Source organism: Amblyraja radiata, chromosome 46 (assembly GCF_010909765.2).
Source record: "Amblyraja radiata isolate CabotCenter1 chromosome 46, sAmbRad1.1.pri, whole genome shotgun sequence".
NCBI classification, from domain to species: Eukaryota; Metazoa; Chordata; class Chondrichthyes; order Rajiformes; family Rajidae; genus Amblyraja; species Amblyraja radiata.
In genome coordinates, this window is record NC_046001.1 from 2,868,097 (window position 1) to 3,010,087 (window position 141,991).

The 141,991-nt window shown below is 46.4% G+C and overlaps 2 protein-coding genes across 6 annotated transcripts; one reads left to right on the plus strand and one right to left on the minus strand.

The window, feature by feature from the left end:
- Positions 1-6,572: 6,572 nt before the first annotated feature.
- gli1 (GLI family zinc finger 1) lies at positions 6,573-71,577 on the plus strand. 3 transcript variants are annotated; one of them, XM_033015548.1, is made up of 14 exons: positions 6,573-7,145; positions 21,623-21,751; positions 48,807-48,912; positions 52,351-52,526; positions 54,971-55,072; positions 56,750-56,957; positions 58,363-58,567; positions 59,875-59,982; positions 61,038-61,178; positions 61,840-61,989; positions 63,062-63,226; positions 65,297-65,569; positions 66,392-66,689; positions 68,719-71,577. In XM_033015548.1, exons 2-14 carry the CDS (start codon positions 21,640-21,642, stop codon positions 70,926-70,928), a joined length of 4,254 nt encoding a protein of 1,417 aa, XP_032871439.1. In that variant the 5' UTR covers positions 6,573-7,145; positions 21,623-21,639; the 3' UTR covers positions 70,929-71,577. The 3 variants fall into 3 exon arrangements, with proteins under 3 accessions (XP_032871439.1, XP_032871440.1, XP_032871442.1); XM_033015549.1 differs by lacking the exon at positions 21,623-21,751; XM_033015551.1 differs by lacking the exons at positions 21,623-21,751; positions 48,807-48,912; positions 52,351-52,526.
- A 13,873-nt stretch (positions 71,578-85,450) lies between these two features.
- Positions 85,451-122,991, minus strand: tfcp2 (transcription factor CP2). Of its 3 annotated transcripts, XR_004410544.1 has the most exons (17): positions 122,606-122,991; positions 113,017-113,168; positions 112,675-112,751; positions 111,533-111,638; positions 110,241-110,347; positions 109,541-109,693; positions 106,598-106,708; positions 103,718-103,806; positions 103,582-103,630; positions 98,515-98,580; positions 97,940-98,033; positions 93,961-94,051; positions 92,889-92,998; positions 91,515-91,657; positions 91,134-91,185; positions 88,740-90,928; positions 85,451-86,792 (listed from the first exon to the last, which is right to left on the minus strand). XR_004410544.1 is itself a non-coding variant. In XM_033015819.1 (16 exons), the coding sequence occupies exons 2-16, from the start codon at positions 113,044-113,046 to the stop codon at positions 90,891-90,893; spliced, it is 1,302 nt and encodes a 433-aa protein (XP_032871710.1). In that variant the 5' UTR covers positions 113,047-113,168; positions 122,606-122,991; the 3' UTR covers positions 87,839-90,890. The 3 variants fall into 3 exon arrangements, 2 of the variants coding, with proteins under 2 accessions (XP_032871710.1, XP_032871709.1); XM_033015819.1 differs by lacking the exon at positions 85,451-86,792 and having other exon boundaries at positions 87,839-90,928; positions 112,689-112,751; XM_033015818.1 differs by lacking the exon at positions 85,451-86,792 and having other exon boundaries at positions 87,840-90,928.
- Positions 122,992-141,991: the final 19,000 nt, after the last annotated feature.

Sequence of the window (141,991 nt, forward strand, 5' to 3'; positions counted from 1 at the left end):
TAAACTGTGACCCTTGTTCTGGACTTCCCCAACATCGGGAACAATCTTCCTGCATCTAGCCTGTCCAACCCCTTAAGAATTTTGTAAGTTTCTGTAAGATCCCCCCTCGGTCTACCCTTGTCAAAAAGCACACTAAACCAAAAATAAACACAAATGCTGGAGTAACTCAGCGGGTCAGGTAGCATCTCCAGAGATGCTGCCTGACCCGCTGAGTTCCTCCAGCATTTTGTGTCTATCTTCGGTGTAAACCAGCATCTGCTGTTCCTTCCCGCACCCTAAAATAAAATGGTTTGATATCTACTGAGCTATGCAATCAGTATAAATGTACGTTAAAGCTGAACCAATATTAATATAAAAAGTAAATATATGCTAAACTGATTTTAATTCATTTAAATTAATCTAGATAATGAGCGTTGAAACAACAGTAATGAAAGTCTGTGTGGCCATGTTATTCTTGTCATGAAATCTCTTTATTGTATTGCCATCTTAGCTGGTCTGACTTACCCACAGCTGTTTCTTATAGTCATTTCTCCTCTCTTGACAACTGTTTGCTTGCCGAAAATGACAATAGCATGAAGATAGACACAAAATGCTAGGGTAACTCAGTGGGGAGATGCTGCCTGTCCCGCTGAGTTACTCCAGCAATTTGTGTCTATCTTCGGTGTAAACTAGCATCTGCAGTTCCTACCTGAATTTAGTTTCGTCGAGAGATGCAGTGCGGAAACAGGCCCTTTGGCCCACCCTGTCCTTCTGCAGTTGTACAGGGCCCTAGTGAGACCACACCTGGAGTATTGTGTGCAGTTTTGGTCCCCTAATTAGAGGAAGGACATTCTTGCTATTGAGGGAGTGCAGCGTAGGTTTACAAGGTTAATTCCCGGGATGGCGGGACTGTCATATGCTGAGAGAATGGAGCAGCTGGACTTGTACACTCTGGAGTTTAGAAGGATGAGAGAGTATCTCATTGAAACATATAAGATTGTTAAGGGCTTGGACACGCTAGAGGCAGGAAACATGTTCCCGATGTTGGGGGAGACCAGAACCAGGGGCCACACAGTTTAAGAAAAAGGGGTAAGCCATTTAGAACAGAGACGAGGAAACACTTTTTCTCAGAGAGTGGTGAGTCTGTGGAATTCTCTGTCTGGTGGAGGCAAGTTCTCTGGATGCTTTCAAGAGAGAGCTAGATAGGGCTCTTGAAAATAGCGGAGTCAGGGGATATGGGGAGAAGGCAGGAACGGGGTACTGATTGTGGATGATCAGCCATGATCACATTGAATGGCGGTGCTGGCTCGAAGGGCCAAATGGCCTACTCCTGCACCTATTGTCTATTGTCTATTGTCCGTGCCGACCAGCGATCCCCGCACACTAACACTATCCTACACACACTGGGGACAATTTGCAGTTTTACCGAAGCCAATTAACCTACAAACCTGCACGTCTTTGGAGTGTGGGAGGAAACCGGAGCACCCGGAGAAAACCCACGCAGGTCACGGTGAGAACGTGCAAACTCCGTACAGACAGCGCCCGTAGTCAGGATCAATCCCAGGTCTCTGGCGCTGTGAGCAACTCTACCGCTGCGCCACCACTTATTTCTCTCTACATATTTTTAACCATAGTGGTCCCAGTCTGCGCGTCTACATCTAATTTAGCCAACATTTCTCTGCCCATCAGGTTAATGAGTCATACAGCACAGAAACGGGCCCTTCGGCCCACTGAGTTCATTCTGACCATCAACTCTCTGTTTACCCCAAACCTATGTCATTCTCCCCACTCTCCCAACAACCCCCCTCCCCCGCCAGACTCAGCCACACGCTATGGGCAATTCACAGATGGGTTCATTAATCCACTGACCCGCACGTCTTTGAGATGTGGGCGGAAACCGGAGCACCCGGAGGAAACCCACGCGGGTCACGGGGAGAACGTACAAACTCAGTACAGACAGCACCCGTAGTCGGGATCGAACCCGGGCCTCTGAAATCAATTGCAGCTGCAAAATAACCAGCAAAGATGCTTTTATTTATTCCAAACCTGCGGCACAGTGGCGCAGTGTTAAAGCTGCTGCCTCACAGCGCCAGAGACCCGGATTAGATCCTGACTACGGGTGCTGTCTGTACGGAGTTTGCACGTTCTCCCCGTAAAATTCTGAAGAGGTTGGACAGGCTAGATGCAGGAAACATGTTCCCAATGTTGCGGGTGTCCAGAACCAGGGGTCACACACAGTTTAATAATAAGGCGTAGCGGCCACTTAGGACTGAGATGAGGAAAATCTTTTTCACCTAGAGAGTTGTGAATCTGTAGAATTCTCTGCCACAGAAGGCAGTGGAGGCCAATTCACTGGATGTTTTCAAGAGAGAGTTACATTTAGCTCTTGGGGCTAACGGAATCAAGGGATATGGGGAAAAAGCAGGAACAGGGTACGGATTTTGAATGATCAGCCATGATCACATTGAATGGCGGTGCTGGCTCGAAGGGCCGAATGGCCTCCTGCACCTATTTTCGACGTGATCTGCGTGGGTTTTCACCGAGAACTCCGGGTTTCCTCCCCCATTCCAAAAGACGCGCAGGTTTGTTGGTTAAGTGGCTTGGCGTAAATTTAACATTTGTCCCTTGTGTGTATAGGGTAGTGTTAATGTGCGGGGATCGCTGGTCAGCACGGACTCTGTTTACATGCTGTATCTCTAAACTAGAAGGACTAGAATATAAAAACATGGATGTAATTCCGAGGCTTTATAAGGCGATGGTCAGGCCGCATTTGGAGTATTGTGAGCAGTTTTGGCCCCCATATCTGAGGAAGGATGTGCTGACATTGGAGAGGGTCCAGAGGAGGTTTACGAGAATCATTGGGATTAACGTATGATGAGCGTTTGGCGGCACTGGGCCTGTACTCGCTGGAGTTTAGAAGGATGAATGGGGATCTTATTGAAACTTACTGAACAGTGATAGGCCTGGATAGAGTGGATGTGGAGAGGATGTTTCCACCAGTGGGAGAGTCTAGGACCAGAGGCCACAGCCTCAGAATTAAAGGATGTACCTTTAGGATGGAGATGAGGAGGAATTTCTCATCAGAGGGTGGTGAATCTGTGGGATTCATTGCCACAGACGGCTGTGGAGGCCACAAGTCAATGGATATATTTAAGGTATTAAAAATACCTTTAATATTTTTATTAAACAGAGATTGACAGATTGATTAGTACGGGTGTCAGGGGTTATGGGGAGAAGGCAGGAGAATGGGGTTGAGAGGGAGAGATAGATCAGCCATGATTGAATGGTGACCATAGACTCGATGGACTGAATGGCCCAATTCGGCGCCTGTGACTCATGAACTTATGAACTTAGGGAGGCCATGCATTGGTGAGACCACACCAAGAGCTGGCCGGCATGGAGTCGGTGGGCCGAAGGGCCTATCTCCACGCCGTATCTCTAAAGCAAGTCAAAATAAACAATAGAACAATTTGAGTCTTCTTGGGTATGAATGTGAGGTAAAAACCCAGAGAGTGGTGATGATTGAGGGGATGGAATGCGAATCGGTCTGGGGCAGGTGAACGGGAATAACCCAATTGCTCTGCCAGCGGCTAGCACGGAGTAGTTGGGCCGAATGCCCCTCACCGCTGCCATTGGTGGCCATACCACCCCCCCCCCCCCCCCCGTGTGCTCCCTAGATCCCCTTGTCTCTTCTCCTCATTACATTTGTTCCTTCCCACTTTTAGCATCTTGTGGTGTAGGGTTAATAGCCACGGACAGAGGCCCTTCGGCCCATCGGGTTCATGCTGACCATTAACCTGTCTTGGCAATTGTCTGATCAAGCTCCGGAGCTGCGGTTATGTTCGTGGCCTTGTGGCTGGAGCTCTGGCACATTGTTCCCAGAGACATAAGTTCGAATCCCACAACGGCAGTTAAGGGCTTTAATTTCAACTAATTGAATAAATCTAGGTTCAGATTAGCCTGAGTAATGGGAACTACAATCGACTGGATTGTAAAACTCGCCTGGTTCATTAACATCCTTTCCCCTCATTTTAATTTTACGTGACCCCTGACCCGCAAACGTGGTTAACCCTTAAACACCTCCTCGATTCTGGGCCGATTGGGGATGTCAAATAAATGCTGCCGTAGCCAATAAAAGATCCTTCGAAATAAATGATTTTTTAAAGTTATATTGAAGATAAGTCCAAGATGATATAGATTTGCACAGTGTGGAAGTTTGGACTGACCATTCGAATCATAGTGGCATAGTGGGAACCATAAAGACACACAACTTTAGAACAGGCCCCTAGTCGTCGTACTAGTTTCACTGTCGTCCTGCTGAGTTTCACTGTTTTTATCCGCTTGTTATCGTCTTCCCCACAGCCAACAATGGACCATTGTGGGCTCCACCTTTCCTTGATCATCGTTGATGGCTTTGATTTGTCCTTTCGCAAACCTTTCGTTCATTTGTTCACACCTTTTCACACCCCTAGTTTCCCTCTCCCCGACTCTCAGTCTGAAGAAGGGTCTCGACCCGAAACGTCACACATTCATTCTCTCCACAGATGCTGCCTGAAGGATGGGGAGGGTCCAGAGGAGGTTTATGACTGTGGAGGCCACAAGTCAATGGATATTTTTAAGGCAGAGATTGACAGATTCTTGATTAGTACGGGTGTCAGGGGTTATGGGGAGAAGGCAGGAGAATGGGGTTAGGAGGGAGAGATAGATCAGCCATGATTGAATGGCGGAGTAGACTTGATGGGCCGAATGGTCTAATTATGCTCTTATTACTTAGGAATTTAGGAAAATAGGGAGGTTATGCATTGGTGAGACCACAGCAGGACTGCATAAACACCTGACAAATGCGGGCAGGTGGGACAGCTAAGGATGAGGCATCTTGTTCGGCATGGGCAATATGGCTGAAGGGCCTGTTTCCCTGCTGTCTGATCTACACTGTGCAAGGATGGGATGTCACAGGAAGCATGTTTAGGGGAGGTTTATTGTACTAATATCTTAAAAGTGAAACATAGATAGAAATGCTGGAAGAACTCGATGAATCAAGCGGTATCTGTGGAAAGAGAAACCAGTCAAAGTTTCAGGTTGAAGACCCTTCTTCAGAACACTGTGTGGATTGGCACCTCTTCCCACAGATGCTGCCGGACTGGCTGCGTTCTTCCAGCGCTTCTACTTTTGTTTCACATTCTAGCACCTGCAGTTTTATTGGTTTTCTAACACCAGGGTGACCCGGTGGTGCAGCGGTAGAGTTGACCCCGACTACGGGTGCTGTCTGTGCGGAGTTTGCACGTTCTCCCCGTGACCCGTGTGGGTTTCCTCCAGGAGCTCCGGTTTCCTCCCACACTCCAAAGACGTACAGGATTGTAGGTTAATTGGCTAAACTAATCTAAATTAAACTAAACTAAACTAAAGATAAAACACACCAAGTATTGGAGTAACTCGCAGAAACAAGGAACTGCAGATGCTGGTTTACATAAAAACACACAAAGTGCTGGAGTAACTCAGCAGGTCAGGCAGCATTTCTGGAGAACGTACATATGAAGAATGGTCTCAACTTGAAACGTCACCTATTCCTTTTCTTCAGAGATGCTGCCCGACCCACCGAGTTACTCCAACATTTTGTGTCTATCTTCAGTGTAAACCAGCATCTGCAGTTCCTTCCTATACACTTTATGTCCTTATGCTGCAGTAACTCAGCGGGTCAGGCAGCATCTCTGGAGGGTGTGGATAGGTGATGTATAGCAGGCTCAAGTGGCCGAGTGGCCTCCTCCTGCTCCTAACTCGTACGGCCACATGTAAGGCAGAAAAATAAAAAATAACAGTCGGCACGGTGGCGCAGCGGTAGAGTTGCTGCCTCACAGCGCCAGAGGCCGGGGTTCGATCCTGATTACGGGTGCTGTCTGTACGGAGTTTGTACGTTCTCCCCGTGACCGCATGGGTTTCCTCCGGGTGCTCCGGTTTCCTCCCACACTCCAAAGGCGTACAGGTTCGTAGGTTAATTGAAAAATCGTTCCTAGTGTGTGCAGGATAGTGTCAGTGTGCGGGGGGGTCGCCGGTCGGCACTGACTGGGTGGGCCGAAGGGCCTGGTTCTGAGCTGTAACTATGAACTAAAGCTAAAAGTAAGTAATGCCCCTGTCCCACTTAGGAAACCTGAACGGAAACCTCTGGAGACTTTGCGCCCCACCCAAGGTTTCCGTGCGGTTCCCGGAGGTTGCAGGTGGTTGCCGGAGGTTGCAGGTAGTGGAAGCAGGTAGGGAGACTGACAAAAACCTCCGAGAACCGCAAGGAAACCTTGGGTGGGGCGCAAAGTCTCCAGAGGTTTCCGTTCAGGTTTCCTAAGTGGGACAGGGGCATAAGTAAGTAAGTTTAAGGTAGACAAAAGTGCTGGAGAAACTCAGCGGGTGAGGCAGCATCCACGGAGCGAAGGAAATAGGCAACGTTTCGGGACGAGACCCTTCTTCAGACCAAGCATTCACATACAAGGAATTTGCCTTGGCGCTCCGCCCACAAGAAAACTAAAAAGAAAACTAAACTAAACAGGCCTGAGGATGGTTAGTGAGTCTGACGATTCCCGCCAGGAGTCCAGTCCAGGATTTGACAGTGTCCCTGGGCATGTTGAGAACAGGCTCTCTCAGGCTCTGTATCACAGCCATAGGGATGAGACCACAGATGGAGTCTCGACTTCAATCAGAAACCCAAATTACTTCAAAACAATTTCAAAACTTTCTGATACTTTATTTTGGTCTTAATCGGGACACGCGAAGAAGGAGAGGGGCGCCGAAAGAGGAAAGAAGCAGAAAGTTTTTGTTTTGAAGTGAAGACGTCTGAAAGGATACATACTAAAATTCAAGCCCTTTAAAACTTCCGACACCAGGGTGGTCGAAGAACAAATTGAGAAGGAATATTTATAACATAAGGGTTTAATGATCGCTGGGAACTCTGAACGCGCCTGGCTCTGGAAGAGGCAACTTTTATTTTTCAAATACTGGAAATTATTGAAGAGGAGAGAAGGAACTGAAATTTGATTTTAAAAATATATAATTTTGAGTGGATTTCTGCTGCTGTCATTAAGTTTTTCTGCTTCATGCTTCCCTGGGTCATATTCAGTGTTTCAGCTCAGATTACCACGGCCGACCCATTCCTCGTTTTATCCTCCTAGGAGTTTCACCAGGTATTTGAGAGATTTCTATCATTATTGTTATATTATTGGTGCAAAAATCAACCCTGTTGCCTTAAATCCGAAGTTTTTTCTCGGGCGAATGCAATTGTTATGACTCTTTGATGTGCATTCCTGAAACTTGTTTAATGCAAACTCATAAATAATTGTGCTACACTCTGTGAATCTCTATCTACAGTGTTTATTCCCCACGAAGATATATATATTTAAAAAAAAGTCGAGGTAAACAAGTCACAAGAAAAAAAAAACAACCCCGTTATCCCGGGAATTTTTGCTACAGCTGCGAAATGTATCTTTTCATTTCACTTCCCACCCAGACACTCTGTATCGATTCCTCGCCTTTATCGCAGTCGCTTTTAAAGGAATGGAAACTATAATTGAGGACAAATATGAGAAAGAGATTAATTTGAAGACGACTGCAGGTGACAGTGGTAGCAATAGGTTTTAAACGAAGGGCGAATGCAGAAAATATTCGACCAAATTGACAACAAAATTCGTTTTTTGTTGTTTTATTTGCGTAAATCCTGATATTTCTGAAACAGATTCTAAGATTGAGGAGAAGGGGAGGCTTTATGAAGGAACATGTGATTGTTTGGATGAGGTTTAATTAGTGAAACTGTTGTATTGTCTTCTTAATTGGTGGTTCCTCTTTGTCGTTTGTCGGCGCTGAGTTGTTTTTATTCATTGAATGGGGTTGTTTTTTTGGCGCCTTGTTTCCCCCTCCCCTGCCAGCATGAAAGACCAGTGGCATGAGATGTTTGAAGACCTCCCAACTTTACCCAGTTGCTTTGTTGCGCCTCTTTTGCGCCACTTTGCTACATTGGACGAAACGACTCGAGTCTCCTCGATGGCAAAGGGCAGTAGTAGCGATGGGTTCAAGATTGTCCACGGTTCTGGAGTAACTCCCAACCGGCCCACCAAACTTGGTTGCGTCTCATTCCCGGGCTACGGCTTCATTTGACTGAGATCCCTCTTGAGATCTGAAAGCATTGAAACCATCCCAGAGGACAGACAGACAGTGCTGCTGCTCCACTTACAGGGTGAGGGATTTCGCCGGGGCAATGGTGAGAGGGTCCCGGTTGGAAGTGCTGCGGATGTCCCATCCCCCCCCCCCCCACCCCCAGACAGTCCCGCCCCAGACAGTCCCATCCCATCCCAGACCATCCCATCCCATCCCAGACTGTCCCATCCCATCCCAGACCGTCCCATCCCATCCCAGACTGTCCCATCCCATCCCAGACTGTCCCATCCCATCCCAGACCGTCCCATCCCAGACCGTCCCATCCCAGACCGTCCCATCCCAGACCATCCCAACCCAGACCGTCCCATCCCAGACAGTCCCGTCCCTGTCCCAGACCGTCCCATCCCAGACCGTCCCATCCCAGACCGTCCCATCCCAGACCGTCCCATCCCAGACCGTCCCATCCCAGACCGTCCCATCCCAGACCGTCCCATCCCAGACCGTCCCACCCTGTCCTGCCCCAGCCCCTTCCCTCCTATCCCCTCCCCTCCTGTCCCCACCAGCGTTGTATCTCTAAACTAGACCAAACTAAACACTGAGGGTGACTTTATAGAAATATATAAACTCACAAAGGGAATGAATACGGCAGAGGTCCACAGACTTTTTCTTGGGTTGGTGAAATCTAAAACAGGTGGGCTTAGAATTAAGGTGAGAGGGGAATGATTTAAAAGAGACTTAGTGAGCAATGTTTCACACAGTGCGTATATGGAACATGTACCAGTGGTAGCTGGAGTGGCCTGTATAATAATAATATAACTGACATTTAGACAGGTACATGGATAGAAAATGTCCACAGTGATATGGGCCAAATGCAGGGAGATGAGACTAGCGTTCATACTGTAGACATGGTCAGCATGGATGAGATGGGACGAATGGCCTCTCTCTGTGCTCTTTGACCATTTAGCATTGCATTAATGTGATCAATTTTAACGATTCATCATTTGGTGAAGTCTTTTTAAGTTCAATTTGGTTTAGAGATACAACGCAGAAACAGGCCCTTCGGCCCACCGAGTCCGTGCCGACCAGCGATCCCCGCACACCAACACTATCCTACACACACTGGGGACAATGAACAATTTTACCAAAGCCAATTAGCCTACAAACCTGAATGTCATTGGAGTGTGGGAGGAAACCGGAGCACCCAGAGAAAACCCACATAGGTCACGGGGAGAACGTACAAACTCCGTACAGGCAGCACCCGTGGTCAGGATGGAACCTGGGTCTCTGGCGCTGTGAGGCAGCAACTCTACCGCTGCGCCACCGTGCTCTACTTAAGAACCGCTATCTCCCAGAATGTGTGGAGTGGAGAAACCTAGGAATATGTAAACACTGACTATTATTCTGCTAGGATTTATTTTTCTATTATACTTCAGTGAGGTCTAAATCAGCTTTACAAAGAAAGTTGTTGCCTTCTGTTCTCCACTCTGTGGACCCGAACCATTGTTTATTTGCCTGGACATACAGTTTGCAAAAGTCGGGAATATGTGTCTGCTCTGATCTCATCGGAATTCCTGCTTTCCATGACTTGTCCTCGGATTGGCAATGTGGGAATGGCCAGAATGTAATCACTGTCTGGAACGTAATGTAATGATCTTAATTGTTCCTTTACCTGTCAATTCTAATTTAGTTTAGAGATACAGCATGGAAACAGGCCCTTCGGCCCACCGAGTCCGTGCTGACCACCGATCACGCTAGTTCTATGTTATCCCACTTTCCCATCCATTCCCTACACACTTGGGGGCAATTTTTACAGAGGGCCGATTAATCTACAAACCCGCACGTCTTTGGGATGTGGGGGGGAATCCCGAGCACACGGAGGAAACCCACGCGGTCACGGGGAGAGCGTGCAAACGCCACACAAACAGCACCCAAGGTCGGGATCAAACCCGAGGCCACGGTGTGGCGCTGTGAGGCAGCAGCTTAAAGGGCAGCACGGTGGAGCAGTGGCAGAGCTGCTACAGCACAGGGCCGGAGACCTGGGTTCGATCCTGACCTCGGGGGTGCTGTCTGTGTGGAGTTTGCCCGTTCTTTCTGTGACCAGATGGGTTTCTGCCGTGTGCTCGGGTTTCCACCCACGTCCCAAGGACGTGCGGGGGGGTTTGTAGGTTAATCGGCCCCTCTGTAAATTGCCCTCTAGTGTGTAGGGAGTGGATGAGAAAGTGGGATAACATCGAACTAGTGTGAACGGGTGATCGTTGGTCGGCACGGACTCGGTGGGCCGAAGGGCCTGTTTCCCCGCTGTATCTCTAAACTAAACTATAATTAAATCTTTGTTTTCTAGAAACATAGAAAATAGGTGCAGAAGTGGGCCATTCGGCCATTCGAGCCTGCACCACCATTCAATATGATCATGGCTGATCATCCAAAATCAGTACCCCGTTCCTGCCTTCTCCCCATATCCCCTGATTCCGTTAGCCACAAGAGCTACATCTAACTCTCTCTTGAAAACATCCAGTGAATTGGCCTCCACTGCCCTCTGTGGCAGAGAATTCCACAGATTCACAACTCTCTGGGTGAAAAAGTTTTTCCTCATCTCAGTCCTAAATGGCCGACCCCTTATTCTTAAACTGTGTGGCCCCTGGTTCTGGACTCCCCCACCGTAGGGAACATTTTACCTGCATCTAGCCTGTCCAATCAATCCCTGAAGAATGTTGTATGTTTCTATAAAATCCCCTGTCACCCTTGTAAATTCCTGTGAATACAAGCCCAGTGGTATAATTCCCCTCCAGGGTCTGTATCCACCACTAGAGCCCAGCTGCCAACAGCAGTAACTGTGGATTACTTTCCTGATGTGGCCCTTTTTTGCTGGCTCAGCACACGGCTGGGTGGCACAACGTTCGGGACCCACCTTGTTCTTTCCCAATCCTCATGGCTGCTGCTCGATGCTCCTGCTCAACTAACAACCCTTGTCGACGACTTATCCCATCATGTTGCCAGTTTCTTTGATGGCACGACCGAACTTTATCTAGCCTCACACAAAGCACTTTATCAAATAGCCTGTGAAAATTCACAACCATGACTACCATGACAATTCTTTTACAATTTTCTCAAAGGGTCTCTCCAAATATGACAGCTACAACAGTTTTGGTCTCCTAATCTGAGGAAAGACATTCTTGCCATAGAGGGAGTACAGGGAAGGTTCACCAGACTGATTCCTGAGATGGCAGGACTTTCATATGAAGAAAGACTGGATAGACTCGGCTTGTGCTCGCTAGAATTTAGAAGATTGAGGGGGGATCTTATAGAAACTTACAAAATTCTTAAGGGGTTGGACAGGCTAGATGCAGGAAGATTGTTCCCGATGTTGGGGAAGTCTAGAACAAGGGGCCACAGTTTAAGGATAAGGGGGAAATCTTTTAGGACTGAGATGAGAAAAACATTTTTCACACAGAGAGTGGTGAATCTGTGGAATTCTCTGCCACAGAAGGTAGTTGAGGCCAGTTCATTGTCTATATTTAAGAGGGAGTTAGATGTGGCCCTTGTGGCTAAAGGGATCAGGGGGTATGGAGAGAAGGCAGGTACAGGATACTGAGTTGGATGATCAGCCATGATCATATTGAATGGCAGTGCAGGCTCGAAGGTCCGAATGGCCTACTCCTGCACCTATTTTCTATGTTTCTAAGATGGTCCTTTAGAAATCCATGCTGCCTGCCCTTAATTAACCCAAGCTTTTCCAGGTTAAATAGCTCTCGTTTAGGCAAGGTCGGTCCATGCAACCTAGGGACTGCCAAGTCCATTGTTAACCAGAGCGCCAGAGGCCCGGGTTCAACCCTGACCACTGGTGCTGTCTGTACGGAGTTTGTACTTTCTCCCCGTGACCGTGTGGGTTTTCTCCGGGTGCTCCAGTTTCCCCCCCACACACTCCAAAGACGTGCAGGTTTGTAGATTAATTGGCTTGGTATAAATGTAAATTGTCCCCAGTGTGTGTAGGATTGTGTTAGTGTGCGGGAGATCGCTGGTCGGCACGGACTCGGTGGGCCGAAGGGCCTGTTTCCACGCTGTATCTCCAAACTAAACTAAGGGAACAGTTCTCTCCTTTCCATGTGGCCACTGCTTCCAGCTGCAATAAAGGGGGGCAAAAGGCTTTGGGACGTCCCAAGCTTGATGAAGGTGCTACGTAAATGCAGCTGTTAATGCAGATGCTCCCCTCTTCCATCGCCTCTTCTGCAGGGAGGAGACGACAAGAGTGTTTTGGGCCATTCTCTGGCAAGTGAACCGACATGTCACACACGTGACATGGGATGGGATGACAAACAGTAATACATTTTAAGTAAGTAAGTATGTTTGTTGGCCAAGTATTCACCTACAAGGAATTTGCCTTGGTGCTCCGCCCTCAAGTAACAACATGACACACAGTGACAGTGACAGTTACGAATGACTCAGAAAACACTAAATATTAATAATAATAAAACATTAATGATAAAACACCACTGATCAAGCATGTGAACCAACAAAATACCAGATCACATGAAGGCTACAGACTTTTGGCTGTTGAGTAGAGCAACTACTCGTGAATAAAAAGCTGTTTTTGGGTCTGGCTGTGGCAGCTTTGACAGTCCGGAGTCGCCTTCCAGAGGGAAGTGATTCAAAGAGTTTGTGGCCAGGGTGAGAGGGGTCAGAGATGATCTTGCCCGCTCACTTCCTGGCCCTTGCAGTGTACAGTTCATCAATGGAGGGTAGGTTGCAGCCGATAAGCTTCTCTGCTGATCGGACGATTCGCTGCAGCCTCCAGGTGCTTGGTGCTTGGTGGCTGAGTCAAACCAGACCATGATGGAGAAGGTGAGGACAGACTCTACGATGGCCGTGTAGAACTGGACCATCATTGCCTGTGGCATATTGTGCTTCCTCAGCTGCCGCAGGAAGTACATCCTCTGTTGGGCCTTTTTGTGACTGTGGAGTCAAATCTTGCCTAAATATTCTTGTCGGAGATTAATCTTATTCATTGCTATTTTCCTACCTACAGGACTATAATGCATGTCTGCCAAAGCCATGAACATTCTACCTTTTTTTAAATTCACAAGGGTTTGTGAAATAAAACTGAGTTATGGAAAAAAAAGGCTTCCGTGTTAGGTCACACACGTGACCAGTCGTATTTGACCCCCGACCCTAAACAAACATTGTCAGCATAACATAAACATTTCACTTGGTAAACTTTGAAAAGAATATGAATCATATATATACAGATATATCCCTTCGATGGTGGGGAGGTCAGTACCCGTGATGTGATGGACTGGGCAGTGTTCAACACTATTTGCAGTCTCCTTCGCTCCTGGGCGTTCGAGTTGCCGAACCAGGCCGTGATGTAAGCGGTCAATATGCTCTCTACAGTACACCTGCAGAAGGTCAAGAGGATCCTCTCTGACATACAGAGTCTCTGTAATCTTCTCTGGAAGTAGAGGCGCAGCGGTAGAGTTGCTGCCTCACAGCGCCAGAGACCCCGGTTCAATCCTGACTACGGGTGCTGCCTTTACAGAGTTTGCACGCTCTCCCCGTGACCTGCGTGGGTTTTCTCCGGGTCCTCCGGTTTCCTCCCACACTCCAAAGACGTACAGGTTTGTAGGCTAATTGGCTTGGTGTAAATGTAAATTTTCCCTAGTGTGTGTAGGATAGTGTTAGCGTGCGGGGATCGCTGGTCGGCGCGGACCCGGTGGGCCGAAGGGCCTGTTTCCGTTCTGTATCTCTAAACTAAACTAACAATGAAGCAATGGGGAGTTTGACAATAGACAATAGGCCATTTGACCCTTCGAGCCAGCACCGCCATTCAATATGATCATGGCTGATCATCCCCAATCAGTCCCCCGTTCCTGCCTTCTCCCCATATCCCCTGACTCCGCTATCTTTAAGAGCCCTATCTAGCTCTCTCTTGAAAGCATCCAGAGAACCGGCCTCCACCGCCCTCTGAGGCAGAGAATCCCACAGACTCACCACTCTCTGTGAGAAAAAGTGTTTCCTCGTCTCCGTTCTAAATGGCTTACACCCTTTATTCTTAAACTGTGTGGCCCCTGGTTCTGGACACCCCCAACATCGGGAACATGTTTCCTGCCTCTAGAGTTTGGGGTGGAGCGATGGGAGTTTGGCCGCTGTTATAGAGGAAGTGGATTGAATGGCATCCTCTCTTTCCATGTGAGGTCACCCTGTTACTGGAGTCAAAAACCTGTGGGCCAACATGGCCAATTAGCGGTGTTAAAGAGAATCTTAACTCCTGCCTGGTGTTCCCGCTGAGAGAAATAGCAGGGAGCTCAAGAGGGTGAAAGGGACCATTGTGAGTCACTTTCTCACTGGGGCTTAACAATGCAATAAAGACTGGGATTAACTTCAAGAAAGGTAGGATCACTTTCACACAGACACACACGGCTTTACACAGGGGCTCCGAGAAGGGAAACGGTTTGACCTGCAGGTGCATAAAGCACCAATTGAATGCCGTTCCCTTCTATTTTCACACGTTTGTTTGGAGATGTGTGCTGTGAAAATGTTATCGATCCTCCCCTCGACTCCGTCAAGGGACCCCGACAGTCATTTCAGGTGAGGCAGAGGTTCACTTGCACCTCCTCCAGCCTCCACTGTTCCAGGTGTCGACTCCTGTATATCGGTGAGACCTAGCGCAGGCTTGGCGATCGTTTCGCTGAACACCTCCACTCAGTCGGGCCTAAACCTACCTGATCTCCCGGTTGCCAAACACTTTAACTCCCCCTCCCATTCCCACACTGACCTTTCTGTCCTGGGCCTCCTCCATTGTCAGAGTGAGGCCTAGAGCAAATTGGAGGAACAGCACCTCATATTTCACTTGGGCAGCTCACACCCCAGCGGTATGAATATTAACTTCTCTAACTTCAAGTAATCCTTGCATCCCCTCTCTCTCCTTCCCTCCCCATTCCCAGTTCTCCGACTAGTTTGACTGTCCCCCCGGATTACATTTTATCTCTGTTTGCTTTGTTGTCACCTTCTCCTCGCTAACAATGATTGATTCTATATTTTCCTTGATCCACATCTCTTTTGCAATGAGAACAGGAATGGTTGTTGGAGGAAGTACGCTAGAAACATATAGAGATCCTGGTGGAGCTATATAAAGTTATGTGGGGATAGACAGGATAGGATAGACTATAGGGTGGTGAATCTGTGGAATTATTTGCCACAGGCGGCTGTGGAGGCCAAGTCAATGGCAATTATTTAAGGTGGAGATTGACTGAGTCTTGATTAGTACGGGTGCCAGGGGTTATGGGGAGAAGGCTGGAGAATGAGGCTGAGAGGAAAAGATAGATCAGCCATGATTGAATGGCGGAGTAGACTTGAATGGCCGTGATTCAAGAGATTCAAGATTCAGGAGAGTTTATTGTCATGTGTCCCAGATAGGACAATGAAACTCTTGCTTTGCCTCCGCACAACAGAATATAGTAGGCATTAATACAGGACAGATCAGTGTGTCCATATACCATTGAATATATATACACACAGTTAAAGTCCAATAGGCTGTTATAGTTCATAGTTTGTTTGAAGTTGTGTTTAATAGCCTGATGGCTGTGGGGAAGTAGCTATTCCTGAACCTGGTCGTTGCAGTCTTCAGGCTCCTGTACCTTCTACCTAAAGGCAGCGGAGAGATGAGTGTGTGGCCAGGATGGTGTGGGTCCTTGATGATGCTGCCAGCCTTTTTGAGGCAGCGACTGCGATAGATCCCCTCGATGGTAGGGGAGGTCAGAATGGCCTCATTCTGCTCATAGAACCTGTGAGGAACACAGACGCTGCCAAAACCAAATGTTTCCAGAATTTTCAGTTTTATTTGACCGATCTGCAGCAGGTATTTTTTCATCTTCATAAGTGGCGTATTATTTCAGGGGATAAGTGTGTCTGCTGGATGGTTCCAGCAGTGTGGCAGGTATATCACATATAACAGCAGTGTAAGATAACAAACGGGATTCTCCACATTTGTCCATATTTTGGTCATCTTGTTATTATCGTGTATTTTCAATTCTGGCAATGAATGTAACTAAATCTGGAACATTAAAGGCACTGCAGTTTTTTCTTCCTTATTAACAAGAACTTTATTCAGTATTTGTATTTTACATTTTACAAGCTACAAAGACTTTCAATAGTCACATTACATCAGGCGATCATTCGAATGCAATCGTTCATCTTTATCCGCAACGTGCTCGACCCTCCCCCGCGGCGACCAGCGTTCACGGAAGGCGTGTGTGTGTGTTCCCTCTCCATGGACACGCGGGCACGGACGTAGGCCCGGAAGAGGGGCAGGCAGCCGACTCTGGTGGGACTATCGACCGCCCGCTGCCTGGACACGCGAATAGCCGAATGGCCATCTTGGCTAGGCCCAGGAGCAAACCGACAGGGAGATCCCCCCCCGACCATCCCCTCCCCCACTCCCTGTCTTGTGCCCAAACGCCAAAATCGTGGGACTAAAATGCAACCAAAACTTGAGGAGCAGCCCCCTTCTAAAGGCGCTGCCACGTGTGACAGGAACTTGCAGCGTTCCCAAGGATCCCGAATACCCATCCAACTCCATGGTATCCGGTTTGGAAATGAAATCTGTTGACCTTGTATCCCTGCACATAAAAGAACCACATTTTATTTTTTTAGGGACTTTGTGATTACCCGTACTGATACACATTTAAAAATCCCAAATTCTAGGCCCCATGTTATGGGAATGATGCTGTCAAGCTGGAAAGAGTGCAGAGAAGATTTACGAGGATGTTGCCAGGGCTAGAGGGTCTGAGCTACAGGGAGAGGTTGAGCAGGCTGGGACTATATTCCTTGGAGCGCAGGAGGATGAGGGGTGATCTTATAGAGGTGTACAAAATCATGAGAGGAATAGATCGGGTAGATGCACAGAGTCTCTTGCCCAGAGTAGGGGAGCGAAAACCATTGGTTTAAGGTTAGGGGCGGAAGATGACGTTCTCACATGAAGGGTGGTGGGTGTATGGAACGAGTTGCCAGAGGAGGTAGTTGGGGCTGGGACTATTGCAATGTTTATGAAACATTTGGACAGGTAGATGGATAGGACAGGTTTAGAGGGATGTGGGCCAAACGCGGGCAGGTGGGACTAGTGTAGATGGGACATGTTGGCCGGTGTGGGCAAGTTGGGCCGATGGGCCTGTTTCCACGTTGTAAGACTATGACTATGACTCAAGTTCTGCTGCTATTTTTGTGCCATCTGCTGTGACATATGGTACATGGATAGCACAGGTTTGGAGGGATATGGGTCAAACGCAGGCAGGTGGGATTAGCTAGAGTTACTGCCTCACAGCGCCAGAGATTGTATTGGATGGCAGGGTGGGCTTGAGGGGCCGAGTGGCCTACCCATGTGGCCTTGCGTACCACAGCTCCAGTAACCTGTTCCACGTTCACCCATTTCCCTGGAACCCTCTCTTTCTTTCACTGTTGCTCACTCCGTCCCCTTTACCTCACACACACTATTTTCCTCATTCTTTCGTTATTTTCTCTTTCTCTTTCTTTCCTCATTCTCACTCCTCTCTTTTTCCTCTCTCTCTCTCTCTCTCTCTCTGTCGTTCTTTCCTTCCGTACTCTCTCCCCTCACCCCGTGTCTCTCATTCCTCACACTCTTTCTTCTCTCATTCTGTCTCTCTTTCCTCTCTCTTGATCCCCCCTCTCTCTCTCTCCCTCCCTCCCCCCCCCTCCCTCCCTCCCTCCCTCCCTCCCTCCCTCCCTCCCTCCCTCCCTCCCTCCCTCCCTCTCTCCCTCCCTCCCTCTCTCCCTCTCCCCCTCTCTATCTCCTCTCCCCCCCTCTCTTTCCCCTCTCCCTCCCTCTCTCCCCCTCCCTCCCTCCCTCCCTCCCTCTCTCTCCCTCCCTCCCTCTCTCCCTCTCTCTTTCCCCTCTCTCTTTCCCCTCTTTCTTTCCCCCTCTCTCCCTCCCCTCTATCCCCCTCTCTCCCTCCCTCCCTCCCTCTCTCCTCCCTCTCTCCTCCCTCCCTCCTCCCTCCCTCCCTCCCTCCCTCCCTCCCTCCCTCCCGTCCCTCCCTCCCTCCCTCCCTCCCTCCCTCCCTCCCTCTCTCTCTCCCTCTCTCTTTCCCCTCTCTCTTTCCCCTCTTTCTTTCCCCCCTCTCTCCCTCTTCCCACCTCTCTCCCTCTTCCTCCCTCCCTCCCTCCCTCCCCCTCTTCCTCCCTCTTTCCTCCCTCTCCCCTCTCTATCTCCTCTTCCCCCCCTCCCTCCCTCTCTCTCTCCCTCTCTCCCCCCCCCCCTCTCCCTCTTCCTCCCTCTCCCTCTTTTCCTTTCTTTCCTTCTCTCTCTCTCCTCCCTCTCTCCCTCATTCTTTCCCCTCTCTCCCTCTCTCTCGCTCCCTCCCTCTCTCCCGCCCTCCCTCCCTCCCTCCCTCCTTCCTTCCCTCCCTCCCTCCCTCTCTCCCTCCCTCCCTCTCTCTTTCCCTCTCCCCCCCCCTCCTTCCCCCTTTCCCTCCCCCCCTCCCTCTCTCCTCCCTCCCTCTGCCTCCTCCCTCCCTCCCTCTCTCCCCCTTTCCCTCCCTCTCTCCCTCTCTCCCCTCTCTCTCCCCCTCCCCTCTCTCTTTCCCCTCTTTCTTTCCCTCTCTCTCCCTCCCTCCCTCCCTCTCTCCCCCCTCTCCCTCCCTCCCTCCCTCCCCTCCCTCCCTCTCTCCCCTCTCTCTTTCCCCTCTCTCTTCCCCTCTTCTCTCCCTCTCTCTCTCCCTCCCTCCCTCCCTCCCTCCCTCTCTCCCCCCTCTCCCTCCCTCTCTCCCTCCCTCCCTCCCTCACTCTCTCCCTCCCTCCCTCTCTCGCTCCACTATTCCTGCCTTATTGTCCGCACTCTTGCCCCGTGTGAATAGCTGCTGACTCTCTCCGTGTGCTCAGTGAGCAGCAACTGCATCGAGCTCTACCGCATTGCAGGAAACCTTGGCGGCAGTTGCAGTGTTCCCTGTAGGTCGGCGGATGCCTGCCAGGTTTACCACACAGCTCGTGGTAATAACACACACACTACATACATCAGGGGATATGCAATCCACACACTGAGCCAAGCATGAAGTCACATTCCACAGCACAGCTTTGCAATTAACCCATGGAGAGATCTCCATGTAATGGAAAATGTAAAGTACCTTCAGGGCAAGTGTTTAGTTATAGGTGAGGTCAGTTAATTCAATGCCGCACCATCCCAGCACCCCCCAGCCCTGTCCCACCCCGGCAGCTCCAATACTAACCCCAACTGGCACCTATTAGCTGTTGGTGTCACATAGTCATGGAGTGATACAGCGTGGAAACAGGCCCTTCGGCCCAACTTACCCACACCGGCCAACATGCCCCATCCACATTAGTCCCACCTGCCTGCGTTTGTCCCATATATCCCTCTAAACCTGTCCTATCCATGTACCTGTCTAAACGTTCCTTAAACATTGGGATGGTCCCTGCCTCAACTACTTCCTCTGGCAGTTCGTTCGATTAAATGGTTTAGTGGACTCAAAGATGGGACCAGTCTCACCCCCGGCCACTCCCTCTGCTCCCCTCTCCCTTCGGGCAAGAGGTACAGAAGTGTGAAAACAAATGCACACCTCCAGATTCAGGGACAGTTTCTTCCCGGCTGTTATCAGGCAACTGAACCATCCTACCACAAACAGAGAGCAGCGCTGAACTACTATCTACCTCATTGGTGACCCTCGGACTATCCTTGATCGGACTTTGCTGGCTTTACCTTGCACTAAAAGTTATTCCCTTATCATGTATCTGTACACTGTGGACGGCTCGATTGTAATCATGTGTTGTCTTTCCGCTGACTGGTTAGCACACAACAGAAGCTTTTCACTGTACCTCGGTACACGTGACAATAAACTAAACAGAACCACCAAAGGACGGGCAGCAGATACTCGGGCAAACCCCACTTCCCCTCACCAGCTGCAGCATGCGGCCACGGGAACGCAGCTCCTCGCGCAAGTTTGGACGCTGCAGTGCGTCACGGTGGCGCAGCGGTAGAGTTGCTGCCTCACAGCGCCAGAGACCTGGGTTCCATCCCAACCTCGGGTGCTGTCTATAAGGAGTTTGTACGTTCTCCCCGTGACCTGCGTGGGTTTTCTCCGGGTGCTCCGGTTCCCTCCCGCACTCCATCGACGTACAGGCTTGTTGGTTAATTTGACCGGTAAAGTTGTAAATTGTCCCCCAGTGTGTGTGGGACTAGTGTAGATGGGCAAGTTAGGGCAAGTTGGGCCGAAGGGCCTGTTTCCACACTGTCTCAATCCATGACTCTGCAGGGGAAGCCACAGTTCAGGGACAAGGACATCTCAGAGGCACTTTACCTTAATGGCCGCCATCCCTTTGTGGAGTAGACTCGATGGGCCGAATGGCCTAATTCTACTCCTATTCCTTATGACCCTATGACCCATGGAGCAGGAGGACATGATCCCCAGAGTGCACCTGGCCCCAGGGCCGGCCTGCCATTGGGCACCTCGGACAGGTCACGGGGAAAAGGCCTAGTGGTCTGGGGGCGACAAGGCCTCAGGCAGACGGACACCCCATGCCGTTGCTAAGGCGTTACTCTACCACCAGGGCAGTGCAAGAAGGTGCAGCTTCCATGGTCTACATGCCAGGCAGCAGCTGGCAGGATGCCAACATAAACTGCAGGGGAAAATGGCCAACAGTTGAAGAATCATTCCAGGCTTCCCTTTCCTTTGAAGGTGAAAAGCAGCTTGAATGTACAGAGCAGGGTGGCAGGACGGAAGGGGTGAGCTTGGACAGAGGAGGCAGCTTGTGAGGACGTGTGTGCCCCCAATGCTGGGCAATGCCAGCTGTGCCACCCATTGAGCCAACTGCCACCCTGGCACTTGCAACATCATTTTGTAAACCAAATCAAATTGCTGAGTTTCAGTTTGAGTTGAGTTCATTGTCACGTGTACCGAGGTACAATGAAAAGCTTTTTTGTTGCGTGCTAACCAGTCAGTGGAAAGACTGTACATGATTACAATCGAGCCGTCCACAGTGTACAGATACAGGATAAAGGGAATAATGTTTAGTGCAAGGTAACTTCTAGTACAATTCAATCAGGACTGCTCGCTAGTTGGTGAGAGGATGATTCAGTTACCTAATAACAGCTGGGAAGAAACCAGTGGGCTGAATGCTTTCAAGAGAGAGCTAGATAGGGCTCTTAAAGATAGCAGAGTCAGGGGATATGGGGAGAAGGCAGGAACGGGGTACTGATTGGGGATGATCAGCCATGATCACATTGAATGGCGGTGCTGGCTCGAAGGGCCGAATGGCCTCTACTCCTGCACCTAGTGTCTATTGTCTAAACCATCCCTGAATCTGGAGGTGTGTGCGTTCGTTTTCACACTTCTGTACCTCTTGCCCGATGGGAGAGGGGAGAAGAGGGAGTCTCCCACCCTCATCCCGTTGCCTCCGCTCCCATCTCCCTCCCTCCTCTCCCTCTCGTCCCTCCTTCCTCCGCTCCGGCTCCCCGTTGCCCGGCTGACTGTGGGTGTTGTGCGTGTTGCAGGCTTGTGGTGGAGGGTGATGGAGGCGCTGCCTCGCGCGGTGGCCGTGGCGGAGGGGAAGGCGGCGGACGATGGCGGTGGATGGAGGGCGTGCGGCAGGAGGTCGCCGCAGCCCAGCGCTGCAGGCCGCGGTAAGCAAGCCCGCCATTCGACCACGGACTACCTTGCGCAGAGGACAGTCACGAGCCAATGGCGATGCACGAGACAAAGGCCGTGGGCCGAATCCGGCATGGGTTGCTCATTTTGATTGGGCGTGTTGTCGAGGTTTTGGGGCTATCGGGCTAGTAGGAGATGCAGGCTGAATGGCTCCATCAGGGAATACCAGAGGCCGGAAATACAGGCCATTCAGCCCTTCTAAACTCAAGCCTTTCTCTTGGAAGTTCTCATCCTGGTGCATAACTCACGCTTGTTCCTTGCACGCACTGAATTTGATTGTGGTTTGAATCTCAAGATGTCCGCTCTGACCCACTGTTGTCAATGTCCATGCCATTCGCCCCAGTTGTTTGTTTCACGCCGTATCTTGCAAAAAGCGGACGCATTTTCAACGCTGATTTGCGCACGCAAACATTGCCAGCCGAAGCAACTTGGCAAGGTGGTCGCATGCTACCGCGCATGGGGAGAGGCTGGCTGCAACCAGGTTCTCTCTCCCACTGCCTCTCAGACAAAGCCCGGACCACTCCGATGTGGGGGGGTTGCAAGCTGTTGTTTCTAGGCTACTGTTTCTTTCCTTAACTTAAGTCAATGGAGATTTTTAAGTCAGATCTTTAATTAGTACGGGTGTCAGGGGTAACGGGGAGAAGACAGGAGAATGGGGTTAGGTGGGAGAGATAGACCAGCCACGATTGAATGGCGGAGTAGACTTGATGGGCCGAATGGCCTAATTCAGCTCCTAAAACGTCTGTATGTTCGTGTATGTTCTCCCCGTGACCCGCGTGGGTTTTCTGCAGGAGCTCTGGTTTCCTCCCACACTCCAAAGACGTACAGGTTCGTAGGTTAATTGGCTTTGGTAAATTGCAAATTGTGCCCAGTGTGTGTAGGATAGTGTTAGTGAGCGGGGATCGCTGGTCGGCGCGGATTCGGTGTATCTCCAAACTACACTGAAAAAACGAAAGATGGTGATGTTACGGGTTAACGAGTGTGTTTAATTACATGGCAAAGCTCAAGTTGTGCATTTGATCTGTGTGTAAACAGGCCTCCAAGTTCCAAACTCTCAATCGCATCCAAGTGCATTTTTAATATCAGTGACCTTTCCACGAACTGGGAAACTATTCCAAATATTCCTCATGGTTTGTGTTGAAAGTTGTTTCCCAGGATCCGTTTGAGTTGATTCTCATTGATCTCATTTCCTCCCACCCCCTCCCACACAGCTACCTTGTATCATCTACCTTTCTCTGTAGCAAGACACAAAGTTGTGGAGTCGGGCAGCATCTGTGGAGGGAAATGGACAGTCGCTGTTTCGGGTCGGGTCCCTTCTTGAGAATGATGGATTACAAGGGGGGGGGGGGTGAAAGCTTGAAAACTGAGGTGAGGGCTGGACAAAGTCTAGCAAGTGATAGTTAGATAGAACTGCAGATAACATAGAAACAAAGAAAATAGGTGCAGGAGTAGGCCATTCGGCCCTTCGATCCAGCACCGCCATTTAATACGATTATGGCTGATCATCTAAAATCAGTACCCCGTTCCTGCTTTCTCCTCATATCCCTTCATCCCATTAGCCCTAAGAGCTAAATCTAACTCTCTCTTGAAAATATCCAGTGAATTGCCCTCCACTGCCTTCTGTGGCAGAGAATAAAGAATTGGATAGGCTTGGCGCTAAAGTCCCACTGGACTAGTTTAGTTTAGTTTAGTTTAGAGATACAGCAGGGAAACAGGCCCTTCGGCCCACCGAGACTGAGCCAACCAGCGATCCCCGCACACTAACACTATCCTACACACACTGGAAACAATTTACTGAAGAGGGGTCTCGACCCGAAACGTCACCCATTCCTTCTCTCCAGAGACGCTGCCTGTCCCGCTGAGTTACTCCAGCTTTTTGTGTCTATCTTCGGTTTAAACCAGCATCTGCAGTTCCTTCCGACACAGGGACAATTTGCCATTTGACTGAAGCCAATTAACCTATAAACCTGCGCGTCTTTGGAGCGTGGGAGGAAACCGGAGCACCCGGAGAAAACCCACGCGGGTCACGGGGAAAAACGTACAAACTCCGTACAGACAGCGCCCGTAGTCAGGTTCAGGGACCCGGGTCTCTGGTGCTGTGAGGCAGCAACTCTACCGCTGCGCCACCGTGACAATCACCTCGTGACTACAAACTAAGGTTTGAAAGGAGGTGGCAGCACTAGATTTGGTTGAGATTTTTCACATCTAGCTAAATTCTGGGAGTCTACCAGAGACGAGGAAACCAGTCAAAATAGAGGGGGGGGAGCAGAAGACCAACTAGTTTAACATCTATAATTGGCAAGATGCTAGAGTCAATAGTCAAAGAGGAAATGGTCAAATATTTAGGAAAGCTGAATATAATTAAACCGTGGTTTTAGAAAGTTAAATCATGTTTGACAAACTTACGCAAATACAGGTACTTTGAGGATGCAAGATGGAGGAATGGTGGAGGGGAACCTGTGGATGTTGTGTATTTGGATTTCCAGAAAGCATTTAGAACGGAGACGAGGAAACACTTTTTCTCACAGAGAGTGGTGAGTGTGGAATTCTCTGCCTCAGAGGGCGGTGGAGGCTGGTTCTCTGGATGCTTTCGAGAGAGAGCTCTTAAAAATAGCGGAGTCAGGGGATATGGGGATAAGGCAGGAACGGGGTACTGATTGGGGATGATCAGCCATGATCACATTGAATGGCGGTGCTGGCTCGAAGGGCCGAATGGCCTACTCTTGCACCTATTGTCTATTGACACCGTGCCACTTAGAAGGCGAGACACAAAACGCCTGGGGGTCGTAACTCAGCGGGTCAGGCAACATCTCTGGAGAAAAGGAATAGGTTATATTTCAGGTCGAGACCCTTCTTCAGACTCACCTATTCCTTTTCTCCAGAGATGCTGCCTGACCTGCTGAGTTGCTCCAGCTTTTTGTGTCTGTCTTCAGTGTAGACCAGCATCTGCTGTTCTTTACTACACATAGGAAGCTTAGATTAGTTCAGTCTATTATTGTCACATGCACCAATGTGCAGTGAAAATCTTTTTTTGCGTGCAGCTATCCATTCAAAGAAAAACGCTATACATGATTACAATCAAGCCGTCCACAGTGTACAGATACAGGATAAAGGGTGCAACGTTTAGTGGCAAGATAAAGTCTGATTAAAGATAGTCCAAAGGTCTCCAATGAGGTAGGTGGGAGGCCAGCACTGCACGCAAGCTGATGGGAGGACGGTTCAGTTGCCTGAGAACAGCTGGGAAGAAACAGCCTCTGAATCTGGAGGTGTAGGAAGGAACTGCAGATGCTGGTTTACACCGAAGATAGACACAAAATGCCGGAGTAACTCAGCGGGCGAGGCGGCATCTCTGGAGAAAAGGAATAGGTGACGTTTCGGGTCGAAACCCTTCTTCCGACTGAGAGTCAGGTGAAAGGGAAACGAGAGATATAGGCGAAGGTATAGAACGGATGGATGAAAGATATGGAAAAAGTAACAATGATCGAAGAACGGTGGAGCCCACAATGGTCCATTGTTGGCTGTGGGGATGGTGATAACGAGTTATGCAGACAGTGAAACTCAGCAGGACAACAGAGAAACCAGTACGGCGACTAGGATGGGGGAGGGGCGGAGAGAGAGGGGATGCAAGGGGTTACTTGAAGTTTGGATAAATCAATACCCATACCACTGGGGTGGAAGCGGCCCAAGCAAAATATGAAATGCTGCTCCTCCAATTGCGTTGGGCCTCACCCTGACAGTGGAGAAAGGTCAGTGTGGGAATGGGAGGGGGAGTTAAAGTGTTTGGTAACTGGGAGATCGCGTAGGCCCAGGCGGACTGAGCGAAGCCTCCCAAACCGCACCAGCACTACTGCTCTGAGGTGAGAGGGGGAAAGTTTAAAGGAGATGTGCGGGGCAGGTTTTTTTTGTTACACAGAGGGTGGTGGGTGCCTGGAAAGCACTGCCAGGGGTGGTGGTGGTGGTGGAGGCAGATACGAGAGTGGCGTTTAAGAGGTTTTTCGGTGAACACATGGATATGCAGGGGATGGAGGGGTATGGATCTCTCCTGGGATGTCAGGACTTTCATATGAAGAAAGACTGGATAGACTCGGCTTGTACTCGCTAGAATTTAGGAGATTGAGGGGGGATCTTATAGAAACTTTCAAAATTCTTAAGGGGTTGGACAGGCTAGATGCAGGAAGATTGTTCCCGATGTTGGGGAAGTCCAGAACTAGGGGTCACAGTTTAAGGATAAGGGGGAAATCTTTTAGGACCGAGATGAGGAAAACATTTTTCACACAGAGAGTGGTGAATCTGTGGAATTCTCTGCCACAGAAGGTAGTTGAGGCCACAGTTCATTGGCTATATTTAAGAGGGAGTTAGATGTGGCCCTTGTGGCTAAAGGGATCAGGGGGTATGGAGAGAAGGCAGGTACAGGATACTGAGTTGGATGATCAGCCATGATCATATTGAATGGCGGTGCAGGCTCGAAGGGCCGAATGGCCTACTCCTGCACCTATTTTCTATGTTTCTGTGGATCACATGGAGGCCGAGGGGATTAGTTTAACTTGGCCTCATGTTTAGCACGGACATTGTGGTCCAAGGGCCCTGAACCTCTGCTGATCCTCCTCTCCCACTCGATTTTCCACCCCCCCAACTGAACTCATCCCCGACCCCCCTCTGTCCCTTAGCCTCTGCTGACCCGATCCAAGCCCATCATCCCAATCGCATTAATATTTCATATTTTGCCAGATAACGTAGAAAGAGGCCATTCAGCCCTTCGTCTTTATACCGCTTCTCAGAGCAATTCTATCAATCCCTCTGCAAAACTGTTTGCATATTCCCACATTCCCAATTCTCCTGCCACCCACCCACACACGAGGGACAATTTACAGCTGCCAGTGAGCCTGTCTTTAGTTTAGAGGTACGGCGGGGATCGAACCGGCTTCTCTGAGACCGTGAGGCAGCGGCTTTACCAGCTGCGCCACCGTGCCGCCCGGCTGCCCTCAGTGATGCCTCTTTTGATCTCAGAGCCCCAGCGAAGGACAGGGCTGCCCTATAAAGGCCTCGCTTCGAACTACCCAACTTTAGATCCTCGCTCCCTGAGTCCCAAACTGGGAAAATGGATGCGAAAACTGAGGTGGAAATGTTACCACAGCCTTTAAAAGGCCTCGATAGGAACTGTAAACCAGTGTTACATGAGTTTACTATTAAAGTATTCTGCTGCAGGGATATGGCGTTTGTAAAAATAATTTACTTTGTGAATAAACTTAGCTCCCTGTTATGTTTAAATGTTTCCATGGCAACGGTCTGAATAGGTTTTTCATGGCCTTGATTCCTTCCCCCCCCCCCTCACTCCTCCCAGCCCAGAGTATGACACGCTCTTTAAAAAGGCTGTCAACTTCTGATGGTTAATCATCTGCTCAGATGCATCTCAGCCAGAGACCACCCACCTACTTTTGGCCTGCACAGAATGGACACACAGAGACGGGGCCTGCAGCCCTCTCAGCTCCTGAGTGGGCTGACATTCCTAAACGGCCTGACCTCTGCTTTGTTTTGTCAGTGGGCGGTGTGTTTAACAGGTCCGACGTGCCAGGCCCGGCAAACGCTGGACTGGGAAGCGGAGCTGGGGCCGACGATCGATCCAGGGCCTGAAGCGACATTCAACGTCACCCCTCGCCCTTCCAGCACCTCCAACCCCCCCCCCCCCCCCCCCCCCTCCTCCCCCCACCTTCGAGCTGTGTTTTAACACGGCAGTTTTAGATCAGAACACCCAATTAAAGAAAAGAAGGGAAAAAAAGGGAATATTAGAAAACAACCTCCTTGTGATGTAAAACACAAAATGCTCCAGGAACTCAGCAGGTCAGGCAGCATCTCTCGAAGGCATGAAGAGGTGGCATTTGATATCGGGACTGCAGTAAGGGGGAGAGAAAGCTGGAAAAGAGAGGTGGGGGTTGGGACAAAGCCTGGCAAGTGATAGGTGGATACATAGAGGCATACAGTGTGGAAACAGGCCCTTCGGCCCACCTTGCCCATGCCGACCAACATGCCCCATCTACACTAGCCTACGTTTGGCCCATATCCCTGTCCTATCCATGTACCTGTCTGTTTCTTAAACGTTGCAATAGTCCCAGCCTCAACTACCTCCTCCGGCAGCTCGTTCCATACACCCACCACCCTCTGAGTAGAAAAATTAACCCTCAGGTTCCTATGAAATCTTTCCCCCTGCACCTTAAACCTACGTCCTCTGGTCCTCAAAAGTGAAGGGGGTTTGTTAGTCGGAATGTTGGAGTAAGTGTCAAAGGGCTGGAGGTGGAAAGGAGATAAAAGTGTGTAGGATAATGGCAGCATCTGCAGTTTCTCCTTACCCTGTACATGTCCTCTTTGCAATTGTCTGTGCTGGTGGCCTGTTGTTATAAGGCCACCTGCAGCCCCGTGACCCTGCACCCACTGACAACAAACATTTTTTACATCAATCTGAACCTCAGCCTTTTTTTTTCTCCCCCGCCCCCCCCTCCCATCAACCCCCTCCTCCCCCCCCCTCGCTTCATCACCCACTTGATGCCGATCCTGGACTGACTCTGGACTCTGGTCCTGTACACGGGGGGGAAATGGAGGAGGACTGGCCAAATGTTGTGCCTTCCACCACAGTGATGAATGCTGTGGTGGATGTTTGTGTTACAGTTTTATTGTGGTTGTGTGTTCTTTATTATTGTATTGCTGCAGACAACCCAAATTTCCACCAGCCTGGCTGTGTGGCAATAAATTATATCTAATCTAATCTAATAATGATCCATTCACTTTGGGCAGCACGGTGGCCCAGCGGTAGAGTTGCTGCCTCACGGTGCCAGAGACCCGGGTTCCATCCTGACTACGGGCGCTGTCTGTACGGAGTCTGTACATTCTCCCCGTGACCTGCGTGGGTTTTCTCCGGGTGCTCCGGTTTCCTTTAACATTCCAAAGGCGTGCGGGCTTGAGGGTTAATTGGCTTCTGTAAATCACCTGTCGTGTGCACGATAGATCGGGTGTGAATGGGTCACCGTTGGTCGGCGTGGACTCGGTGGGTCGAAGGTCTTGTTTCCGTGCTGTATTCTCTAAAGTCTAAAGTAAAGGAAGTGTGATTGTCAGAGTGAGGCCAAATGCAAATTGGAGGAACAGCACCTCATATTTTGCTTGGGCAGCTTACACCCCAGCGGTATGAACATTGATTTCTCTAACTTCAACTAACCCTTGCATCCCCTCTCTCTCCATCCCTCCCCCACCCTACGTGTTGTACTAGTTTCAATGTTGCCTTGTAGAGTTTCATTGTCTGTAACTCATTTTCACCCAGCCCACAGCTAACAATGGCCTACCTGTTTCCATTATCATTGTTACTATTTTGCATATCTTTCATTCATTTGTTCTATATCTCTCCGTATCATCGTCTATATCTCTCGTTTCCCTCTCCCCTGACTCTCAGTCTGAAGAAGGCTCTCGACCCGAAACGTCACCCATTCCTTTTCTCCAGAGATGCCGCCTGTTACTCCAGCACTTTGTGTCTGTCTGTGATTTTGATCAGCTGGGCACGTGGGCTGAGGAATGGTTAATGTAGATAACTTCGAGGTGTTGCATTTTGTGAAGTCAAACCAGGGCAGGACCATCTTAGTGAATGGCAGGGCCCTGGGAGTGTTGTAGAACAGAGGGATCTCGGAGTGCGGCTGCATAATTCCCTGAAAGAGCCCTCACAGGTGGACAGGGTGGTCATACAGGCTTTCGGTACATTGGCCTTCATCAGTCAGTGTATTGAAGGCGGAAGTTGAGAGATCATGTTGCGGTTGTACAATACATTCATGAGGCCACATTTGGAGTACTGTAGGTAGACAAAAATGCTGGAGAAACTCAGCGGGTGAGGCAGCATCTATGGAGTGAAGGGATAGGTGACGTTTCAGGTCGAGACCCTTCTTCAGACCGATGAGACTAATGCAGAGGGGCATCTTAGTCAGCATGGGCAAGTTGGGCCGAAGGGCCTGTTTCCATGCGGTATGACTCCAGGACTCTTTGACTCTGTTATATATTTGATCCGACCAAATAAAGCAGGGGAATATGGAATAAATGATCAGATAATAAAAGGGACTCAAATTTTGTGTCAACAGATTACTGCAGATAGCAGCACAATCGGATAAGAAGACATTTGGGATATCGGCCATTATTGGTCACGGACTGCAATCTATTGACAGTGAAGTCATGGCAGAAATGTATTAGACATAGGTACCTGGGGAGGGGCTGATTTGGGTGGGAAGGGATGAGTTCACCAGGGAGTTGCGGTAGGAACAGTTTGTAGGTTAATTGGCTTCGGTAAAGATTGTTAATTGTCCCTAGTGTGTGTAGGAGAGTGCCAGTGGTCGCTGGGTGGGTTGAAGGGCCTGTTTCCGTGCCGTATCTCTAAAGTCTGAAGTAAAGTCAAAGACAGGAAGAAATCGCAGGAATCTTTGGGCCTAACCCGAAAGGCTTTTCTCAGCAGATGGTGAAAAGAGAGTGGGAAAGGAGGAGGTGGGGCCAAGAGATCAAGATACGGCACGGTTGATGATAAGGAGATGGCGGAAGTGCCAAATGAATGTTTTTACTTCCGTCTTCGCAGTGGAGAAGGGACGATAGTGGAGATAGTGGGAAATGCAGAGATTAGAGGCAGGAAATAAGAAATAGGCTAGTGTAAACAGCACAACTGCAGTGGAAAAAGCACTGGGAGCGATGCCAGGCAGACAAGTCCCACCCTGGTAGACGCTGAGTCAAAATAGATCAGGGAATTGGATACCTCCAGATCCAGCGATAATGCAGGAGTGGAAGATGGTGGTTGTTAAACAGTTACTCAGGACCAGGGCCGCTCTGGCTAGATGCCCATTGTGTACACATCCCTCGTCGCACTGTGAGAATGTACTGGTCACTCGCCTTATTGAACCGCCGCAGTGCATGTTTAGTTTCATCTAAGATATACACAAAATGCTGGATTAACTCAGCGGGACAGGCAGCATCTCTGGAGAGAAGGAAAGGGTGACGTTCCTCAGACTGAGAGTCAGGGGAGAGGGAAACGAGAGATATAGACAGTGATGTGGACAGATAAAGAACAATGAATGAAGGATATGCAAAAAAGTGACGATGATGAAGGAAATAGGCCATTGTTAGCTGTTTGTTGGGTGAGAACGAGAAGCTGGTGTGACTTGGGTGGGGGAGGGATAGGGTGAGAGGGAATGCCGGGGCTACTTGAAGTGAGAGAAATCAATATTCATACCACTGGGCTGTAAGCTGCCCGAGCGAAATATGAGATGCTGTTCCTCCAATTTGCGTTTAGCCTCACTCTGACAATGGAGGAGACCGAGGACAGAAAGGTCTGTGTGGGAATGGGGAGGAGAATTAAAGTGTTTGGCAACCGGGAGATCAGGTTGGTTCAGGCGGGCTGAGCGAAGGTGTTCCGCGGAACGATCGCCCAGTCTGCGTTTGGTCTCGCCCGCCGATGTATAAGAGTCCACATCTTGAACAACGGACACAGTAGATGAGGTTGGAGGAGGTGGAAGTGAACCTCTGCCTAACCTGAAAGGACTGTCGGGGTCTCTGGACAGAGTCGAGGGGGGAGGTATAGGGACAGGTGTTGCATCTTCTGCGGTTGCAGGGGAAGGTACCTGTGGGAGGGGGTGGTTTGGGTGGGGAGGGATGAGTTGACCGGGGAGTTGCGAAGGGAACGGTCTCTGCGGAAGGTGGAAAGGGGTGGAGATGAGAGGATGTGACTAATGGTGGGATCCCGTTGGAGGTAGTTTAATTTATTTTAGTTTAGAGGTACAGTCATTCTTCAGACCCGAAACGTCACCCATTTCTTCTCTCCAGGGATGCTGCCTGCCCCGCTGAGTTACTCCAGCACTCTGTGTCTATATCTTCGGTGTAAACCAGCATCTGCAGTTCCTTAGAGTGGCCATCTTTATTAGGTCAGACTCCATCAAGTGACCTCTGACCACTGATATTTTTATCACTCGTAAACAAAAGCATTCAAATAGGTTGCTTTATTTCTTTGCCTCCGTGCTATTATTCTTTAGTGTCCCAGGGAGTAGGATTCCATTGCTGCTGGTCTCAGGGCAATGGTGGAAGTCAAGCCCTCTGCAGCGTTACAAAGGCCCACAGGCCTCACCGAACCGAGGGACCTGGAGAGAGGCCCAGAGTGCGGCCTCCTCCCTGTGAAGTGCAAGCAGCTCAGCACAAATGTTTGCAGACGGATCGAGATCTATTATCCAGAGGGTGGGCACAAAGACCAAATCAATGGAGAAACCACCCCCCCCCCCCTCCCCTCATCACCCCCTCCCCCCCCCTCCGTCTACCCCCAGAGCAGCTGAGGCGTAAATAAACCATCATCGTTCCTCAAGCAAACATGTTCTGCAACTGATCAAGAGGAGATCATTCACAAGGGTGACACAGTTACTGGATTTGCGGCCTCCTGCATCAATTGAATGTCAAGCATTGTACAATAAGAAACATCTAGTGGGAGAGCCTAGGACTAGAGGTCACAGCCTCAGGATGAAAGGACGTTCCTTTAGGAAGGAGATGAGCAGGAATTTCTTTAGTCAGAGGGTGGTGAATCTGTGGAATTCATTGCCACAGAAGGCTGTGGAGGCCGTCAATATATACGGCAGTGATAGAGAGATTCTTAAATTATAAATAACATATAATTATAAATTCTTAAGTTATAAATAACAAAAGAATGTGATTTTATACGTTTTATCTGCTTCTGTTACTGGTATTGGTATGAAGTGTGCATCTGTGGAGAACATGGATAGGTGACGTTTCACACAGTGCTGGAGTAACTCAGCGGGTCAGGCAGCATCTGTGGAGAACATGGATAGGTGACGTTTCACAGAGTGCTGGAGTAACTCAGCGGGTCAGGCAGCATCTGTGGAGAACATGGATAGGTGACGTTTCACACAGTGCTGGAGTAACTCAGCGGGTCAGGCAGCATCTGTGGAGAACATGGATAGGTGACGTTTCACAGGGTGCTGGAGTAACTCAGCGGGTCAGGCAGCATCTGTGGAGAACATGGATAGGTGACGTTTCACAAAGTGCTGGAGTAACTCAGCGGGTCAGGCAGCATCTCTGGAGAACATGGATAGGTGACGTTTCACAGAGTGCTGGAGTAACTCAGCGGGTCAGGCAGCATCTGTGGAGAACATGGATAGGTGACGTTTCACAGAGTGCTGGAGTAACTCAGCGGGTCAGGCAGCATCTGTGGAGAACATGGATAGGTGACGTTTCACAGAGTGCTGGAGTAACTCAGCGGGGTCAGGCAGCATCTGTGGAGAACATGGATGGGTGACGTTTCACAGGGTGCTGGAGTAACTCAGCGGGTCAGGCAGCATCTGTGGAGAACATGGATAGGTGACGTTTCACAGAGTGCTGGAGTAACTCAGCGGGTCAGGCAGCATCTGTGGAGAACATGGATAGGTGACGTTTCACAGAGTGCTGGAGTAACTCAGCGGGTCAGGCAGCATCTGTGGGGAACATGGATGGGTGACGTTTCACAGAGTGCTGGAGTAACTGAGCGGGTCAGGCAGCATCTGTGGAGAACATGGATAGGTGACGTTTCACAGAGTGCTGGAGTAACTCAGCGGGTCAGGCAGCATCTGTGGAGAACATGGATAGGTGACGTTTCACAGAGTGCTGGAGTAACAATGGATGACGTTTCGGGTCGAGACCCTTCTTCAGTTTGAAGACCCTTCTTCGGTTTCTCGACCTGAAACGTCACCCATTCCTTCTCTCCAGAGATGCTTCCAATCCCACTGAGTTACTCCAGCACATTGTGTCTTTCTTCGATTTCAACCACCATCTGCAGTTCTTTCCTACACATAGAACAGTACAGCCCAGGAACGGGCCCTTCGGCCCACCACGTCTGTGCCCAACATGATGCCAGGCACCATGAGGAGACTTCTGGTAGGACAACATGGAGGGAGGGGGGAGGGGATGGGGGTTCCTTCAGAGATGTCACGAGGAGACCCGAGTGATGCCTGCAGTGAGGGCCGGTTGCCGTGGCAGCAGCAAGCGGTCAGGGAGGTTGTGCAGGGGGCAAGGCCTGAATGAAGATGGCGCTCCCAGATTGCTCAGGCTGCTTCATTAGCACAGAAACAGGTCTCGACGCCTCATTACGACTTGCTTCTGTGTGGCCTGACCTGCCGTGGGACCGCGGGAAGTTGACGGACTTTGTGAGAGAGGTGGAAACTGATAGTATTGAGTGGACAGGTCGCTGGCAGTGTGCCACTGACATATGACGTCTGCAGCAGTGACCACAACCTAACGACTCTGTGGTTGGCTGATAATTATTGGCCTGGACGTTGGGTGAAAATTTCCTGTTCGTAGAACATCGAACAGTACAGGTTCTGAAGAAGGGTCTCGACCCAAAACGTCGCCCATTCCTTCTCTCCAGAGATGCTGCCGGTCCCGCTGAGTTACTCCAGCATTTTGTGTCTACCTTCGATTTAAACCAGCATCTGCAGTTCTTTTGAAGGTACACAAAATTGCTGGGGAAACTCAGCGGGTGCAGCAGCATCTATGGAGCGAAGGAAATAGGCGACGTTTCGGGCCGAAACCCTTCTTCAGACTTCTGCAGTTCTTTTGTTGCGCGCTAACCAGTCAGCGGAAAGACAATACATGATTACAATCGAGCCGTCCACAATGCACAGGTACATGATAAGGGAATTACGTTTAGTGCAAGGTAAAGCCAGCAAAGTCCGATCAAGGATAGTCCGAGGGTCTCCAATGAGGTAGATAGTAGTTCAGCGCTGCTCTCTGGTTGGGGTAGGATGGTTCAGTTGCCTGATAACAGCTGGGAAGAAACTGTCCCTGAATCTGGAGGTGTGTGTGCGTTCGTTTTCACACTTCTGTACCTCTTGCCCGATGGGAGAGGGGAGAAGAGGATAAATCACAAGGCAGAGCGGGGAGCGAGGGCGGACATTTGACCCGAGGGTGACCTTTCCCTTGTTGACCTCTAATTAGTTTTGTTTTCTGTGGGAAGTCGCGGGTCAATTGAGAACAGGCTTGAAAGTTGAGGTGAAGTGAGTGGTGCTCAGTGTGGGTGGGGAAGCTGGCCACAGGGGGGCGCACCAGGCTCGGCCAGTGGACCTTGTGTCGGCCTGGGGTGGGTGTGGGGGGGGGGGGGGGGGGTGGGGGGTGGGGATGGTGGGGGTGGGTGGGGGGAGGTGGAGGGGAATGATTCATTCCCTGGACCACCGGCCAAACCCCCTCCCCCCCTGTTTTTGTTCCCTTCCTTTCAGGACCACACTCTCGGACAGCAGAAAGAGAATGGCAATTCTCGCCTTGCCCTTGTTAGGAACACTCCCAGCCCAATTTGCTTTCAATAGACAATAGACAATAGGTGCAGGTGTAGGCCATTCGGCCCTTCGAGCCAGCACCGCCATTCAATGTGATCATGGCTGATCATCCCCAATCAGTACCCCGTTCCTGCCTTCTCCCCATATCCCCAGCGGGTCAGGCAGCATCTGTGGGGAACATGAATAGGTGACGTTTCACAGAGTGCTGGAGTAACTCAGCGGGTCAGGCAGCATCTGTGGGGAACATGAATAGGTGACGTTTCACAGAGTGCTGGAGTAACTCAGCGGGTCAGGCAGCATCTGTGGAGAACGTGGATAGGTGACGTTTCACAGAGTGCTGGAGAAACTCAGCGGGTCAGGCAGCATCTGTGGAGAACATGGATAGGTGACGTTTCACAGAGTGCTGGAGTAACTCAGCGGGTCAGGCAGCATCTGTGGGGAACATGGATAGGTGATGTTTCACAGAGTGCTGGAGTAACTCAGCGGGTCAGGCAGCATCTGTGGAGAACATGGATAGGTGACGTTTCACAGAGTGCTGGAGTAACTCAGCGGGTCAGGCAGCATCTGTGGAGAACATGGATAGGTGACGTTTCACAGAGTGCTGGAGTAACTCAGCGGGTCAGGCAGCATCTGTGGAGAACATGGATAGGTGACGTTTCACAGAGTGCTGAAGAAACTCAGCGGGTCAGGCAGCATCTGTGGAGAACATGGATAGGTGACGTTTCACAGAGTGCTGGAGTAACTCAGCGGGTCAGCCAGCATCTGTGGAGAACATGGATAGGTGACGTTTCACAGAGTGCTGGAGTAACTCAGCGGGTCAGGCAGCATCTGTGGAGAACATGGATAGGTGACGTTTCAGGTTGGAACTCTTCTGTACACTTGTGTCGTGATTGACTGATAGATACAGCATGGAACCAAGCCCTTCGTCCCACCGAATCCAAGCTGACCAGATGTGCGGGTTTCTAATAATCCTGCTTAATATAATGTTTACCTCCATAAATGTCCCTACTTTAAGAGCTTTTACAAATTGGAAACAGGCCCTTTGGCCCACCGAGTCCACACTGACCATCGATCACCTGTTCACATGAGTTCTATGTTATCCCACTTTCTCATCCACTTCCTTCACACAAGGGGACAATTTACAGAGGGGCCGATAGACCTACAAACTTTGGTGATGTGGGAGGAAACCGGAGCACCCGGAGTAAACCCACACGGTCACAGGGAGAACGTGCAAACTCCACACAGAGAGTGCCTGAGGGTTGAAGCCAGGTTGTCTGGTGCTCTTGAGGGCAGCGGCTTTACCTGCTGTGCCACTGTGCTCTCTCTTTGGGCTGGGACGCTATTGGGCACAATGTGCCCACTGTCTCACTGCCTGGGAAAGTCGAGTGGTCCCTCGCAGCTCCGTCGGGAATCTGAAAATTCCTGAGCATCATTCCCTATTCTACTTCCCCGTGGAGTCGGCAGCTCGATCTGGCACAGGCTTATCCAAATATGGTCCTTTTTCCCGGAGTATTAGGAATTAGGTGAACATGTGAATTACAGATGCTGGTTTGTACCGAATATAGACACAACATTCTGGAGTAACTCAACTGAACAGGCAGCATCTCCGGAGAGAAAGAATGGGTAAAGTTTTGGGTCAAGACCCTTCGTTACACTGAGAGTCGGGGGAGAGGGAAACTAGAGAGATGAAAAGATACAAAGAACAAATGAATGAAGAAAAGGTCTTGAATGGAAACGTCACCCATTCCTTCTCTCCAGAGATGCTGCCTGTCCCGCTGATTTACTCCAGCATTTTGTGTCCGTCTCCGATCAAGGGTAGTCTGAGGGTCTCGAATGAGGTAGATAGTAGCTCAGGACTGCTCTCTAGTTGTTGGTAGGATGGTTCAGTTGCCTGATAACAGCCGGGAAGAAACTGTCCCTAAATCTGGAGGTGTGCGTTTGTTTTCACACTTCTGTACCTTTTATCCTGACGGGAGAGGGGAGAAGAGGGAGTGGCCGGGGGTGAGACTGGTCCTTGATGATGCTGCTGGCCTTGCCGAGGCAGCGTGAGGTGTAGATGGAGTCGATGGAAGGAAGGGAGGTTGGTTTGTGTGATGGTCTGGGCTGCGTCCACAATTCACTGCGATTTCTTGCGGTCTTGGATGGAGCTGTTCCCAAAGCGTGCTGTGATGCATCCCAATAAATCCGGATAAATTGTACGATTCATGTTAATGACCGCATTAGAATGCATCGGAATGTTGTGCCTCATTAAATTCGTAGCTCGCAAACACTGGCAAAATGTTTCTTCACACTCAAAGCTTCAATACCTCTCTTCCTGGTTAGTGCTGACCCTTGTGGATATGTGCATGGCAAATCTTTTGCCCCCCCCCCCCACTCGTAACAAGGTCAGAGTCCCCCTAGTCCTCACCTTCCACCCCACCAGCCGTCACATACAACAAATAATCCTTCGACATTTTTGCCACCTCCAACGTGACCCCACCACTCGCCACATCTTCCCATCTCCTCCCCTGTCTGCTTTCCGTTCCCTCCGGAACTCCATGGTCAATTTGTCCCTTGCCACCCGAACCACCCCCTCTCCGGGCACTTTCCCTTGCAAACGCAAGAAATGCTACACTTGTCGTTTTACCTCCTCCCTTGATTCCATTCAAGGACCCAAGCAGTCTTTCCAGATGTGGCAGAGGTTCACCTGCACCTCCTCCAAACTCATCTATTGCATCCCCTGCTATAGGTGTCAGCTGATCTACATCGGTGAGACCAAGCGTAAGCTTGGCGATCATTTCGCCGAACACCTCCGCTCGGTTCGCTTAACCAACCTGATCTCCCGGTGGCCCAGCACTTCAACTCCCCCACCAATTCCGAATCCGACCTTTCTGTCCTGGGCCTCCTCCATGGTCAGAGTGAGGACCACCGTAAATAGGAGGAGCAGCACCTCATATTCCGCTTGGGCAGTCTGCACCCTAGCGGCAGGAACATTGACATCTGCAATTTCAGGTAGTCCTTACTTTCTCCTCCCCTTCTCAGCTCTCCCTCAGCCCACTAGCTCCTCCTCTTCCTTTCTTCCTCCCGCCCCCACCCTCACATTAGTCTGAAGAAGGGTTTCGACCCGAAACGTTGCCTATTTCCTTCGCTCCAGAGATGCTGCCTCACCCGCTGAGTTTCTCCAGCATTTTTGTCTACCTTCGATTTTCCAGCATCTGCAGTTCCTTCTTAAACAGGCGTGTGTGATGGTTGGCAGCCTGCTGTACGTGGTCAGTTGGATGGAGTCCTACGTGTGGAGGTGGTGGGTGGGTGCAGCCAGCCGACAAGAGTACGTGCTGTCATATGCACCGGCAGTGAACTGGAACAAGGAGAGTCTTACTTGCTGCAGCTTTAGGGGCCTCTGGATGCAACAACAACTGCAGTAAATGCACAATAAGTTATTCTTTTTGTCCAGAGTAAATTAGACCATGACCTCATGGAAACCAAATGCAAACTCCATGTTTAGTTTAGTTTAGAGATACAGCGCGGAAACAGGCCCTTCGGTCCCCCGAGTCCATGCCAACCAGCGATCCCCGTACACTAAAAACACTGTCCCACACACACTAGGGACAATTTACAATTTAGCCAAAGCTAATTAACCTGCAAACCTGCACGTCTTTGGAGTGTGGGAGGAAACCGGAGCACCCGGAGAAAACCCACGCGGTCATGGGGGGAACATACAAACTCCCCACAGACAGCACTTGTAGTCAGGATCTTGTTCTTGATTGTACCTGTGTATGGTATGATGGCAGGGGGTCTAAAGAAGGGTGTCGACCCGAAACGTCACCTATTCCTTTTCTCCAGAGATGCTGCCTGTCCCACCGAGTAAAGGGCCTGTCCCACTGTACGAGGTAATTCAAGAGTTCTCCCGAATTCTCCCCTGATTCGAGCTTGTGTAATGTACGTAGCAGGTACGTAGCGGCTCGTACGAGTAAAAAGTTTTAAAAAATTTAATCACGAGTATTTTTTTACTTGTGGACATTTTTCACAGTGTTGAAAAAAAGTCACGAGTTTACCGGATTTCCCGAGTACCTACCGTTACTAGTACGAGCCGCTACGTGACATCCACGAGCTCCGACGTACCCGCCACGGACATTACACGAGCTCGAATCAGGGGAGAACTTGGGAGAACTCTTGAATTACCTCGTACTGTGGGACAGCCCCTTTACTCCAACATTTTGTGTCTGTCCTTTGTGGATCTCGGGTCATTCCATCCTGAAGTCGACATCCAAGGGAAATAGCACAGGGGAAGCTTCGGGCCAAGCAGTGGGATGCTGATGTGAAAGAGTTTTATACACTTGACGTCTATCCCATTGCCAGGGCCTATTGTGCCTTGGGCATTGCGTGCAATCAGATGTGTAGCCGGGACTGCCAAAGAGAAAGATGCACCAATACCAGCAGTGAACTGCAGACGCTGGAATCTCGATTAAACACAAAGTGCTGGAGGAACTCAGCGGGTGAAGCAGCACCTGTGGAGGGAATGGACAGGCGACGTTTCTGACCCACTGAGTTCCTCCAGCACTTTGTATTTCATATAATTACCAGCAATTCAAGGTGCACGTTTAGGTCCGTTTGGTCTGCTCAGTTTCACTGTTTGTATCCACTCGTTAGAAACATAGAAAATAGGTGCAGGAGGAGGCCATTCGGCCCTTCGAGCCAGCACCGCCATTCATTGTGATCATGGCTGATCGTCCCCAATCAATAACCCGTGCCTGCCTTCTCCCCATTTCCCTTGATTCCACTAGCCCCTAGAGCTCTATCTAACTCTTTTTAAATTTGTCCCGTGAATTGACCTCCACTGCCCTCTGTGGCGGAGAATTCCACAAATTGTGGCAGAGAATTCCACGTTATCACTTTTCCCACAGCCAACAACGGACCATTGTGGGCTCCACCTTTAACTTGACCATCGTTGCCGGCTTTGATTTGTCCTATTGCACACCCCTCTCCGTTCATTTGCTCTGTGCACCTTTTGGTAACTCTCGGTTCACTCTCCCCGACTCTCAGTCTGAAGAAGGGTCTCGACCCGAAATGTCACCCGTTCCATTCTCTCCAGAGATGCTGCCTGACCCGCTGGGAGTTGCCCCAGCTTTTTGTGCCTGTCTTTGGTGTCTGCAGTTCCTTCCTACACGGTGTCGCCTGTGGACATTGGTAAGTGTCGTGAATGGCACTCATCCACGTGGCCCTAGGCTGCCGTCATCTCAACTCCTTTCCAAGTAAAACATGACCGAGAGACACTGGGAGGTCCTGACCTCATTGTTGATCTGAGAATACAAGTTGTTTTGCACAGATTCAATGTAGCTTTTGTGAGGGGTGTGTGTGTGTATGGGGGGGGGAGGGGCAACTAAACATATTCAGAACCAAACAAAAAACATGGGGGTGCCCGGCCATTCCAAACAGTTTCGCCTCTCCGTGAGAGAAGAATGCGAGTCCGCGATGTTCTACCGTGGCGTGTGGGAGCGCCGCTCTTGACCGAGTCCATTCACTGCCCCAAAATGCTTAACGAAGGATCACAAAGAGGGTCGGGTTACCAGGAGGGATTTGCAAGTCATTGACATTCATCTCAGACTTCAGAGGAGAGCAGGGAGAGGTTCCTCTTGAGAAAAGGATAGCAGCTCTTCAGCAGAGAGGAGGTCACGGCATGAGAGTGCTTCATCAAACAGCTCTCCCCCACCGCCAATTACCTCAGGCGAAAGTGCCCTTTTATTATTCCAGTTTATGTAGAACAAATAGCTTTACAGGGTCAATAATCGACTCAATTACAAAGCAAACTCGACAAGAGGGGCTGCTGGTGACGCGGAGGAGGGTGTGCAGCGCGCCGTTTCTTTAAGAGGAACTTGCAGACTCTCTCACCCACCTGCGGCCTACTACTGCTCCTGACCAACCTCCCCAACCTCCAGCTCATCTCCCGCCTGGGTTGTTCTTCAGGGAGGGGAAGGGCCCCAACCACCTCAGAAGAAGCAACAAAGAGAGGCTTCAATGGGGGAGATAAGGCGGAAGGATGACTCTTTCATTCTTTTCATTCGGATTTGGGAAACCGGCTCTTTTGAAAAGGGCCGGAGATGTGGCGGCAAAGGGCGGGGGCAAGATGTGGTGGTGGTGGTCGTGAGGGAGACAGGTCGGTTCTATCCGATCCACCTTCACCCTCCCCCACCTCCCCCCCCCCCCCCCATTGCCGCCTCCTCCCCTCCCCCTCTACCACCTACCTCCCCCCTCCCACCTCGCCCCCTTCTCCCCCCTCCCATCCCCCCCTTCTCCCCCTCCCATCCCCCCCTTCTCCCCCTCCCATCCCCCCCTTCTCCCCCTCCCATCTACCCCCCTCTCACCTCCCCCTCTCTCACCTCCCCCCCATTACCACCTCCCCCCTCCCATCTCCCCCCTTCTCCCCCTCCCATCTCCCCTCCCATCTCCCCCTCCCATCCCCCCCTTCTCCCCCTCCCATCCCCCCCTTCTCCCCCTCCCATCTACCCCCCTCTCACCTCCCCCCCTCTCACCTCCCCCCATTACCACCTCCCCCCCATTACCACCTCCCCCCTCCCATCTCCCCCCTTCTCCCCCTCCCATCTCCCCCTCCCATCTCCCCCTCCCATCTCCCCCTCCCATCTCCCCCTCCCATCTCCCCCCCTCTCACCTCCCCCCATTACCACCTCCCCCCCATTACCACCTCCCCCTCCCCCCTTCTCCCCCTCCCATCTCCCCCTCTCACCTCCCCCCTCTCCTACCTTACCCCTCTCCCACCTCCCCCCCACACCTTCCCACCCTCTCTCACCGCCCCCCCCCCCTCCCCTTCATTGTCACATGTACCGAGGTACAGTGAATAGCTTTTGTTGCGTGCTAACCAGTCAGCAGAAAGACAATACATGATTACAATCGAGCCGTTTCTCACTGTACAGATACAGGATAAGGGAATAACGTTTAGTGCAAGGTAAAGCCAGATCAAAGATAGCCAGAGGGTCTCCAATGAGGTAGATAGTAGTTCAGCACCGCTCTCTGGTTGTGGTAGGATGATTCAGTTGCCTGATAACAGCCGGGGAGTATCTTTGTAGGAAGGAACTGCAGATGCTGGTTTAAACTGAAGATAGACACAAAATGCTGGAGTAACTCAGCGGGACAGGCAGCATCCCTGGAGAGAAGGTATGGGTGACGTTTCGGGTCGAGACCACAGATGCTGCCTGTCCCGCTGAGTTACTCCAGCATTTTGTGTCTATCTTCGGTTTAAACCAGCATCTGCAGTTCCTGCCTACAAAGATCGTCCAGGGGTCACCAATGAGGTAGATAGTAGTTCAGGACAACTTGGGTGGGAGGGGGTTGGAAGGGGGATGGCGTCAACATGATGTTTGGCGATTAACTTTCTCTGCATTCATGTCGTGGCAGCAAGTCAGGCCCACTGTTGCATGATGCATGTTTACAGGCTCCCCCCCCCCCCCCCCGCGCTCCCCTGCCTGGAACACACTGGTGCAGTGAGCTGGGTGCACAGACACTCAGGTAGTGTTTCACACACCTCAAGGGGTCTTGGAACACCCACACACTCTGCTACTGCCTCAAGCCAAAGAAAAGAAAACGCCTCAGACACGTGGCTGTGAGCCAATTTCAAAGCTTCTCTCTCTCTCTCTCTCTCTCTCCCGCTCCCACTCTCCCCTCTCTTCCTCCCCTCTCTCTTTCTCTCTCCTACTCTCTCCCTCCCCCACTCTCTCTCTCCCTTTCCCCTCTTTCTCTCCCTCCCACCCTCCCCCTTTCATTCTCCCTCTCTTTCTCCCTCCCTCTCCCCCTTTCCCCCTCTCTCTCTCCCTCCCTCCCCCTTTCCTCCACCCCTTCTCCTACTCTCCCCCTCCCCCTCCCCCTCTCTCCGTCTCATCACCACGTCACACACTCTGGAGAACATGGATAGGTGACGTTTGTGCACGCCAGGTTGATTGCATTCGTTGAAACAGGGTGGACCATGTGAAGGTTGCAATCTCCCACCCCGAGATGCTGCCTGACCCGCTGAGTTACTCCAGCACTCTGTGAAACGTCACCTATCCATGTTCTCCACAGATGCTGCCTGACCCGCTGAGTTACTCCAGCACTCTGTGAAACGTCACCTATCCATGTTCTCCACAGATGCTGCCTGACCCGCTGAGTTACTCCAGCACTCTGTGAAACGTCACCTATCCATGTTCTCCACAGATGCTGCCTGACCCGCTGAGTTACTCCAGCACTCTGTGAAACGTCACCTATCCATGTTCTCCACAGATGCTGCCTGACCCGCTGAGTTACTCCAGCACTCTGTGAAACGTCACCTATCCATGTTCTCCACAGATGCTGCCTGACCCGCTGAGTTACTCCAGCACTCTGTGAAACGTCACCTATCCATGTTCTCCACAGATGCTGCCTGACCCGCTGAGTTACTCCAGCACTCTGTGAAACGTCACCTATCCATGTTCTCCACAGATGCTGCCTGACCCGCTGAGTTACTCCAGCACTCTGTGAAACGTCACCTATCCATGTTCTCCACAGATGCTGCCTGACCCGCTGAGTTACTCCAGCATTTTGTCTATGACCTGTTGAATCTTTTTTTCTCCAAGCAGTGCCAAAAATCACCTGCTCAACTGCCCGCACCGACCAGCGATCCCCGCACACTAACACTATCCTACACACACTAGGGACAATTTACAAGCTTACCGAAGCCAATTACAATCCTGTACATCTTTGGAGGACTTGCAGGGGTGTGGAACGGTCACGATGGGCCGAATGGCCTTGCCCTGCGCTGCCCCGGGACTGTCACTGCGCGGCTGCTGCTGCAGGGGGCCGTGGGGGGCAGCAGTGCAGCCTGACACACTCAGCCTTGCCGCTCCGTGGGTGGCGCCCTGCTCACAGCCTCGCATGGCTTGACTGCCAGTTAAACACCACAGACATCTGGCTCAGAGCTGCACGTCTGCTCACAGCAAGCCAGCCGCGCATGCCCTCTGCTCCGCACGGCGTGGCCGGCGCTCCCAGCTCCCCCGGCTGAGGGTCCCGGCTCACACGCGGGAGCTGGTGCTGACCCTCATGGTTGTGTTTACAGCCCCTGCCATGAAGCTTGTTTTCCTGACATCCCTGACCCCTGGAATCATGGCTCCAGGCCTCTCCCTTCTGTACAGCACCTTGGAGACAGATGCTCCCTTTGCTCTCAGGAAAGACTGTGATCTTTGGTGAAATCACTCTCTCTCCCTCTCCCTCTCCCTTCATCCCTCTCCCATCTCTTCCCTCTCTCGCCCCAAATCCATCTGTCTCTTCCTCTCTCCCCCTCATGCCTCTCTCTCTCTCTTTCTCTCTCTCGTGAGTCCTATTTTTCCCATTCTGTCTGCTCCGTCCCTCTCTCTCTTAGACACCCCTCTACATTCCACTCCCGTTACGTCTCCTTCCCATTTGCCTCTATCCCGTGCACTTTGCATCCCCTCCCCCCCCCCCCCCCTCCTCCTTCCATATCTCAGACTGAGACGGAGGCTTGCAGCTCGCAAACAGGCCCTTCGGCCCAACCTGCCCGTGCCGTCTATCTGCGCTCGTCCCACCTGCCCACACGTTTGGCCCGCATCCCTCCCACTCTCTCTCCCTCTTTCAACTTTTCGAGGAGCCTGCAGTTCATAGAACGAGCTGGATTCCACTCACGCTGCCATTGCCAGACGATAGGCAGAAGTTGGTCGGATTCCTCTTTCCTTTTGAGATTTCAAAGGCCCTTTCTTTGTCCTGTCACTGTCGGAAAGGTAGGAGTTCAACAAAAGTTACAGAAGTGTGAAAACGAACGCACACCTCCAGATTCAGGGACAGTTTCTTCCCAGCTGTTATCAGGCAACTGAACCATCCTACCACAACCAGAGAGCAGTGCTGAACTACTATCTACCTCATTGGAGATCCCCGGACTATCCTTGATCAGACTTTAACTTGCACTAGACGTTATTCCCTTTATCCTGTATCTGTACACTGTAAACGGCTCGATTGTAATCATGTATTGTCTTTCCGCTGACTGGATAGCACGCAACTAAAAGCTTTTCACTGTACCTCGGTACATGTGACAATAAACTCAACTCAAACTGAAACTGGGCTCCCAAGAGGTCATTTGTGTTGGGAAATTGGTAGCCAACCATTCCCACATCCCAGCCCTTTGTGGATCAGCTGTCCAAGGGCAGCACGGTGGCACAGTGGGTAGAGTTGCTGCCTTACAGCGCCTGAGACCCAGGTTCCATCCCGACTACGGGTGCTGTCTGTACGGAGTTTGTACGTTCTCCCCGTAACCTGCGTGGGTTTTCTCTGGGTGCTCGGGTTTTCTCCCACACTCCAAAGACGTACAGGTTTGTAGGTTAAATGGCTTTGCTATAAATGTAAAATTGTCCCTAGTGTGTGTAGGATAGTGTTAGTGTGCGGGGATCGCTGGTCAGCGCGGACTCGGTGGGCCGAAGGGCCTGTTTCGCGCTGTCTCTAAAACTAAACTGACATATAAACTGGCTGCTGAGAGACTGTGGAAGCCATCACCTTGGGAAACGTTTTTGTTAAATGCTGGGCCCATTGCTGTTTGTCATCTATATCAACGAGTTTAGAAGGATGAGGGGACCCCTCATTGTAAACATACAGAATAGTGAAAGGCCTGGATAGAGTGGATGTGGAGAGGATGTTACCACTAGTGGGAGAGTCTAGGACTAGAGGTCACAGCCTCAGAATTAAAGGATGTTCTTTTAGGAAGGACATTATTGCCATAGAGGGAGTGCAGAGAAGGTTCACCAGACTGATTCCTGGGATGTCAGGACTGTCTTATGAAGAAAGACTGGATAGACTTGGTTTATACTCTCTAGAATTTAGGAGATTGAGAGGGGATCTTATGGAAACTTACAAAATTCTTAAGGGGTTGGACAGGCTAGATGCAGGAAGATTGCTCCCGATGTTGGGGAAGTCCAGGACAAGGGGTCACAGCTTAAGGATAAGGGGGAAATCCTTTAAAACCGAGATGAGAAGAACTTTTTTTACACAGAGAGTGGTGAATCTCTGGAACTCCCTGCCACAGAGGGTAGTCGAGGCCAGTTCATTGGCTATATTTAAGAGGGAGTTAGATGTGGCCCTTGTGGCTAAGGGGATCAGATGGTATGGAGAGAAGGCAGGTACAGGATACTGAGTTGGATGATCAGCCATGATCATATTGAATGGCGGTGCAGGCTCGAAGGGCCGAATGGCCTACTCCTGCACCTAATTTCTATGTTTCTATGTTTCTATGAGGAGGGATTTCTTTAGTGAATCTGTGGAATTCATTGCCACAGACGGCTGTGGAGGCCAAGTCTGGATATTTTTAAGGCAGAGATTGACAGATTCCCAATTAACCTACAAACCTGCACGCACGTGTTTGGAGTGCGGGAGGAAAGCAGAGATCTCGGAGGAAACCCACGGGGAGAACGTGCAAACTCCGTACAGACAGCACCCGTGGTCGGGATGGAACCCGGGTCTCAGGCACTGTGAGGCAGCAGCTCCACCCGCTGCGCCACCGAGCTACTTCATCACAGACAGAGGAGGGGTTGCTGGGGCGTGCTGGGCTGATCACGTGGACTGAACGCAGGGTTCAGCTTGGTCTGTTGAGGAATAGTCAAACATTTGTTGGTCGACACTTTACTTGCTGACCCACTTCCTGAGATCGCTGCCAAAATGGACATTTTGATGGTGAAACATTCATTCGTGAGTCAAAATTTGTAAGCCCCTCTTTATTCGAGCTACATTCACTGCACATAACCAGCTAAACAAACACAGGAGCCTGGGAAGCCAGTCCTTCTGTCCAGAGATGCTGCCTGACCCGCTGAGTTAATCCAGCACTCTGTGTCTGTCGGCTGGAAACTGTGGGCACTGAGCTCCCCCTGCTGACCACAGATGGTAGTGCCAGCAAGCAAGGCAGAGGCCCAGAGAAAAACATCAAACTTCAGGAAAAAAGCTTTTAAAACTTTAAAATAATAATACCTTCCCCTTAATCTACTGTGTGTTTAAAAAATGTTTTTTAAGATTTTTCATTTGAGATGTGTGGGAAGGAACTGCAGATGCTGGTTTAAACCAAAGAAAGACACAAAATGCTGGAGTAACTCAGCGGGACAGGCAGCATCTCTCCAGAGAGTTGAGATACTCCAGTTGAGTTACTCCAGCTATCTTCTTTTTCGTTTTAAGACTTCTTTTCTCGCTGTTTTAACTAGGGCGCAGCGGGTGGAACGGCTGCCTCACAGCGCCAGAGTCCCGGGTTTGAACCCGACCTCGGTAGCTCAGCGGGACAGGCAGCATCTCTGGAGAGAAAGAATGGGTGACGTTTCGGGTCGAGACCCTTCTTCAGACTGGGAGTCCGGGGAGAGGGAGACACAGAGATAAGAAAGGGGAAGGTGTGAAAACGCGACATCAAAAGAGATGAAAAACAAGGAAAATGTAGAATCGATCATTGGTAGTTGGGAGAAGTTGACAACAAAGCAAACAGAGATATAATGTATAAGAAGGAACTGCAGATGCTGGTTTAAACCGAAGATAGGCGCAAAAAGCTGGAGTAACTCAAATAAAATGTAATCTGGGGGACAGTCAGACTGGTGGGAGACCTGGGAATGGGGAGGGATGGAGAGAGAGGGTTACTTGAAGTTAGAGAAGTCAATGTTTATACCGCTGGGGTGTGAGCTGCCCAAGCGAAATATGAGGTGCTGTTCCTCCAATTTCTCCAGGTGCTCAGGTTTGTAGGTTAATTGGCTTGGTGTAATTGTAAAATTGTCCCCGGGTGTGTGTAAGGTCGCGTTAGTGGGCTAGGATCACTGGTCGGTGTGGGCTCGGTGGGCCGAAGGGCCTGTTTCTGCGCTGTATATCTAAACTAAAAAACGTCTGTATCTGCTGTTCCAGGTGTGGCCACCTATGTGCCCCGTCCACTCACCCCCCCCCCCCGTTTCATCAGGACTACCCGCTGGCCTCACCATCCCACTGAAGACACTGGAAGCAGATGCATGCGCGGAAAAGAAAGCCAGTGTGAAAGTGCATGGGCCGGTGGTGCCAACAAAATGGCACCCGCCCGCTCCGTGAAGCCCCACCCTGCACCTCTAGAGGGTTTTTCCCCTCGGCGTGCCAACGTGGGCACTCGTTGCCGTGCTGGGGGGGTCAGTGATCTCGCTGGCACTGCAGGTGGCACCCTCTAGTTAGGGCTCGGAGACTCTATCCAGGGAGCAGGCGCTAAGTCCAGCTGCTAAGTCCTGGCACTGCGTTGAGATGGCACTGTGCCATGTATTGTCTTTCCGCTGACTGGGTAGCACGCAACAGAAGCTTTTCACTGTACCTCGGTACACGTGACACTAAGCTCAACTCAACTGAACTAAATCAAACGCAGCGCTGAATTGTCACCTCCCGAAGCAGCCTGGCCAAAGGCCTGACCCCTCCCACCAGCATGGGCACCGGGCACTGGGCACCGGGAACAGGGGCAACACCATCCTGGCATCGTTCACCGATCTTTTAAAGCTAAATCCTGGAGGTCCCTCCCCGACAGTAGCTGCACCAGAGAGCGGCTCACCCCCATCTCCTCACGGGGATACGGGGCGGGCACTAGACGCTGGCACTGTGACAATGTGGGCAACACTGGTACGGAGATCTGCCGCCCACCCCTGTGCCACCGTGCCTGTGGCTTGGGATTATTCAGTGCCAAGACGGGCACCTCATCCCCTGCCTAACGTGCTTGTCTTCTCTTCTCCCTCCTCCCCAGGTGCCCAGCAACATTACTCGGCTTTTCAAGCCTCGATGCCAGCCGATTCTTTGCTCCATGACTGTGGCAATCTCTACGACCCCAGCGTCCCTCAAACTGTGCGGGGGTAAGTCACGAGGGAGGGCGGGATGCCAGCGTAGCTGCCACCTGCACCCGGGCACCTGAATCAGATTCCTTACATCCCTCCCCCTCCTGATGACACAAGCCTAGACCCAAGCTCAATGCAGGTACATGCACGCTCACGCGCTCTCTCACAAACATGCACGCACGCACACGTACACACATGCCCTCCAACATACGCACGCACATGCACACACACACATGCGCTCACACACACTCACACGCACACACACACACATGCACACACTGCTACACATTCACATATATGCACACACTCTTACTCACGTACACACACACACACACATGCACACACTCATATATTCACATGTAGCATGCACACATTGGTTATCCACACGTACAGATACATGCACACCCACTACAAGTAAATGTACATCTAAATGCACACACATTGCCACATGGTACTTGTAGACCCACTCACTGAGGTAGTGTCATGGACACACTCACACACTCATATACACCCACACACTCACAGGGACACACTCACACACACACACACACACACACACACACACTCATATACACCCACACACACACACAGGGACACACACACACACACACACACACACGCACACACACACACACACATACCCACACACACACACGCACACACGCACACACGCACACACACACACACACACACACACACACATACACACACACACACTCACACACACACACACACACACACACACACACACACACACACACACACACACACACACACACACACATCCACAGGGACACACACACACACACACACACACACACACACACACACACACACACACACACACACACACACACACACACAGACACACACACACACACACACACACACACACACACACACACACACACATACACACAGGGACACACACACACACACACACACACACACACACACACACACACACACACACACACACACACACACACACACACACACACACACACACACTCACACACAGGGACACACTCACAGTTATTCACACCTGCTCACAGAGCACACGTCATTCACACCCGTGCAGACACACACCTTGTGTCCAGGTGCAGTGTGGACACACACTGGCACACTCACAATGTGTGTGTGTGTGTGTGTGGCACCGTTCACCAGGTGACGGCTGGAAGCACCGGCTACTTTGGCCTCTGCGGCCTGGGTGGGCGAGACATCATCGCCCCTCTCCTCAGCCGCTGCCCGGCTAACTCGGCAACGGTGGTCTCCCATCCCGTCCCCAGCGCCGGTTCCGGACTCCACGAGGGTGCAGATTCCGACAGTCGCAGCGAGGTGGAACAGTGTCATCCTAGCGGGCTGTTGAATGCAAGGCTCGGCGCAGAACTGGCACACCGGTAACGCCAGTATCGCTGCGCAAAAACGCAAACCCCCCTCACCCTGCCAGTAATGGCGCAAAAATAATGTCCGTGCCGACGTCCATACGACATCTTCCTCCGCTGATCACTCCGTACCTTCAACCCTGTCCAATCCCATCATACGTGCAGGAAGGAACTGCAGACGCTGGTTTACACCGAAGATAGGCGCAAAGTGCTGGAGTAACTCAGCGGGACAGGCGGCATCTCTGGAGAGAAGGAATGGGCGGCGTTTCGGGTCGAGACCCTTCAAGAACCTATCCATGTTCTCCACAGATGTTGCCTGACCCGCTGAGTTACTCCAGCACTCTGTGAAACGTCACCTATCCATGTTCTCCACAGATGTTGCCTGACCCGCTGAGTTACTCCAGCACTCTGTGAAACGTCACCTATCCATGTTCTCCACAGATGCTGCCTGACCCGCTGAGTTACTCCAGCACTCTGTGAATCATCACCTATCCATGTTCTCCACAGATGCTGCCTGACCCGCTGAGTTACTCCAGCACTCTGTGAAACGTCACCTATCCATGTTCCCCACAGATGTTGCCTGACCCGCTGAGTTACTCCAGCACGCTGTGAAACGTCACCTATCCATGTTCTCCACAGATGCTGCCTGACCCGCTGAGTTACTCCAGCACTCTGTGAAACGTCACCTATCCATGTTCTCCACAGATGCTGCCTGACCCGCTGAGTTACTCCAGCACTCTGTGTCTAATCCCTTCAACTCTTCGTTCCCCTCGTCCCACCCCCTCCTCACTTCCCCCACCCACCCTTTTCCTCCCCCTCGTTCTTCCTCCTTATTTCCCCCCTCCTCTCTGCTCCCTCTTTTGTTCCTCTTCCACGTTTCCCCCCCACCTCTCCAACCCTTCCCCCCTCCCCCGCCCCCGCCCCCTCCTCTTCTCTTCTCTTCACCTCATTCCTCCCTTCCCTCTCTCCACCGGCACCCACAGTCTATGAACCCGCTCCTCTTGCGCTCTCTCTCCCTCCGCCCCGCCTCCCGGCCCCCCGGACCCCCGCCCGCTTCAAGCATGGACAGCTAGCGCAAAGCACGGCAGGGGGGGGGGGGGGGGGGGGGGGGCTGCAGAGAAGGCTGCCTGCCTGGAGTTTGGGAGACAATAGACAATAGGTGCAGGAGGAGGCCATTCGGCCCTTTGAGCCAGCACCGCCATTCGATGTGATCATGGCTGATCATCCCCAATCAGTACCCCGTTCCTGCCTTCTCCCCATATCCCCTGACTCCGCTATCTTTAAGAGCCCTATCTAGCTCTCTCTTGAAAGTTTCCAGAGAACCGGCCTCCACCGCCCTCTGAGGCAGAGAATTCCACAGACTCACAACTCTCTGTGAGAAAAAGTGTCCATTCTAAATGGCCGACCCCTTATTCTTAAACTGTGTGTGGCCCCTGGTTCTGGACTCCCCCAACATCGGGAACATGTTTCCTGCCTCTAGTGTGTCCTGACCCTTAATAATCTTATATGTTTCAATAAGATCCGCTCTCATCCTTCTAAACTCCAGAGTATACAAGCCCAGCCGCTCCATTCTCTCAGCATTTGACAGTCCCGCCATCCCGGGAATTAACCTGGTGAACCTATGCTGCACTCCCTCAATAGCAAGAATGTCTTTCCTCAAATTGCACACAATACTCCAGGTGTGGTCTCACTAGGGCCCTGTACAACTGCAGAGGGACCTCTTTGCTCCGATACTCAACTCCTCTTGTTATGAAGGCCAACATGCCATTCGTTTTCTTCACTGCCTGCTGTACCTGCATGCTTACTTTCATTGACTGATGAACAAGGACCACCAGGAAACGAGGCAGGAACCAGCAGCGGAGACCCTCACACCGCGGTCTGGAGTTGGCTACATGGCAGGTGCGGGCCACACAGCGCGGGGCAATGGTGGCTCCACGTCTCTGCGCAACCAACACCACTTGGTCGTCAGAACTGCCTCCGCTGCTCACAACTCCCTTTACTCTTCAGGAACGGTGTCGGCGGCTCTCGTTTCGCTGGCGGTTTTGATGCGTTTTCTTTACCTCTCCGTCAGGTGTGCTCCGTCGGACGTCCCGGCTCACTCCGACGTCCCCTTCGGCCACGTGGAGGGCCACGCCGGGTGTGCCGCCCTCCACCACCTCCCGAGCCCGTATGTGGACCATCAGCTCCGGCCCGGCCAGGGGCAATGTGGCAGCCTACCTGCTCCCCACCCGCTGGCACCAGCTGATGGTCAGTACACGTTTATGTTACTGGGCACAGTGAGACTCTTTGTTACGTACACAAACATAGCAAATAGGTGCAGGAGGAGGCCATTTGGCCCTTCGTGCCAGCACCGCCATTCATTGTGATCATCCCCAATCTGTACCCCGTGCCTGCCTTCTCCCCATATCCCTCGATTCCACTGGCCCCAAGAACTCTATCTAACTCTCTCTTAAATCCATCCAATGATTTGGCCTCCACTGTGGCAGAGAATTCCACAAATTCACAACTCTCTGGGTGAAAAAGTTTTTTCTCATCTCAGTTTTTAATTAGATTATTAGATTAGATTAGATTATATAGCCTTTATTGTCATTCAGACCGAAGTCTGAACGAAATTGAAGCAGTCATACATACAATACAATAAAAAACAACAATAAACACATATTAACATCCACCACAGTGAGTCCACCCAACATCTCCTCACTGTGATGGAGGCAAAAGTCTTAGGTCTCCAGTCTCTTCCCTCCTCTTCTCCTTCTGCGCTGAGGCGATACCTCCCCTAATGGCCTCCCCTTTATTCTTAGACTGTGGCCCCTGGTTCTGGACTCCCCCAACATTGGGAACATTATTCCTGCATCTAACTTGTCCAGTCCTTTTATAATTTTATTAGTTTCTGTAAGATTCCCCCTCATCCTTCTAAACTCCAGTGAATACAAGCCCACTTTATATATCTATATTACTAAAAGTCTGATCTTGACCACTTCCTGTTGTTCTGTATAATGATTTTAGGAAAAACGCTGCCACTTACGGCTGTGATTTTTGGCCATCTTACTCAGAGTCCCCCTCCGCTGTGCAGGACAAGAGGATTTTTCCCATCGATGAAACGTTATTAGTGTTTAAAAAATGTTGAGATTCTCTCTCCTGAAGGCCACGCTCCTTCCAGAGGGACTATAAAACCCAAAAGTGTTGAGTGCCTCAGTCAGTCTCTGCAAGATGGGGGAAGCGAGAGGTTCATGTCTCTCAGTCTGAGCTGTGAATAACACTGAACAAGTGTCTACTAAACTGTGAGTGTGGTTATACTGACCTTGAGTGCCCTTAATGTGGTTTGAAAATGAAAATGTGGTTGGTTTGAAATAAAAGCACAGCAAATGGCTGCTGGTGGTTGGTTTGAAATGGCAAATGATAAAAAGTCTAAACTTGACAACTTCCTGTTTGCACTGTATATTGATTACGGCTGTGATTTTTGGCCATCTTACTCAGTCCTCCTCCTCTCATCAGGTGCAGAGGATTCTTCCCATCAATGAAAAATAAAAGTGTTATTGGTGTTTAAAAAATGTTGAGAATCTCTCTCCTGTCAATCACGCCATGAAGGCCACGCCGCTTCTGGTGGGAGGGGGAGGGATTATAAAACCCGGAATTGTGGGTGTGGCTCAGTCTCTGCAAGATGGGGGAGGGAGAGGTCATGACTGTCTGACCTGTGAATCAACTGAACACGCTGAATGTCTACTGAACTGTGAGTATGGTGTTTATGTGGGGTTTTGTGGGGTTTTATGGTGGTTGCACCCTGCATGAAATGGTATGAAACTGCATTTGAATTTGGCGGCCTTGCACCCTGCTTGAAGTGGTATGAAACTGCACTTGAATTTGGCGGCCTTGCACCCTGCTTGAAATGGAATTTTAAGGAATAGCCGTGTCAACTGCCAGCCCACCAGCCGTGAGTGAGCTGCCATCACACCAGGCTTGAGTGACTGAGCTGCCACCCCAAGAATCCATTTGGCCGACAACACCCATACTAGCACCCCAGAAAGCCCCCCCTCCCACCCCCACTGGCCACCAATATTGGAATAGGCGGAGAGGTGGAATATTGCGTTGGGGGACCAGCCCTCCCGTGTGAACATGGGACCGAACGGGTCCCACTTAGTCTAGTATATATGTATATGTATGTGTATATGTATACGTATACATATATATATACACACATATATATATACATATATACACATATATATATGTGTGTGTGTGTGTATACATGTGTGTGTGTGTATATGTGTGTGTATATATGTATATATGTGTGTATATATGTATGTATATGTATATATGTGTGTATATATATATATATATATATATGTGTGTGTGTGTGTGTGTGTGTGTTTATATATGTGTATACATATGTGTGTATATATGTATACGTATACATATACATATATATATATATACACACCTATATATATAGGTGTGTGTATGTGAATATATATATATAATATATACTGGGTTTTTTCTTGTGTATTATGTTTGCAGTGTACTGTTTACATATTGTGTTGTGCTGCTGTGAGTAAGAATGTCATTGTTCTGTCAGGGACACATGACAATAAGACACTCTCGAGTAGATGGAGTTGCCGGCAGATACCCACGGCTGGATTTTATTCTGCGTTGTGCGGATGGAATCACCGCTGCTTCCTCTCGTTGCTTTGCAGGGCCTTACACTGTGAGCTTCTACCACCAAGCCAACTTACACGCTGCCCATGGCGGGGATGTCACACTGCAGTCCTCTGCTGAGCACATGCACTCCATGGAGGGTGAGTTCCCCAGTCTGGGGCCTTCTGGAACATTACTGGTATTGTTTCGTTTTGAGATACATCACGGAAACAGGCCCTTTGGCCCACCGAGTCCGCGCCGACCAGCGATCCCCACACTCTCGCACTATCCTACACTAGGGACATATTTTTACATTTTTACGCCAAGCCAATTAACTGACAAACCCGCATGTCTTTAATGAGTGGGAGAAAACTGAAGTTCTCAGGGAAAACCCACGCAGGTCACGGGGAGAACGTACAAACTCCGTACAGACAGCACCTGTAGCCAGGATGGGACCCGGGTCTCTGGCGCTGTGAGCGCTGCAAGGCAGCAACTCTACCGCTGCGCCACCGTGCATCTGCGTTCAGGTTTAGTGAAGGTCAATCTGACTTGGGATCTTTCCCAGCTTTTCCCGTGGCAATCCGCGAAGTACAATGGACAATGTCCAGGCTTTGTCCTGCCAACGTTGACTTCATGACCTAACTGCAACTTAACGGCGGCGCAGCGGTAGAGTTGCTGCCTCACGGCACCACAGACCCGGGTTCAATCCTGACCTCGGGTACTGCCTGCGTGTGCGGAGTTTGCACGTTCTCGCTGTGACCGCGTGGGCTTTCTCCGGGTGGTCCGGTTCATAGGAGCAGTATAAGGCCATTCAGCCCATCAAATCTACTCCGTAATTCAATCATGCCTGATCTATCTTTCCCTCTCAACCCCATTCTCCTGCCTTCTCCCCTGACTTTGGGATGTGGTTTCCTCCCACATCCCAAAGATGTGCGCGTTTATAGGTTAATTGGTCCTCTATAAATTGTCGGGGAAATGGGATAACATAGAACTAGTGTGAATGGGTGATCGATGGTCGGCGTGGACTCGATGGGCCGAAGGGCCTGTTCCCATACTGTATCTCCAAAACTAAACACGTCACGGTCATCTCACACCCCCTCCCCCACTGGTTCCTTGTCCCCAACCTCCACATTGTCTTTGAAAGACATTTGGACACTAATTTATGGATAGGAACGGCTCAGAGGACTATGGCAAATGGGTCTAGCCCAGTATGCCGACTTGCTATGGTGCGTGGGTTTCCTCCGGGTGCTCCGGTTTCTTCCCACACTCCCAAAGACGTGCGGGCTTGTAGGTTAATTGCCCCTCTGTAAATTGTCCCTAGTGTGAATTCTCACACCGACCTTTCTGTCCTGGGCCTCCTCCACTGTCAGAGTGAGGCCCAGCGCTAATTGGAGGAACAGCACCTCATATTTCGCTTGGGCAGCTTACACCCCAGCGGTATGAACATTGACTTCTCTAACTTCAAGTAACCCTTGCTTTCCCTCTCTCTCCATCCCTCCCCCACCCTAATCCTCCTGCCAGTTCCACTGTTCACATCCATACATCCCTTCATTATCACTGCTTCCACAGCCAACAACGGACCATTGTGGGCTCCACCCTTCCCAGGTCATCGGTGCCGGCTCTGATTTGTCCTGAACCTTTTCACACCTCTAGTCTCCCTCCCCCCCCCCCCCCCCCCCCCCCCCCCCGACCCTCAGTCTGAAGAAGGTCTCCACCCGAAAACGTCACCCATTCCTTCTCTCCGGAGATGCTGCCTGACCCGCTGAGTTAATCCAGCATTTCGAGTCGATCTTCGGCGTAATTGTTGAGCTGCTCTGACTCTTTCCTTTGCGCCCCAGGTCTGGCTTCCAGATTCTCAACTCCGCGCGGTCCCACGAAGATGAACAAGAAGCGGGCCCTGTCCATCTCACCGCTGTCCGACACCAGCATCGACCTTCAGACCATGATCCGTACCTCGCCCAGCTCCCTGGTGGCCTTCATCAACAACTCCCACTGCGCCTCCAACACCAGCGGTTCCTACGGACACTTATCCATCACGGGCATCAGGTGAGGAGGGCGCCCTTTCAAACGGTCAGGGGTTACGGGGAGAAGGCAGGAGAATGGGCCTGAGAGGGAGAGATAGATCAGCCACGATTGAATGGGTTTGGACACTTTAGAGGCAGGAAACATGTTCCCGATGTTGGGGGAGTCCAGAACCAGGGGCCACAGTTTAAGAATAAGGGGTAAGCCATTTAGAACGGAGACGAGGAAACACTTTTTCTCACAGAGTTGTGAGTCTGTGGAATTCTCTTCCTCAGAAGGCAGTGGAGGCCGGTTCTCTGGATACTTTCAGGAGAGAGTTAGATAGGGCTCTTAAAGATAGCAGAGTCAGGGGACATGGGGGGAAGGCAGGAACGGGATACTGAGTTGGATGATCAGCCATGATCATATTGAATGGCGGTGCTGGCTCGAAGGGCCGAAAGGCCTACTCCTGCACCTATTGTCTATTGAATGGCAGAGTAGACCGAAAGGCCTCCTTCTGCTCCTATGACTTATGACCTTATAAACATCAACGTACAGCTACCCTACACATGGGGAAACGGATAGGACACTTTCACCTACAATACTTTTACATATTATATATAATATTGGGCGTCACGGTGGCGCAGCGGTAGAGTTGCTGCCTCACAGCGCCGGAGACCCGGGTTCGATCCTGACTACGGGTGCTGTCTGTACGGAGTTTGTACATTCTCACTGTGACCTGCGTGGGTTTTCTCCGGGTGCTCCGGTTTCCTCCCAAAAACGTGCAGTTTTGTAGATGAATTGGCTCCTACCATTACCTTTTTGTGTGTTAGTTTAGTAATTCTCAGTGGCAATATCTAACCTGCTGTAGAAACAAGAAACTGCAGATGTTGGTTTACAAAAAAATAGGCACAAAGTGCTGGAGTAACTCAGCGGGTCAGGCAGCATCTGTGGAGAACATGGATAGGTGACGTTTCACAGAGTGCTGGAGTAACTCAGTGGGTCAGGCAGCATCTGTGGAGAACATGGATAGGTGACGTTTCACAGAGTGCTGGAGTAACTCAGCGGGTCAGGCAGCATCTGTGGAGAACATGGATAGGTGACGTTTCACAGAGTGCTGGAGTAACTCAGCGGGTCAGGCAGCATCTGTGGAGAACATGGATAGGTGACGTTTCACAGAGTGCTGGAGTAACTCAGCGGGTCAGGCAGCATCTGTGGAGAACATGGATAGGTGACGTTTCACAGAGTGCTGGAGTAACTCAGCGGGTCAGGCAGCATCTGTGGAGAACATGGATAGGTGACGTTTCGAGTCGAGACCCTTCTTCAGACTGAGAGTCAGGGGAGAGGGAAACGAGAGATATAGACAGTGATGTAGAAAGATGTAGAACAAATGAATGAAAGATACGCCAAAATGTCACGATGTTGTAACCTGCGTGATTTATGATTACAGCTCAGCGTGTGGATTTCCCCATTCTCCAACGGCTCCCTCCAAGCACCAGCAGTTCCTCATTCAGCCCAAAGGGATGTCCGCCACGTTTGGCAACACGCAGCCTCTGACCCACCCCTCTCTGCCGTGTGGCCCCCGGCACCACCAGCCCTCCGTGGCATCACTCCTGCCGCTCTCACAGCCAGGCCGCATGCAGAAGCCATTCCAGGTATCCGGGAGGGTCGGCTCAGTCGCGCCAGCAGTGAACACACCACCAGGGGGCGTGCGTGGGACGGCGGGGCGAATAGAATGGGATTGGTGTCAATGGACAGCACGGAATCAGCGGGCCGAAGGGCCTGTTTCCATGCGTGACTCCATATTCATCCTGTTTCTGTGCTGTATACTTCAAGGTTTCAAGGTTTCTACGACTCTATAAAAGGTTTAGAGGGATACAAGTCAAATGCAGGTAACTGGGACGATAGACACAATGAAGGTACCGAAGAGAAGGTAATGAAGATAGACACAAAACGCTGGAGTAACTCAACGGGTCAGGCAGCATCTCTGGAGAGAAGGAATGGGTGACGTTTCGGGTCGAGACCCATCTTCAGACTGAGAGTCCGGGGAGAGGGAGTCTAGAGATATGGAAGGGCAAGGTGTGAAAAGGACGGATCAAAGCGGATGTTGCTTACAAGGGAATGTAGAACGGTTCATTGTTGGCTGAGGTTGAGGTGACAACGAGGCATACAAACAGTAAAATTAATCAGGAGGACAGTGAAACTAGTACAAAGACTACGGTGGGGGAGGGGCAGAGAGCGAGGGAAAGCAAGGTTACTTGACGTTAGAGAAGTCAATGTTCAAACCGCTGGGGTGTCAGCTGCCCGAGCGAAATATGAGGTGCTGTTCTTCCAATTTGTGCTGGGCCTCACTCTGACAGTGGAGGAGGCCCAGGACAGAAAGGTCAGTGTGGGAATGGGAGGGGAGTTAAAGTGTTTAGCAGTTGGGCCAAAGGGCCTGTTTCTATGATGTAGGTCTCTACGATTTTATAAAAGGTGTCAAAGGTCTTTTATTGTCACATGTACCAATTAAGGTACAGTGATATGCGAATTACCATACAGACATATGAAAAAAAAAGCAACAAGACACACAACTACATAAAAGTTAACATAATCATCCACCACAGTGGATTCCCCACGTTCCCCACTGTGATGGAAGGCAATAAAGTCTAATCTTCTTCCCTCATTTTTCTCCCGCTGTCTGGGCAGTCGAACCATCCGTCGGGGCGCTCGAAACTCCTGCGCCGGGGCACTCGAAACTCCAGCTTCGGGGCGGTCGAAGGTTTAGATGGATATGGGGGCAAATGGGATTACTATCTTAGGTAGACATCTTGGTTAGCATGGAGGAGTTGGGCCGAAGGGCCTGCTTCTGTGCTCTATGACTCTCCAACTCCATGTTATTTTGGCGGCTTCACGCCGGGATGTGACAAGTACTGTACTTGCTGTCGCTCTGTTCAAACCTTGCATTTCCATCCTCTGACAGATGAAAGCAGAGTCGTTGCTCAGCTGTACATTGGATCTGCTCAATGGGAAATGCTTGGAGGAGAGGTCTGAGGAAGATGTCTCCAGCCCAGCCTCTACAGGCACACAGGTACAACCCTTCCCTCCAGCCCTCTCCACAAAGGATGTCCGCATGCAATACTTCATCCAAGGGGACAGACTATGTATCAATGAGTGGCTTTGAGTATAAAACCAGTTTAGTTTATTGTCACGTGTACCGAGGTACAGTGAAAAGCTTTTGTTGCGTGCTAACCAGTCAGCGGAAAGACAACACATGATTACAATCGATCCATTTAGTGTATAGATACGTGATAAAGGAATAACATTTAGTGCAAGGTAAAGCCAGCAAAGTCCGATCAAGGATAGTCCGAGTGTCACCAAAGAGGTAGATAGTAGTTCAGCACTGCTCTCTGGTTGTGGTAGGACGGCTCAGTTGCCTGATAACAGCTGGGAAGAAACTGTCCCTGAATCTGGAGGTGTGTGTGTGTTTGTTTTCACACTTCTTTACGTTTTGTCCGATGGGAGAGGGGAGAAGAGGGAGTGGCCGGGGGTGAGACTGGTCCTCGATGATGCTGCTGGCCTTGCCGAGGCAGCGTGAGGTGTAGATGGAGTCGATGGAAGGGAGGTTGGTTTGTGTGTGATGGTCTGGGCTGCGTCCACAATTCGCTGTGATTTTTTTAACGGTCCCGGATGGAGCTGTTCCCACATCAAGCTGTGATGCTTCCTGATAAAATACTTTCTGTGGTGCATCTGTAGAAGAATCTGTAAAGTCATTTTGCAGCTGAGTAAACCTTTGCTTCGGACATCCTGACCTCGTGTGCTGTCTGTACGGAGTTTGCACGTTCTCCCCGTGACCTGCGTGGGTGTTCTCCGGGTGCTCTGGTTTCCTCCCACACTCCAGCACATCAGCACCACCCTACACACACTAGGAACAATTGGCATTTCCGCCAAGCCAGTTAACCTACAAACCTGTACGTCTTTGGAGTGTGGGAGGAAACCGAAGATCTCGGAGAAAACCCACGCGGGTCACGGGGAGAACGTGCAAACTCCGCACAGACAGCGCCAGTGGTCGGGATGGAAGCCGGGTCTCTACCGCTGCGCCACTGTGCGGCCCACGTTCCTGTGTGATACTCTGATTCATTGCAGGACCACCTACTGGGAATGATGGACGGAAGGGGAGATGGGGATAAGGAGGATGGTAAACAGGAGACAGAGAGCTTCTACGAGACCAACTGCCACTGGGAGGGATGCAGTAAAGAGTTCGATACTCAGGACCAGCTTGTGCACGTGAGTAGCCACAGCCTTTGTGACACGCCAGACTGCGGCAAACTTCAAATCATCTCTTTTGGACTTCCGTGTGTGGGAAGGAACTGCAGATGCTGGTTTACACCAAAGATAGACACTGAGTGCCGGAGTAACTCAGCGGGTCAGGCAGCATCTCTGGAGAGAAGGAATGGGTGACGTTTCGGGTCTCAGAGGGCGGTGGGGGCCGGTTCTCTGGATACTTTCAAGAGAGAGCTAGATAGGGCTCTTGAAGATAGCAACATGATTGCAACATGCGCCTTAATTTAGTTCAACAAAGAAACTGACAAGTTTCTCCCCATATCAGGGGATATGGGGAGAAGGCAGGAACGGGGTACTGATTGGGGATGATCAGCCATGATCATATTGAATGGCGGTGCTGGCTCGAAGGGCCGAATGGCCTCCTCCTGCACCTATTGTCTATTGGGTCGAGACCCTTCTTCAGACTCCAGTCACCATCACCAGAGGTAGTGCAGTGGTTCAAGATGGCGACCCCCCACCACCTTCTCAGGAGGCCATTAGGGATGGGCAATAAATGCTGGTCTCATGTCGTGAAATAAAAATAAATAATGAGTCAGCTCTTTGAAGCAGAAGCGGCTTTAACTCGGTGACCAAGCGTGTGTGACCTCCTCTCCGTACCTTGCAGCACATTAATAACGAGCACATTCACGGCGAGAAGAAGGAGTTTGTCTGCCACTGGCAGGAGTGTTCGAGAGAGCAGAGACCGTTCAAGGCCCAGTACATGTTGGTGGTCCACATGAGGCGGCACACAGGCGAGAAGCCACATAAATGTACAGTGAGTGCCTGCTGATAATTCATCCCAATGTTTGATTACAAGCTGACATGTATATTGTTGAAGTGTACACTAATACGTGTGTGTGTGTGTATGTGCTTGTGTGTGTGTGCTTGCGTGTGTGTGTGTATATGTGCTTGTGTGTGTGTGTATGTTTGTGTGTGTGTATGTGTGTGTGTGTGTGTATGTGCCTGTGTGTGTGTGTGTGTGTGTGTGTATGTGTGTGTGTGTGTATGTGCCTGTGTGTGTGTATGTGCTTGTGTGTGTATGTGTGTGTGTGTGTATGTGCCTGTGTGTGTGTGTGTTTGTGTGTGTGTATGTGTGTGTGTGTGTATATGTGCTTGTGTGTGTATGTGTGTGTGTGTATGTGGGTGTATGTGTGTGTGTGTGTGTGTGTGTGTGTGTGTGTGTATATGTGCTTGTGTGTGTATGTGTGTGTGTGTATGTGTGTGTGTGTGTGTGTGTGTATGTGTGTGTGTGTGTATGTGTGTGTGTGTATGTGTGTATGTGTGTATGTGTATGTGTGTGTATGTGTGTGTGTATGTGACTGTGTGTGTGTGTGTGTGTGTGTGTGTGTGTGTGTGTATGTGTGTGTGTGTGTGTGTGTATGTGTGTGTGTGTGTATGTGCGTGTGTGTGTATGTGTGTGTGTGTGTAGGTGTGTGTGTATGTGTGTGTGTATGTGTGTGTGTGTGTGTGTGTGTGTGTGTGTGTATGTGTGTGTGTGTGTATGTGCCTGTGTGTGTGTGTGTGTGTGTGTGTGTGTGTATGTGTGTGTGTGTGTGTGTGTATGTGTGTGTGTGTGTGTGTATGTGTGTGTGTGTGTGTGTATGTGTGTGTGTGTGTATGTGCTTGTGTATGTGTGCGTGTGTGTGTGTATGTGTGTGTGTGTGTATGTGTGTGTGTGTGTGTGTATGTGCTTGTGTGTACGTGCGTGTGTTCATGTGTATGTACGTGTCTTTGCATGTGTGTGCGCGTTTGTGTGTCTGTGCCCTATTGTGTGCGTACATGCGTGTGCGTGTATGCGCATGTCTGCGTGTCTGCACGTGTATGTGTGTGTGCGCGTGTGTTTCCAGTTTGAAGGTTGCAATAAGGCCTACTCCCGGCTGGAGAACCTGAAGACCCACCTGCGCTCCCACACGGGGGAGAAACCCTACATGTGTGAGCACGAGGGCTGCAATAAAGCTTTCTCCAACGCCTCCGATCGAGCCAAGCACCAGAACAGGACTCATTCCAACGAGGTAAGCAATCGCACTCCGCTAACGCCCGCAGCCCTGTGAATGCCGTCATGTACTTCACTCAGGTTGTACGTGAGTGGCAAAGGTAGGTCAGGGAGTTCAGTTCAGTTGAGTTTATTGTCACGTGTACCGAGGTACAGTGAAAAGCTTTTGTTGCGTGCTATCCAGTCAGCGGAAAGACAACACATGATTACAATCGAGCCGTCCACAGTGTACAGATACATGATAAGGGAATAACGTTTAGTGCAAGGTAAAGCCAGCAGAGTCCGATCAAGGATAGTCCAATGAGGTCTCCAGTGAGGTGGATAGTAGTTCAGCACTGCTCTCTGGTTGTGGTAGGATGGTTCAGTTACCTGATAACAGCTGGGAAGAAACTGTCCCTGAATCTGGATGTGTGTGTGCGTTCGTTTTCACACTTCTGTACCTCTTGCCCGATGGGGGAGGGGAGAAGAGGGAGTGGCCGGGGGTGAGACTGGTCCTTGATGATGCTGCTGGCCTTGCCGAGGCAGCGCGAGGTGTAGATGGTACAAGTGCATTGTGACACAGATAGTGGAAGGGACTAATGCATGTCAGCCCTGCTCTCCAGATCTTTGGTCACCCGGTACAGATGGTTGGTCGGTGGGGAGGGGGGTCTCCCTGTCGGGTTTGCTCCTGGGCCTGGCCAAGATGGCCACCCGCGGGTCCAGGCAGCGGGCAGTCGAGGGCTCTGCGCGAGTTGACTGCCTGTCCCTCTTCCAGGCCTACGTCCATGCCCGCGTGTCCCCGGAGAGGGAACATGCGATGTCCACGGGGAATCTGGAGGCCTTCCGTGAACGCTGGTCGCCGCGCGGGGGGGGGGGGGGGGGGGGGGGGGGGGTCGAGGTCTGATGGTCAGAGTTTGCAAACTGCATAGACATAGAAACATAGAAATTAGGTGCAGGAGTAGGCCATTCGGCCCTTCGAGCCTGCACCGCCATTCAATATGATCATGGCTGATCATCCAACTCAGTATCCTGTACCTGCCTTCTCTCCATACCCTCTGATCCCTTTAGCCACAAGGGCCACATCTAACTCCCTCTTAAATATAGCCAATGAACTGGCCTCGACTACCCTCTGTGGCAGGGAGTTCCAGAGATTCACCAGTCTCTGTGTGAAAAAAGTTCTTCTCATCTCGGTTTTAAAGGATTTCCCCCTTATCCTTAAGCTGTGACCCCTTGTCCTGGACTTCCCCAACATCGGGAGCAATCTTCCTGCATCTAGCCTGTCCAACCCCTCAAGAATTTTGTAAGTTTCTATAAGATCCCCTCTCAATCTCCTAAATTCTAGAGAGTATAAACCAAGTCTATCCAGTCTTTCTTCATAAGACAGTCCTGACATCCCAGGAATCAGTCTGGTGAACCTTCTCTGCACTCCCTCTATGGCAATAATGTCCTTCCTCAGATTTGGAGACCAAAACTGTACGCAATACTCCAGGTGTGGTCTCACCAAGACCCTGTACAACTGCAGTAGAACCTCCCTGCTCCTATACTCAAATCCTTTTGCTATGAAAGCTAACATACCATTCGCTTTCTTCACTGCCTGCTGCGCCTGCATTCCCACTTTCAATGACTGGTGTACCATGACACCCAGGTCTCGCTGCATCTCCCCTTTTCCTAGTCGGCCACCATTTAGATAATAGTCTGCTTTCCTGTTTTTGCCACCAAAATGGATAACCTCACATTTATCCACATTATACTGCATCTGCCAAACATTTGCCCACTCACCCAGCCTATCCAAGACAGCAGTTTTGATTAACGCTGTACTTTGTAACGGCGATTATACAGATGGTTCAGCATAAAGAAGTGAATGAGAAGCCATGGCCTGTAAGGGGGTGGAAACAAAGTCAATTCCCTTCAGAAGCAGAAGGTAGACACAAAATGCTGGAGTAACTCAGCAGGTCAGGCAGCATCTCTGGAGAGAAGGAATGGGTGACGTTTCTGATCGAATGGCCTGTTTCCGCGCTGTATCTCTAAACTAAACTGAACTAATCTGTCCCTCCACTCTCACCTTTCTCCGTCGGTCTGGTTGTAACCACATTGTCCGTGCGTTCGACAGAAGCCATACGTGTGCAAGATCCCGTGTTGCACCAAGCGCTACACGGACCCCAGCTCGCTGAGGAAGCACGTGAAGACCGTGCACGGTCCAGAGGCTCACGTGACCAAGAGGCAGCGCGGCGACGTTGGCACCAGGCCTCTGGCGGCACAGGATGGCATCAGGCCGCTGCTGGCACAGGACGGAGAGACCTCGTACGACGAAGCTCACAGCATTGGCACCGGGAAGATGGAGGACTTCCTGCAGGGACGCCTAATGGTGGCCGACACGATCATGGCAAGCATACGCTCCACACACGCCAGACCGTACACGTCTCCTGGTCACCTCTTCATCACACTACACAAGCACAGGTTCAGTTTAGTTTAGAGATACTGCGCGGAAACAGGCCCTTCGGCCCACCGGGTCCGCGCCGACCAGCGATCCCCGCGCACCAATACTATCCCACACACATACTAGGGACAATTTAGTTTCACCAAGCCCCGTACATTCTGGTAAACTTCCTCTGCCCCCTCTCCAAAGCCTCCACATCCTTCCTGTAATGGGGAGACCAGAATTGCACGCAACACTCCAAATATCCTTATATATGTCCTCCTCACCCATCGGGTGGCGCAGCGGTAGAGTTGCTGCCTCACAGTGCCAGAGACCCGGGTTCCATCCTGACTACGGGTGCTGTCTGTACGGAGTTTGCACGTTCTCCCCGTGACCTGCGTGGGTTTTCTCTGGGTGATCCGGTTTCCTCCCACACTCCAAAGACGTACAGGTTTGTCGTTTAATTGGCTTCGGTAAAATTGTAAATTGTCCCTAGTGTGTGTAGGATAGTGTTAGTATGCGGGGATCGCTGGTCGGGCCGAAGGGCCTGTTTCCACAGTGTATCTCTAAACTAAACTGAACTAAATAAGATCACCCCTCATCCTCCTGCGCTGTGAATACCGTCCTATCCTGCTCGACCTCTCCCTATAGGGATGGCAACATCCTCGTAAATCCTCTCTGCTCCCTATAGCTCAGTCCCTCAGGTCCTGGCAACATCTTCGTACATTATCTCTGTCCCTATGGCTGGGGCCCTCTGGTCAGGGTAATGGTGTGATCTTTCTATTGCAGAAGCCCCAGGCCAGCCCTGGCGGTCGCTCGTCGAGCAGCAGCGAGAGGTCGTTTCAGGGCAGCGCCAACAACAACGACAGCGGAGTGGAGATGAACGCCAACGGCGGTGGCAGCTTCGAAGACCTGACCAGCATCGAAGACGCGCCGTGCGCCGATTCCACGGTGGCCCCCTCGGCAGAGGCCAGGCTGCGGCGCAATGCCACGGCGCTGCAGCGGCTGACCGAGCTGAAGATCGGGAAGCTCAAGCAGATACGCAAGCCCACGCCGCCATTGCGGGGAGCGAACATACAGGGCAGCGGTGAGCAGTCCTACCCTGGGCGGGCGGGCGGGAGGGCCGCGGAAACCTTGGAGATCTTCCCCGATCCCCGCGGATGGGGTCAGGCCTACCCTTTCATCCCTCCGTCGCCCAGCTTTGCACAAATGGTCACGTCACCAGAGATAGCAGCGGCCAAACTGACTCAAACATCAACTTGTGGGTGAATTCCCACAGTTTTTACCCCAAATCTTTATTCACCTCCAACAACTAACAAGTTCACACCTTGCCCTTCCTTATCTCTAGCTTCCCTCACCCCTGACTCTCAATCTGAAGTAAGCTCTCGACCCAAAATTGCATCACCCATTCCCTTCTCTCCAGAGATGCTGCCTGTCCCGCTGAGTTACTCCAGCACTTTGCGTCTATCTTTGGTATAAACCAGCATCTGCAGTTCCTTCCTACACAACCACACGAGCAAGGAGCAGAGGTATCTAAATCTCCAGGGAACAGCTTTTCGGGTACAGCAGGAATTTGGAGAAGTTTCGTTTAGTTTAGTTTAGAGATCCAGCGTGGAAACAGGCCATTCAGCCCATCGAGTTCTTGCTGACCACTGATCACCTCTTCTAATCTACGCACACTAGGGACAATTTACAGAAGCCAATTATAACCTGAAAACCCAAGGTCTTTGGAGTGTGGGAGGAAACCGGAGCACCCAGAGAAAACCCACAAGGTCACGGGGAGAACGTGCAAACTCCGTGCAGACAGCGCCCGTAGTCAGGGTCGAACTCGGGTATCTGGCGCTGTGAGGCGGCAACTCTCCCGCTGCACCACCGTGCCATCAAGATCTGAAGATGTTTCTTCCCCACCCCAAACCTCAACTGAGAGGGGGATTGAAATCTGGAAAGCACTAAGACATTCACAAAGTACCCAGATGAGTACTAAAGCAGGGAAGACGAGGGACCTTGCTGGTAAATGGGATTAATTTAGATGGATATTTGTGGGTCAACAAGGGTATGGTGGGTCGAAGGGCCTCTTTATGAGGTCAAATTCCCTTCAGCCATGTAGAACACAGAACAGGAGAGCACAGGAACAGGCCATTCAGCCCGCAATGTGCTGTTAAACCAATCTCCTCTGTCTGTACATGATCCATATCCATGTGTCGATCGAAAAGCCTCTTAACCCTCACTATTGTAGCTGCCTCCTCCACCACTGCTGGCAGCACGTTTTAGGCACCTCTGTTAGAAACATAGAAAATAGGTGCAGGAGTAGGCCATTCGGCCCTTCGAGCCTGCATCGCCATTCAATATGATCATTGCTGCTCATCCAACTCAGTATCCTGTACCTGCCTTCTCTCCATACCCCCTGATCCCTTTAGCCACAAGGGCCACATCTAACCCCTCTTAAATATAGCCAATGAACTGTGGCCTCAACTACCTTCTGTGGCAGAGAATTCCACAGATTCACCACTCTCTGTGTGAAAAATGTTTTCCTCACCTTGGTCCAAAAAGATTTCCCCCTTATCCTTAAACTGTGACCCCTTGTCCTGGACTTCCCCAACATCGGGAACAATCTTCCTGCATCTAGCCTGTCCAACCCCTTAAGAATTTTGTAAGTTTCTGTAAGATCCCCCCTCAATCTTCTAAATTCTAGTGAGTACAAGCCGAGTCTATCCAGCCTTTCTTCATATGAAAGTCCTGACATCCCAGGAATCAGTCTGGTGAACCTTCTCTGTACTCCCTCTATGGCAAGAATGTCTTTCCTCAGATTAGGAGACCAAAACTGTACACAATACTCCAGGTGTGGTCTCACCAAGACCCTGTACAACTGCAGTAGAACCTCCCTGCTCCTACACTCAAATCTGTGTAGAAAAAAACTTGCCCCGTACATCTCCTTTGCCCCTTTCACCTCATAGCTGTGCCCTCTGGTATTTCCGTCCTGGGGGCAATAAAAATAGGAGTAGAATTAGGCTATTCGGCCCATCAAGTACCATTGGATTATGGCTGATCTAAAGGTTCTGACTGTCTATCCTGTCTCTGCCAGAAGATCTGATGCTGTAACTGTTCTTCCTCCACAGCTCTGCCCGGTGAGGTGCCCATGTGCGGATCAGCGGCTCCACCTTGCCACCGACTGGCGGAAGTGGCGGGCAAGGATCGCGGGGCGAGGGTGCCGCTGCCGGAGCGGCGGGACAGCAGCGCCAGCACGGTCAGCTCGGCCTACACCGTCAGCCGCCGCTCGTCGGCCATTTCCCCGTACCTGTCCAGCCGCCGCTCCAGCGAGGCGTCCCTGGCGGGCGGCCTCGGCAACTGCAGCGGCGAACGGCCGCACGACCCCGGCTCTCCGGACGCCGCGCTGCCGGGGCTGCCCTTCCTCTCTCCCGCCCAGCAGTACCGCCTGAGGGCCAAGTACGCCGCCGCCACCGGCGGGCCGCCGCCCACACCCTTGCCCGCGGGGGGTGCCCTCTCTCCCTTCCACGGCGGAGTCTACCGCCCCGGCGGGCACGGCTTCCCGCAGTGCCGAGGCGGCGAGAGCGGCTACGAGCCCAGGCCGCACTACGGGCCGGGGTTGAGCGTGAGGCGGGCGAGTGAGCCGGTGCGGCCAGCCGCCGACTCGCAGTCGATGCCCAAAGTGCAGCGCTTCAACAGCCTCAGTAACGTGGGCCCCACCGCCATTGCCATCGCCACCGCCTCAGCACCGGGCAGCTGCCGCCTGGCGCACCCTGCCGCCTCGGACACCAACTCTCACCCCCACCTCTACTCCCCTCGGCCGCCCAGCATCACTGAGAACACCATGATGGAGGTGGGACACATGGCGCACTACCAGCACTGCCAAGGCCCCATTGTGCCTCCCTTAAACCACCAGCTCTGCAGCACACAGTCGGCACAGCTTCACAGCCCAGGGCGATTGCACCATCCGAGTCTCTATGCCAACTCCTCCAATGCCAACACGGGAAACACGCAGGTCGGCATTGCCCATCAGGCCATGGCAGACGGTAGCGTCTCTCAGCAGCACTACATTGTGGACCAGCACCAGATGAGAGAGAGCAATGCACAGTTCCAGACTCAGCGACAGGGCTGTCCTCATGACAACCACATGCCCATCCAGTGGAGTGAAGTCAGTCCGGGCAGCATGGACATCGATGCCATTCAGATGCCCGCCCAGCGTGGCATTGAGCCAAGCCCGGCCCATCCCAGCCAGTGCCTTAAGCAGGTCAACCACAGGTCAACTTCGTCCCCGCACTCCATGCCCTACATCCAACACAACATGAACGTGACCCCCAGCCCCCTGTGCCAGCAGAGCACGTTCGGTACCGGGCAGCGGGCACAGCCTGGGCACCAGCAGCAGGTGAAGCCCGAGCACCAGTTCCACCAGCCGGTGCCAATGTTAAACCCCTGCCAAAACACCAAGCAGCAGGCAATGGGAAGCGGGCAAGACTTCATCCTGCCCAAAGCCGCGATGCCCGCTGCGGCAGAGTGCGTGAGGCGCGACTGCTGCCAGCCAGCGGGCACGCTGTGCTCGCCGCTGCGGGAGGGCAGGTGGGGGGGCGGTGCCCGCACGCCCATGATGCAGGTGAAGGAGATGATGGTGCGGAACTACGTGCAGTCGCAGCAGGCCCTCATGTGGGGCGAGGCCCTGCACAGCCCCCCTCCGCACAGCCCGCGGGCACAGTGCCAGCCCTACGCAGGCTACGCGGACTGCCAGGGTCACGGGATGGCACCGCACCCTCCCCCGGCCCAAAAGCTGCCAAGGAGGCAAACAGCCGAGAGAGAATTCCTGCCGCACGTCAGCCCTGTCCACAAGCCGGCAGCCGCCAGCACCGAGCGGCCCATCGACCTCCCCCCCATACACTGCCCGCTGGAGGCACCGCAAGATGCATCGCTGCTTTACTCCAGCCCCATGCAGATCCAGCAGGCAAGGCCGCACTTAAGGAAGATGGCGGCCAACTCGATGCATCTGCATTCGTCGCAAGGCAGCTGCGCTCTCCAGCAGCAGCAGCAGCAGCAGCAGCAGCAGCAGATGATGCTGGACTTGGACCCCATGAAGCTCGGCTCGCCCCTCTACATGGAGTCACTGGACCTCGAGCATTCGATCGACTTTGCGGCGATCGTGAACGAGGCGTGCGACGGGCCCCTCAGTCCCGGCACCATCCCAGCGTCCCCCTGCCTGGCCACCCCCTGCAGGGCGAGCGGGCTGCAGGCTGGGATGTCCAACATGGCCATCAGCGACATGAGCTCAGTGCTCACTACCCTGGCAGGGCAGAGCAGGTTTGCCAATGCCATGCCGTGACGGCATGGCATTGGCAAACCTGCTCTGCCCTGCTGGTGCCGGCGGCCTGGCGCGATGATGGGCATCACAGCATTGGCGCCGACAGATCGAACTCGCCCCGACTTGGCATGAAGCCGTTCAAAGTGGGCTGGCATCTGCAACTGGTGAGGTTGGACCTGCTGAACGCACACATCATTTTGAGCGGCTGCCAGTTGCCCCACCTGAACCTGGTCCAAAGTAGCTGGATCCCGAGCCATCTCCTGGACTTGGACACACCGAGGCAGCCAGCACGGAGTACACTCGCACACCACAGACACACCGAGTCAGGCAACCCGCAAGTCGAGTTGAGTTTATTGTCACGTGTACCGAGGTACAGCGAAAAGCTTTTGTTGCGTGCTATCCAGTCAGCGGGAAAGACAATACATGATTACAATCGAGCCGTTTACAGTGTACAGATACATGATAAGGGAATAACGTTTAGTGCAAGGTAAAGCCAGCAGAGTCCGATCAAGGATAGTCCAAGGCTTGGACAAAGTTCCTTTTCGTCTGTTTCGGAAGGAACTGCAGATGCCGGTTAAGACAATAGACAATAGGTGCAGGAGTAGGCAATTCGGCCCTTCGAACCAGCACCGCCATTCAATGTGATCATGGCTGATCATCCCCGATCATTATACTCAAGATAGACGCAAAACGCTGGAGTAACTCAGCGGGACAGGCAGCATCTCTGGAGAGAAGGAATGGGGGACGTTTCAGGTTGAGAAGACGGGTCCCGACCAGAAACGTCACCGATTTCTTCTCTCCAGAGATGCTGCCGGTCCCGCTGAGATACTCCAGCTTTTTCTGTCTCTTATCTTTTTTTATTTTGTGTTCTTTTAAAAACATTTTTCACTGCCGTGATGAGATTCGTCAGGAGGAATTGAAAGGGATGGTGAGAGTACGGCATTAGCCACGCTGATGGCCATGTTGGACATTCCTGCTACCATTCCCCGAGACCCACCCAGAGTCCAGTGTATTTTATTGTCATATGTCCCAGATAGAACAATGAAATTCATACAACGAGTGGAAGTCCGCAACCATGTGTTCAGGAGTTGCCAACGCTCCTCCAACTATGTACAAAGGTTCAGTTCAGTCCTCACCAGTTCTGAACCCCAGTAGTTTCATAGAGTGATACAGTGTGGAAACAGGCCCTTCGGCCCAACTTGCCCAACATGTCCCATCTACACTAGTCCCACCTGACCATGTTTGGTCCATATCCCTCCAAACCCATCCTATCCATGTACCGATCTGTTTCTTAAATGTTGGGATAGTCCCTGCCTCAACTACCTCCTCTGGCAGCTCATTCCATACACCTACCACCCTCTGTGGGGAAGATGTTACCCCTCAGGTTCCTATTAAATCTTTTCAACTTCACATTAAACCTGGTCCTCGATTCCCCTACTCTGGGCAAGAGACTCTGTGCGTCTACCCGATATATTCCTCTCATGATTTTATACACCTCTATAAGATCACCCCTCATCCTCCTGCACTCCGTTGTACTGTACTGGACCTGCCACACCAGTGCTTCACCTCAGTACCATGACAAGTGTCTCCTGCCGCTGTAGTGTCGAGTTGGGTCTCACTGATATCTCACCAGTACAGTGCTCGGCGTTACTGAAATTGTTCTGACATCTCCGAAACTGGATATCTGCGTTTGAGAATGAGATGAAGTCTGGCCATTGCCAGCACCACGTGAGGTGTCCACATCTCTGGAGGCCGTTTCCATCACTCCTTTTGGAAAAATGACAAACACCTGTGGGAAGGAGACCTTCCCTCCTTTAGGTGCAGCCATATTTGGAACCTGCTTTTTAATAACAAGATTTAATAACCATCAGTAGGTTTAAGCGGAAGTGTTGACTCTTCTTACACTTAGAGGGCAAATTACCTGATTGATCTTGGCAGAGAGCAGGAAAGTGGAAGTTGCAACAGAGTTAAGAGACTGACAAATAATGTTTTGTACGTCAAAGGAAAATTCTCGGTGCAGAATTCACTGCGATATGTCATAGAAAAATTACTTTTTTACAGTATTTTTGAGTCTAAAGCAAATGCTTAATCCCCATTACATCTTGAGTTCCCTCCAATTCATTCTGTAAATAATGAAACAGAAAGGACCGCTTTGTACATGGTCAGTTCATTATTTTGGTTCTTATCAACTTGATAGTTCATTGACAATGATATCGGATATTTTTGTACATTTTCAAATAAACCTGTGCAACAACTTGTGGCATGTGTGTTACCCTCTGTCCTCGACGACCATCGTGAAACGTAAAGCAACATCGATAACACAATCAGTGGCTCGCCCTCCTTGCTGGTGGTCTAACACAGCCTATCACGTGGAACTCCACTGTCAATACTTCCTCTGCTTTTGACATTACTGTTCTTATCCGCAAGTGGAATTGGTATTAAGGAAGGTGAACGCATTTATTTCGATTGGGCAAGAATACAAAAACAGGGATGTAATGCTGAGGCTCTATAAGGCGCTGGTCAGGCCGTGTTTGGAGTATTGTGCCCAGTTTTGGGCCCCATGAGGAAGGATGTGCCGACTCTGGAGAGGGTCCAGAGGAGGTTTACGAGAATGATTCCAGGAATCATTGGGTTAACATACGATGAGCGTTTGTCGGCACTGGGCCTGTACTCGCTGGAGTTTAGAAGAATGAGGTGGGGGGGTTGGGGGACCTCATGGAAACTTACCGAATAGTGAAAGGCCCGGATAGAGTGAATGTGGAGAGGATGTTTCCACCAGTGGGAGAGTCTAGGACCAGAGGCCACAGCCTCAGAATAAAAGGACGTGCTTTTAGAGAGGAGATGAGGAGGAATTTCTTTAGCCAGAGGGTGGTGAATCTGTGGAATTGATTGCCACAGAAGGCCATGGAGGCCAAGTCAATTAAAGTGGAGATTGATAGGTTCCTGATTAATACGGGTGAAAAAGGTTTATGGGGAGAAGGCAGGAGAATGGTCTTGAGAGGGAAAGATAGATCAGCCATGATTGAGTGGCGGAGTAGACTTGATGGGCCGAATGGCCTAAACCTGCTCCAACAACTTATGAACATAAGACCTCTCATCTCCATCATCAGTTTAATCTTTCCCTTCAGGTTTCTCCCTACACATTCTCCATAAGTCTTTGATGAGTCCAACCCAAGCATTCAATACACCATTTTCCATTTCAACTTATCCGATCTGAACAATGCAGAACGATGGAGCACCCTATTGCATATGTGCAAATAAAGAACTGCAGATGCTGGTTTACACCGAAGGTAGACACAAAATGCTGGACTACCACAGCGGGCCAGGCAACATCTCTGGAGAAAATGGATAGGTGACGACTCGGGGCGGGACCCTTTTTCAGACTGTCAGAGTGCAAAGAAGTTTTACGATGATGTTGCCGTGACCTGAGGGCCTGAGCTGTAGGGAGAGGTTGAGCAGGCTGGGACTTACAGTGGTGTGCAAAATGATGAGAGGAATAGAACACAGCTGGGAAGACACTGACCCTGAATCTGGTCCTGTGCGTCATAATACTTCAGTATCTCTTACCTGATGGGAGAGGGGAGAAGAGGGAGTGATCAGGGAGAAACTTGAAGGGAGAGATTTTTGACTTTTGCCCATAGTCAGGAACCAGAGGACATAGGTTTGTATTGTATTGTATTGTATTTTAATGACCACACAGCCAGGCTGGTGGAATTTGTTATCAGTACAGCTCGGTACAGGTTCCAACATTTCATCAAACATTAAACATATAACATAGATATACATACAGACAGACACATTACATGATACATAAGGGCCATGCTTATTCGTATTCCTCACCGTACAGAGTTTAAAATGTTAATTGCAGTGGGAATGAAACTGTTTTTGAAGCGGTTTGTTTTGGAGGCAATTGTCCTGTAACGCCTCCCAGAGGGCAGTAGCTGAAAGGCATAGTGTGCAGGGTGAGTGGGATCAGAGATGATCTTGCGGGCTCTGTGTAGTGTCCGTTTGTGGTAAAGTGATTCAAGGGATGGTAGGGGTAAGCCAATAATTTTGGATGCTCTGTTGATGATGCGCTGTAATTTCTTCCGGGAGAGTGAGTCGAGACTGCCGAACCAGACTGTGATGGATGAAGTGAGGTTGCTTTCGATGATGGCTGTATAGAAGCGGAGCATGAGATGAGACATTACTCTGAACTTCCTGAGCTGTCGGAGATGGAAAAGGTGAAGGCTGATTGAATAGGAACCTGAGGGGGTGACTTCTTCACACAAAGGGTGGTGGGCGTATGGAGATAGTTGGGGCAGGGACTCGAGCAATACTTGAGAAACAGTTAAGTCAGGTACATGGACAGGGCTGGTTTAGAGGGATATGGGACCAACGCGGGCATGTAGTGCTGGTGCAGATGGGACATGTTGGTCGATGCGGGCACGTTGGGCCAAAGGGCCTGTTTCCACGCTGTATCACTCTATGACTCCAGAGATGCTGCCTGGGCCATTTGGTCATTCCAGCAGTTTGTGTCTATCTTAGTGGAAGAAAGAGTAATGGTTTAAGAAGGAACTGCAGATGCTGGAAAATCAAAGGTACACAAAAATGCTGGAGAAACTCAGCGGGTGCAGCAGCAGCATCTATGGAGCGAAGGAAATAGGCAACGTTTCGGGACGTCAGTGGGTAGAACCTGCTCGAGGGGCTGAATGGCCTGCTACCGCTTCCACTTCTCATGGGCTGTGATGAAGGGTCAGGGTGGCCAGGGGGAAGATTCCTCGGGCATCGGCAGCTCCCAGGCTGATCGTCCACCCGTGGCTTCCTTGGAGAGTGAAGATGGTTTGGCTATTCAACTGTGGAGGCCTGTCCCAGCCTGCAGTGTCTTGTGTGTGGAGGGCAATGAGACTCCTCGCTTTCATCGGCAAGGCAGGGATTAGAAATTTTTTAAAAAACTATCTTTGAACTGCCACACGAGGGCAGCAAGAGACCACAATATATCTTCACATCAGAGTCAGGCTATCTGCCCCCCCAGGTACACAAAAATGTTGGAGAAACTGCGGGTGCAGCAGCATCTATGGAGCGAAGGAAATAGGCAACGTTTCGGGACGAAACGTTGCCTATTTCCTTCGCTCCATAGATGCTGCTGCACCCGCTGAGTTTCTCCAGCATTTTTGTGTACCTTCGATTCTCCAGCATCTGCAGTTCCTTCTTCAACACTATCTGCCCCCCAGGTCCAGTTTAGCTCACGAAATGTGCAGGAAGGAACTGCAGATGCTGGTTTACATTGTAGACACAAAACGCTGGAGTAACTCAGCGGGACAGGCAGCATCTCTGGAGAGAAGGAATGGGTGACGTTTTGGGTCGAGACCCTTCTTCAGGCTGAGAGTCAGGGGAGAGGGAGACACAGAGATATGGAGGGATAAGGTGTGAAAACGGTAGATCAAAGCAGACGCTGTTCAAGGAAATGTGTTGTACATTGTTGGCGGCGGAGAAGGTGACAACGAGGCATAGAATCAGTAAAATTAATCAGGAGGACATTGAAACTGGTCGGAGAACTAGGGTGGGGGAGGGGATGGAGAGAGAGGGAAAGCAAGGGTTATTTGACATTAGAGAAATCAACGTTCATACTGCTGGGGTTTAAGCTGCCTAAGCGAAAGATGAGGTGCGATTTGCGTTTGGCCTCACTGACAGTGTTTGGCCTCAGGCTGCCTCGGCAAGACCAGCAGCACAATCGTACCCTGATCACTCCCTCTTCTCCCCTCTCCCATCAGGTAAGAGGTACAGAAGTGTTATAACGCACACGACCAGATTCTGGGACAGTTTCTTCCCAGCTGTATTCTGGTAACTGAACCATCCTACCAACAACTAGAGAGCGGTCCTGAGCATCATCGACCTCATTGGGGACCCTCGGACTATCTTCGATCAGACTTTACTGGACTTTATCTTACATTATTCCTTTTAACATAGAAACATAGAAAATAGGTGCAGGAGTAGGCCATTCAGCCCTTCGAGCCTGCACTGCCATTCAATATGATCATGGCTGATCATCCAACTCAGTATCCTGTACATGCCTTCTCTCCATACCCCCTGATCCCTTTAGCCACAAGGACCACATCTAACTCCCTCTTAAATATAGCCAATGAACTGGCCTCAACTACATTCTGTGGCAGAGAGTTCCAGAGATTCATGTGTGAAAAATGTTTTTCTCATCTCGGTCCTAAAAGATTTCCCCTTTATCCTTAAACTTTGACCCCTTGTCCTGGACTTCCCCAACATCGGGAACAATCTTCCTGCATCTAGCCTGTCCAACCCCTTAAGAATTTACGTATCTATACACTGGACGGCTTGATTGTAAGCCCACTGACTGGTTAGCACGCAACAAAAGCTTTTCACTGTACCGCGGTACACATGACAATAAACTCAACTCAAGCTGGATACAAAATTGGCTTGAAAATAAGAGACAGAGGGTATGGTAGAGAGGAATGTTTTTTCCAGATTTGAGTGTAAGAATATGTTTGCCACAGGGTTCAATGGTAGGTCCACTGTTCAATGTGTTAACAATTTGGATGAGAAGGGAGGTGATTTTTTCCTAGGATGGAAATACCAAATACTAGAGGGCATAGCTTTAAGGTGAGAGGGCAAAGATTGGAGGAGATGAGCAGAGCAACTTTCTATGCACAGAGGGTGGTGGGTGCCTGGATCGCACTGTTGTGAGTTGTGGTGGGAAGCAGACACGATAGTGGCATTTAAAAGGCTTTTGGATAGGCACATGGAGAATGGAGCGATATGGATTATATACAGGTAGATGTGAGTCTTGGCATCATATTCATCATGGACATTTTGGAAGGGCCTGTTTGGTGGTACAGAGGACACTTACAACTTAATGTTATAGAAACTTATAAAAGGACTGGACAAGCTAGATGCAGGAAAAATGTTCCCAATGTTGGGCGAGTCCAGAACCAGGGGCCACACAGTCTTAGAATAAAGGGGAGGCCATTTAAGACTGAGGTGAGAAAAAACGTTTTCACCAAGAGAGTTGTGAATTTGTGGAATTCCCTGCCACAGAGGGCAGTGGAGGCCAAATCACTGGATGGATTTAAGAGAGAGTTAGATAGAGCTCTAGGGGCTAGTGGAGTCAAGGGATATGGGGAGAAGGCAGGCACGGGTTATTGATTGTGGACCAATGAATGGCGGTGCTGGCTCGAAGGGCCAAATGGCCTCCTCCTGCACCTATTTTCTATGTTTCTAAGTTTCTATGTTACCTTCTCCCTCGACTCTCTCCAGGGACCCCGACAGTCCTTTCAGGTTTCGCAGAGGTTCACTTGCACCTCCTCCAACCTCATCTACATCCTCGACAAGGAAGAGAATATTTTAGTGTTGTTGTCAATGTTGTAAACTACATTATTTTAAAGCAAAACTCAAGCACTCGTGAAATTGGCCCCAGCGGGTGAAAGCCAAAAAAAAAGAAGATATAATCATAGTCATAATCGTAATTTATTAACCAAGTGTGTTTTGCAACATACGAGGGATTTGGTTTGCCATACAGATAAGTAGAAGGAGCAAAACGTTAGCAACAGTCGATCATTCCCTACAGAACAGCAAATATCACACCCCCCTCTTCCTCTTCACCCAATCCTCCTGCCTTTGAAATTGGGAGCTGGTGTGCTGTCTCCTACTTCTCCAAATCGTAATGCTACCCAATAGCGCAGTTGGTGGAGCCGTTATCTCACAGCACCAGAGACCCGGGTTCGATCCTATCCTCAGTTGGTATCTTCTAGTATCTTTGGTTTGCACGTTCTCTCTGGCACCCATGTGTGTTTCCGCCCACGTCGCAAACACGTGTGGGTTTCTCTGTAAGTTAATTGGTCCTCCGCACATTCCCCCCATTGAGGAGGAAGTGAATGGGAAAGTGAGATAACATAGAACTAGTGTGAACAGGCGATCGATGGCCAGCGTGGACCCGGTGGACTCAGAAGGGTGTGATTCCTTACTGCATCTCTAAAACTAAACTATTGATATCCTCACTGCCCTGTAATGCTGTTATAAAATCTAGATAGACACAAAATGCATTGTGATGCAATAGATTTTGTGTCTATTTTCAGTGTAAACCAGCCTCTGCAGATCCCTCCGATGAAATCTAGATACCTTGTTGTTTTAGTCAAGTCACTTTTATTTCTGTAGCACATTTAAAAACAACTCTCGTTGACCAAAGTGTTTACATTGGTGGAGGTACTAACGTTATACAACATTGGTTCATAGATTAAGTACATACATAAATACACACATATAGCCCTCGCTCAGAGGACATCAAGAAAGGCTTGAGAGTAAAGATGATTTTAAGTCTCGACTTAAATGAGTGGATGGAGGGGGCAGTTCTGATCGGAAGAGGGATGCTGTTCCACAAAGGCACGGTCGCCCCTGAGCTTATGCCTGGACCACGGGATGTTCAGTAACCCCAAGTCGGCCGATCTGAGGGACCTGGAAGTGGAGTGGTGGGTGAGAAGACTTTTAATGTAGGAGGGGGCAAGCCCATTGAGGGCTTTGTAGACATAGAGGGGGGTCTTGAAATGTATACGGAACCGCACAGGGAGCCAGTGGAGAGAGTTTTGCCAGGATCGGGGTGATGTGGTCCCTTTTTCGGGTGCCCGTCAGGAGTCTCGCTGCGGCGTTTTGGACCAGTTGCAGGCGGGAACAGGGAAGATTGGCTGATGCCAGTGTAAAGGGAGTTGCAGTAATCTAGGCGGGAGGAGATAAATGTGTGGATGATCTTTTCGAGGTCATCAAACTGGAGGAATTGTTTTATTTCAGCTATCGTCCGAAGCTGGAAGAAGCTAGCTTTTACCACGGCATTGACTTGTTTGTCAAATTTCAATGCCGAGTCAAATATCACGCCAAGGTTTTTGACGTGAGGTTTGAGTAGTGGGGTAAGGCTTCCAAGGCTGCCTGCTATCATTTTGATTGAGTCCGAGGGGCCGAGAAGAATGACCTCAGACTTACTCTTGTTTACCTCCCATCTCTTGAAGTCCGGACATGGTGTACTGTGCAGCAAAGATACTGCTGTGCAGTGCACTTTCACTTTAGCCCCAGCAGTTTAAAAAGCAGGGTCTCGACCCGAAACGTTACCTATAATTTCCTGCAGAGATGCTGCCTGGCCCGCTTAGTTACTCCAGCACTTTGTGTCGATGCCATTCTTTGTTTCTAGTTTAAAAGCTTGGGGGCTTTAATTTGACACTTCTTTTGCATTTTCTATTCATACTGCAGGCAAGAGAAACTTTCTTTACTTTCCTAATATGATGCAACATCCAAAAATGTTGAGATGTTTATTAGATGTTTAGCAAAGCCCAGTGGTATGAATGGGTCGCACTATCAAGTCCACAGAAACTAATGTTTTTTGCAAACTGTGGGTCTTGTGTGCAGAAAGTACACTTTTTGGAGTCTCCTTTCAAAAAGAAAATAAATAAATAAATAAATAAATAAGCAGATAAATAAATAAGCCAGGAATGGAGAGCAGCAAGAGTGATCTTATCTCACGACGTGAATTAACCAGAGTTTCAAGCACAGAAACGAACGCAAGTGGATATTCCTGTTTATCCAGTCTTTCTGCATTTGGTTGACTTTGCATTTGGTTGACTGTGGCATATTTCTAATGGGCAAGGCGCACCTGTGAACGGTCCATGCTGAATAATGGAATGCTCTTGGTGAGGACAGATATGGAACAAAATGTTAAGTGAGGGATTTGTGGGGGGGGGGGGGGGGGGGGATTAACTGAAGGACAGGAAAGGAAAGTTTAACTGAAGTAATAATGGTATCGAGGGTGCCGATAGACAATAGGTGCAGGAGTAGGCCATTTGGCCCTTCGAGCCAGCTCCGCCATTCAATGTAATCATGGCTGATCATTCACAATCAGTACCCTGTTCCTGTCTTCTCCCCATATCCCCTGACTCCACTATTTTTTAAGAGCCCTATCTAGCTCTCTCTTGAAAGCATCCAGAGAACCTGCCTCCACCGCCCTCTGAGGCAGAGAATTCCACAGACTCACCACTCTCTGTGAGAAAAAGTGTTTCCTCGTTTCCATTCTAAATGGCTTACCCCTTATTCTGAAACTGTGGCCCCTGGTTCTGGACTCCCCCAACATCGGGAACATGTTTCCTGCCTCTAGCGTGACCAATCCCTTAACAATCTTATCTTATTTTATAGGAATGTGAGGGGTAACTTTTTCCACAAAGGGTGGTGGGTGTATGAAACAAGCTGCCAGAGGAGGTAGTTAAGGCTGGGACTATCCCAACATTTAAGAAACAGGAGGCAGGTACATGGATGGGACAGGTCTGGAGAGAATGTTCAACAAGGAACTGCAGATGCTGGAGAATTGAAGGTAGACAAAAATGCTGGACAAACTCAGCGGGTGAGGCAGCATCTATGGAGCGAAGGAAATAGGCAACCTGTCTGAAGAAAGGTTTCGGCCCGAAACGTTGCCTATTTCCTTCGCTCCATAGATGCTGCCTCACCCGCTGAGTTTCTCTAGCATTTTTGTCTACCAAAGATAAGATGTGCACTTCTGTAGATTAATTGGCTTTTGTAGGATGGGAAAGTGGGAATAGCATAGAACTAGTGTACGGGTGATCGATGGTCAGCGTGGACGCGGTGGGCTACGCTGGATCTCCAAACTCGTTTCAAAATGTACCATAAGATCCAACGTAAAAATTGCACCTCTGCTTTTGAAGATTCCAGCTTCAGGGTTTAAAATACATCGAGCTTTTCCTCAATTAGCTTCAGGTCAATAACGGAAAGATCAATTCAACTTTTGAAACCCAATTTATTCCAGGAATATGTACTGCATTGTGTTTTACAGTTTCATTGTGTCAAGTTAAGTAAAATATGGACAAACATGAAAAAATACAGACATGAACAAGCAGTGTTTTGAAAAATAAACATTAAAATTCTACCAGGCCATATTTTATTAGATGAACACAGTTACACCACCCTGTAATTTTTAGCTTCCTGCAAAAGTTCCCAGAAAGTAGACGTACACCAGATTTCATTGTATTTTGGATCAGTTTATACATTAAAAACAACAAATGCAGCTTTGTCTTTTATAATCTTTTGCAAAACAATTCATTTCACCCAACATGGCTTGTAATTAAATTGGACAACTATTTTGATCAAAATCTTATCATCTCTTGCGGTGAGGTTTACCATCTCTTTCAATTGAGGGGAATGCGATGGGCACTTCACATGGCTTCCACAACTGCGTTGAAGTTACAGCACTTTAAAATGCACGTGCTCCAAGTCACTACAGAGAGGGGGGCATTTGAACAAGCAGATGATCATTCCGATGGGTTATTGAAGGAAAATAAGAAGCGGTTCTCCCTCCAAGGCAAATAGAAAGGCAAAGGGTTTAGGAGAATGTAGAGGGTAAAGTTCATTGACAATTGCCAGGAATCAAAGTGCGGGAGAAACTCAGTGGATCAGGACCCGCTGAGTTACTCCAGCACTGTGTGTTCTTATCAAGGTTCCAGCATCTGCAGTTTCATGCGTCTACTCGGGACTGGGAGCGGAATAGATAACAATTTTAATCTTGGCCCTGGGCCTTCGTGCAAGATTTACTGCCATCTTGTTCTTGATTTTTGTGCAAGGCCAGAGATCAGACCTTATCCGCAAATCAGACCAGAGTGTTCCAGACACAAGGCAAACATCAAGTTTATAGAGTTGAATTAAATTATGAAATAAAAATGCCAAGCCAAGTTTTATTGTGGCAGAGCACATTACAGGTGTTAGTTTTAATTTTATAAATCCGCATAAGCGACTGTCTTATGTTTCCAACAACTATGGATTTTAAAATGTAATTTGCACATGCTCACAACCAGTTATAAAACTTCTATCACGCTTGGATCCAAGGCTCAGCTAGGTGCTTAAGGTATAAGGCTTTTGCCCCGCAAGACTATACTACAGTTATTTAACGGCAGGAGCTGAAAGTAGAGCTTAACCATACAAGGCTGCTCGGGACCTCTGAAAAGACTGCCAGTCTCAGCAAAACTCAAATCCCTTTGCAACATCCATACAAAATGCACACTCACTTGATTGCCTTGGGATAAGTGTCATTATGGTCTACTCAATGTGATCACCAGTGACCATCCAAAGGGTAAATACATGAAAAACAAACCTTTATTCCCTGCTAGTAATTCTGCCCCCTGTGGAGATGACCCACCCACTAGCACAGTTCCTCAACCCTGCACTGCCGATTCCCATCTTGTCGTGCTGCTGCTAATTCCAGGTTCAGCAGCCCCTCGTGATCTCCGGACCCCCAGTCGGTGCGATGTACACCATTTGAACAGTAGTTCAGGCAGGCCCTGCTCCTTCACTTCTCAAAATCCATTCCCACATGTAGTCATCATCTCTCGACACCATTCAAACGTTCTACGTGAAAGCAACCTCTGTTTTCTCAACTATCGCGGACTTTTGCCATGGTCCCCCACCTACATTCCCTGGGTGATTCCACCTTTGTCATAATGCACAAGGTAACCGCACCAGCAAGTACACGTCTCCTGCTCCTCACAAGGCAGCCTCCTATTCACCAGCTCCCACATCACTATTTGGAAGTCTCCTAGCTCGGAGACCCCCATTTACACAGATCCATATGTTCGTATTTGCGCTGGGTATTAAAGTAACATTCCCTGTTTTAGCAGATACTCATATCAAACCAGGCGCATGAACAACATTAGTTCGAAGCATGATGAAAACATCTGATATTTCAGATGATCTTTGTTAACGGGCCCGTTGACAATTCAATGATCTGAACAGTCTCATCATTGATGTTACTCAAGGAAAGCCATTGAGAAAACACCTTTAACTTACATAGAGGGGCAAGGGGGTTGAGGGGAGAAATAGCTACGTTTCAGCCACTGAGTAACCCAGACACATGTAATTATGGCTCAGCTTCGTAAACAGCAGTTGGTAAATAGAAGCCAGGATATTTTGTTCCTAAAGTACACAAAAATGCTGGAGAAACTCAGCGGGTGCAGCAGCATCTATGGAGCGAAGGAAATTAGCAACGTTTCGGGCTCTTCCTTCGCTTTACACTCTCAAAAATCTAATGGAATGCTAGCAACAGAACAGTGCCTTCCTTAAAATCCCAATAGATCATTCATCCCCTGCTCAATGTTGAGCAGAACCTCTGTTAGTTCATCCAGAGCGCAGAGCCCGATTTGAGAGAAGAATTACCAGAGGAGACCATCTGAATCTATTGAGTCTGATTATGTTCTTGCATCAAGTAGTGGACAAATTTCACCTCAAACAACATGATTAGGAAGTCATTAAAAGAAAAGAAAATGTTGGGAGATACTCAGCAGGTCAGACAACCGTGGAAAAATTAACAGTTAATGTTTCGGGTCAACGACCCTTCATCAGAATCGTGGCTTTTTGAATAAAAATGTAATTGACCTGAAACATTAACTCGACTTCTCCCTCCACAGATGCCACCTGACCTGCTGAGTGTTGCCAGCATTTTCTGCTTTGATGTCCAATTATCAGCATCAGTAGTTACCCGATTTCAAAATTACCATCAGAACCATGCAAACCTACAGATGTCAATATGAACCTGCTGCTCTCCAAGCATTGTGACTCTTCCTTCACACTTCAGTCGTTTCCGGGATCCAGGAGTGATCTCCAGAACAAAGGGTGGAACAGAAACTCTGACAAGCTCAGGAATGAGTTTGTAGCAGGGAGATAAGTGGCAAGAGATAGTTGTAACATTAAAAATCCAAACAACAAGTTAGTGGTTTTGCAGATAGTGAAGATGGTTGTGAACGATTGCAGCAGGATCTGGATCGATTGGCCAGGTGGGCGGAGGAATGGTTGATGGAATTTAATACAGAGAAGTGTGAGGTGTGGCATTTTGGGACGTCGAACAAGGGCAGAACATACACAGTAAATGGTAGGCCTCTGGGTAGTGTTGTAGAGCAGAGGGATCTAGGAGTACAGGTGCATGGTTCCTTGAAGGTTGAGTCGCAGGTAGATAAGGTGGTCAAAAAGGCTTTTGACACTTTGGCCTTCATCAGTCAGAGTATTGAGTATAGAAGTTGAGAGGTCATGTTGCAGTTGTATAAGACGTTGGTGAGATCGCATTTATAATATTGTGTTCAGTTCCGGGCACCGTGTTATAGGAAAGATATTATCAAGCTTGAAAGGGTTCTGAAAGGATTTACGAGGATGTTGCCAGGACGAGAGGGTGTGAGCTATGGGAAGAGGTTGAGTAGGCTGGGTCTCCATTCCATGGAGCGCAGGAGGATGAGGGGTGATCTTAAAGAGGTATAAAAAAAATCATGAGAGGAATAGATCGGGTAGATGCACAGTTTTTTGCCCAGAGTAGGGAAATCGAGGACCAGAGGACATAGGTTCAAGGTGAAGGGGAAAAGATTGAATAGGAATCCGAGGGGTAACTTTTTCACACAAAGGGTGGTGGGTGTATGGAACAAGCTGCCAGAGGAGGTAGTTGAGGCTGGGACTATCCCATCGTTTAAGAAACTGTTGGACAGGTACATGGATAGGACAGGTTTGGAGGGTTATGGACCAAGTGCAGGCAAGTGGGACTAGTGTAGCTGGGACATTGTTGGCCGGTGTGGGCAAGTTGGGCCAAAGCGCTCTTTCCACACTGCATCACTCTATGACTATCACAAATGAAACTGATGGGAAAAAAGACAAGACAAGGTGGCCATATTCCACAATCTGCAACAGCTGGAGTATCATACCTAGACACAACATGGCTATTAAAAGCCTCTCAAACTTCCATATTCTCTTTGCAGAGAAATACAAGATGTTTTGGGGAAGATGGATAATATGCAAGATTCCAATACAGAATGCAATCCAAACTACTGGGCCCACCAAACCAGAATTGCAGTCAGAAGTTATGCCAGGGATGAAACAAAAGAAACCAAAAGCTGGCCTAACTTATGGTGGAAAATAAGAGAAAGTGCTGGAGTTACTCAGCAGGTCAGGCAGCATCTCTGGATAACATGGCTATCCATGTTTTCCAGAGATGCTGCCTGTCCTGCTGAAGTACTCCAATACATCGTGTCTTTTTATATAAACCAGCACCTGCAGTTCCTCATTTCTAATTTGTGGTGGCTTGGCACACCATCTCTTGGGAAGGGATTCTTGAACATCTCGAAAAAAAGACAGGTGGTGATTTGAGATGGTCAAAAGTCACCCTTCGTACAAATGCAACACATTAATAGCACCCATCATTTGTGAATTAATTAATGATTATTGCACTCACGTCACTAAATCATGTCATGTTATCCCAGGTACTAAAAATACAGATTGCTTTCATTCAGGCAGTACATTGGTTAGCCATAACTGATAGAGATTGCCATTTGGTCTGTTATGTAAGAGTGGAACAAAACTGATTTTGATCTACAGATCCATTTAGTTTTGCATGGTTTTAATGGAATTTTTATTTAACAAGAAATCCTTCCAACTCAGGCTTAAAGCACTTCTGTTGGTATGTTTCTCTGCAAAAGGACAGTCGTGTTTCAAGTGAATGTAAAGGCAGATTCTACGGCCAATGCGAATTTCTTTGAATGCTTAGGGCTGCTTTATTGTGCCTTGATGAAAGTGCTGGCAAATGAGATTAATATAGATGAGTATTGATGCCTACAGTGGGCTCAAGAACCTGGTTCTGTGCTGCATGACCATACGACTCTCATGTACAAAATAAGGGATGTAGCAACATTTCCTGGGCCAACACTAATTAACCAGGAGCCATTTGACCATCTCAAAAACCATACAAAGTTGAGTTAATGTTGCTCCAAACTCAATCTGCATCCAATCCTTACAATCCAGGAGAACTTATTCCAACCAGAATTCAGCCTTTAATCCCTCAACTATAGATATTCTGTATTCTGATACCTTCTGCCAAATTGCAACGCAAGGCAGGGTTCCAAGTAACTTCACCTTTCCATCTCTCCTGCAAATTAGTATCGTCCCTTGGGCCATTTACTCAATGACTGAATGGGAGGTTATTCACAGCCTAATGTACATTTTGCCATTCCTCTGTTGTTCGTTTCAAAGTGGCTTATTATAGAAATCAAAATGGATACTGTTTGTACTTCAATAGGCCACAGGTTATTACATAGACACATTCAAATGGCCTAAAGGCTCATGAATTATGGTATGAATTAAATTTTAAAGGAGATAAAAATTTTGCCCTTGGTTTCTCAATTTTCTGAAAATCACAAATTGGAGACGATTAGAAAATTAAAACTACCATTTACTATTAATTCAACATATTGTGAATTGTACATTTTGCGGATTACATGTTAAAAACATTACAGGAAAACTCACTGATGTATCATATTATGTTGTACAATGTATGAACAAGTTTTCATTTTGCCTCAGCATTTGTTTTACACTTTCTGTAATGGCTGCATAGGAAAAATATTAAAAATTGTAATCATGCACTGTGCTGGAACACGATTACATGAAAGAGGCCGCTAGCCATTATAGCCCGACTGTTATCTATCCCGACTCCCTCCAGAAAACGCAACACATTCAAGAGTTCTAATTTAATCTCTTACATAACGACTGCTCCATTTACGGTCTGTAAACATGCCACAGTAGCAAAGTCTTGACTAAAATGCAGATTTGTTAAATCAAACCTCCGCGTTCTTCCAATTAGTCTTCAAGATTCTCTCAAACCCAACCCACAAAACAAGCAAAGATGTGTTGAGATAATCATGACTGGAAGTCCATTTTAATCCATTTCTTTAATAATTTGAGTTGAATTTTAGAGATACAGCATGGAAACAGGCACTTCAGTCCACCAGGTCCACACCGACCATTGATCACCTGTACAAACTCGTTCTGTGTTTTCCCACTTTCTCATTCACTTCCAACACACTGGGGACAATTCACCGAGGGCCAATTAACCTACAAACCCGCACGTCTCTGGAGTGTGGGAGGAAACCCACGTGGTCACAGGCAGAACGTACAAACTCCACACAGACAGCACCCAAGGTCAGGATTGAACCCGGTTCGCTGGCACCGTGAGGCAGTGGCTCTATCAGCTGCTCCGCCCTAATTACTACTTAATTAAATAATATTTCAATATGAACTTCAAACAGCGGACAATTCTACTATTTTGAACTAAACTGGTTTCCTCAGTAACCAGACCCTTAACTACCTGATACGAGGAGTCCCAGGTTACTTTTATCTCACACAGTCAAATCAGCTCAATAAGGCCTTCAACCGAACATTGAGGGTCCCTCACCATTTTAATTTCTGATGCATTTTCTTACATTTCCTTAAAAAAAAATAACATTGACCATTACCACTGGATGGGAAAGGACCATTGCTCGATTATAAACAGTTTAGCCTTTGGTTCCCAAATGTCATTGAACTGATGTTAGTGGCAGAGTCGACTTCATAACCAAAATTGAGGTAAACCTTATTGCAGTTGGTAGCTATGGATCAGCAATTAGAATAGCAATTATCTTATTTCTGAACTCAAATGATGAGACTCCAGAGTTCACCTGCAGAGTTCCAATGGAAGGCAATTATCTTCCCAGTCTCCTGCCTGCCTTCCCAATGACTATACACCTACAACGTTGGTTCAGCCATGTTCCAGCTGAAAAAAATTTAGAGATATAGATCTACATTTGAGTACAACTTCATTCACTACTATATCCAAATGGTCTCCCACGTGCTACTTTTTTAATAATAATATAATACCTAAAATTGAGTTAATGTTGCTCCAAACTCAATCTGCATCCAATCCTTACAATCCAGGGGGAGAACTTACTCCAACCAGAATTCAGCCTTTAATCCCTCAACTATAGATATTCTGTATTCTGATACCTTCTGCCAAATTGCAACACCGATCTCGTGTTTCACAAGGCAGGGTTCCAAGTAACTTCACCTTTCCATCTCTCCTGCAAATTAGTATCGTCACTTGGGCCATTTAGTCATTGACTGAATGGGAGGTTATTCACAGCCTAATGTACATTTTGCCATTCCTCTGTTGTCTGTTTCAAAGTGGCTTAAAGTAGTTTAATTATAGACATCAAAATGGATACTGTTTGTATTTCAATAGGCCACAGATGATTACATAGACACATTCAAATAGCCCAAATAAAGGCTCATGAATTATGGTATGAATGAAATATTAAAGATCAAAATTTTGCCCTTGATTACTCAATTTCCTGACAATTACAAAAAATACAACTGAAATGTTACTGCATCACAGGCCATTGATGGGAAGGTATTATCCTGAATAAAGTGGATTTTAGTGAAGTGGATTTAGTGAAGGAAGATCTTTTTAAGTTGAAAATGCTTCTATTAAATCTTCCTCCCTTCTTTCAATATGCTGGGGTTTTCCATTATAGTTTTCCATGTTAATTCACAGAAACCAACTGAGCAAGCAACTCAAAAGTTGCATTGATAAGCATAGACGTTGGCAAAATTCAGGCTCAATCTCCAATTATTTCTGAGCGACAACAGTAAAGAATAAGATTGGAAACTTTCACAGGATTGGGAATTCGGAGTAAAAGATATTACCATATCAAGCAGAAGATTTGTCTGGAAGTTCAGCAGCTTTCAAAAAGCAACTGCTTCATTGGATAAATTCTACTTGTTGCTTTTCTACACTGTTCAAACCACATTCTGCAATAGGAAACATGACAGTAATTCACTGAATTAAGACAGGAGGATCTGATTCTTGTCATCTCATAAAGCCTTTTACAAAAGCTGTTTCCAAATAGAGATTCAAGATTAGACCAGAACACAAGTTCCAGCATTGCTGCTGACAGAAACGTAATTTGATTTTATACACATTAAAAGTTATTTGAAACTTGTTTGATGAGCTTACTGTCTTCATGGCTTTCACTTGACTGTGTAGGAATATGCAGAGCACAGGCAGCTCATTGGTATCCAAGGTAATTCCTTCTTAAATGAGCAAAAGTGACCACACATAAATAAGGTGGATCAGACCTTGGCTAGAGTGGCTGAAGTGCACAGTTGGTTGGGAATGAGGAAGAAATGAGAAAGCAAATTTGAGAGATGTCAGGCATCCTTGTATCCTTGCATTTGCAAAATCCTCCAACAAGCCACTGCTTGTGAATGGTCACCTGGATTAGGATTTCAACCGGAAGTCTACATTTGGCTAATGGACACTGTGACAAGTTATTGCACTGCTTTGAACAGGAAACCTTTCCCAAATTAACGTCCAAAAATATTTTGCTTAAAAATCCTTTCCAAATTTTGCACATAACCAACTAAATAAATGGGATCTCATTTTCAGAAGGCAAGACATGGATGAAATAAGTAAATCAATCCAATACTTTACTGCAATTACTTAACCAAGTTGAAAGTGAACTGCATACCCTCAGAGGTAAGTAGATTTCAAATCATACCAGGACTGTACAGGAAAGGCTTAAGCAAAGTACTGAACATGGATTGAGTTACAAGAGCTGACAGTCTGTGGCAATTCAAAATAAGTAGCAAATGGCTGTACTAATATTAGCTCAGATGCAACATGGAAGCAAACTCAACCAGATAAAATGCATGTATGATGTACTTTTCAGCCAGGTACTAAAGATGGTGTACATAAATATATAAAGGTGCAAATCAAGAATGAAAAAACAGTTGATCAAGCTCTGGGCTTGCTGCACGTCCCCTCCCCTCCCACCCACCCAAAATCAAGAACAGCAGCGAACACACTTATCAGGAACAATTTCATATCAAAGTTGAACAACACGCACATTCATCTGTCAGGTGTTCTTCTTTCCTCCATCTATCCTCTTGCCCACAATTTAGGACCTGCTTCAAGAGAAGTTGGTCACTTGCGTCAGGCTGCTGAACATGTGCACAATCCCATCACGGTTATTCCTGCGCCAAGATAGATAGCAGCATACTCGAGTCTTTGCGGCTTGGAAATATATTGCTGCTGGGAGTAGGAGCCACAACGTAGGGGTAAGGTCATTCACAGAAGACGTTATCCTTGCAAATCAGTCACTTGAGGATTATGTGGTAACTGTCACTGCCCTCGGCTGTAGGAAGTAAGCGGAAAAAGCAAAGACATATTACAAAACCTATCACTTTCCCAAAAAAGGGGGGGGGGGGGGGGGGGGGGGGGGGAGAGAGAGAAAATGCTTGAAAACCCAAATATTAAGCTAAGATTTTTTTAAATTCAAGAGACTATAATCAGGGCTGCAAATTTACAGAAAATGTAAATTCCATTGCTGGAACAGTTACCTTTTAAGGTATCGAGAACAAAACACGATTCATCCTGGAAGTTTTGGATCATCTGGAAAATAATTTCACTATACTTAGGTACACATGACAAAGTACCATTACACATGGAACAGAACAGGAACAGGCAATTCTAACTGTTGCTTTCCTCAACTTTTCAATGTTAAGAACATTTCATAGATGTTTTGCATTTGACTTCAAGCCCACACTAAAGCTACTTTGCGCACCTATGGCACTTGGAAAATCAACCACTCTGTAACTGTCATTCCATAGAATCATCGTGGCACAGAAGGAGACCACTCGAGCCACCCATTTCATGCCAGTTCCGCGGAGAGATATCCAAGTCCCTATCCCACATTCATCAAAATGCCATTAGTTATTTACCTCATCGCTCACAAGCACGTGAATACCCGTGGGGCCCTGTTTATAGATCTGGTGGATTTGACGGGGAGAAATATTGAAAAGTTGAGCAATCTTCTCTGTCATTTCAATTGCTGTTAACTCTTCCAAATAAATTGCATGGTACACTGAAAAATGGAATGCACAAATCAAATGTTGCAGCAATAAAAATACATGTTCTATATTAGTTTAGCTTATAATGAGCTTTAACTTTCATCGCTTTCCATTTACATTCAACATATAGGAAGAATATGATAGAAACTTAGGAAAATAGGTACAGTATGCCATTCGGCCCTTTGAACCAGCACCACCATTCAATGGTGCGGTCTCTGTGGGCCGAAGGGTCTGTTTCCATGGTGTATCTCTACACTAAACATATTAGCATTTGTGTTATTGCATTTACCCACACCAGTGGTCTGAAACAACTCAACTCTGCTTGCTGATGTTGGACAAACCCTGAATACAACAGGGAGCAGCTTGAGAACAGGTGTGGCAAGTCAGTGAAACTCCAAATTCAAACAGGTTAGTCAAACACCACTACAACGAGCACAAAGTGGAATGCTCCAGTTCAAGCCAGAGTTCCAAGTCAAGAGCAGTATGCTGGGTGACCAGAGGTTTGAAAAAGGCCTGTTCCGAGGGAGTGAGGAAAAAAAGCAGCAGACAATTCTTCTTTATCCCAACCTGTTGCGTTGTTGAGCAGTGGGAGACGTGACCAATTTGGAGCTGCTCTTTTCCACCCCACGACCTGCCAATTCTCTGGGATTAATGTGAAATGTTAAAGAGTTTTATGTAAACTCTTAAAAGGGGGCGGCACGGTGGTGCAGCAGTAGAGTTGCTGCCTCACAGCGCCAGAGACCCGAGTTCGATCCCGACTACGGGTGCTGTCTGTACGGTGTTTGTACGTTCTCCGTGACCATGTGGGTTTTCTCTGGGAGATCCGGTTTCCTCAAATTCCAAAGACATACAGGTTTGTAGGTTAATTGGCTTCTGTAAATGACCCCTAGTGTGTAGGATAGTGCTAGCGTACGGGTGATCACTGATCGGCGCGGACTCGGTGGGCCAAAGGGCCTGTTTCCGCACAGTATCTCTAAACTAAACTATAATTTACGTAAGGACATGCAGTGAGTTTTTAAACCGGCAACAGAACCAGAATTTGACAACTATGCAGTCAACTATTTAATCTACCTTTTCCAATACATACAACCATCGTGCAGCTTTGTTGGTTTGGGATTCAAAGGAAAAAAAAGACTGGACGGATGATTGTTTTTCTCATTAATCAATAAGTTTCAGAATAAGCTTATATTTAAGAGCAGAATTGACCTTAATTTTGGGTGCACAGGGAGGCTTTGATGTACTCACCATAAAAAGAACTGTTCGCAGAATCACCATTTTCATGCTTCTGGTGTTGTTGCTCTCGGGCCTGTTGTGCTTCCTGACAAACGTAAATGGTCAGCCTTGGTCTAACCATCCTAAACGTAGAAGAGAGAAATAAAAACTAGATTCCAACTCCCTCAACAGCCCTTAATGCCATAGCTAAGCAAAAAAAATGATTAATCCCAGAAAGATTGGCAGGTAGAGGTCATCTCCAAATTGGTCATCTCTCTCACTGCTCACTTGTGAGACCATGGTGCTTGCAATTTGGTGCAAGGTTAAAAGGGCTGCATTTCAAAAGTAATTCATTAGTTATGAAGCAGCTGGAAATGACCTACAAGTTGGTGTATGTCACTGCAAGTTTTGTTTTGTTTCCTTGATTTAGTCTAATGCAGGTTAACCACCAACCTTTCCTGCTATCTCAATCCCTTTGTGATTAGAGATCATTTAAAAGAACTGCATTAAACTAAAGCAAAACTTGTGTTGTTGTTATCATTTTTCCTTAATCCATCACCACCGAAACACATTACCAGCCACTATTTACTGATTCGGTGGAATTCTACTGTAGACAAACTGGTCTGCAGCAGAATTACTCTGCAGAACAGTAGTTGCAGTTCAATGAACACAAAAAGATTCAAAACATTTAGAGTTGCATGGCATGGTGTCATATAAATGCAAGTTCTTGTCAGTTTCTCTTCTCAAATTGGTCCTTTAAATGTAAACCAGCATTCATACTGAATCTTTGCTGTCAAAAGTTCCTTTGTGGACATTTTATCTGCTCCACTGCAAAAACTAAACTAAATCACTTCCATGATTTACCCCAACCTAGTTTTATGATATAGAGACTTTGTCGGCTCTTCAAAAAAAAAAAAAAGGAAATATAGTTTAGGCCATCTACAGGTACAGATAAACAGCACACATTTCTTAGATGTAGATATATACCTTGCTTCGTTCTCTCCTGTAGATTGTTGTAGTTGGAGCTGTTTGGGAACAGACATTCTACTAACATTTAAATTTCCAAAATTTAAAATTGAATTGCAAGCACAATGAATGAACCCACCTTCCTTTCAGAGCATTAAAGAGCCGGATACCATCTGCAGGACCACAGATCTGGATTACATCATCTCTAGTCAGCTTTAACAGATCTCCACCTGTGGATACAAGCAATAGAACCTCAAAACAGGCAGCAGAGCCAACGTTTGCACATATTCCCCTATGCAAACCCGGTCACAGTTCTGAAGGAGTAGAATGATCAACTTCTGGTCAAAGTACAGAATTAGCATGCTTGATCATCTCATGAGTTGGCTTTTGTTTTTAGATTAGATTTCTGTCATTCAAGGTTTAAGAAGCAATTAGACAGATACATGGATAGAACAGGTTTAGAGGGATATGGGCCAAATGCAGGCAGGTGGGACTAGTGTAGACAGGACACGTTGGTCGGAGTGGGCAAGTAGGGCCCCGAAGGGCCCATTTCCACACTGTAGGACTACCCACTCCATACCTACGGGATCTTTCCTACAATTCAATTTATTTTAACTTTTTTTTTTTTTAAATTTCCTTTTCAAACATGTAAAAAGATGAATTGAAAAAGACAGCATATTTATCAATTATGGATCAGTTCTTAATATTGCATCAAATGATCAATTCAAATAACTCCCACTACTATCTCACCCAACATCCATACAAAATGTTCAAGAACTCGAGCTGCTCAACCTGCGCATTTAATTGAGCATAGGGGAACAGAGAGAAAGCTGAAAATCCAATGCCTTCAAGTCATTTAATATGTTCAGGCAGCCAAAAAAGTTTATTATATCTCATCACATCCTCAGGACAATGGAAAACACTGCAAAACCAATTAAGTTATGGTGCTACAAAGTCAAAAACAGCAACAAATTTGCGCGCAGCAAGTGAATTAAAAAGGCAACATACGAGTTTTTGGCCATGCTGGTTGAGGCAAGAATGGTGGTCGTAGCAAGAGTCGCCCGTTCAGCATCGATACAGTTTACATCTACTAAAACCGACAGACTTTTCATCCAAAAGATGGCATTTCAAAAAAGAGCAACATTCACTGAAAACTGAATGAAGACAATTTGTTTGTACCAGAGAGCGTGTCTTAGTTTCAAATTTGACTTGGACAACGCTACAAATGAGCTCAAGCTGATCCAAATTGCTCAATTTGGCTCAATAGCACTCGTTTCAAAACAGTGCATTACATAAAGGATTAGTTTCAAGTGATGGACTCAATCATACGTTATCAGTTCAGTGGAGTTGTATGTCATAACATACATATTTTTACCCCGAGCACGGAGTAAATGAACTTGCATTAATTATAGCGCCTTAACACATCTACAGTATGGTTTAAAAAGTAGTTTCAAAATAATGGAATACTCAAAGTGCAATGGAAAGCATATAAACAAATCTGACATACAATTTGCGCACAGCCAAGTTTTCCCAAAATCAAATCAGATAATAATCCCCCCCCCCCCACCCCACCCCCAGCGGTGCTGTAGCAATTATCAGAACACAGAACATCCTTGTGTTGAGAAGTGACACAAGGTTTCTCATCCAAACTGGAGACAGAGCCTTATTTAACATCTCATTGATTGCAAATCACTTCAAGTTGCAACATAGCAACACAATACCACCCCCACCACGCTCAATAGCTACATGCACACACTGCCATGAAACCCGACTTGTATGGCCATGACATCCTTTAATACTGTATAGAGGTATCTGGTGTGATTGTATGTGGGCTTGGAATCCAAAATGTGCTTTATTCAAGGCAAGAGTGACAATGATAGTCAAACTGACCCAAAATGCTTATTGTAAAAATAACATCACAGACATCATACATGGAGATTCATCGCAAAAAGGATAAGAGTCCAAGCCTCTTGCTCCCTTTGATCTTTAGAAGCACCAGACCAAACAGATTTCATGTTTTCTGACCAAGAGGGAAAGAAATATAATTTATATTATGCCGAAAACACAGATTCAAAGAGATTGCATCTATTTGCAGGCAAATTTGCGCACAGTAGGGAGTCACAAAATAAAATAATTTATATACTGTTGGTTGGTGAAGGAACCGTGGCCAGACAGCCAACAATTTCCTGCTCTTCAACAGCTACAATACCAGCTCTGCCGACCATCTGTATAGGCAGAGGAACCTCATTGCAATAACTCTCTGAAAGAGCATCTCCAGACAATGCAACACCTATTTGCACTACATTAGAGTACAGTCTATCCACAAGTTATTGCCCTGTCCCACTGTACGAGTTCATTCAAGAGTTCTCCCGAGTTTACCCTGATTCGAACTCGGGAGATTTACGGTAATGGCCGCTCGCAGGTACTCGGGGCTCTCATGGACATTTTTCAACATGTTAAAAAATTGTCACGAGTCTTCCCGAGCTTACCGCATTTTCCCCCCGAGTACCTGCCGTTAGCGTTACGAGCCGCTAAGAGACGTCCTCGAGCTCCGACGTACCCGCTACGTTCATTCTACGTGCTTACCACGAGTTTGATTTTTTTTTAAACTCGGGAGAGCTCTTGAATGAACTCGTACAGTGGGACAGGGCTTTAATGAACACGTTTTGTTCTCAGATGGCCACAAGTCAATTTCGTACATAAACTACAATGATCTATGTCTTACCATTGACCTGATAAATTAACTATGTTTTTTCTCTACACAAATGTTGCTTGACCTAGTTTCAGTATTCTAGAAATTATTTTTGCACTTCTATATGATTTATTATAATTTTAAAAAAAACTGTACACAGCATTCCAGATTATCTTCTAATCTTTTGGTTTTTCAGTCTCCAGTCCATGAGATAAAGCAACAGTTCACCAACTATATTTCAAATTCTTTAATGTTTGAGTTATTGTTTTTGCTACAATGCAACGGAAACAAATATCACAGTTCAAATTGAGTTTTCCACCCCATGCAGAGTTATGCAATCCCTAGTTATGTTATGTGGCTTTAACACATTCAGCAATCCATTGCCGTTTCCCCCATCTCAGCACTTAGTGTCAATAGAAGATAGATGGTCGTGGACTTGGTGGGCCAAAGGGCTTTTTTCTGTATTGTACGACTCTACGACAGCTGGTTTCTTGGTTCTAATGCAACGATGGTCAGTGTTGTTCTAAACATTCCTCTTACTCCCTCTCTGCTCCAAGATATTGTGTCCTTCCAGTGTATCCTTTCTGGATTACTATCTTAGCAGAGATTGAAAGAGACAGCATGGAAATGGGCCCTTCAGCCCACGCCGACCATTAATCACCCATTCACACTAGTGCTGTGTTCTCTCACTCTCTACAAACCTGCACGTGTTTCGGACGTGGGAGGTAACCGGAGCACATGGAGGAAACCTACGCAGCCACAGGGAGAATGTTCAAACGCCACATAGATACCACCGGAGGTCAGGATTGAATCTGGGTCTCTGGTGCCGAGAGGAGCAGCTCTACCACTATGCTTATTAACTTTACTTCAACTTCCCCATGGAATATGAAAACAAATTCCTTCCCTCCCTCCAATTACTTTTCCTGCCTACCAAATTCCACAAGTTTTAAAATGTTTGATATTAGTTAATAACTTCAAGTGCGTTCGTTTATTCCCCTCCTTCCTGTTGAAGTAAATTGGAACTATGTTCACCAGGGCCCTTCATTTTGGCTGTGTCCCTTAGAGGGGGGAAAAATACACCTGGATGAGCTAATAAAACATTGTGCTTCCCCACAATGGAAATGATGTCGTCATCTTAGGAAAGGACCGCTATTAAAGTGCAAATCTATATTTTCCCACACTATTGAAATCTCACTTAATTGGTCAATTAAATGTCATATTACAAATCTTCAGTTTGATGCTCTGGGGAATGCGTCAGAAGTTGCTAATGTGGTTCACTGAAGTGCTACAGTGGTGGAGACAATCCATCTGGTCCTTTGGAATCTAAATCCTGGCCCTAGAGATGGAAAGAATGAGTCCAATCCATTCCAGCATCCAGGTAATTTTGACACATTTTCATCCAAAATAGTTAATAAGCAAAAGGTACCAGAGAAGTTTGCGAAGAGCCTGCAGTATGGAGAAAATCGATTTCTGTGCAACCACTGCTGAGCATCCTGTGGTGTGGCTGTTGCCAACAGATTCTGCAAAAACAAAAGTCATAAGTCGATTCTTTGACAAATCTCCCTGACATTATATACAGATGTATTACCCGAAGAGTTTGTGTAGATCCAACCACTGCCATTCCTCAATTCCATGCATTAACGGATATCAACTTTTGTCCCTAGGAGGAGTCACTTGCCAGACCAAGGAAGTGTTGTTTTTTTTTTAAATAGCAAGTGTAATCATAATCTGAATTATTTCACCTTAAACAATTGTCATTCATGTAAGGAAAAAAACGTAAATGCTCAGCTACATATATATTTTATAATAACATTGCATCACAATGCCCCAAAACCAAATGACAATTATGATTACTTGTTTAATTCCATGTTAATTTTCTCATGACTATGGGAACTCATGAGGATTTATTACAGATACAGCAGTATTTTGTTTTGTTTTTAAACAGAAAAAAGTATTTCATGACAAGGCAATAATGGCATCATCAGACAATGAAAAGCCTACCTGATTTTCAGTGACGGGGGACACTGACAGTTCTCGACAAGCCCACTTTCGAAAGGATCCTAACGTCTGATGAGAAAAAGTTACTTGTGAAGTTCTGGAAAAAGCTAGAGAAAATGTATTCTCTCTTGCGGCACATGTTCACATGCTCGTACAGATTCCATTGTGTACACTTTGGTAAAATCTAACGAGGCAATCACTTACCAAATCTTGTGAAAATCCAATAGAGTTATTGAGCTGTAATTGTGCAGAGGCATGATGACTTCAAAAGTGAGGTTTCAGAAAGAACCCAAGATGATAACATTCATGCCAAATTTAATTTCAATTGTTCCCAAGACCAGAAATTAACATTAGATAATATTCATGCCAAATTTAATTTCAATTGTTCCCGAGAGCAGAAATTAACGTTAGTAGACAAATGGGTGAATAACGTTTATATGGTACCTTGCATGTCCTTTGAACATACGAATGCCTTTCACAGCCAACAAATTGCTTTAAGTGGTCAGATAGGCAAATGCAGCAGCTAATTTGCGCTTAGCAAGATTCCACACGAACAGAAAATACAAGAAATGTCCAGACTAGGTTGATGGTGTTGGTTGAACAATGTGTAAGCCAGGACAGGAGAGCAGTTGCTCCTCTCCAGGCAGTTCTAGAATATTTTAGATCCAGTCTCACAGTGAAATAGGGACTACAGTTTAATCTCCAAGGTGAAAACCAGGGCTGTACTGAAATGTCAGTTTATATCACGTGCACCTGAATTTAAGAATGGGACTTCAATCTTATCTCAACAGATTGAGGAATAAGATTGCTACCGCAAAGGAAACCTGATAACTATAGAAGTGCGTAAAGAAACCTATATTTTCTCCCATAATTCTCTCATGTAAACCAAAATATGGCATGTAGACAAAAATGCTGGAGGAACTCAGCAGGTGAGGCAGCATCTATGCAGAAAAGGAATAGGCGACGTTTCGGGTCAAGATCCTCTTCTTCAGCATTTCCATAGATGCTGCCTCACCCGCTGAGTTCCTCCAGCATTTTTGTCTACCTTCGATTTTTCCAGCATCTGCAGTTCTTTCTTAAACAAAATATGGCATGCATCGTTTAATGCAAACGTCAAGATCTTTTACTTAGACCTATATTTATAAATGTATTGCATCTCAATGCGCTTCTGTTCTATACACAAATGCTACAGCAATTTAATACAAAACTCAAGCATTTAGAAATCAAAATGAATAACCAGATAACTCCACATTTGTATCTGAATAATAACAGAAACTTTCACTTGAACCGGCGAACAACTGGAATGGTGCAACAGCTCAACGGGACATGGCACAACCACAGGATTGCACTGGACCATTGAGATAGAATGCAAGGTCAATTCCTACAGCGAAGCACAACTCGACCACCACCAAGTTTTTAAAGATTAAAGGCGATAGCAAGATGAAAAGGTCATTAATTGCAGGAAGAAAAGTTGAAGCACGAGATTGGATTCCTCCACCATAATTGGGGTGGCATGGTGGCGCAGCGGTGGAGTTGCTGCCTTACAGCGCCAGAGAGACCCGGGTTCAATCCTGACTACAAGCGCTGTCTGTACACACTTTGTACGTCCTCTCCATGATCTGCGAGAGCTTCCTCCCACACTCCAACGACGTACAGGTTTATAAGTTAATTGGCTTGGTAAAATTGTAAATTGTCCCTAGTGTGTGTAAGATAGTGTAAGTGTGCGGGGATTGCTGGTCGGCGGGGACTCGGTGGGCCGAATTACAGGCCTGTTTCTGCGCTGTATCACTACACCAAAATGGAGAGAGAAATGGAAGTGCAGGATTAGAGTAAAATCCCCAAAATACTAATCATACCCTACTTTTCTATTCAGTGAACTACCTACTGGCATTGCACAATAGTGTCAATAGGCAGATCAGAATCCTCTCTTTGGACAGATGAGGATCAAACCTGGATATATTTCAAGTTTCTCAACAAAACCACAGAGAGACTGCCAATACAATGTTTCTACAGAGGACTACATCCTTTTTTTAAATGTCCAAAAAACAAAAGCCTAGCTTGGAAAAAGCACAGGTGCAAGGATTCCAAAGTTGTGAATCTGTGGAATTCTCTGCCACAGAAGGCAGTGGAGGCCAATTCGCTAGATGTTTTCAAGAGAGAGTTGGATATAGCTCTTAGGACTAACGGAACCAAAGGATATGGGGAGAAAGCAGGAATGGGGTACTGATTGTGGATGATCAGCCATGATCATACTGAATGGTGGTGCTGGCTCGAAGGGCCCAATGCCTACTCCTGCACCAATTTTCTATGTTTCTAAAGTGCAAGCAGAGATACTACTGGACTTTTAATGTGAGAACCCCACACAGTTGACAAGCAGAGCAATTCCCTGCTTCCCAATACTTCTCCAACCAGCTACAGCAAGGATTTTCAGAGTTCTTTCTGGCTCCATCTTGATATCACCATGATCCCAAAGAGACCTCCTTTACACTTAACTGTACAAGTATAAGAATGTTGGCAGCCCGAGACTGCACGACAGTAAAATATAAAACAGAGTTGGGAACAGTGGAACCATCAATCTCCTTTAGCTAAGGTAGACAAAAATGCTGGAGAAACTCAGCGGGTGCAGCAGCATCTATGGAGCGAAGGAAATAGGCAACGTTTCGGGACGAAACGTTGCCTATTTCCTTCGCTCCATAGATGCTGCTGCACCCGCTGAGTTCCTCCAGCATTTTTGTTTCTCTGGACATTTGTAGCAGCGCCTTCTGCGTCCACCTAAATAATTCTATAAGAGGTCGTATTTTTGTGACTTTATTTCCAAGGTTATTCTATTCAGGATCCCCCATTGCAGGAGAAGAGCTTACCTGAAGCAACTGAAAAGTGTGGAATTTTCAACAATATCCCCCACACTCTTCCACATGCACATTTACTTTAAGATTCTTCCTTATGCGACAATTTGCATTTAGTTCACACTAAATAATATGGGTTGCGCCAATACACCTTCAACAGCAGAGTTCCAGAGTTAGCCAAGCTGAGGTTTGCACTAGAAGAACTGCCCGAGCCTTCTGAACATCTCTTCTTCCTTTTTCCTCAACACAAATAAAGTTTACCAGCAAGTGAACACCCACAGAACTCTGTTAAATTCTGAAGAATTCTCTCGTACATGTTTCCATGCATAAGAGGCCAGAGCCTAGGAGAGGTATGAAGACTTCAGTGCATTGCGCTACTTAGAATAGTAAAATTAAGATTGATCTAGGGTAGCAAATGGATTTTGATGCAACTGGGAGACAAGCTAATAAAATGGGATGGGCATTGTAATTTCAAAATAAACCAACTTGTGCAGTTGAACAAATCAAATTTTAATTATTTCCAATAATAAAGCTGCATTGTAAATTTAGAATTAGTGCCAATTAGCATGGAACACTTGGACCAGGGTTCAAGATTTTGATCAACTTCAAGGCGGTTACGTCTATACTGCCCATTAAAACAAAATCAAAATAAATATAAACCAAATGAACAAAAACAGTAATCTTCCCAACATTTTGCCAAACTAATCTACATACGTGCTTCTTTGCTCAACTACGATTAATAGGTTGTTTTTGCAGCCTGACCCACATCACAGGCAAGGAATTATGCATTCAACTATTTAGCTTTATAAAATTATTCCCATACCACATAATATTCAAGGTTTTTAAAAATTATTCTTGCCTACATCGACCCCATGCAAAAAAAGTAAACAAGTAGCCAACACCTTCACCTCATCTAATCTTCTTGAGCAACAACTATCTCCCGCAAACGGCCTGCCATCTTATGCATCCAGAGATAGTTGAGTCTCCATTTATATTTGTACAACGAGGATTCAGAACTAGATAGACACACAATGCTGGAGTAAATCAGCAGGACAGACAGCATCTCTGGAGAGAAGGAATGGGTGATGTTTCGCGTCGAGACCCTTCTTCAGACCCGTCTCGAACCTAAACGTCACCCATTCCTACGTGTTATATGATCAGCTTTGCAAATCTAACGCCCTTTCAATTGCATTTTACATGTAAATCTTATTTTGCTTTTTACCATATTCCTTAAATTATTTTCTCAACACTCCCAATCCCAACAGCTTAAACTTAGTCAACTACAAGTTTAGTTTTCCTCACCCACAATTATAGTTTTACCTTTATACTGTGAAGCTTTACCCCCAAAATAAGAAATACATTCAAGTAAACGTTCCTTCACCAATTCAATTGTCATAGCCTTAAGTTCACTGGTATGTTTTAGAAGATCAGGAAAACACTTGTCTCAATACTATTAGCATAGTAGAAGACACAAAGTGGTGGAGTAACTCAGGCAGTATCTCTGGAGAACATGGACAGGTGACCTTTTATAAGGATTGAAGAAGGGTCCCAACCAAGAACGTCACTCCAGCACTTTGCGCCGTAAATCAGCATTCTGCATTCCTGGTTTCTACATTAGCAGAGCAGTCCGAGTTAGGCGACAGGTGTTGTGGAGATTGCCCAGTCCTCCAGTGTCAAACAGCCCTTCCAACATCCAGGATAACATACAAATTGTTAAATGGGCAAGGGTATTGATAGTCCATGGAACAACTCCAGACTTGGTTCCACAAACTTTCAAGTGGATTTCGCGACACAAGAAATTTAATTTCAATAATTATCCTCATTAACAGCCAACTCCACCATTACAGACCTTCATAAGAAAGGCAAGTACAGATGTCTGTATAAACTACTGATTGTACATTATAAAAGTACAAGGATGAAAAGTGGAATGCAACAAAAAAGATACCAAGAAGTCAAGCATGTTGGGGGAGGGCAGCCACAATCTTGGCGGGCTAGAATTAAATATCCAGTACCCAAAAGTTCCAAGAATTCAGAACTGGATGCGTTTATTGAATCAAACTTCCTCCAAGACATGCAAAGCTTAGAATGGTTGATCATCCAAAACGGAAACTATGGGGATAATAATGAAAACCTGGCTTGGAAGAACATTAAATGACGCACAAAATTCCCCGTTTATTGTGATCAACGTTGAAGCATATATTGAATGCTAGAAAAAGCCACTTACATCAGTGGTTGCAGGAACTGGTTCAGGCTGATGATGAGGGGATCCATTCCTGAAATTAAATTGACAATTTATATTAAAAATAACTCTGAAATGCTGGAAATTGTATTGATAAGTACATGGCAATAATGAGACATACCCTTCAGCAATGGTAAAACTGCCATGTGAACTTGTAAATCCAGGAGATGCTGTGTTGTTAACGTAGGAAATATCTGGCCAGGGAGAACACTGGAAAGCCAATTAAACACATAAATCAATGTGATAATTTTCCCAAATTAAACACGTACATTACTTTTAATTAAGTATTAACAGATCTCTTCAGTTTACTGTGTAGTTTATTTTGCATTGAAATATACACCTATTTCAAGTCATGCAAAACACTCAAGACTTCATTCCTTTGGATAGTAGGGGGCAAAGAAGTGGTTATGGTGGAGAATTGTTGGTAGAGCTGCAATGTCAAATAGACCAGACCATGCCCAGATAACATTGGTTACCTTAGATGCTTTATTGCAATGTATTCTGCATATGTAAAATTGCTTCACAAATAACAATGACCCAAAACATAAACCAAAATGCATGTGGCCTGAAGATGGAATCTCATGTAGATAGGGTGGTAAAGGAAGCTTTTGGTGTGCTGGCCTTTATAAATCAGAGCATTGAGTATAGAAGTTGGGATGTAATGTTAAAATTGTACAAGGCATTGGTGAGGCCAATTCTGGAATATGGTGTACAATTTTGGTCGCCAAATTATAGGAAAGATGTCAACAAAATAGAGAGTACAGAGGAGATTTACTAGAATGTTGCCTGGGTTTCAGCACCTAAGTTACAGAGAAAGGTTGAACAAGATACAGTGGCTTGCAAAAGTATTCATACCCCTTGAACTTTTCCACATTTTGTCACGTTACAACCACAAGCGTAAATGTATTTTATTGGGATGTTATGTGATAGACCAACACAAAGTGGCGCATAATTGTGAAGTGGAAGGAAAATGATACATGGTTTTCAAATTTTTTTACAAATAAAAAACTGAAAAGTGTGGTGTGCAAAAGCATTCAGCCCCCTTTACTCTGATACCCCTAAATAAAATCCAGTGCAACCAATATTGCCTTCAGAAGTCACCTAATTAGTAAATAGAGTCCACTTGTGTGTAATCTAATCTCAGTATAAATACAGCTGTTCTGTGAAGGCCTCGGAGGTTTGTTAGAGAACATTAGTGAACAAACAGCATCATGAAGCCCAAGGAACGCACCAGACAGGTCAGGGATAAAGTTGTGGAGAAGTTTAAAGCAGGGTTAGGTTATAAAAAAAATATCCCAAGCTTTGAACATCTCACGGAGCACTGTTCAATCTATCATCCGAAAATGGAAAGAGTATGGCACAACTGCAAACCTACCAAGACATGGCCATCCACCTAAACTGACAGGCCGGGCAAGGAGAGCATTGATCAGAGAAGCAGCCAAGAGGCCCATGGTAACTCTGGAGGAGCTGCAGAGATCCACAGCTCAGGTGGGAGAATCTGTCCACAGGACAACTATTAGTCGTGCACTCCACAAATCGGGCCTTTATGGAAGAGTGGCAAGAAGAAAGCCATTGTTGAAAAAAAGCCATAAGAAGTCCCATTTGCAGTTTGCCACAAGCCATGTGGGGAACACCGCAAACATGTGGAGGAAGGTGCTCTGGTCAGATGAGACCAAAATTGAAGTTTTTGGCCTAAATGCAAAACGCGTGGCGGAAAACTAACACTGCACATCACCCTGAACACACCGTCCCCACTGTGAAACATGGTGGTGGCAGCATCATGCTGTGGGGATGCTTTTCTTCAGCAGGGACAGGGAAGCTGGTCAGAGTTGATGGGAAGATGGATGGAGCCAAATATAGGGCAATCTTGGAAGAAAACCTGTTAGAGTCTGCAAAAGACTTGAGACTGGGGCGGAGGTTCACCTTCCAGCAGGACAACGACCCTAAACATACAGCCAGAGCTACAATGGAATGGTTTAGATCAAAGCATATTCATGTGTTAGAATGGCCCAGTCAAAGTCCAGACCTAAATCCAATTGAGAATCTCTGGCAAGACTTGAAAATTGCTGTTCACAGACGCTCTCCATCCAATCTGACTGAGCTTGAGCTATTTTGCAAAGAAGAATGGGCAAAAATTTCAGTCTCTAGATGTGCAAATCTGGTAGAGACATACGCCAAAAGACTTACAGCTGTAATTGCAGCGAAAGGTGGTTCTACAAAGTATTGACTCAGGGGGGGCTGAATACTTTTGCACGCCACACTTTTCAGTTTTTTATTTGTAAAAAAATTTGAAAACCATGTATCATTTTCCTTCCACTTCACAATTATGTGCCACTTTGTGTTGGTCTATCACATAACATCCCAATAAAATACATTTACGTTTGTGGTTGTAACGTGACAAAATATGGAAAAGTTCAAGGGGTATGAATACTTTTGCAAGCCACTGTAGGTCTTTATTCTTTGGAGCGCAGAAGGTTAAGGGGGGGGACTTGATCGAGGTCTTTAAAATGATGAGAGGGATAGACAGAGTTGACGTGGATAAGCTGTTTCCATTGAGAGTAGGGAAGATTCAAACAAGAGGACATGATCTGAGAATTAAGGGACAAAGGTTTAGGGGTAACCTGAGGGGGAACTTCTTTACTCAGAGAGTGGTAGCTGTGTGGAATGAGCTTCCAGTGGAAGTGGTGGAGGCAGGTTTGATTTTATCATTTAAAAATAAATTGGATAGGTATATGGACGGGAAAGGAATGGAGGGTTATGGTCTGAGTGCAGGTAGATGGGACTAGGTGAGAGTAAGTGTTCGGCATGGACTAGAAGGGCCGAGATGGCCTGTTTCCGTGCTGTAATTGTTATATGGTTATTAACAAGCCAATTAGGCTGCCTGTTCCTCTCCACTCCAGTTTAACAATTCACAGTAAAACATTTTACAAGCTTAACAAAACCACAGGCCCAACGGGTTTCTGAAAACCAGTACCTAGATCTGGTTTGGCAGTAGGCGTACCTCTGTGAGAATAGTTGTATCATAAGAAGGTTGATACTTTTCCTTCTCTTGAGGAGTTCGCTTCTCCATTTTTTCCCTGTCTGTTTTCTGTTTTCTATCAGCGCCTTTTGGCTGCAAACAAATCAGATGCAATACAAAAAAACTGAGAACAAATAACATTCAAATGGTCTTGCCTACAGTCCATTTTTACAACCATGATGGTTAAACTGATCGAGACACATAAATCTTCATGATTAACAGCAGACTGTGAAGGTTTATTTCCCAAAAAATAACTACCGTTTCATTTTCATTCTCATTTAAAAAAAATATATACCCCAAAATAAATATGTAACACAATAGGGGATCATCCCCAGATGCAAAAGAAAATTGAATGAAGACTGAACAGCATGCACTCACTCCTCTGCTGACTATGGGCCAGCATCTGGATTCAACACTTCATTCAGAAAAATAGTATGCACCTTTAATTACAGAGAACCAGATCAGCATACATCAGACAGGCAGGAAGATATACAAATAAAAGAAATACATAGACCATGAATTCTGCCTGCATCTTGTCTACAAATGAACACAGCCCAAGTGAAAAAGGGGCTCCCCCCCAAGACAATTCTCTTCTGCCTTGATAACTGGCAGGCAAAGGACCACAGCAGTTTAAGCAGGCAGCTCACCACTACCTTCTCATAGAACAGTACAGCACAGAAACAGGCCCTTTGGCCCACAATATCTGTGTGGAACAGGATGCCAAGATAAACTCATCTCTGCTGTCTTCGCAATGACCCATGTTCCTCCACTCCTTGTACATCCTCATTCCCAGCACAGTGGTGCAGCTGGTAGAGCTGCTGCCTCACAGCACCTGAGATCCGGGTTCGATCCTGACCTCGGGTGTTGTCTGTGTGGAGTTTGCACGATCTCCCTGTGACCGCTTGACTTTTCTCCGAGTGCTCCGGTTTCCTCCCACGTACAGAAGTGCGGGTTCGTAGGTTAATTGGCCTGTTTCCATGCAGTACATTTAAATTCAAATTCAATTAAAAAAAATAAAATCCATGTACCTAACTAAGACTCTTAAATGCCATTATCGTATCTGCCTAAATCGCCACCACTGGCAGCACGTCCCAGGCACTCACCACCCTCTGCAAAATAAAAAAAACAATCTTTGCCCCTCACACCTTAAAGCTATGGCCCATAGTCTTTAATATTTCTATCCTGGGAAAAAGATTCTGACCGCCTAACCTATCTGCATCTCTCATTTTATAAACTTCTATCAGGTCTCCCCTCAACCTCCAGAACTACAGAGATAACAATCCACATTTGTCCAACCTCTCCTGACTACTAATACCCCCTAATACAGGCAGCATTCTGGTAAACCTCTTCTGCACCCTCTCCAAAGCCTCCACATCGTTCCTGTAATGGGGTGATCAGAACTGCACACAATACTTCAAATTCTCCCTATCCAAAGTCAAGTTGTATCATGACTTCCTGGTTCAAGTAGGTAAAGCAAGCAGGTCTTATACTGCTCTTATTCGGAAGAGAATTTTACTACAAAATCGGTGATATCATGTTTGAAATAAATAGGGGTCTGGCAAGAGAGTCTACAATAATGTACACAGGTCAGATATCCCAACTCAGGAAAGGACATACTGCAATTGAGAGGGGGGGGGGGGGGGTGGGTGCCAAACAACATCTGCTTTTGCTTCTTCATTCTGGAGTATTGTATGTAGATTGATTTTTAAAAAATGAATTTAATCAATTTTAAAATAAGGCTCTAACGTAACAAAATGTGGAAAAAGTGAAGGGGTCTGAATACTTTCTGAATGCACTGTATGTGCTAATAGATATCGCTTGCTACACTTTCATAGCATCTTACTAGAGCAGCACATAATATTCTGAATTCCAAGGAGGATGTTATAATGAACTATGAACATTAATCAGACTAGTGCACCCTCAGAGCCAAATGGTAAATCATGGTGGGATGAATGGGGATGGCGAGGAAAAAAAGAATAACATCAAACAAAGAGCACTCAGTTGAGAAAGTGCCAAGAAACCAACGGTTCCAGGAAAAGACTATTCATACTTTCTCTAAGAGAGTGGTGCAGAGGAAAGGGGGTTCGACATGTTGCATTGTGTAACAAATATTTGTATCTATATATAAATTTGGTTACATGCCTCATTTGGTGCTGTTGAAATACTGAAATGTTCACAGTCTGCAGCCATCAAGTGCAATGAAGAGAATCTCCATTGTTTGAGCTGTTAACAACTTTTGTTCCATCAGTGGGAGCTTCACTTCTTCTCAAATCAACGTCAAGTAGTCCAAGCTTCAGATATGTAACTACTTTGAAAGTTATTTTGTCAGTTACATCTTAAAGTAGAAATGCTGCAGATTTCCATTTGGGTTCTGATAAATTAGACAGTGCTCCAGCTGGAACCACGACTCCACTCAGTAGGATTTGTTTCATTGAATATGTCACAACAGCTCCTCGGAGTGCTGGTTTTCCTTTATTAAACTATACTGGACCAAATGACCTCCGGTACCTCCATAATTGGGCCCTAACTTGTTTCCTCTTACAAATTTACTGTACGTGCCCATAGAAGTCTTTTTGATTTTCTCTTAGGTTAGCTTCAGGTTTACCGCCAGACTTTGCCTGCTCCACTTATTTCCTTTTACACTTTTAGTTTGACCTTCCTATAGCCAACTACATCTCCTTTTTGCATTGCCAACCTGACATGTGCCCTTAAATTTGTCACTCAGGGATCTCTAGTTTGTCAGTCTATCCTTCCTTCTCAATAGAAAGTTCCTGGACTGTTTCAGACTACATCCTCTTTAAAAGCAGCTCATTATCCATTTACAGTTTATTTTTAATTAGAATGTCCATGACACCGATCAACAAACATCATAGCAATCAGGAAAAGCAGCATTGGTTACAAAGCAATGTAGCCTATCTTCCATACCTTGAATACTTTGATTTGACAGCTAGCTGAATGAAGATGCTCTGTATATTCACTGCTCTCATTCTCCTTGAACGTATCTATTTGAATCCGAAAAGGCACTCCTTTTTCTCCTCCGTGTTTCCTAGTTGTGAATTCAGTACTAATGCAATGCACCTGAGGAAACAAGATACATGAATGAGGAAAAAGCATCAAACAATAGGGGGGAAATTACTGCAACACAAGCTTTGTTCTCACCACACATCCCATTAGTGGTCCCAAAATAAATGACTGCATTCAAGAGCTTTTTCATCTGCATTATCAGGAGCATTGTTAAAACTTATGATCAAATTCCAAAAGCATGGGGCCTTCTGTTTGATGTGTCCCAACAATCATGAAGTCATCAGGAGAACTCGCCATTCTAGCTTGGCCAAACATTTTCCCACAAGTTTCCCCCCAAAAGATGTATAGAAACAAGTTAGTTTACTTGTATGACCTGTTGGATCGGTTAGGTTAGGCCAGGGGGGCATCTTCCCACTGTGACTAAGTGCAATGGTAGTACACAAAAGACAAACAAAATCACCACGGAATAAACCAATTAAAATAGAAAAGATCAATACATACAAGTAGTGTTTTCTATTTGTATTATTACCTGCACAAAAAAAACTAATGCAACTTGCCCAAGTAATATATAACTTAAACTTTAAGCAAGCAGAAATCATACCTGGATAAATACAGAAGTTCTCTTTGAAGGATCCCAAAGAAACTCCACTGTATTTAGTTGTGTTGGATTTGCTCTGGGGTCAACAATGCCTACTGACAATGGAATATCTGAAGCAAACAAACGGGATTTATTGCAGGAACACAGCCACGACTAAATTATTGCTAATTATGGATCATTACTTCTCGTGCATTCATCTGCTCAAATAGAGAAAATGCAATATTGATGCAAAGATCAGCAGGAACATAGAATATTGTTAAAAAAGTACAAAACTAACGTGGAGTTTACAAATTTTACTTGGAAATAAACTTATTCTATTCTTCATCACTCTCGTTTTAAGCTTTCTGGTTTGATACAAGATTACCAAAAGAATTTACCTTGACTAACTTTTTACGGTGAGAGGTAAAATTTAAGGCTCACCTTAAAAAGTTAGTCACGGTAACGATTAACGATACGAAAAATTAGTCAAGGTAACGATTCCTATTAAATCGTTCAGTGGGGAACGATTTAATAGGAATCTGAGGGGCAAATATTTTCCTCACAGAGGGTAGTGGGTATATGAAACGCCAGAGGTGGTAGTTGAGGTAGGTACAATAATAACATTTAAAGGACGTTTGGACAGATACATGGACAGGAAAGGTTTAGGAGGGACATGGGGCAAACACAGGCAAGTGGGATGAGTGTAGATGGGGCACCTTGTATGGCATGTGCAAGTTGTGCTAAAGGGCATGTTTTTGTGCTGTATGACTGTGACTCTATAACTAGTAAATTTGCAAAGGAGAAAATAGCCCACACAGCATCTGCCGAGAAAGTATTAACACACCAGTTTTACGACCTTGCATGAGAAATAAAATTACACAATTCAGCTAATTTAGTTCACTCCGTGTGATCAAGAAATAAACTTAAAAAGGACAGAAATTATGGGACTAGCCAACATCTCAGTTGTACACATGGAAGAATGTTTCCCGGTTTCATTCTGTTTACAAAAAGCAGGATGAATCCAATGTCATCCCAGGTTTTAAAAGGATCATTCCAATTTCCAATCGAACTTCCTATATCTATAGCTATGCCTGACATTTATGGTCCCAATTCTTAGTGTCCCAAATCTACCTAAAAATCAGGCTATGCTCTGGTACTTTTCAAGGTCAGTTTACCCTGGAACACTTTCCACAACAGCTAGATTGTATTAAGTTTGAGGTAAGTGTTTTATACAACATTTAAGCTTTATTCCCCATCAAACCATTCGTTAGAATAAATTCAGACTTGGCAGGAAGTCCACTCAACATATAACATACCCAAATCCAGGATCCTATCTCCTGGTCGGTTCCACCTCCATCCTTCCAATTGCTGGTGTTCAGTATACTGTAAACGGCGGTCATGGAATACCACTCGAATTATACTCTGGGGAGGGGGAAAAAAAGCAGCAGTTTATTGTCTATTGTCAGTTTTTGGAATCTATTACTGTGTCTGCAATAGCATCGCGCCCCACCCCAATCACCATCTGTGTTAGTACAGTAGTTTTCAAAAATAAAAATGAGGATTTAAGTCGCATCATTTCAAATAATAACCAACGGTTCTTGTATTAGAGTGAAGAGAGCACTGGGGAAAAAAGCCATGCAAAAAAAGTTCTGCAAGCAGTTCTGCTTTAACACGTGTTCCCACAACTCAAATTGGATATTACGTGATCAATAAATTAGGGGACAATTGTGGCATTATGCAGGCTTAATTGTTTATAACAATTTGAGTGGGAACCAGATAACTACCTAAATGTTACTTTGGAAATTGACAATCAGAAAAATAGCTGTCTTGGGGGGAAAAAAACTGTTTCCATGTAACCTCCCTGCAGTAATCAGACATCATTATCTTTTAAGAACATAACAACTATTTCCACCACAGGAGGCCATTTGAAATTCTTACCTATTAATTAATTCATCAATTTGTACTTCAAGACATAATGGCAGATCAAGAGGAAAAACAAAATCTAACAAATTTGATTTAAAATGAAAACAATGGAAACACAAGGGAGGAAGATAAATAAATAGAAACATCAGAATGGAGTGCTCATATATTTTAGATAGTACTCCCTTCTTTGCACTCTCCAAGTTACACAACAGCACAAAAACAAAACTTGATCTAAGCATGCAAACCTATATCCACCTGTCACAAAGGTAACCGACACAAATAAAAAGGTTTTGTTCTGGAAGTTTCAGGGAAGCTTATTGCTTACTACAATGAGCAAAATAATTCCCATACAGAAGAACGACCTAACGAACCTCCACTGTTCTGTCTACTATTTTACCAAAGGTTTAATGGTTCAGGCAATAAGATGCGATGAACCATTTAGGTTTTTTTTTCTCCCTCTATTAAAAATGGTATTTCTCAAGTGGATCTTGCAACAAATGCAGCTCCACCATTTCACCAACATTGTTTCTCTCACCTTCACATATTTACCATTGATTTCAGGCAACTCCCCAATATTCCGATTGTCAAGCATTCGAATTTCATAAGATTGCCCTGAAAACAGAACAAATCAGAATGTTGTACTTAATCATTTCTTCAAAATTAAGCTTCCCCTTGCTTACAAAGCGATATGAAGAGGTAGCAAGAAACCAAATTCAGAATGCGGAAATGAGCTGCATTTGAAGCATCTCAGTTCACTTGTCATCTTTGATCAAGCAATTCAATGAGTTTGCCCCCCCCCCCCCCCCCACCCCACCACCAAAATGCTCTGTAACATTGGTTTAATTAGAAAATTGAGCTGTGCAGTATGAAGCATTACCTTGGTTAAGGTATGTAAGTGTCTCATCATGGAGCTTTACTGCAGGAGAAGTCGCTGCACACAGGACATATTGAAACGGGAGTAGTTCATTCTCATCCTCCGCTGGCAAGTTGGACTCTTCCTGTTTGAAGATTGGCAATGCAAGGACATCACTAAATTTAGAACAAAATTAGAATATCAAAATGTTATCCTGTATGCAATATCAATAGCCTAAATATAATCAAATGCTTAGAAATTAAATAAACAAGAACCTTCACAGTGCCAGCCTTTAACAGGCAACATATTTTCACAACCAGAGCCGTCATATTTAATAGATATCTGTTTTAAGAGATTTAAAACAGATTCAATGTGTGATTCAGATGCAATGTGTGATCTAGGCACAAGTACTTTCCCTCCTCAAACTGATTTTTATATCATATGCAAAATCTACTGTGAACTGAAATAATTTGACACCAATTTAGAATGCAATTTTACAAAACATTTTTGGATATAATGAAGAGGTTCAGTTTGATTACATGTAGTTATAAATAGTATAGGTTAAAAAGCAAATTCTAATCCACGTCTAATCGACTCTAAAAAGTTGGACCAACTACACATTTGCACAAAGTGCAAGCCAAACAGAGTATGTCCCTTTTTGCCCTCTCTTTGTATTTACAATGAAGATTATAGATTATGATAATCTATAATCTTATAGATATAAATATATAATCAAATAGATTATAGATCTATAATGAAAGTTTTAAGAGATCTATTAATCTATTGCTAGATTAATACTTAGTACCTAATACTAGATATTAACCTAGTTTACTGGGATAGTTTACTTACTAGTTCATTAGTAGTCACGTACTAGTGCACTACGATAGTATGTAGTGCACCTACTAGGTTCAGAGAAATTAAAATAAAATGCTAGAAATACATTCAGAATTTGCTAGAAATACAAAGAATTCCACAGATTCACCACCCTCTGACTAATTAAATTTCTCCTCAACTCCTTCGTAAAAGAACATCCTTTATTTCTGAGGCCACGACCTCTAGTCCTAGACTCCCCCACTAGTGGAAACATCCTCTCCACATTCACTCTATCCAAGCCTTTCACTGTTGTGTATGTTTCAATTAGGTCCCCCCTCATTCTTCTATCAACTCCTTCGTAAAAGAACATCCTTTATTTCTGAGGCCACGACCTCTAGTCCTAGACTCCCCCACTAGTGGAAACATCCTCTCCACATTCACTCTATCCAAGCCTTTCACTGTTGTGTATGTTTCAATTAGGTCCCCCCTCATTCTTCTAAACTCCAGCAAGTACAGGCCCAGTGCCGATAAACACTCATCACAGGTTAACCTACTCATAGGGGATCAACCAACCCAAGGGGACCGACCAACCAACCCAAGGGGAACATAGCCCATGTTACATGTCCTTTATATAGACACCCTACACTTGGTTAACTGACTTGTCAAATTTCTACTATGGCAAGTTGCAGCCAACAAGAATCACTGATCTAATTTTAAAAAGGCTTAATAATTCAGCAACTTAATAGACTGTATTCAGGACTGTATTCAGGTTTACATTCAATTGTACCAGCCATCTGAAAGAATTTCACTGTACATGTGACAATAAAGTATTTATCTATCCTACTGGTAGCCTTATAGTATTGATACTAACTTCGCCCATTTCTATGGACAATATAACAAATCAGATTTGGTTCAGAAAAACAATGAAAATCACAGTAGTCTCTCACACTTCAAAACCACACAAACACCACAAATGGATTTCATTGGAGCTGGAAAACTGGTCATTGAATGAACTGGAGCCAGGCCAGAGACACAATCTGGACAAAATGTTCGGAACGCAAGTGAGCATCGCCAATAGAGAGAAGCCCTGAGAACAGCTAGAGATTCTGGAACAACAAACCAAGGAAAAGGAAGTAGGATTTGAAGTAGCCCATAAAAAGCAGCTGTGCATTGATTATTATTGATTGGCTACCAACTGCCTGCCACTGAGCACATTAGAATGAACATAGGTATTACAAAGATAACCAAAGAATAGACATAACATCCAGATTGCAAAACTGTTATTCCAGATGTGTCACTCCCAAGAAACAACTCTTGACATTTTATTCAATTTAATCTCCTTGATTAAACAAACAGGTCAACACTTCTGAATCTAAAGAAATTTGAATGATATATTTTAGGCCAAGAAACAGCCAGGCAGGGTGGATTTAGCAACGGAAGCAGAGGCAGTATTACACCATATACAAGTCAAGCAAATGTTTCAAGGATCAATTTTATGACAAAGGTGACTGAACAATATTTCTGCGCTTATTTCTGAAAACATTGCTAATTGCTATCGGGAGTACTAATCGTTTTAAGGTTAAATAAATTTGATTTATAGCCCAAGCTAGGGCTGGATTACATTTCCCCACACAGTAATTGAGATCAAATGTCAACAAATATTTCAGTAAGCTGGGTGCACAGTGGCAAGGACCTTCGGTCTTGCTACAGGTAATAAGATAAAGGTACAGTTTGTAAAAAGCACAAGGCTGCTTACAAGAATAATTGCTGATCCCCTTTGCTCCTGGGCATGGCTATGCATACTAATAACTCAGATGATTTGCTACAAACACTACAAGATTTTGCAAGAGGAAAACATGAGCACCTTGCTATTTGCTGTGTTTACACAAAAAAACAAAAAAAATCTTAAGTTTTAGAGAAAGCAAACCAACGCCTTGTACGTCTTTGTTTAAAGCACAAGAGTATAATTCGATGAACTTGCTGTATTCAAGGTTGCCATTATTCATGGGAAAATTCAGTCAACCATATTATTGTTGACTGGGAGACACTCGGACAGTTTTTAGGAGAACATACACCTCCACGCCGAGTCCTTGAACATCACCCAATCTACTGACTCCAAGCTGTCCCAGAGTCACTGCTCTACCTCCCTTGACTAGCTCTGTGCAGCCCTCACTACGGGCTTTCTTCAGTCGCTGCCTACATTCACGAAGAAGCTGCACAGCCAACGACGGACTTCCCAAAGTGAGGGATGGAGCGATAAGCATCTCCGACGGTGGTATAGCAGTGATTGAGGGTGTTTGGTCCTCTGATGATGCAGGACATGTGCTGGTGGTAATTGGGGAGTGATTTCTTCTGTTAACATATCTATGGTACATCAGCTGGTGCATCAAAAGACAGTTGGTACTTCACTATCCACAAATGCACATACCAAGAGATAATCCCACATTTATAGTGACCAAGGTAAGTTTTTTTTGTATTGTATTCAAGATGATCTGCTGTATACCATGATTCCAGCCATTTTTCTCAGTGAAAGCAACAGCCATGATAATTGATTTCCTCTTTTTCCCTTCACAGGAACAAATGGCATGGTGGCAAGTGGAGTGGTTTTCCAGCACTGGATTGAGAGCAACAGCATTAGTAGTTTTAGTAAGAAGCAAAGGCAAAAGATGACAAACTTTCCCTGGGTTCTTTTGAACAAATTCCCGTCTTGTTTAATTTCCCAGGCTTTTTGCATGACCAGCTCGAAGTTTCTTTTGTGCCTTGGGGTACTTCTGTCAATTTTCCACAACTCCTCCAAATCCTCATTCACAGCAAATTTCCATCTTAACAAACACAAGAGTGAACTGCATTCCTAAAAACCTGTGGATGGAAAAAATATGCCTTTCCAATACATTATTAAAGTGCACTCTGCTTGTGCCAAGAGTGCAACTGAGTGGCAAAGGACTTGTATATTTGGATCTGGTTTTGCAGTTATTTCATGTAGATTAATCTTGGTTTTTTTCACCAGCAGTGCAAACATGAGAGAGGGGCAAGGTATTATGAGAATGGTTTTGAACTATCAGCGAACATTTGATCTTCTAAAGATGTACTGTAAATTGTATTATAGTGAGAATTATTTATTTGGTTTTTAATTGAAAGTTTATCGCAAAGTCTTTATTTGAGCCAGGAAAGGGTGGGGAGATACATAATAACTTGAAATAGTCGTTGATTTATCATCTTGTTTACCAACTGTGAGAAACTTTGTTTTGTATGCTCTCCAGGCAAATCATCCATGCACGATTACAATCATAACATGCAGAATACATTGTCACAGCTACTGAAAAAGTGCAGATTAGAGACTGCAAGGAGTGAGAGGGCAAGGGAGAGTGCATTGAGGTAGATTGGGAGGTCAAAACCAGGAAGATGCATTGTTCAGTCTCTGCATAATAAATTATCCTCCATTTGGTACTTGTAGACAGGAAATAAGCATCATAATCCCCCCCCCCCCCCCCCCCCCAGTTTTTCTTACATAATCTTTTAAGTGTCATTTACAGTGATAGAGTGGGGGAAGGCTGAAGAAATGTTTACTTCACATTTGTGAAAATTATAATGACCTTGTACTGCTGACGTGCTAACTTAAAATGAGGAGCTTGCACATTACTTTTTGTTTATCATGACTGCTACTGATTGAATGAATAGGTTGTAGTACACTTGGAAACTGTAAATAGAATTATCTTCCCTTCCTCTCCCACCCCTTACCCATAGCCACTTCATGAGATACAACAGCAGTAAATGAATTACATAGGCAGTTTCAAACAGTGAAATGGTTTTCCTCATTAATCTATTTTTCTCAAAATATAATAATCAGATGATCTAATAGATCAACCTACTTTAAATGTCAACTGATGCTTGACCAGAACTGGTTAGGGACAGGGCTGTGGCATTCACCCTCTCCAACGTATGCTTATTGTATTCATGTACAGTATGATTTGACTGGATAACACACAATCAAAGTTTGTCACTGTGACAATAATAAACTAACAACAAAACCCAAATATCAGAACTGTTTTTTAAGCTATACAACTATCCCAGCTCAACAGTCATCAAATACCAAAACCTGCATTTGGTGGATACAACTAATAATGCAGCAGATCATAAACTAAATGAGTTATTTGCTATCTCAATCACTATAATTGGATCTTGCTGTTATTTACTGTGTTACTTCTTCCATCTCTACAACTTGAGACAGTTATAATTTGTTGTCCATTCTGCCAGATGAACACTACCTAGTTTTTTAGTCATTCAAAATCATTACTATTCAAAACATAATTTACATTTAAAATCAGATATTGAAAGCGAACCAACTCATTCGAGGAAAAGGGCAATTATACACATATAATTTACAACAAAGCATCAGGTAGGAAAATAGTTTATCACCAGTTTATAGGTTTTGGAAATGAATACATACCACTAATGTCCAGAAATTTTGAACGCCTATACAGTGAAGGTTAGTAAGGATGGTGAGTTTTAGTTTGGATTTCGCTGGGTCCCACAATTAGCAGCATCCCCAGAAGAAAGAGGTCTTTGAGGTTTTGCAAATGGCTCTGGTTTATTTGGCAGCTACTGACAGGGGCACTTGCTAAGAGTCAGCAACATTAACATCTTACCAACTCGTATAACAGAGGTTTAACCTGCAAAGACAGGTCTAATTACTTCGGCAACCTCTAAATTAAGTGTTATGGAAATGCATTTAGAAGCTTCAAAATGCTACAAAGCATTTTTCAATACAACTCAAACCCACTCAACCTATATGTTAATTTGTAAAACAGTTAATTGTTGCAGGTTTGGGCAAATACAATGGCCACGAAGGGAAAGTATGGAAAACATGGCAATAAAAATGCCCACGGTCAAGTTGGAGAGCTCAAGATTAAGAAAATGAAATTTTCTATTATATCCAGTCATAAACACATTTAGATGACATTTATGCACGAGTGTTGCTGAACTCACTCATATAATAAACAATATTTTGGTTAAATCATTAATAATAAAATATCATTTATTTAATTTCTGAGATAAGAGATCTGTTCAGCATCAGCAAAATAAGTATACAATTTTAATTTTGATAAATTGGAAACTAAATATATTTCTGTATAAACCAAGACATACATTAAAAAGGTAGAAACAAGGAGCAGCAGATGCTAGTTTATACCAACGTTAGACACAAAGTGCTGAAGTAACTCAATGAGTCAGGCAGCATCTCTGGAGAAAAAGGATGGGTGACGTTTCAGGTCAGGTCTGAAGAAGGGTCACGACTAGAAATGTCACCTATCATTTTTCTCCAGAGATGTTGCCTGATCCACTGAGTTAGTCCAACATCTTGTGTCAAAACAGGAATAAAATTAGTTTAGCACAGTCTATGCTGCTACGATACGATAAACTTTATTCATCCCCGGAGGGAAATTAGTCTGCCAATTGGGTACATTAAAATTGCTGTATTTGGAGAATGAAAACTAAAATCTAGACTACATTTGTATAGACAATGGACTTTGGTCTTATGCAAAATTCACATTCATCATTCCAAAGTCGTGTAAACAGGAATATAAATGCATTTTTCTCTACAGAACAACATTGTGAGGATTAGTAGTTAGTTGGCCAAAGGACTGCGTATTTTGAGAAAAGATGATTTTAAAAAATACACTGGAGGAAGATCAAGTTCGAGAACAAATAATATAAAAACAAACCAACAATATAAAAACAAACAATAAATGTTTCGACAGGTATATAAAAAGTAGCTAAAAAAGTCTGAAAATGAAATTAAACCAAGACCTAGAGAAGCTACAGAGATTATAACTATATTTTGATCAGTCTTCATGGTAGAACATTAAAAACATCCCAATTGTAAAATACAGGGAGCGAGTAATTTAAAATGATCTCTATTACAAGAAAAAGTTCTAGACAAACTAATGGATCTGACAAGTTTCCTAGGGCTACATACTAGGGTCTTGGTGGAATTAGCTGGAAAATTGTGTTGGTTGCAATCTACAAAAAAAATTTGATCCTGGCGGAGGTCCTGTAGGATTAGAATCACAAATGTAACACCAGTTTAAGAAGGAAGGGAGTAAACATAAACTTATGGGCCCGTTAGCCAAACATCTGTATTTATAAAAAATGCTGGAATAGAAACATAGAAAATAGGTGCAGGAGGAGGCCATTCGGCCCTACGAGCCAGCCATTCATTGTGATCATGGCTGATCGTCCACAATCAATAACCCATGCCTGCCTTCTCCCCATATCCCTTGATTCCACTAGCCCCTAGAGCTCTATCTAACTCTCTCTTAAATCCATCCAGTGATTTGGCCTCCACTGCCCTCTGTGGCAGGGAATTCCACAAATTCACAACTCTCTGGGTGAAAACATTTTTTCTCACCTCAGTCTTAAATTGCCTCCCCTTTATTCTAAGACTGTGGCCCCTGGTTCTGGACTCGCCCAACATTGGGAACATTTTTCCTGCATCTAGCTTGTCCAGTCATATTATAATGTTATATGTTTCTATAAGATCCCCCCCCTCATCCTTCTAAACTCCAGTGAATACAAGCCTAGTCTTTTCAATCTTTCCTCATATGACAGTCCCGCCTTCCCAGGGATCAATCTCGTGAACCTACGCTGCACTCCCTCAATCACAAGGATGTCCTTCCTCAAATTAGGAGACCAAAACTGTACACAATACTCCAGATGTGGTCTTACCAGATCCCTATACAACTACAGAAGAACCTCTTTACTCCTATACTGAAATCCTCTTGTTGTGAAGGCCAACATTGCATTAGCTTTCTTCACTGCCTGCTGTACCTGCATGGCAACTTTCAGTGACTGGTGTACAAGGACACCCAGGTCTTGATGTACCTCCCCCTTACCTAGCCTAACCTCATTGAGATAATAATCTGCCCCCTTGTTTTTGCCACCAATCTATTCAGAGTTAACCTCAGAACATTTAGGAAATCATAAGACAATCAAGGAGAGTCAACAGGGTTTTATAAAAGGGAAATATGCTTGACGAATTTGCGAGTGTTCTTTGGGGTTGGATATAAGTTAACAGCAGATGTAGTGCATTTGATAAGGCTTACTTCACAGAGCACGTGGGGCTCGGGATAATATACTGACAAAGATAAGGAAGGGACTGTCGAACAAATGAAAAAGTAGTTGGAATAAATTAGCCATTTTCAATAACCAGAAAAGTACAACAGGGATCAGTGCTGGGTCCTCAATTATTTAACAATCCATTTTAACAACTTGGATGAAGGAACCAAATATACTACAGCAAATTCACCGATGATATAAAAATAGGTGTGTGAGCAAGCTGTGAAGACGATACAAAGAGTCTGTAATGGGATATAGATAGGTAAAGTGACTAGGCAGGAAGTTGACAGGTGCAGTACAACATGAAGTTATTCACTTTGGAATGAAAGATAAAAAGCAAATATGGAGCTAGATTTCAAACATTATGGTATGAACAGGCTCCTTTTACTTGAAACATAACAAGGTAGTATACGAGTACAGGAAGTAATTAGAAAGGCTGGCCTTGAATACAAGAGTATGAGGTATCAGAGCAGAGGTTTTGATACAACTTTCAGGGAGCACTGATGAGACTGCCAGTGCAGCTTCCCCATATTTAAGAAAGGATTTCTTGCAATGGAGGCAAGGTTCACTCAGTTGATTCCTGGGATGAACAGGTTGATGTTGGAAAAAAGGTTGAAGATTGGGCCCTGTGCTTATTGGAGCATGGAAAAATGAAAAAGAATCTTATGGAAACATAAGATTCTGAAGGATGCTTCCTCTCATCAGGGTATTTAGAACTAGGGGCATCATTTCAAAATAACAGGTTGCCTGCTTCAGACAGATAAGGAATTTCTTCCCTCAGAGGGCTGTGGATCTTGAGAATTCTCTACTCCAGCGCATTGTGGAGGCAGCCTGGCCACTATTCGAGTGACAATCATTTAAACAAGGGACACAAGGAGCATGGGGAAACTAACAAAAATGTAATGTTGACGCCAAGATTGAATCAGCAAAGAACTTATTAAATGGCAGAACAGCCTCGATGAACCAATTTGTTAACTCCTGCTTCTTTTGTTATTATTATCCTACAAGGATAATATAAAGATCCATATAAGGAACCTAGTAATTACACCCTCATCAACAATACGTCAATTTATACTGATGCAGGGTCCCTGATTCCTCCCCCATGTGGCAATTGTTAATAAGCAAACTTGTAAAGCGAGTTTTGGAATGAATGTTATCAACCGTGAAAGAGAAAAACACATACAGGTACAACTGAAAGACACAAGACATTTCCCTTCCACCTACAAAAGGTGTTGACATGGTCTGGAACAAGACCATTCCTCTCTTGCCCAACACCAATAAAACTAATTACAATACTTAGCCCTCGCCAAAAATCACTTAATTCAGTTCTGGCCAGTACAGTAATAGAATCTAGAAGTTGCCTGGTTTGCTTAGTCCATTACCATACAAAATAGTAACTCAATTTACATTTAAAAGTAACTTTAATGCAGAAAAATGCCACATGTCATACTATGCAAGATATATTGGAAGAGGAGGATGTGGGACGGGACAACAAATTCAACACTTAAAAACCACCGTACATCAAGATACTTCAGGCTAAGTCACCATATCTGAGCGACATGCTTTGAAGTTTCAATAGGTTTAGAGAACATGGCCATGAGTTTTTGTCCCAACACATCACATCCATGAGCAGCAGCACGGATGCCACGCTTGTTATTGTAACACTACTTCATTAAAAACAAAATACCTCATACTGTAGGCTCCTGCCCCTAACTCCTGGCCGATTCCAGACAAACTGGCGTCGAAATCTTGCACCAGGCCGGATTCAATAACCTCGTCCGGCATCGGCATCTTCAGCGCCCAGGCCATCGCCGCGGTCAATACAGTCCGTAATCAAGATGATAGATGTGATCCCGGGCTTCAGTCAGAGAGATGCGATCCAGGCAGAGAAACGGGTCGCCCCACGACAAAAATAATTAAACCGCTTTAACGGTGCTTTACAGTGGATAAAACGCGCGCGTATGCATTAAAAAGAACGCCATAGAGGAGAGGCGGAGGACGAGGATGCCGTCCCGCTGAGGCTGGGTCGCGGACAACACGACCCGCGCTCGCGCTCCAGCTCCAGCCCGCCCATCGAAGATGGCGCCGCTGTTCCGTCAGCGGGAGACTCTGCCTCCTCACTGGCTGTTCGCCTCGTCAACCAACTCCTGCCGCCCAATCAACACCGGGCCTCCCTGTTTCTATGTGACACCGCTCGAGAGTCCGCCAATCAGCGCCGGGCAGAAGGCGGGCTACTCGACGCTTCAGGAAGGGGCTCTTCTCCAATTCAAACATTTTCTTCAATGATAGACTACTCTTCTCACAAGGAGGTAAAAGGCAGACCCTTTTTTTTCCATCTCCACCCTTTGACACCAGTTTTCCCACAAGATGGAGCATACTTTGACAATTGTTGGCACCCACCCCAAGTGATTTTTCATCATAGAGTGACACAGCTTGGAAACAGGCCCTTCGGCCAACTTGCCCACACCGGCCAACAATGTCCCATCTACACTAGTCCCACCTGCCTACACTTGGCCCATATCCCTCTAAACCTGTCCTATCCATGTACCTGTCAAATAATTTATTAAAACGTTGCAATAGCCTCTGCCTCAACTACCTCCTCTGGCAGCTCGTTCCATACACCCACTACCCTTTGTGTGAAAAAGTTACCCCTCGGATTCCTATTAAATCTTTCCCCCTTCACCTTGAAGCTATGTAATCTGGTCCTCGATTCTCCTACTGTGGGCTGGAGACTCCGAGCACCTACCCAATCTATTCCTCTCATGATTTTATACACCTCTATAAGATCACCCCTCATTCTCCTGCGCTCATATGGTCATAAGTGATAGGAGCAGATTTAGGCCATTCGGCCCATCAAGTCTACTCTGCCATTCAATCATGGCTGATCTATCTCTCCCTCCTAACCCCATTCTCCTGCCTTCTCACCATAACCCGTGACACACGTACTATCTATCGCTGCCTTAAAAATATTAATTGACTTGGCCTCCACAACCTTCTGTGGCAAAGAATTCCACAGGTTCACCACACTCTGACAAAATAAATTCCTCCTCATCTCCTTCCTAAAGGAACGTCCTTCAACTCTGAGGCTATGACCTCTGGTTGTAGACTCTACTAGTGGAAACATCGACTCCACATCTACTTCAGATCACAAGAATTCATTATAAAGAATGTACTCATCTCCTCCCTGGTACTTTTGCCATTTATTTTAAATCTGTGTCTTCGATTTACCAACATTTCTGACAAAGCAAACTGTTCCGTCTCAATTTTTGCATCAAATTCTTTCAGCATTTAGAACACAATTATGGAATCTTTTCTTAATGGACAATAGACAATAGGTGCAGGAGTTGGCCATTCGGCCCTTCGAGCCAGCACCACCATTCAATGTGATCATGGCTGATCATCCCCAATCAGTACCCCATTCCTGCCTTCTCCCCATATCCCCTGACTCCGCTATCTTTAAGAGCCCTATCTAACTCTCTCTTGAAAGTATCCAGAGAACCGACCTGAAGCAGAGAATTCCACAGACTCACAACTCTCTGTGAGAAAAAGTGTTTCCTCATCTCCATTCTAAATGGCTTACCCCTTATTCTTAAACTGTGGCCCCTGGTTCTGGACTCCCCCAACATCGGGAACATGTTTCCTGCCTCTAGCGTGTGCAAACCCTTAACAATCTTATATGTTTCAATGAGATCCCCTCTCATCCTTCTAAACTCCAGAGTGTACAAGCCCACCTGCTCCATTCTCTCAGCATTTGACAGTCCCGCTATCCCAGGAATTAACCTTGTAAACCTACGCTGCACTCCCTCAATAGCAAGAATGTCCTTCCTCAAATTAGGGAACCAAAACTGCACACAATACTCCAGGTGTGATCTCTGTTCTATGTAGAATAAACCCACTTCTTCCAATCAGTCTATACAAAATCTCTTCTAGGCTAAATCTTCTGCACAAGCCCCAATATTTTGACATCTGTAGTGTAATTCCCACAATTAGCCACAGTGTTCTCCCGAGATCTAGTCAGTACTGGTTTAGTTACAAAAAAGAAAATTGTGTTTCACAATGGCACAGTCAAACATAAGCAATATTTCTCCCTATGGTGCTGAAGAATTGCCCCAAGAATGACAGGTGCATGGATAGGACAGGTTTAGAGGGATATGGGCCAAATGCAGGCAGGCGGAACTAGTGTAGCTGGGACATCTGGTGTGGGCAAGTTGGGCCGAATGGCCTGTTTTCACCGCTATAAGACTCTAAAGTCTAAAATAAACTCAAATTGCATCTTCAAAGTATGCCAGGTAAGTAGGACCAGAGAATATATGCAGAAATTAATTAATAATTAGTAATGAATCTATATCAGGAGAGCTTAATGAGAGAGGAATGTTGTCAGTAATTTACCCAAACAACATACTCAAGGCAAGATAGTTACATTATCTAAAATAAAATGAGTGTACAATGGGAAAGTAAATTATTGAGTGGGATCCTGGATGGAGTGAATGACCTTTTCTTATCCCTGACTTCTCTTGGGGCAGTGTGCCAACATTTTGTGCAATGATTGCAATTGTACCAAAATAACTCCACACAATTTCTGAACCAACTTGTACTTAACCTTTCAGAAGCTGAGAAATGTGTGCCATCTACAGATTATTCTAACAGTACTTCAACCATTCAATCATGTCATTAAATGCCATTTCCAGTCATTAATTGTATGCAACTGCAAATATGCTTTTCTGTGAAATATTATTCCTAATGATTACAAAACCTCTTCCAGCTTTCTTCCAACCCCTCCCTACAATCAGCCTGAAGAAGGGTCCCAACCCAAAACGTCACCTATCCATGTTCTCCAGAGATGCTGCCTGACCTGCTGACTTATTCCAGCACTTTGTGTCTTTTTTTATAAACCAGCATCTGCAGTTCATTCTGTCTGCATAGAGTGGCTACAAGATGAGGACAGAAGCTGGGTATCCTGTAGCAAGCGACCCACCTCCAGTCACTTTCCATCGTCTGCAAGTATGGCATTGCACTTGTCTGGACAAGTGCAGCTCCATCAACACTTGAGAAACTCAATATCATCCAGAACCAAATAACCCACTTGCACCCGTCCACCACAGTTGTACTCGGCACCCCATCCACCACCCTAAATGTTCACTCCCTCCGCCACACGGTGGCTGCAGGGTGCACCATCTACAAAATGCACTGCTGATACTCACCCGGACTATTCCGCCAACACCTCCCACACCCACATTTTCTCTCATAAAGAAGGACAAGGGCAGCACCAGCATTCGATCACTACCACCCGCAGCTCCCTCTCTCTAAGTCACACATCATCCCAGAGGTATGGCGTTAAGCTGGGGGAAGGGGCAGTGTGACCTGCACAAAGCTAACCACTCACAAAGGGAAGGCACCTACTGTGCCCTCCATAATGTTTGGGACAAAGACCCATCATTTATTTATTTGCCTCTGTACGCCACAATTTGAGATTTGTAATAGAAAGAAATCACATGTGATTAAAGTGCACATTGTCAGATTTTAATAAAGGGTATTTTTATACATTTTGGTTTCACCATGTAGAAATTACAACAGTGTTTATACATAGTCCCTCCCATTTCAAGGCACCATAACGTTTGGGACACAACAATGTCATGATGTAAATAAAAGTAGTCATTTTCAGTATTTTGTTGCATTTCCTTTGCATGCAATGACTGCTTGAAGTCTACGATTCATGGACATCACCAGTTGCTGGGTGTCTTCTCTGGTGATGCTCTACTAGGCTTGTATTGCAGCCATCTTTAGCTTATGCTTGTTTTTGGGGCTAGTCCCCTTCAGTTTTCTCTTCAGCATATAAAAGGCATACTCAATTGTGTTCAGATCGGGTGATTGACTTGGCCACTCAAAAACTTACAATTTTTTAGCTTTGAAAAATTCCTTTGTTGCTTTAGCAGTCTGTTTGGGATCATTGTCTTGCTGTAGAATGAACTGCCGGCCAATGAGTTTTGAGGTAGTTGTTTGAACTTGAGCAGATAGGATGTGTCTATACACTTCAGAATTCATTATGTTACTACCATCAGCAGTTGTGTCATCAATGAAGATAAGTGAGCCAGTACCTTCAGCAGCCATACATGCCCAGGCCATAACACTCCCACCACTGTGTTTCACAGATGAGGTGGTATGCTTTGGATCTTGGGCAATTATTTTTCTTCTCCATACTTTGCTCTTGCCATCACTCTGATATAATCTTTGTCTCATCTGTCCACAAGACCTTTTTCCAGAACTGTGGTTGCTCTTTTAAGTACTTCTTGGCAAACTGTAACCTGGCCATCCTATTTTTGCGGCTAACCAGTGGTTTGCATCTTGCAGTGTAGCCTCTGTATTTCTGTTCATGAAGTCTTCTGCGGACAGTGGTCATTGACAAATCCACACCTGACTCCTGAAGAGTATTTCTGATCTGTCGGACAGGTGTTTGTGGATTTTTCTTTATTATAGAGAGATTTCTTCGGTCATCAGCTGTGGAGGTCTTCCTTGGCCTGTCAGTCCCTTTGCGATTAGTAAGCTCGCCAGTGTTCTCTTTCTTCTTAATGATGTTCCAAACAGTTGGTTTTGGCAAGCCTAAGGTTTGGCTGATGTCTCTAACAGTTTTATTCTTGTTTCTCAATCTCATAATGGCATCTTTGACTTTCATTGGCACAACTTTGGTCCTCATGTTGATAAACAGCAATAAAAGTTTCCAAAGGTGATGGAAAGACTAGGTGCTGAGAGCTCTCTTAACCTGCATTAAGGAGGCATTTAAACACACCTGAGCAATCACAAACACCTGTGAAGCCATGTGTCCCAAACATTATGGTGCCCTGAAATGGGGGGACGATGTATAAACACAGCTGTAATTTCTACATGGTGAAACCAAAATGCATAAAAATCCTCTTTAATAAAATCTGACAATGTGCACTTTAACCACATGTGATTTTTCTATTACAAATCCTAAATTGTGGAGTACAGAGGCAAATAATAAATGATGGTTCTTTGTCCCAAACATTATGGAGGGCACTGTACATGTATCCTATTAAACAATTTAGATATTTTGTTTCATTGGGTTCATTTTGATTTCATTATGTCTGATATTACAGAAATAGTTATTTTTGATGAGACTGCCTTGCCAATCATTCATTTTCATCAGGCGGTGTGGATAATACTTTGAAATTGATTAATAAATTGTACACTTGTACCCATGGCTGTTATGTTTGTCACTCATTCGTATGTTTAGTTTTAGTTTAGTTTAGTTTATTTTCAAAGGTACCGAAGTATAGTGAAGAGCCTTTTTGTTGCATGTTATCCAGTCAGCAGAAAGACTGTACATGATTACAATCAAGCCGCCCACAGTGTACAGATACAGGATAAAGGGTAAAACTTTGAGGACAAAATAAAGTCCAGTAAAATACGATTAAACATAGGCCGAGGGGCAGGTCAGGACCGCTCTCTAGTTGGTGATAGGATGGTTCAATTGCCTGACAACAGCTGGGAAGAAACTGTCCCTGAATTTGAAGGTGTGCGTTTTCACACTTCTTTTTTCACGTTGATGAATTATAAATGGAAATCAAGGAGATGGCAGATAAATAAAACAGGTATTTCACAACAGTCTCCACTGAGGATAAAATGAACATCCCCAAAATAGCTGTAAATCAGGAAATGAAAGGGGGGGGGGGGGGGAGGGCGGGAGGTAGGGTAATAGTACTACAGTATGTAAACTCTTGGGGCAGTGGTCTGGCAAGTCTCCTCATGCTGATGGACTTCATTCTAGATGGTAAAGGAAGTGGCAGTGAGAAGTCGATGCATTGTTTTCAATTTTTTTTAATTTCTGGATTTGTGGAAAGGAGCTAATGTAGTTTCCGTATTCAAAACTACAGGCCAGTTAGATTAATATCTGTCACAGGGAAAATGTTAGAAGGTAGTATTGGAGTTATTATTACAGTGCACTTGAAAACAAATCAAGGTAATTAGACAAAGTCAACATGGTTTTGTGAAAGAAAAGAAAGAAATATAGGGCGGCCCCAGTGGCACAACTGGTCTCACTCGACCACGGTTGAGTCAGGGGATGCCTGATGGATAGTTTGCAAGATGGTGATGCTTCTTTCACCACTTACACTGTGTGCTCCTGATGGAGGGATTCAAGATTCTCAAACCCACTTCACATGGACCTTCTCCACACTGTACAGGGATCGCATAGAGATTCCTAGGTGTTCATAAGTACGTGGAGCAGAATTAGGCCCTTCGACTCATCAAGTCTACTCCGCCATTCAATCATGACTGATCTATCTTTCCCTCTCAACCCCATTCTCCTGTCTTCTCCCATAAACCCTGACACCCGTACTAATCAAGAATGTGTCAATCTCTGCCTTAAAAATATCCATTGACTTGTGGCCTCCACAGCCTTCTGTGGCGATGAATTCCACAAATTCGCCACCCTCTGACTAAGGAAATTGCTCCTTATCTCCTTCCTAAAGGTACATCCTTTTATTCTGAGACTATGGGCTCTGGTCCTGGACTCTCCCACTGGTGAAAACATCCTCTCCACATCCGCTCTATCCAGGAATGTAGGATCAGCACATACTACAGTTCAGAGGGTATGAAATGCACACCATAAAGACCAATGGTACTGTAGATGGTGGTACCAGAGAGAGATCACTAAATACGAGTGCCTGAGGAAATTCCAGCTCTAGAGGGATTGCCAGTGAGAGTTGCAATCTGTCGTGACAAAATATACAGGCAGGGAGTTATGATCACTACAATAATCCGTATTACCTCTTCTACAGAATTCTGTGTAACAGCAACAGGAGAGGTTGTTCTGGGAACATACAAATGGTTTTTGACCACCTTAAGGAAATTGCACACATATGTGCACACTCTGCACATTTTACATAAGCACGCCTGCCATAACTCTTTAAAGGGTGGCTCCTGGAAGAATTTGCTGCTTGATGCAAACTTGCAATGCCATTCCTTAGCTCGGCAGGCAGCGTCTGAAGTGCTGAATAAATCCTTCAGATATTGAATACTGAAGCACTGGACAGATCAGGAATCAAATCCAGGTCTCCCACACAGTTGACAGCAATATCACCCCTGGAAATATATGCAATCAGTGATTTGAAAATGGGAAGCGAGTAAAACAATGTTGCAACAGGGTGTTGGAATTAGTCATTTGTTTAGTTCCTTGGAGGACTGCGGTTGTTTCTTGCGAGCAGCAGCAGCAAGTTATAGGTGACAATAATAATGCCAATGAAGCGCCGGTAGTAGTTGCAGTAAGACAGTAAGAAAAGCAGTTGCCATTACTCAGCGACTATTGAAGTAACTTCCATGACTACGCGCCCAGGCAACATTGAACAAATTTGCGACCTTACATCTTCTGTTTGTCTTACCTTTAGGTTCGCTTCCGTCGTCTTGGTATTTCGACTGGAACATTTTTTGTTGTTAGATTCTTCTCTTTTGTTTTTTCATCTGACTCACCGTATCAAAATGGAGGAGGACCGACATTCTGGCAGGTAGGTTTGCTAGGGCTACACGTGTGGGTTTAAACTAAATAGTGGGGGGGAGGGATTGACAAATTGGGAGTATAAACATGGAGTTGAAGGGGAAGTGAGAGTAGGGAAAATTACAAAAGATTTTCGAATTAATGAGAAGGGATAAAAGAGTAAGGTCAGGGCCAATTGCGAGCGGTGCGAGGGGGGGGGGACGTGAATATGGAGGTCAAAGTGTTGTATATGAATGCGCGAAGTATTAGTAATAACGTGGACGAGCTTGAGAAATTGGCAAGTACGACGTTGTGGGAATTACAGAGACATGGCTGCAAGAGGGCCAGAGCTGGGAACTGAATATCCAAGGGTATACCTCCTATCGAAAAGAGACAGGTGGGCAGAGGGTGTGGGGTAACTCTGTTGTTGTGGAATGAAATTCAGTCCCTTGCAAGAGGTGACATTGAAACAGGAGATGTGGAGTCAGTATGGATAGAACTAAGGATTGTAAGGGTAAAAAGACCCTAATAGGACATCTACAAACAGTAGCCTGGACATAGGGTGCAAGTTGAATCAAGAGTTAAAATTGGCATGTAGCAAAGGTAATGCTGTGGTTGTTATGGGAGATTTGAACACGCAGGTAGACTGAGAAAATCAGGTTGGTACTGGACCCCAAGAAAGGGACTTTGTAGAGTGCCTTCATGATGCATATTGGAGCCTACCAAGGAGAAGGCAATTCTGGATTTAGTGTTATGTAATGAACTGGATTTGATAAAGGAACTTGAGGTTAATGAGCCATTGGGAGGTAGTGACCATAATATGGTCAGGTTTAATCTACAATTGGAGAGGGAGAAGGGTAGATCGGAGGTGTCAGTGTTACGAAGGTAAGCTAGCCAAGAATATAAAGGAGGAATCTTTAAGCTAGCCAAGAATATACAAGAGGAGTCAAGTATAGGAGCAAATAGGTCCTTCTGCAGTTGTACAGTGCCCTAGTGAGACCACACCTGGAGTATTGTGTGTAGTTTTGGTCCCCTAATTTGAGGAAGGACATTCTTGCTATTGAGGGAGTGCAGCGTGGGTTTACAAGGATGGCAGGACTGTCATATGCTGAGAGAATGGAGCGGCTGGGCTTGTACACTCTGGAGTTTTGAAGGATGAGAGGGAATCTTATTGAAACATATAAGATTGTTAAGGGTTTGGACACGCTAGAGGCAGGAAACATGTTCCTGATGTTGGGGGAGTCCAGAACCAGGGGCCACAGTTTAAGAATAAGGAGTAAGCCATTTAGAACGGAGACGAGGAAACACTTTTTCTCACAGAGTTGTGAGTCCGTGGAATTTTCTGCTTCAGAGGGCGGTGGAGGCCGGTTCTCTGGATACTTTCAAGAGAGAGTTAGATAGGGCTCTTAAAGATAGCGGAGTCAGGGGGTATGGGGAGAAGGCAGGAACGGGGCACTGATTGGGGATGATCAGCCATGATCGCATTGAATGGCGGTGCTGGCTCAAAGGGCCGAATGGCCTACTCCTGCACCTATTATCTATTGTCTAAAATGTTTTAGCAGGATCAGAGAATGCAAATCAGATCTCAGTGAGAAACATTTCTCAAATGCTCAAAAGAATTGCAATAAAAAATAAGAAAAATGCCCGTTTCACTATCTGAAAGCCTGTTCATAAATTGAAAAGAACTTATGAAGAAGTGTGTAGGAAGGAACGTCAGATGCTGGTTTACACCAAAGATAGACACAGAATGTAATTGGAGTACCTGAGATACGCAAGGCCTTATCATTTGCAATGGGAAGAAGATGCATTTAAAGCGTAAGAGATTTGATGCATTGTCTACATTTGTAGATGATTAATTAGTGCCAAAAAAATTAGCGACACTCAAGTCACATATTTGCTTTGCGTCCCGATTGCGCACGTCTTTGGGTGTACAGTAATTTAATACAGTAATTTAATAAATATAGTAGTTTCTAGGCTCAGATATCATTTCCTTTTACCGATGCAATCTTTTTTGTAAGACATTTCCAGTCATGAACTTGGAGACTGACAGTGCAAATCGTTGCAGCTGTCCTTTAGTCCCAGCAGCAGCTACTTACCTAGATTAATAACCTTATAAACACAGACCAGGCGAGAAAGTAAACTTCACAATCATGATGGTGCTGTGAGGAAGTGGCTCCACCAGCTGCACCACTGTGCCACCCATTATCATGACGAATTGGGAAATCTATTTATCGCTTTGCAAATCGCAGGGGCAAACTTGATTGAATAATGCAGACGTAGTTCTGAACGTGTAAAAGCACAACAGAGGATCCTTCCTCGTACCTGGAGCAAATTGGAGTCAGGTCTGACTGTTCGAGGAAGGATTTGCCAACAGCCTTTAACAGGCGAAAGAAGACAATCCTCTAATAGAGGATCAAGGCAATCAGTACTAAAAAGCTTTTAGTTTGTTTTTATAAAGCAATGTTTTTCAAAAGTCAGTGCCAATGCACATATACTGTACAATCATGTCTGACCCAGAATCTCTTCATGAAAGCATTCGTTTTAATGTTATTTTTGTCTGATTTATTTGCTCTTACAATGGTGGCCTGGCACCTACTTGGTCATTAGTGCTACTGGGGAAAAAATGAACCTTAGTTCAATTTAATTTTGGCTTGGTGGAGGTCTCTTTAAAGCCTAATCAAAGCATGAGTCGTCAGAATTTGTCCCCAGTTGAACTTGGCAATCACATTCAAGTTATGTCAGATTGCCTACGGTTGACAGAGCTGCTCTCAACCAAATACAGACAGTTATTTGTTCAGTATGAGAGACAGTTATTTTCAAGCCCAGTCAAGAGTTAAAGATGTACAAAGTTCTGGTGATGAATTTTCATTATATTTAATCAGGGTATTTAAATCGTGGCATGTGGAGTTCTCACATAAAATGGTGCAAGTCACTTGTAGCTTCTGCAGTCAAATGGAATGCAGAGAAAGAAATATTTTGTAGATAAAGGTATTTTATTAAAAAAAAATAGCAGAGTGTCGGATTATAACCCCTTTTTATAACTTGTTTGGAATCTTGGGGAAAGTTCTTAAAGATATGTGGTCACTTATAACTGGCGGACACTCTGTATTACCCGTGCTTCAGACATTCAGTGCAGGAGTGCTGGTCTGCATAGGTCAGTAGATTACCACGAAGGCTGTTGGAGCAACTCAGAGGGTCTGGCAGCATCCGTAGATGTAAATGGACCTACGGCGTTCTGAGTCAGAACCCTTCTTCAGACAGTGTAAGAAGGAATTATAGATACTGGTTTACACCGTAGACACAAAATGTTGGAGTAACTCAGTGGGTCAGGCAACATCTCTGGAGAAAAGGACTCGGTGACGTTTCGGGTGGGGATCCTTCTTCAGACTGAGAGCCAGGGGAGAGGGAAACTAGAGGTATGAAAAGGTACAGAGAACAAATCAGAGCCGGCACGGAAATGTGGAGCCCACAATGGTCCATGAACGTATTGAGGGCCATAAGATTTCAGTATTAAACATTACAGAAGGGTGAATGAAGTAGATGGGGAGAAACAAAGCACAGACCAGCTGCTTCCTCATAGAGAGTGAAAGCCAGATATATAGCTAATGCAGCTTACTATTGTTCAGCTATCAGCAGTTTGTTTCATCCTATACCTCGACCCTTTCTAATGCAAATTGTCCAGGCAGGAGAAAAAAGGCAAATACAACTCGGGGTGTCCCACCCTATCAAAAAATAATGTAGTAATACATCTCGTATTGTCACCCTCAATTCTCAAAGCTGACAGAGCTGTACATCAGTGAGACCAAGTGTAGCCTTGGTGATGGTTTTGCCAAACATTTGCGCTCAGTCCACCAAGGCCTACTGAATCACCCAGTTGCTAACCATTTTAACTCCTGTTCCCAATCCCATACTGATCTTTCTGTCCTGGGCCTCCTCCATTGCCAGAGTGAGGCCACACGCAAACTGGAGGAACAGCACCTCGTGTTCTGCATGGGTAGCATACAACCCAATGGTGTGAACTTTGAATTCTCCAATTTTAAATAACCTCTAATTACCTCCCCACACACCCTTTTCTTACCCCTCTTCCCTTGTGCCCCACCTGTACTCTCACCTATTTCTCCCTGTCCCGCCCCCCCTTCCACCTACATTCCTTCCTCTAGCTTCAAAATGTGCTACTTCAACTTTGTCTCACACCTTCTGTTTTTTATCACCGGCTTTTGTCCAACAATCTACCTACCAACCCCCCCCCCCCTTGCCTGTATTCACCTATTACCTGCAACAATTTGTCCTGCCCCTCCTCTCTTCCAGCTTTCTCTCCCACCTCCACAATCCCGACCCAAAAACGTCACCTATCTATGTTCCCCAGAGATGCTGCCTGACCCGCTGAGTTACTCAAGCACTTTGTGTCTATTTAATAAACCTGACAAGTTCTATGTAATGGTACAACAATGATATGGAAGTACGTGGTTGTCTTGTGCACTGGCATCTATCTGCATTAGAAACCTTTACCAAATGACGTTCTGGAGCTTGAGAAGAATTTGAGCGATTCACTGTTGGAGAAGAGATTTTTTTTCTCTCTGACAAAAACCTTCAAAAGAAAGTTAGCTCTTTGTTAGGAAGAGCGTAATATTCAAGTATAACAAAGGACAAACATTTTTGTTCCATACAATAAGTTAACACCACACAAAGGAAAACACATTTTGAACTGTACTGTCAAAATAATACTTTATTATTTTTCTTATCAGCTTCTATTCACAAATTAGTAGCAGATGACTATTCACAATTGTATATATTTTGTTTGCAGACCCCATGGAATTGTATGCTACTGTAATTAATCAATCTTTAAAATTCAAACTCAAAGAAAATCACTATGATTAGTAATAAAGAGCTCAAGCTTATTTGACCTTTTTCATGCCAAGAAACCTTTTTTTTTTTAATGTAATCTGTCAGTCTATCTTATTTGCAGTATATTTTAAAGTATACTTTTCTAAAGAAACAAAACAGAAATGGTAGAGGGAGGGAGTGGGATAAAGACCCTAGTTTTTAACATGTAGCAAACCAAATGCTGATGAAATGCTTTATTGAAATTTGCTAAAATGTTATTTTGTAAGCTTCACAGCTCCGTTGGGAATTTCAACTCAATAGACATGTGTTTCAGTTAGATCAGGTTGGCTACAGTGAAATCTGATCAGTACTGAAAGCTGAAGGACATTATCATACCTGTCAGATGCATTAGATGTTTAGATGTTTACAGGATGGGGTTTGCTGCGAGTTGGAATTGTATTGTTTCCCCCTTCACTGTTCGTACCTCAGGAATCTCATGCCAGTGCCTGAGAGTTCGCAGTGTTGCGAAAAGATGTCTGTCCTACACAAATAATGCTTCGTGAAGAGTCAGTGCTGTATTATGGAAAATATAAGTGCAGCTCTAGTTTACTGTTACTTAGAAAGAATGCAGCATTTCCCCAAATGACAGTTTTCCCCACATAATGTCACGATTTCTGAATTTATTTTCACAATTTGTGAAAGCAAATCCAAATGTTTTGAATGAACTGAGCCTCATCAAAAATTGAGACAGTCAGAATAGCTACATCATGGAGAATCTTCAATGTGTGAGGAGCTTTGTTCTATACCTATGTGTATTTACATGTGCACATACACAGAGATGTACATGCATGTATAAATATTAGGAGACTGTAATCAGGTGCTGCGGTTTTAGCTGGAGCTTTTGAAACAAATTGATCAGAATTATGTATGATGCAGCTTTATCCATTTTCCAACTAGGTGTTACAGAAAATCAATAATATTTTATTCATTTTTTTGTACAGAAATAGAAACACTCACTGTGGGGGTAAGCATGTAAACTCTCAGTTCCTTGATCATATTTCACCTTGCCTGTCGTATCCCAAATTAATTTATCTCTCCAAATATTTATCCAATTGCCTTGAACCTGTGACCATAATCAGCTCTTGATACCCCTCTGAGCAGTTCATTTCATTCATTCATGGCACTGTTCAAAGTAGTTCCATGTAAACTCTCACTTCACCTTCTTTCTCCTCAGGTCATGGCTATGCTACGAGTTGGGATTTCCCATAACATTCGTTGAAATAACAAGTGTCCAGCTATGTATTTTTCCCATAGTAATAATAAACTTAAACTGAAAATACTAAACTGTGAAATACTGAAAACACATTTCTGATTAGTTAAGAATTTCTTTACACTTGTAATACAATTAGAATAGACATACTAAGTATAACTATTACCTATACTTTACTAGTAAGGAATATATAAATTCACTCATAGCTTTGCTACTGATTGACTATGAGTCCGATTCCACCATGAATATAAATGGCAGGTCTCCAATAATGAACATCGGCAGCATCTATATGATTGACGTGTACGAAAACTGCAATGTCCGACCACCCCAGATTAATACCGATCTCACATTGTGCGATGAGTATGTGTGTTATAAATAAGAGAGATAATTTTTTTTAAATGGGGATGGGTGTTCATTATAGATGATTAACAAGTAGATTTCATCGTTCAATCCCATCCTGGGGTTTGATGAAGTCATGCTTTTGTAATCTCCATGCAGCAGTTTATACATTCTTATGTTTAATTTAATTTAGTTTAGAGATAAAGGGAGATACAGATAAAGTTGAAGCAGGCTCTTCGGCCCACCGAATCTGCGCCGACTAGTGATCCCCTTACACTAGCAATATCCTTCACACTAGGGACAATTTACAATTTTTACCAAAGCCAATGAATCTACCAACCTGTATGTCTTTGAAGTGTGGGAGGAAACCGGAGCACCCGGAGAAAACCCACGCGGTCACGGGGAGAATGTACAAACTCCGTACAGCCAGCACCCGTAGTCAGAATCGAACCCGGGCCTCTGGCGCTGTGAGGCAGCAACTTTACCGCTGCTCCACCGTGCCACCCTGTTTTCCGCCTCCAATTTCTGCAGCTCGTAGAAAAACATGCTTTTATAGACAATAGACAATAGGTGCAGGAGTAGGCCATTCGGCCCTTCGAGCCAGCACCGCCATTCAATGTGATCATGGCTGATCATCCCCAATCAGTACCCCGTTCCTGCCTTCTCCCCATATCCCCTGACTCCGCTATCTTTAAGAGCCCTATTTTTGCAGTCATTCTTTGCCGATTCATTGCATTCCCATTTAAATATATAATGATGGTGTCCATCAGACTGCCATGTTATGCCATTTGACAAAATCACAAACAGAATCTGCTCTACAGAACTTTACACCAGAGACGAAGGTCATTCAGCCCACCATGTAAAATGTTCATGAACGAGATCCAATGCCAGTGATCGTTTATGATCCCCCCCGTCTCCTCCACCACACAGTAGCAGTTTTATTATTTCACCATTCTCACTCGTGACAAACCAACTAATCACTGCAGTCTGTCTACCTCCTATACTCTGCACAGTCCCTGTCAGACAAACGCATCCTGATCCTGTTCCTTCTGCACCGTCCTCATTATCGGTCACAACCCTCCATGATATATTTTCTAACCACTGCATTCTCTCTGACAACATGCTAACTATCATGTTCCATTTCTAACAAGTTGAGTGTAGCCCCTTTAAACTTTGGGCTAGTTACAATCCGTACTCCCTCTCTCACCAGACTGGTCAAACTCCGTATGACAGAACAATTACAAGCTGTCCCATGAGTACAATGAGCCGCAAAAGGATTAAAACATCCAAATCTTTCAGTTAATTTACTGAAATATTTTTTATAAATAAACCCTGTAAAAGCTCTGGTTGACCTATATGCCACCAAATTCATTTGTAAATATATTTGAAAACTATACAGTAAAATATCTTCTTTACAGATGAAAGTAAAGATTCTAAAATTCATCTATACAATTATTTATAACGTAATTCAGCAGTTTATTTGACCAAAATCTCTTTCTTCATAAGTTCATACGTTATAGGAGCAGAATTCGGCCCATGGGAGATGTTGGGGCAGACTGGGACTCTATTCCTTGAAGCGCAGGAGGACGAAGGGTGATCTTATAGAGGTGTGTATAATCATGAGGGGAATAGATAGAGTGAATATGCATGGAGTCTTTTACCCAGAGTTGGAGCATCAAGAACCAAAGGGCAGAAGTTGAAGGTGAGAGGGGAAATATTTAATAGGATCATGAGTGCATACATTTTTCACACAGAGGGTGGTGGGTATATGGAACAAACTGCTAAATGAGGTAGTTGAGGCAGATACTAAAACAACATTAAAAAAAAACAACAATTCGACACGTACACGGATAGGACAGGTCTCGTGGGATATGGGCCAAACGCAGCCAGGTGGGACTAGTATAGATGGGGCATGTTGGTCGGCATGGGCAGGTTGGGCAGAAGGGCCTGTTTCCAAGGGTTTCAGAAGTAGCTGGGATAGATGCAAAAAGATCACATGAAAATATTCAGATCCTTTCACACTGCCACTTCTCACCATTAAACCCCCCCCCCCCTCCTGTGTTTAAACACCATTCTTTGATTGCGTTCCATTTGTTACCTATATTTATGACTGGCATAATGTTAAGTTTACATAATTGGGAATATTTCCTGGGGTGACCAAAACAGAATAGGCATGGTTAGTACTGATTATCAAAGCCACTGGTTTCATATTCTCATTGGAAAAAAGCGGATACAATAAACAAAACGCATGGGTCGTATTGAATTTGGCACCATGATCATACGGCATAGTGAGAACAGCATCGAGAGTCTGAGACCTGCTGATTAACAGAGAAATATGTCGCATCCATACTGACTGTAAACTAACTCTATGCTCCATCTTCATACTGCCACTGCTTCAGGATGCCACCATTTCTGCACTTATGCTATTAATGCCACTGTAACACAATCAGCATTTACAGTAAATTTATCTGTGAATATATAAATCCTGTGCACGGTGATTTACAGCCAACGTCCACTGTGCTGTAAAATTAATGTTGCAGGGGAATAATGATAACACGGTCGCCATTTACAGTAAAGGACACAAAGTGTTGGAGTAATTCCGTGGGACAGGCAGCATAGGTGACGTTTCGGGTGGGGACCCTTCTTCAGACTGAAAGGTCCCGACCTAAAACATTACCTGTCTGAAGAAGGGTCGCAACCCAAATCGTCACCTATCCATGTTCTCCAGAGATGCTGCATGACCCGCTGAGTTACTCCAGCACTCTGCGAAACATCACCATCCATGTTCTCCACAGATGCTGCCTGACCCGCTGAGTTACTCCAGCACTCTGCGAAACGTCACCTATCCATGTTCTCCACAGATGCTGCCTGACCCGCTGAGTTACTCCAGCACTCTGTGAAACGTCACCTATCCATGTTCTCCACAGATGCTGCCTGACCCGCTGAGTTACTCCAGCACTCTGTGAAACGTCACCTATCCATGTTCTCCACAGATGCTGCCTGACCCTGAGTTACTCCAGCAATGCGTGTCCTTTTTTGTAAACCAGCATCTGCAGTTCCTTGTTTCGGCATTTTGCAGTAGGGAAGCTTTATAGGTGCAGTTAGCAAAGTGGTAACAGCTTAATGAGGCCAGAAGAAGCCCCTGCCGCTGGCATGTTAACTTACGTTTCCAAGTCAGTTCACGAGACTTGTGCTCCCTACTGCTGCCCCTAACAGGCTTCTGTGACTCCAGAATCAAATTCAAAGCTCCCTTTTGCATTGTTAGTGCTGCTTGCTTTTGCTGTTGCCGCTTGCTTGCTTTTGCTGCTTGCTGGCTTGCTGTTTGCCCGCTGCCTCACACTAACAGCTTGCTTCCTATTGCTTCTTGGCTGGCACCTTGCAGCGTTTGGACAGCTGGCTGGCTGCTCCATCACAGCAAGCCAGATTCTCCAGCAATACTTGCCACTCTAGTTTCTGTTTCGTCAAAAAATATTTTTAACAAATAAAACTTTGTGACCGCTTCAAATAACCATGCCCGTTGTGGTGTTTGGCAGTATGTTACGGGCCTCACATGAGCTGGGCGATCAGATGCAGCTTGAAAAAAACATGAGATGATGTTAGTGCGACCCTCTCCATATCTGCTGGACTTTCACGACCCGACTCACACTGGCACAAGTGGTTGGTTCCATGGCAGAAGGATGAGCTGTTACAGCGCTAAACAAACCCCCAAAGGAGTACGAGGACTCAGAACGGCTAAATATTTGCGCAATATTACAAGTGAAACTGTATTTTCAGAGCACCACTACAATTCAGAATATTAGCTCAAAACATGCAAATGTAAAAAAAATCAAACTCTGCTGCCCTCTTGATCATTCACTGTATGGATAATATACAAGTCTGCACAATACTTCCTATGAATGCAAGGTCCTGTGAGTGCAAGGTTAAGAAAGGACAGAATTTGTGCCCATGATCAGGGCAGATTAGAGCGGCACAGTGGCACAGCTTTAGAGTTCTCTAAAGACAGATGGGTTTGTAGGTTAATTGGCCTTTGTAAATTGTAAATGTTCCTGTTGCGTGTAGGATTGTTCTAGTGTACGGGTTGATTGCTGGTCGGCACAGACTTGGTGGGTCAAAGGGCCTGTTTACGTGCTGTATCTCTAAAGTCTAATCAGCTGGCTCACTTCACTGGATTTACCAATGGGAATCATATTTACTAAATCACCACTTGGTCATTATCTTATTGAAAGGATGATGGATGGCAGCCACAAGGTGATAATCTAACTACTCCACATTCCTAGGTTCACCACAAGGTCGTCCAATTGGTGATAACTCTGAGCTGAACTTGAGCAACAAGCTCAGAGGAACCTCAAATATTACGGTGTTATCTGCTTTGATTCATTGAAATATCGAAAGATACAGCATGGAAACAGGCCCTTCAGCCCATCGTCTACGCTGACCATCGATCACCCGTTCACACCAGCTATTTGCCTAGCAAGTGATAGGTGGATATAGGTGAGGGTGAGGCATGGGGGAGTTGATTGGAAGATGATTGATCAAATGCTAGAGATGAAAAGACAGAAAGTGTGAGATAAGGATAAATGAAGTGTTAAATGTGAAGCAAGAGGAAGGAATATAGGAAGGAATCTTCGGAGTAAGCCAGCATCTGCAGTTCCTTCCTACACATAGCTGGAAGGGGATGGGGGAAATGGGAAAGGGAGAAATGGGTGCACATTCAGCTGGGGCACAGGGACGAGAGGGGATACAAAAGGGGAGGCACAAAAAATGTCCGAGGGGGGGGGGCGGCGTTTACATAAAATTGGTGAATTCAATGTTAACACTGTTAGGTTGTAAGCTCCCCAAGGGGAATATGAGCTATACCCAAGCGGAATATACCCAAGTAGAAGTTAAAACTGCATTGTTGGTCTCTCGACAGTGCAAAATGGCTGTCTGTGCTGTCGCAACAGGCTACTACAACAAGCAATGCTTATGGTTAAAGGCAATATTATTAAAATCAATCACGTGGGCACACAAATGAAGCAGGCTTGGGATTTAGTTTTTTTGCTCACAGCTTGCTTGACGCCATTGAAAAGGAAGGTTGAATTCTTCAGGGTGCCTTACTTGCACCCTGCAGAGAACAGAATTGAAGCCAGTGGTGTTTTGGTGCATCATTCTAT

Bases quoted from the DNA above. Each gene is read 5' to 3' on its own strand.
- gli1 (XM_033015548.1), top strand. From the start codon at position 21,640: ATGGAGGCGCTGCCTCGCGCGGTGGCCGTGGCGGAGGGGAAGGCGGCG. The intron at 52,527-54,970 runs GTCAGTACACGT...GTTGCTTTGCAG, and splicing joins CCCGCTGGCACCAGCTGATG to GGCCTTACACTGTGAGCTTC. The intron at 65,570-66,391 runs GCAAGCATACGC...TTTCTATTGCAG, and splicing joins TGGTGGCCGACACGATCATG to AAGCCCCAGGCCAGCCCTGG.
- tfcp2 (XM_033015818.1), bottom strand. From the start codon at position 122,727: ATGGCCTGGGCGCTGAAGATGCCGATGCCGGACGAGGTTATTGAATCC. The intron at 98,034-98,514 runs GTAGGCTTTTCA...TTGTTTTTGCAG, and splicing joins CCCCCGTCACTGAAAATCAG to AATCTGTTGGCAACAGCCAC. The intron at 92,999-93,960 runs GTGGGTTCATTC...TTCTACGTTTAG, and splicing joins TTTAATGCTCTGAAAGGAAG to GATGGTTAGACCAAGGCTGA.